Source organism: Scatophagus argus, chromosome 15, assembly GCF_020382885.2.
Source record: "Scatophagus argus isolate fScaArg1 chromosome 15, fScaArg1.pri, whole genome shotgun sequence".
In the NCBI taxonomy this organism is placed as follows: Eukaryota; Metazoa; Chordata; class Actinopteri; family Scatophagidae; genus Scatophagus; species Scatophagus argus.
This window is the reverse complement of record NC_058507.1, coordinates 8,727,650-8,829,987: the sequence shown is the minus strand read 5'-3', so window position 1 is coordinate 8,829,987 and position 102,338 is coordinate 8,727,650. Positions and strand designations below refer to the sequence as shown.

The following is a 102,338-nucleotide window of genomic DNA, read 5'->3' as shown; positions in this document are numbered from 1 at the left end:
ACATCAGCATATTAAATCAGTGGCCTTTTCTTGTGCTCATTTCTCCACTGTGTACTTACATGTAGTCTTTTTAAAGAATGCCTCTAAAATCAAGAGAACATTTAGAGTGAACTGCGCACTCACCATTTCCTTGTTTCTGCTCAGATATCAGGAGCATTCACTGGCTTCCATGGAGGCTTATGATCCCAGGAGGAATGTCTGGCTAAAGCTGGCTGACATGGGCTCTCCATGTAGTGGTCTGGGAGCCTGTGCACTGTTTGGACTGCTCTACACAGTGGGTTGCACATGTTTTATCAAACCATCAGTGAAATACAAACATTGCAGAGAATTTTAATGTCTCAATGACACTTGAAGATGGTATGTGATGTGATGTGACATGGAAACAGAATAAATCCAAACACTACTTTAGTGTTGTAGTGGCACATTTCTGTGCACATTTGGTATTTAATACTGTAATCATTGTAACAACCTTCTTTTTCTCCGCTGTCAGCTTCTGCCTGTCAAGTGAAATGGACTAGCGTTTGTTTTGACAGCTTAAAGAGATCAACACATTCCCCAGTTCTAATCCTTCTTTTGTGAATCCAGGTTGGAGGCAGGAACCTGTCGCTTCAAACCAACATGGAGTCCAGCGCCCTTTGCTGCTACAACCCGATGACCAACCAGTGGAGCCAGCGAGTCTCCCTCAACGTCCCCAGGAACAGGGTTGGGGTGGGTGTGGTGGACGGCTGCATCTATGCTGTAGGCGGCTCCCAGGGCTCCACACACCACAGCACAGTGGAGAGGTGAGTCATTTCTGAGGTGTTCACACTCATTTTGTGTGTGAAGATGTGTTTATTTAACCAGGAACTCAAGGAGCAATTTGATTTTAATGACATATTATTTGCTAGGAATGCACCGAATGCATTCTGGAATTAAGTGCATTTACCTCAATCTAAGTATGGATAACGATATGAGATAGATGAAATGAGCAGCTGCCATTTCAACCTAAAGAGCAGTCAGCATGTTTGCAGGTATTCCTCTTGGCCTAATTAGACAACAACACACTCTTTCGAAACATGTCAAGACTTCACACTTCCCAGGAATGTCGATCTGGTCGGGAATGCTTTACATCTTGTTGCCGCCACTGCAAAGCAGGGAGGAATTTTAATGCTGTCAAATTTTAGTTTCAGCAATTTAATAAGGAAAAACTTAAGTCGGGCCAAGTGACAGTTTCTTTTGATTTTATTTTATTTTTTTCCATATCAAAAGAACTGTGCTTCAAATGTAACCTCAGCCCCTCTTCATATTGAAGTGTATAGGTTTCTCAAAGATGCTAGTCACAAGAGAATTATCACAACTCATCAGGTGCCACTTGGAAGTCTTTTCATGAGAAGCTGCTAAATGTAATGAAAGCTGATAAAACTACTATAAAGAAAACACTGTGTGAAACACAGCAAAGGAGAAAAGAGCATTTATAGTAACAATGGTTGGCAGAAAAAAGGCTCTGCTCCTGAGGATGCCTCCCAGATGAATCCAAGCAACATGTAAGAGACTCAACAGGGAGCTACACCTCCCCTCAGTGTCTTAAGTGTGCTAAACTGAGATTATGTATTATTTATTCAGCACAGAAATTTGCCTTGCTGCGTGTGGTAATTTTAGGGTCGAGAGCACGGGGTCAGTTTCGGCACAGTGACCCATGAAGTGATTAGGATTTAGTGCTTTTCTCAAGGACACTTATGTAAAATCAGCCACCCTCCTATCAGCGTTTTACAGCTGGAGTACACAGTGCCGAGAACTGAGCCGCAGCTTTTTTAATCATTAATCAGTCTGTGAACTTGGAGTCCAACCTGCCATGACTCACCTCTTTGCTGCTGTTGTTATACCTTGCTTTATTTGCATTAACAAAGTTTCTGATATTAAAAGAGTAGTTCAATGTTTTTAGGATAAATAGTTTGAGAGAGTTTGATAAGAAGATTGATACCGCTGCTATGCTAAACTAGCCACGACTGGGAGGTGGTTAGCTTAGCATAAAGACCATAGAAAAAACAACCAGATCAGCTTCATCCAAAATTAAATAAAATTCCCCCTGCCAGCACATCTAAAATTCACAAATTAACATTATAACATTATTAACATTATGTTGTGTTTATCTGTCCAAAAACCCTATTGTACAATTTCCAAAGATGGTGCATTTTGCCAGGCAAAACGCTTCATAAAACCACAACTTTTACAGTGTGGTGAAATAAGCAAGAAGCAGGTGTCATTTATTGAGCTTTAGAGGAGCTGGTAGGCAGATTTCTTGGCAAATTCATCTTAAGACAGAACAAAGCTACTTTCCCTCAGCGTCAAGCTAAGATAAGCTAAGCTAACTGTCTCCTGTAGGTTTAATAGATAAACATGAGAACAACATTAAACAACTCTGAGCCTGAAAACTAATGAGCTCATTTGGGAAAAATATCAAACTATTCCCTTAAAGACTGTGGTAGATAAGTCAGGGGGCTTTGCTATGATTAGATTAAGTTAATGTTAGACCTTTAAACCCATTTTTTCCTTTGTAGATGCCGTGGACGTAAAAACTTAAAAATGTACATATTTTGAGATGTCTGTTGGACTACAGAACCATGTGGACTCTCTTTATTGTCTTGGTCTGCGCTCGGTGCTCTTACAACCTCTTTAACTTCAAGTAAAGCTTGTCAATAGTTGCCAAATATGGTTAGCAGTTTAACCTAATCCACTTAAAGTTGACTGACTCGTGTAGATTGAGAAGGTTGCTGCACGGAGCCACTGCCCTCTGAACCACATAAAGTTTTGCTGAACTGATATAATAATTTGATTATATTAATTGACTAATACATAACGTCATTAGGAACTGACACCAGATTATCACTACATTTACTACATGGACTGACAGCTGCTGTTTGCTTGGCAGGTGGGATCCAGAGTCTAATCGCTGGTCCTTTGTTTGCCCGATGTCGGTGGCTCGTCTGGGTGCTGGAGTGACAGCATGTGGGGGAGCTCTGTATGTGGTGGGTGGATATGATGGGCAGACCCGCTGGAACACTGCTGAGAAATACCAGCCTGACACTAACACCTGGCACCAGCTGGCACCCATGAATACTATACGCAGTGGACTGGGTGAGGACATTTTGATGTTTGAGTCAGTTCATTCATTTTAGTTGTGTGTGTTTGTGTTTCATGCTTGTGTTTACCGGTAGTACATTTTGGGAAATAGACATATTCACTTAATTTCAGAGAATTTGATGAGAAGGTTGAAACTACTCCTGTGTCTGCATGTTTAATCTAAGATTACAGCTAATTATCTTAGCTTAGCATAAAACAGGGAAAAGAGGAACAGCACATTTCTTTGCACTGTTAGAAGATAAGAAAATCCAACCTGTCTTTACCAGCACAGCTTACATTTTTCCTGGAGTCTCCACTACACTCGACCAAGTAGTCAGGTCATAAAGGGGACTACAAGTTGTTGTTTTGACACTTTGGATTTTGTACAGATTAAACAAATGAGGTATAAGGTATTTGTGAGCAATATGTGTGCAGTTAGCCAGATTATCTTACCTTCATCCCATGCCAGCTATTTCTATGTTATGCTAAACTAACCAGCGCCCGGTCAAGATAATGGTAATAATAATAATAATAATAATAAAGTTTATTTGTATAGCAGATATTACAACCACATGTTACAACAGATAGATAAGCATTTAAAAAATGTATAAAATGAATGAATTAAACAGAAATCAGTCTTAAGGAAATAAAACCTTATCACAACAAAACACCAGAAAAAATCAAATCAAATAAAAACAGTGGGTGGAGGTTGAAGAATGTAGTGAAAGAATTACAATTTTAACGTAACACTAATGAAAATTAAGCTGAAAGAAAGCAGAAGAAAGGCTTTCGGTAAAAGTAAGTCTTTAACAGTGAAAAAGCAGATGCTGATGTAGCGAGCGGGTGATGTGTTTACCTCTCGGTCTCTTGTTTGCAGGGTTGGTGTGTGTGAACTCGTACCTGTACGCCATAGGAGGGTATGATGGGCGGAGCCAGCTGTGTTCTGTGGAGCGCTACAACATAGCCAGGAACCTGTGGGAACCCAGGGCCTCCATGCAGTCCTGTCGCAGCGCACATGGCGTCACAGTCCACCAGGGACGCATCTTTGTCCTTGGTCGGTCACGTCATTAGTCAAAACAAAACAGACTGAAAGTTTTATATTATTTTAAAGTATCATATTTCTTGCTCTTCTTGCTCTTGTTTATTCTTTGCTTTTTATTCTTTTATTTTTTTGTGTATGTGCTTCTCCAGCTTGTTTTGCATGTTTCGATGTCGCTCGTATTGATCACCGTTGACCGTCTGAAGTCAAGCCTGTTTTGTGTGTCATCACTGATTAGTACACGAACAGTTTCATGTAGGGATGTTGTGTCTTCTCGTGAGAGTTCAAGCAACACATGTCGCTCTTACAGCATATTTTTGTTGGCGGGTTGTGCCATCACTACCGCTTATTAACACTCATGTTTTATTTTTAGGAGTTAAAAACTTTTATTTGATAATCAGAGATGTTTATGCGTGTGGGAGCAGTGCTAATAATACACGCTTGTTTAGTGATTAAATTAGTGTGATTTAATTAGTTGACGGTTAGTTGGGATGTACTGTTTTACTCCTAATGCGGCTCAGTGTGTTAATTAAGCAGAGTGTTAAGAGCGAAAGTAAAACATGCTCTCAAAAAAAAAAAATTTTACTAAACGATTTATAAATTAAAAAAATATCAATCAACTGTTTAGCAGCTTCATTGACAACATGTGTGTGTGTGTCCATCCAGGAGGTTTCAACCAGCAAGGCTTCCTGTCCAGCGTCGAGTGTTACTCCCCAGAGAAAAACGAATGGACGTGTGTCACCAACATGCCTGTCGGACGCAGCGGCATGGGCGTCGCTGTCACCATGGAGCCGTGTCCCGGCAGCCTGCCAGAGCTGGAGGAGGACGAGGACGGAGCCGCGTAGCATGAGGACGAGGGCCGTTCATGACCCTGTTGTTGAATATATTTGTAAGTGTTGCTGCTTTTCAAGAGAGGGTTAAGTGCATTAAAATAAACAAGACATTCCAATAAGAAAACTCCTCACGTTCCCAAGCGCTAATGGACCTTGTTTGTATCACAACGTGGAGGGCTGAATAGTTTGTTTGGAGATGCTGAAGAAGAAGAAGAAGAAGAAGAAGAATTGTATTGCGACATCTCCGAGGCGAACATGTGGTGCAGGAAGCCGGTAGCATTACAGTGACCTCGCAGTGAACAAGGTGCTACAGATTTAATCACGAATTATGGTACTATTTAATTGAACAATATTGTTGCATGGCAAGTTTTTAATCTCAGTGTTCAATGTTATTTGTAAATTTTGAAAGTCTGAAAGGCCTTCAACGTCCTAATTTCTAATTCCTCTCTTTGTGTTGTATCTCTACCTCTGACTGTGTCTAGATGAGAACTTTCTGTATTTTGTGCCAATATAGTTTCACCCATATTTTATTTTCTTGTGCATTCACTATATTGTATGTTATGTCTCTGAAAATTAAGTTAATCAAGTGAGTGAATGATAAATACATACACACCTTATGTTCATCTTTGTAATTCACATTTTTCTCGTGCACTGATGTTAGTAAAGACAAATGTGTTTTTGCTGATGCTCTCTCACTTATTAGGACGCTTCCTCAAAAGTGTGCAGCCCAAAAATGTAACAGCACATGCATAACCACTAGATGGTGGAATAAGTCTGCAAACAGCCACACACAACAACAGAAAAATGTGTTTTCTGTGTGTGTGTGTGTGTGTGTGTTTGGGGTGTTTGTTGGGTTTTTGTTTTTTGGGGTTTTTTTTAGCCATTTTAAAAGCATCCTAAAGGAACTCCCACGACACTGACGGCTCAAAAATAACAAAGCAAACTAATAAGGCCTGTAAAATCGCTTCGCATCTTGACAAACAAGGACACATTACCAATATAATATAAATATAAATGTGCACACATTGATATCCTGTTTGGAGAAAGAATATTTGTCCATGTTTTATGGCTCAGAGAGAGTAATTAGAGCAAGCCAGCTTAGCCCTCATAGCAACCTTTTATTCCAGCAGGCCTGAGGAAAAACAGAGGCTACTGGAGTCACTACAGCGTTAGTCATCAACCGCACACGTCACTTGTGTGTTTACTTATCTCCGTCTCTCTGCACTGCTGTTCTCTATCTCCTCCATGCCTCACCTGCAATTATCCCAGCAGGCTGCCGTTGAAGACAGTTCTGGACAAAGCTATTATTCAAATATAGCCTCAGTCATCTCGTCACGTTGAGACGTCTAACGGAGACGAGACACCCAGCGCGGTGCGTGTTTGTTCTGTTTTACCGCTTTTTCTCTGGAATAATAGACGGGCAGGTGACTGTGCGTCTCGCATGTTTATCTCCCTTTGAGTGTCTCTCACATTTCAAACTCGTGGACGCACACGCGCATTGTGAGCGTTCATTATTGACAGAACAACCTGTTGGGCCATGAGCAGGGATGAAGTAGGGGCAGATAAGGAAGCGGACGAGCTCTGGTTGTGCGTTTGGGCCTTCGGAGGGGGGGCCGACGAGGGAGTAGAGGGCTCTTACTCACTACTTAAAGCCCCCCCCCAACACACACACACATAAGAGCAAGTGACTCACATGGCGAAGGCATGACGCAGGCACCTCACTTACACACACACACATTTGCGCATGGATACACAAACACTCGCGTGTCCATACACAAACACATTTGTTCCTCCTGTGTGTCACACGCGCATATGTATGTGTGTGTGTGTGTGTGTGTGTGCGCGCAACGCCTGTGCAAAACAAAGCTGTCTGTCTCTTATTCGCAGGCCGTAGAAACAGATTTGCCTCAATGCCTTCTTTGTCTCATGTGGGGAGAGGAAAACAGAAAGAGATGTTGCACAGTATAGCGGCGAGCTTTGTGGTCCGTTGAGAATCAGTGGATGTACAGATGTAGCTGTTGGACAAGTCCGTGTTCCGCGTGCGCGTTGCGCGAGTGCTGAACAGTTGCACAACCCCACGAGGAGCTTTTGGAGGAGAGAAGCTCCAGCTGAAGAGATGCTGCTGCCATCTATAAGAGCCATAATAACAGTTTTTGCCCTAAATCCCCATGTTTGACTGCAAACTCAATGTAATGCTCTGTAATCAACGACTTTATCGCGTGACAAAGTCGTCGCAAGAGCAGAATTTGGGCCTGAGAACATGGAGGAGCACGGCGCGTGGTCGTCTTAAATACTCCTCGTGGAAGTTTTGCGCACGCCCTTCATGCCTCGCTAACACTCACACATGTGAACACGGGAAGTGACAGAATCTGAAAGAGCTGATGTGAACTGATCACCAGTCATTGCATAACACAGCTTGCGACTACGCGGCCTGCTGAAATGGGATTTTAAAAAAAGTCTATAGGAGCTCAGAAATGCTATAAGTGACGGTGCAGTATGTTGCAGCGTGGAGCCATACAGCCCCTTTACAAGTCTGTCGACGGGGCGAAGGGAGTCTGAAGGGGCCAAAGCAGCCTGTTCTATCACTGAGTATTACAATAAGGCTTATCCTGCCTTATTCAGATCTGCACACAGGCAGGAGGTGGAATCCAGCCTCTATAAGGTCTGAAGAAGCGTGTGTGTGTGTGTGTGTGTGTGTGTGTGTGGACTTTAAAGCCAGTGGGCCTATAGCTGGGTTTGTGTAGGTGTGACCTTGGGAAGTGATGACCTCATCAACATCCCTGCCTGCAAAGCTAATCTGTTACATTCTGAAGGATGCTCCTACGACGGAGCCACCCATGAAGGTGACATTGGCGAGCGGACGGGTGGTGGCGTGGAAACACACCCCCTCGGCGAGGCACACGCAAACACATTCAAATGAGGATTATGTGCACGCAGACGCGTTTAAGTACTCTCCGCGCATGCAAATACTGCACTCATATTAGTCATGTGACACAGGCGGGATTGTTCATGTACGCTGTCAGGATGAACCACCGTGAGCGCGGGAACTACACGGAACTTGATGCAAAGCACCTCAGTTAACACGAGATGATCGCCCAGTCGCCTGCAGCAGGTGGTTAAAAGGTCAGACTTTCTCTTATCTGACCCCCCCAATAGTGTCACTCTTCTGCTCTGTGGCCAACACGGGAGACTCATCACCTAAATTTGCTTTTCCAGGACACTCTGGACTTTCTCATTCACATGCATCAGTTTTACTCAAACACCCAGCAGGTGCGGGTTCAACAACTTGTTCAGGAGTTGGTTTTTTTCTTTAACCCCTTAGAGCCGATTGTGCCCCGAACTGACTGTGAGTTAGCAGTGATGCTAACGTGTCTGACAGTGTCAGCTCATATGAGCTTATCCCCTCGCCCTCCTGCCTGCCAAAGGATGGCCTTGAGCAAGGCACATCCAACTGATGCAGTGGAGCTGATGCAGTGGAGAGTAACAGCAAACAGACTGGCGGAGCTGTCCTCTGTTGCTATGAATGGGCGAAATGAGTGGGAAGCAGAGCATGTTCACAATGTACTCAGCCAATATACCATTACATAAGTTTTAGAGGCAGTTGGTAATTTGTGACAGACTCTTCTTCTAAATCTGTCACAACTGATTATTTATTGATTTGTTTGTTTATTTATTTGTGCTACTCTATGTGTTTACAAGAAGAATTAACAAGAACAACGTGTCGTTTGAATATGGGACCCTCGTGGACCTTCGCGCACGCAAAACGCACGCGCGGAACCGCGCGAGGTGCGCGCGCGGAGCAGCTGAAGCTCGCTGCCCACTGACTGATCTCGAGCATCATGTTTTCAGTCGCATTTTGCCTGATGAAGGTTAAAGTATGGTCTGCATTCATAACATCTGCAAGAAGTGAAACAGTGCCTGCAGTATGATAACGTAGCCCTGACAATGAAATAGGTGAAATTCCATATGTTGGGACGGAAAAATGTAAAACTACAAAAATGTACGTATTTTAATATAACTTGTGTTTCTTTGAGTATTTGCAGTATGTCTGTGAGCTCACAGTGGCCTTATAGCCTACTTTTTAAGATCCTATAGCAACATGATGAAATCCTTCTATCATTTCTGCAGAGACATACAGTTTATCTGAGGTCTTTGCATTGTGTTTCCTACAGCATTACTGTCATTGTATGCAGAAAGACTGCTGTTGTTTTTCGTTAGTGATCGGAGCCTGTCTGTTGTGGGCATGTAGTGCGGCCGACTGGTCTGTGTGTTCACTTCAACTGTGTTTCTCTCAGACTCGGAGGAAAGCATGAGTGGACGGTTTCAAGCTCCCCTCTCGCTGAATTGATTCTACTATGGGTCCTCCAGAAACACGGCGCTGGAAGACGGGGGAGGTAATGCTCAAACTATTCCTTATGTGCACCCCTTTTGGTACTTATAACCCGCAAGATTTAACGAATTTAATTTTCTGATAGTTTGATACAGTTGTTGACGCCTCTAAAACGTATGTACTTGCTAATGACTACCGGTTTCCTGAAAATGCACGTTTACAGCTCCCCCCTGTACCCAAAGATGGTATATTCCACAATTTATTCCAGGGAAAGACTGACAGTTTTTTGGGTCATGAAGCAGCTGTTCAAGTCAGTGGTTCGCCCTCCCTCCGCAAGAATAAGGAATTAGTACATTTCAAATTAGATAACGACAAACGTTGGTGCAAGAAGAGAAAAAGTATGACATTGTGTCCGCGGCGTAAAATAAACCATTTAAACATGATCAAAAAATATTTTTTATAGCTAAACAAAAAACATTTTTTTTTAAATCACAGTTGATTTCCCAAACATTAATATGAACAATGTCGTGTGTGTTGTTTATATTTTGCAGTCGTTTAAGGGCAGCCGAGTGGACAAGTAGAGCAAATTACTTTTAAAATTCTTGTGATATGGGAGGTTGAGAACTAAGGTCTCCTTCACACACATACTGGAGCAGACCTACAGTAGAAAGTGGAGTTGAACAATGGTGGAATTAATGTTGAGCCCTCTTCATTACATCCAGTCAACGTTAGGTTGTGCCTTGGCAATCCATCAGCCTCTCATACAGGTTTAAATTAAGAGTTTGTGTCATGTGCCCCATCGTGAAGGCAGACCATTCAAACATCTGACCTGACCTGGCTACTCACCCTGCTTATTGTAAATATCATGATCAATACATCTCAGCCCTGCCCGAGTGCCTTTTTAAATCTGAGCACTGATTAACATGTGGAATGCATGCATCTATTTGCACATCTACCTTAATGCTGTATGTGTGAAAAAAGAGAGTGTACATGTGTCTGCGAGGAGTTACTGAATTTGTGCGTAGTGCGGCATGTGTACGCTGCTGATTGTTTTTGCGCGTGTGTGTGTGTGTGTGCACATGCAACGTGGGTCGAGCCCCTTGGAAACAGCAGCAGAGGTCCTCTGTTTTTAAGTGGATTAAAACTCCAGCACAATCCCCGGGGCCAGCAGGCATTGGACAGACTGGGTGTAGTTTAGATGAGGACTTAAGACTGATTATCTCTCATGCTGCCTTTGTTTTTTGCTGCTACTGTTGCATATATGGGTAATACTGTATATGGAAGTCTGTACGCTTGTACACGTTAGAAGGATGACAGGTATTGGCTGGTCAGTCTGCACATCGGCGTTGTTGTGTTTTTACCATCTGTGTTGAATCTCTTACAGAGTTTCAGCCCAGCTCCACTTTGAACGTCAGCTGTTACCAACTTTGTCGTGCTGCTGCAGTGGAAAGATTCCTCGGCTCTGAATGTATACCTGCAGAGTGTTTATGTTTAGTCTGCCGTCATGCAGCCTGTCTTATCTGCGCTATAATATGTGAGCTCCTGTTATGTTTTCCCCAGGACCCAGTGTGTCACTCCCATACTTCTTGCAATGTGTCAGCACTGATTAACCAGGTCAATATTTCTGCGCTCCAGTTGTTGCTTACTGCAAAAATCTTTTGGTACCCAAGTCTTTTTTTTTTAACCGTTGTGCTTAAGTCCAGAGCTGCCCATTGTCTTGTGTCAATAAGAGATTTTACTCTAAGATCTCAAATATACAGGTTAACGTACCATAAAAACCCTATTTTCTGTTCTGAGGATTAAAGGTAAAGCATGTAGGATTGAGGGGCAGAAATTTAATCCAATATTCGTACTTATGTCTTCATTATAATCACCTCAAAATAATCATGGTGTTTTTGCTACCTTAGAATGAGCTTTTATATCTGCAAAGGCAGCACGTCATCTACCATGGAGTCCACCATGTTGTACCGCCATGTCTCCACAGCAGCCCAGGATGGCTTTTTAGTGGCTGCTTTAGGGGCGGTTGAGACGAGGGGAGATCGGTGGTGCCAGTCTAAAACCACAGTACTAGATGCCACTAAATCTTGCGCACTGGACCTTCAAGGGTCAGTTTTCCTAAATCTAATATATTCCAATTTGCGACACATTAATTTTTAAGCAATATATCGCTGTGAATCCTGTGGTTGTTTTCCTTTTTGTGACCCCACATGATCTTCATAACTATGATCTATAATCTTCTTAGGATTTATGAGGCTTGGAACCAATGAAACAAATTAAATGATCCAGCTTTTTCTCTTTTTTTTCCCCACTTCCACACATGTCAGACAAGAGCGATAGGTGTTGTTTTATTAAGTGAGCATCACTAGATTTTCCAAAGCACTGGCAATAACAGTACGGAAATGAGGTCACACACTCTATAGTCGCAATGCTTTGTGTGGATCACATTATCTACTGTCTTTGTCCACCCCCCACCCCCCCTTACTGTCTACTGTATACAACCCAATGATGCAGAGATGCTATAAAATTAGTGCTTAAGGAAGCAATGACAGTCAAACAGCAGTGCTCCCAGCCAACAAGATAACAATGTCTTTGGCATACAGAACACAATGGGCTATGCTTAACTGACTACTGTTTTACCACTCAGTTTGTTTCAGAGACGTTTTTCGAGTCCTATGGTTTCACTGATTCGAGTATGTAGCAAAACGTTCACGAAAGTGCTGTCATGAGCAACTCAGGAAAAGTAATCTATTGCTGATTACTCAGTGCTCTCCTTAAATCCACAATCCTTAAGATTTCAAACCTGATTGATTTGGAAGTTACTTTTATTTTGAAGCAGCAGCAACAGCAGCAGGAAATGTCACTTGCATTGTTGTTTTGTAATACAGTTTTAGCAGAGTGAACAGTCAACAGTGAGGCTAATGTCAATGGGATAAAGCACAGTGAGAGTGCATTACATGCTGCATCGTGTCCTGTGATTTGCTTGAGCGTGTGAAAAGAATTTGAACCTTGCCCGGGAGTGGCAGGCCACTAACAGTAAAAACTACTGTAAAGTAAGATAATCACAGAATGTAAATACATTTAATGCTGATCATAAATCGCATTAAAAGAAAATCTTAAGGGCCTTTAAGTCATTACAAGGTGACTTTGCACAATAAGGAAAGTTTGAAAAAAGTTTGTAGCGTAAACAAGTGACATGTTATACCCTAACTCGGACAGAACGTGGAGACCAAAGACCAAAATGCAGGTCAGGATGGCACAAGAAACCAAGACCGTGATTCTGCTTACATGGCCAGCATTTCTCAATAACGCAACCTGCAACAAGTTAGTGTCTCTTAAAGTGTACCCGTTTTACCTGTTTTTTTAGGCGGTGAGACGTTGTCACCATCGATCAGGCTTTGTCAACCAGTTTTTGATGGATGTGTTTTCTGTTATGGTGATTACATGTTGAGACTGCCGCTCTGGAAAGTTACTTATGACCTGGACACAACTTAAGTTTCATGGTGCTCTTACCTTTGCGTGACGTTGATTCAAAATAATCAGAGTATTCCAGACAGTAGAAAGGGGGCAATGAGCCAATAGAAGCTAATTTTACTTGATGGCTAAGCACACAGGAGTTAATCCATTTCCTGGTGGGATTATTTTGTTGAGATTTTACTGCTGTGTTACCGGGAAAATAAATCCAGTCATAACATTTTACATTGTGTTGCTTAAGTGATATGTTAAGTCAAGTCAGGTCTGTGTTTTGGATGAACTATACATGTTCAGATAGTTAGAAGAAGTGATGTGGTTGTGTTTAGGTTGCTTGGCATGTCTCTAGTTGCTGCTGACCAGCTGGGATAGATCAATCTCTGTAGCCCAAGCGCAAAATACAAATGTAATTGCAGCAATCATTGTCGGCAACTTTTCTTTACGTGATGAAACCCACAAAGAATTCCGATTGGATCGGACCCAAAACATGAGCCTGACCCTCAGCCCAACCACGACCATTCATTTCCCTTTCAGCTATTGTCAACCATTCAAGTGCGATCATGGTCAAGGAGTTGTTCGGCCGAGATGATTTCTCTGGTCAAAAACAAAACAAAACAAAAAACAACACATTACACAGTTGTTTATTATAACTTAAAGAACTTAAAGAACATGAGTCACATTCGTGTCGGGTTGTGGACGGCTCAAACATGGCGGTTCCTCGTCACTTTATCTGCTAGTCTTCATTTGCTGCCACTGGTTGACCTTTCTGTAGTTCCCTGTGAATGATTTATTCCTTTTCTCTTGTGAAGCTGTATTTGTCCATCTCCTTGCATATTTTAACTTGGCACATGAAGCTCGTCTTTGCGAACTTTGCAGCCTTCATGATTTCTTGAGAATTGCGTTGCAAGAAGTCAACGGCCTCTTCAGTTGGTGGATGAATGACGCCATTGCTATCAATTCCATCATTATTTTACCAAACTGAGGCTCAAAACTCTCCTCCTTGCTCACGACACATCTGGTTTCCTAGAACACTTGCGGTTGCCCTGGAATGATATTGGGTTTTACGTTGCGATGACGTCACCCTACCCCCAACCATCAGGGTTGCAGCAGATCTAGAAAAGCAGGTTCAAGTGGCCGGATCACGGTCAATTTTTACATGTGAGAACTGGTGTTTTGCAATGAAAATGTTCAAAATTTTGTTCAGAAATCAGGTCCAACACCGGTCCCTTGTTGGTGGAAAAGCCTCAGGGGTGAAATGGGATCAGGCCCCACAGAACCCCACTGTGGCTGTGTGCAGTGGTGAACGCACGTATACCTGCATGTACACGTGTGCTTACATGTGTGCATGTCCATGAGAGTGTGTGTGTATGTATATGGCTATGAGGGTGTGGATCAAAGTGCATGTGTGTGTGTGTGTGTTTCCTCCCGCCAGCCTCTAATGGGGATCATGTGTGGAGTCAGCAGCACAGACACACAAAAACATGCTAACCCCCACCCCCCATGCACGGTCCGCATTAACACGCATGTGCATGTGCATGTGCACGTATACACACACACACACAGACATGCACAAAAATACACACAGAGAGTGTGCCTCAGTCAGCGAGTTAAGAACAACTCCTAGGGGAGATAAAGCACCAGTTTGTGTATGTGTGTGTGTGTGTGTGTGTGTGTGCGTGTGCACAAGTGTGTGTGTGTGTGGCAGAACGCACACTCTGTTTCAGAAGGATGGGGGTTTGGTGGGAGGGTGGAAGGCAGAGGGGGAAGGGAGTGAGAGGAGGGGGGCATGAAGAGAGAAAGGAGAAAGATATGGGCAGTGAGCACAGGCAAAAGGATGGAAGGTGTGTGTGTGTGTGTGTGTGTGTGTGTGTGTGTGTGAACAAGCAGGGAAAGAGAAGGAGAACGAGTAAAGAGGGAGAGAGAAAGCAGAAGCTTGACAGAGAGGATAGAGTGAATGGCTGAGAATAAGAGAAAGAGAGAAAGAGAGGGGTCGAGGGGCCCTGTGCAGGGAGGGGAGAGGAGGCCCTGTAGTTTTAGCCGAGGGGCGAGACAGTCAACAACACATGTATTCAAACCTTCACACAAACTTCTTCATCTAGCGAGGCACACAAACCTGCTCTGTGTGTTTCCAGTCACCGCAGCTTTTTTTTGTTTTTGGTCATTTCTAATATTGCGAACATTTCGAGGTGGCCCCTGGGAGAGTTACCCGCGTGTTACGTGTTACCCTTTGCGTGTTACCCTTCTCGTAAGATGAGGATCAGAATACACAATGAATTATCATGGGTTTGTTCAATGCGCACTTTCTGAAGCAAGAAAACAATAGTGCTCCTAATCAAATCAATGTTAAAAACTGTGTAAATAGACTGTTATTTCTAAGGAATGATCAAACAGGTCTGAACACTCAACTGCAATCACAAAAAAGCTTAAATACTTCACTTTTTTCCTTCGTTGGCTCTAACTTTTATCCATTACATGAACAATGACAGCTTGGTGAGCTCCCTGCAGTTGCCATTTGGACTGTAGTTTTACATTTAAATTTACCCATTTAAATGACTACCAATGTAAAGCCGCAATCTTCTAACATCGGGACCCATTCAGACGCACTATAGCAGAGATATTTGTTTTTTTATTTCACACATTCTTCCTCACTGTACCTGTCAACATTACCCGCAATGCAACTCGGTATTGTGAGTGATTGGTGTGTTGTGCTTGTAGCAGTTAACGGAGTCCCAAGCTGCTAACCTGAATCACAGATACATGAGGAGTTGGCTCCAGAGGTCTCTACACACCAGCTGGTTTGGTTAGTTCCTCAAACTTGTAGTCGTCGGTCCCGATCAAGTGACGTCACTTGAAGGAATTAATCAGATTTTGCACCTCTGGAGCCTCAACACACTTCAGTAGCGCTCCCCAACAGGTGTTGTCAGACTTTAGTGTGTGAAGTAGGTGGTGTTTCCCTTAGTTTTTACAATTAAAGCAGCAGTTTTACCCCACAACAAGCTAAACATCACACACACACACATTTGACATATCTTTGTAAAGCTGATAAAGTTTTTCTAACATATTAGCAAACGGTTTCCTGTCAAGAAGATAGGGAGAAAATTATTAGTATCAGAACATAATTTGGAGTCGTGTTTCTTGCCATGTGAGTAATGCAAGTCCAATATTCACTTCCCTTGATTGGTTTCCACTAATTCCTAAGGTAAATATCTGGCTCTTATTGGTTTGAACGGTCACGATAACTTGATGAGTGTATTTCTGTGTGTTTTTTTATGAAAAGTACAAGGCTGTGTAAATCAAAACTAAAGAAGAACTAACTTATCTGCAAAAACATTTGGTCACCAAGCTGAAATTTCTGTTGTGTGCACCGCTAACATTAAAAGATTACACTTTGTAGAAATCTGATAAAATATTCAGCTGTTTGACTTGTTTTCACTTTTAGATGTTGGGTCCATTTTGAAAGAGTTTAAAAGCTATTTGTGGTGCTGTTCGCAATTCCCTACAATTTTGAATTTGCTACAAGTCTGATTTGCTTCTTCTCATAGCATAACAGCAGCTGAGGCACATGGGTATCGGAGATACCCACCAAAACAAACCGATGGAATAAACGTGACCTCTTCGAAACAAAGCGTAGATCATTAGAGCTGATGGTGAAGACGTAAACTGACTGTAGGTTACTTGAAAAACAATCCCAGGTGGTAACTTTGTTTAAATATTATCAAGCAGTGACAACACATTGCATTCACAAAAGAGCTGAATATTCATCAACAAACTTCAACATTAGCAGTTAGTGTTGTTAAAGGACTGTGAAGGGCAAAATCTCCATGGATGCCCGGCAGAGCGAGCAGAACACGCGCTTCTCAATCTCAGAAGGTGACAGAAACGCAGCATCTGAAATTACTCTGCTAGTTGAAAGAAAATAACATCTGCAGACTGTCTGGGCGGCCAATTATACCACCGCACACTCGAGTTTGAGTCTGTGATAAAAAAAAAAAAAAAAAAAAAAAATTAAAAAAGGTCTTGTAACTGTTCAAATGTTTTCAAGAGTACATACAATCTGGATCCAATTTGACATCCAAGTCGACACATGTGTCTGTCGCGAGCTTTCAGGTCAAATGTAAATAAAAGACTGTGAGCACTTTATATTGTGAATTCTTCACGCCAAAGAAAAAAAAGAAAATTGCCACATTGCTGAATCCAAACCAAATGTACAACTTAGGATGAATGAAGTGTATAAGTGAAAAAATAAAAGCGAGTCTTGCTTACATGTTATGTTCTAACTATTGAATACATTTTTTAAACGTCCCGTCTCATTCCTTGACTGATTCACCGGTTTGGTACTGAATCAGAGAAAACACTGACTGTCTTTTCAGCTAAAGAATTTCCATTATCTGATTATGATAAACATTTTATTTTGGCATGTAAACATTTCAGTACTTTCACTTTTGCTTTTGGCTGCTGACCAGAGGCGTTGAAAGGATCTTGAAACACTGGAGGTTCAGGCCAGCCCAGAAATCTTTTCGATTTTCACCCAATAATTGCACCATTTTCAAGTATAATTTCACAGTCAAATGAATATAAGATGTGAGACACTCTGCTCTGCCAAAAGGCTCTGGTGAGGTGCACAGGCTGCCTTTCACAAGCATGAAATCCCGACAAATAAAATGAATGAAATGTAAATTCTCATTCAGTTTTGTTATGTTAGGTTTTTGTTGAACTGTGACAAACTGTGCTAACTCTGCGTCTTATCTGTCTCTTCTTCACCTCTCTTGTAGCTCTTTTGTTGTCTCATCTGTCTCTGAACTCCTCGTCTCCTGTCCTCTCACTCTTTTCCTCATCATAAAGAGGATGCACTCAGCCAAAATCAAACCAATCTCTTTTTTTTTTTTTTAATGCTATGGTTTGATCACAAACTCATGTACACATAAACTCAACCGGTTATCTGAACATCACACCAATCAGTCAGGTTAAACAAAAGCAACCCATCAGTGCACTTTTCCATCCCATAGGGGGCAACACTACCGGATGTCAGCTACAGGCCAATATTCAATGCAGCGACAGATGAGCACCTGAACATCCTTCTTCATCCATTTATGCGCGCTCTCTGTTGATTCTCTCTCCGTCTGATCTAACTTCAGCATGTGTCTTCACAGGCTCTTCCATGTTGTCTCTCTCTCTGTCTTCCGCTCCATAACACTCATTTGTTATCTGTTGCCGTCTCTTCTCTTACACGTCGTCACTGATCATCACATTGTAACACAAAACACACGCAAGTAATGTGTCAGTTTTTCTGTTCTTCCTCATTATTCCTCTGAACCATTAAAAGTCACCCTGATGGATTAATTGACTTTGTAATTAATGTTAATATTAAAATAAGAACAATAGTAATAATGTGATTATAATCAGCCTGGTGCTGCTGGCAATTGAGGTTTGTGATGACCTGTTGCTAGCTCGACATTTCTGCTTGCTATTTAAAGAGAACTATGGTAGCCTGATAGCTATCTAGCTAGTCGTCCATCTGAGTGGAGTAAAATTTTTTTAATCATCAGATCGGTTGCAAAAAATGCACATGCTTGATAATAAGCAAATTATGTTGCAAAGGCTGCTCCAAAAAACAGGATTCATGCGTAGAAATAACATAAAGAACAGAATTGGGGCAATTTAAATAAATAAAAAAAGTTTATTTTGCAAAAAAAAGAAAAGATAAGCACCAGGTCCGTTCATAGATTATTCAGGGACCTCAGACACCCAGCCCCAACGGCTCCAGTGCGGCTGGTGGGACACGGTTTTAAATTGTGACGGTAACGAGATGACCAAAGATTAAGGTAAAATCAGAAAAGTTCAAGTCCTCACAGGGAACAAACAAAACTAACAGAGACTAAACACGTTAAAACAAGTCTTTCATTGGACTTTCACTAAGCTTTATAACTGATGATTATTCACAGCAGCATGTGCATGTTAACAACTTAACTCCCCATTTATGAGGTATGGGCACAAGATCAAAGTTACAGTGTCAGCACACAGTCACTGCAGTTGGTGGTATGAGGACATGACTAGTTTCACTCTTCAAAGGAATCCAATCAGTTATTTTATTGAGTATGAAAAAATGTCTTTTACATCCTTAAATGTGCCCGAGCTGAATCAAATCACCGGCAGGAACTCACACTGCTGGTGTGACCGCAGCAACAGAGGTAGGACCCAAATGCAGACAGCTGACGCAGAGCTCATGCAGGCCAATGATTTATTTACAAAATAAACATTTTAATTTTTAAAGGGCCACGAGGCAGGCAAGGGTCACCACTGAAGAGGCAGTCCAAAACAGGTGAATGAATCCAAACAGGAGGAGGCAGAAATCCAGGGGCTAAATGATCAGACAGAAAGTCAGGCAGACGGCAGGTACAGATGACAGGCTTCCAGCTCAGTCATGGACACGAGTGCTCTGCACTCGAGGTCATGATTTGGACTTTAGTATTCATCCAACCTGGACTGTACTTGCGTTTTTTTAGTTTAAAAGTAAATTGATTGTTCTGTTTACATTTACACTTTTGTGATTTGTGTTTGAGGAAGTGGGTGGATGGCGAGACAGAGAGGCAGACAGGAATCTTATATTTGTTGTTTTTTTTTGTTGTTGTTGTTTTTTAATCATCTTTTTATTGTGCCTGAAGTTTCACAATCTAAATTCTTGTCATCCTCTCATTGGACCAGAGATTATTTCAGGGTCAATAGACTGGATGAGCAAGGCTGGAGAAATATAAAGACACAACATGAAGATATGGCATATGCAGTGTTTTACTGACACCATTTGTGGTTATGTTCTTTTCTGCATAATGTCATTTAAAGGCCTGAGGTGGAGATATTAACCATATAAAACAGCTGCCTTGAAAGTAAAGAGTTGTATTTTAAACGTGAGTATATTATGATATGATATTATATATATTTAACATTTTGGGAAATATGGTTCATGAGCTGTTGTTTAGTTGTTGTTTTTTTTTTTTTTATTTAAATTGCATGGCATTAGTACTAATGTGTGAGAGAAACAGTATTTCAGTTCTCCTGTATGTCCTGCACATATAGCGAATTCTCTGAATCTTTGAATCTTGAATCTTAAGCTAAGCTAATCGCCTCCTGGTTGTAGCTCCATACTTGACACACAGACATGAAGGGGGTGACAATCTTTTGGTCTTCTCATCCAACTCTCTGCAATAGTGCAAATGAGCATATCCCCTTTGACGACGTGCAATATGAATTGCACAATTCCAGTGAAAATAAGCACAGACTTTAACCCTTTTGGAACATGGGGTTTGGGTTCTACAAACTCAGATTAGTAGTGAGTCCCTAAAAGGCCTGTACAGCTGAATAAGGTGAAAGGTCAGTAATCTACTTTACTATGTCAGTTGCTTACAGTGTGTGTGTGTGTGTGTGTGTGTTTATATGTGTCAGTCCCTGAAGGCATGTTGCTGTCAACCCTGGGAACTTGTGCGTCTGACTGTAAGTCCACAGTCCTGCCCTGTCAGAAATAGGCCGGGTTAGGTTAGAAAATGTTTCATAAGCTTAGACTGACCTCTTTCCTCTCTGCTTCTCCCTCTCCACCACCCCCACCCGCCCTCACGCGCCCCCACCCCCTGTTCTCTTGGTGTCGCTGTCTCCCTCTCACCCAAACATTAAAACAGTCAATACACAAATAGTATCCTGCACTTTTACATGCGCACTGACGCCTGAAAAATCTACTTCTCCTGTTGTTTCAACTTTACTGAGTCACATCCCAACTTCTTCCACAACTCCTTCTTTCTTCATTTTTAATCTCTCAGAAAAGTCTCCGTTCTCATTAATATTTCTTGCATTCTGTTTTCTGATAGCTTTGTGCTCTGAGAGCAATATCCTCCCTACTAAACTGACTGAGGGGGGGTGACTCAAAGACTTGAATGTATATGACACTACGTGCATTTGAAAATGAAGCGAATGTGCATGTCTGTATGCGAAGATGTGTGCACCTTAGCTGTGTGTGTGTGTGTGTATGTGTGTGTGAGGCTCTGTCCATGCGTGCAGTCGTCGGTCCGCATATGCATTTGTGTGTGCGAGCATGTAATTGCACGCATGTGTCTCCGTGTTTGTCTCCGTCTACCATTTGACTGCCATCTGAATCTGTGGCACGTACAGCAGAGCTATGAAACAGCAGACAGACAGACAGGAGGGAGGAAAAAGGGGAGGCGAGGGGGGTGGGAAGGAGTGAAGAAGTGAGGATGAGGAGGGGGTGAGGACAGAGAGACAGGCAGAGAGAGACGGTGAGCATGAGAGAGTTAGACAAATAGAGATAGAGAAAAGAGAGAGACAGGCTGGGAGAAGGAGGGGGTTTGGGGGGGGGGCATCAGCATACAGAGGCAGTCTGTGGTCTTCCAAGCAGCAGCAGCAGCAGCAGCAGCAGTAAAAATAGGGGAGAAGAAAAACAACGATGGCTTGAAAGATTAAATTCCTGTTGGAATAGGAAGTGCAGAAAGAGGGAAGGGCAGAGACTCGGGGAGGCAATGGGAGGACTGGGTGCTGCCTGGGTAAAGACGTTGGGTTTGGGCAATATGGTTTAAAGGAAAAATCCACACTTAAATGATAGAGGTTGGTTCGCTGCGTATCAAAACGACAACAAATGTGGATGACTTTATGGGATAAGTGATTAAACATAACCAACACGGTAGAATAGGATCAGTTCACCCAGATTATGTTTAAAAAAAAAAAAAGAAACATATTTCACTTCACTTACAGCTACTGGTATTTAGCCATGCAGATAGCTATGTCAAGGACTCAAGGATTCAAGGATTCAAGGAACTTTATTGTCATACCAGCTCACATTCACATGTTTATGGTACAAAATTATAAAAATATAAGTACGAATAGAATATAGGCTAAACAGAAAATAGAATATAAAAGAATATAAAACTAGACATTTACATAAGCTAAACCTTAAATAAGAAGCCTCTCGAGATATCTGCATTTAAACTGACACCAGTAGTTTCATTTGTAATTTCACCTCCATGGATTGTGTACTCAAAGTACTCAGAAATGACATTTTATTCTGGTCTGTCAGTGTTATCAGTTTTGGGGTTTTTTATTTTTTGTTAGAGGATAGCTCCAATTAACTGGTAGCGGCACCATCTGACATTTTTTGCTGCTGAATTTTTCAAAATCTGATTTTACAATGCTACGAGCACTGCCAAGGGAACTGCGGAAAATCCCGTGGAGCGTGGCTGTTTGAGTTTGCTCAGACTCGCCAGAACTCCTTGAACTTCTTCTTCCTCTCTACATTCACGAAGCGCAGCAGCGCCGCTTTATGAGAGCTGCAGCCGCTGTGTCGGTTCCTGTCCACTCATGTCTTCGCATTGACCAGTTTGTTGGCAATTGCCTCACCAAGAAATGAAAATGTGTCTTTAGTAAGGGGCACACCTTGACTGGAAAAACTTGCTCTCATCTTAGCGCCATCGCTCTCTTCACATGCACCCAATTTGGCAAGTTCGAGCACAGCTTAAAGCTGGCAAACTCTAAGAAAGTGTTTGAAATCAGATCAGAGTCAAGTCAGAGTCTGGTTTCTGATGCTTCCTGTCCTGTTCATCATACTGCAGCTGCTTTATGGGAGCCACTGAAATGCAGCATCTATTGACCCCTCGTCCAAAAATAACACTCTGATAACCAAAAACTGTCAGAAGTTTGTGGGTTTATTTTTCTTCTTAACAAATGCATTTGAATGTTCGTTGCTACATGGCGAACATTCGTTTTCATGTACTTTCAGCTGGTTTGATGGATAATGATTCCCCCCAAATGCCAATGCTGCACTTACATCTTCTCATTTTCTCTAACAATGGTTTGGAATTCAGATTTTAACCATGATATGACACAGAGCGAATCTTTTTCTTTCTTTTTTTTTTTTTATTTTAAATTATTATTCTATTATGAGTAACTCACAAAGGGAAAGCCACTTCTCACGAAAGAACATGGAGGGGCAGAAGGAAGGAAGTGATTGCTAAGTGCTGGAACGGGTCCCACATCTCTCTTACAAGCCAATGAGCTATGATAGAGAGATTCCAACAAACTGACTGATTGGCACTGCAAAGCACACCATTCAATTAGAAATGAACATGTGAATGGAATGCTTCTGAGAGGGATCTGGAGTGATGAAAAATACAGGTTTGGCATGATTGAGCTCAAACCTGTTTGGGGGTTGCTGGTGTGTGTATGTGTGTGTGTGTGTATGTGCATGGGTGGGTGCGTTCTCCCAGATAGGGTAGGGGCTTCGTTAGGGTAATTACAGCTTTGCTATGTAAATAAGCTTGTCATAGAGGAGAGAGACACTCCCACCTCTTTTTCAGACCCAATTAACCTAACTCCCCTGGAATTTACATACCTAACAATCTGCACCACACACACACACACACACACTCACTCCAGCAATATTGCATGCACACTTAAATGCACTTTGTTAAAGTGCCAATACACTCATGCATTGGTACATGCACCAAACTTTCTCTTTCCACAGAGAGCGAGTCAGAGATACCAGGCAATGGTGTGTGTGTGTGTTTGTATGTGTGTGTGTGTGTGTGTGTGTGTGTGTGTGTGTGTGTGTGTGTGTGTGTGTAAACTTGAGTTCCTTTGTGTGTATCGGATCCCGGTTGAAGCGGTAGACTACAGCTAGCCAGGTGATATCTAAATGCATAAGGCGTCACCTCGGGCTAACTGGCTGCTGGAGCTGTGGTGAGCAGCATCTATCATCTGAGCTGCTGATGAATGTCTGTCCTGAGTGGCTCTGTGGCGTAGTGAGGGGAGCACACGGTCTGCACAAAATGACTCATGGTGGTGGAAGGAGAAACGAGGAGAAGGGAGGAGGAGGAGGAGGAGGAGGAGGAGGAGGAGGAGACTGGGGGCAGGGTGGGGGTGGGCAAGGTGGAAAGACATGGGGAGAAGGGCACAGGGGAGAGGAAAATGGAAAGAAGGAGGAGATGAGAGACAAGAGAAAAACAAGCAGGAGTGATGGGGAACGGCAATGCAGAAGATAAAGATGGAGAGGAAGCCTGAGAGAAGGAGAGAACGTGAGATAAGAGTGCACAGTAAGAATGGAGGGATGGAGATCCATTTGGAAGAGAAGTAGAGGAAGACCAAAGGCACAGAAAGAGAAGAAAAGAAGTGGTGGTGGTGGTGGTGGTGGTGGGGTGGGGGGGTTGTCAGAAGAAGGGCCAGAAGGAGGAGTACAAGGATGGAGAAGTGTGAGTATGAGCAGGAGACAGAAAGAGGAAGAAGAGAAATGGAGGACGAAGAAGAAGAAGAAGAAGGAGGAGGAGGAGGAGGGGGGGAGAGATGAAGGAACAGAGGGAGATAGTGGTGAGAAGGCAAGAAAGTGGGTCAGTGGAGAGGACGACAATGTGGAAGAGAAGGAAGGAGAGAATGATGAGGCAAGATGGAGAAAGAAAGAGAGAGAGAGAGAGAGAGACCAGAGGGAGAAGCCACAGAGGGATGGAGAATGGCTTCATAAAGGAAGTTTGTTGCCAGGTGCCGAAAACCAAATAAGACTCCAAAGTGCAGAGCACCCACAAGTGAGTTTGCAAAGGATTTGAGTCTGCGCCAAAGGTCTTTGCTGTGGTTCAGGACACAACATGCATGTAAGCAAACTGGTTACAGGTTCAGTATTTATGTGGCATAAACCATAACAAAAGCGTGTGACGTGCCGAAGTGAAAGTTGTGAAACACAGTCACAATACCTCACAGCAGAGACGTGACTGAGCAGATCCAGGGTCAGTTAATATGATGCATTGTTGACATTATTACATTGTTGTGCAACAGAACAATCAGGCTGCTTCTAAATCAGGCCTTGTGTGTGATTTCACTGTAAAAGAAAAAAGAAAAGAAACTTTATTACAGCCCGCTTTCCATCCAAATAGCGCAAATTTTAACTGAACTTTTAGAAAATGTGAATTAAGGAATATTAGGAGTTGGTTTGCCTGAATAAACGTCTGGAGTCGCTTCAGGCTGGTGTTATTAAACCACCGCAGAAGAAGAAGAAGAAGAGCGAGCACAGCGAGGTGATGTGAGCAAAGCAGCAGGAACAAGGAAACCTCAAACAAAAGCCATGTAGAAAACATGAAAGAAATGAAAGCAATGTGGCACCTTGCGTCCATTTCATGTGTCGGTTTTAATGAAGCTTACAGTCTCCCCGTTCGCTCGTCAGCTCTGACTCGCGCGACTCCGGTTTGCGGTGGAAATTCTAAGTCACAGTACGTCATGATTTATTTGCTAAATCTGTTTCCATTGCACTTTAATGCACTTTGTCAGAGGACCAACTATTCCACCTCAGCCAAGCGTTAATTCGTTTTTTGAAGGGGGGGTTGGGTTTGCAATTTTTTTAATTTCATTTATTTATGTTTTTTACATTTCAGCATTTCCATGCAGCTTTTTTTTGTTTTCAACGCACAAACTGAAAACCTATCTATCCACTGAATTATCTGCCGTATGCGATACAAAGGGTCAGTTTATTGCACAAATTCTTACGCACGACAACAAAACTGCTGGTTTTAGATGAAGGACGGATGGAAAGATGGATGAACAGGAATGAAGCATGTGGAGAAAACACTAACAGCCTTATCCGCTCATCTGCATTCGATAAAAAAGAGAGGAAACAGAGAGGAAGAGGATGTACACACGCACACACACACACACACACACACACACAGAGTGAGGCTGCTTGTGTTTATTCTGTGCAAAGGAGGAAGAGCCAGTGTTCCCGGGGATCACTGGGTTCTCGGATCAATACTGCTGCTATGATGAGACAGTGATAGAGTTTGTGGTCTAGGGCTTAAAAGATACCTAACATCACTTTCTCTCATTTCTCACTGAGAGTATCCACACAGGAAAGCGGCTGAAGTTTTAAATAGCGTTTCTGTCCACGCCGTATTTTGTTTGTCCTCACGTTTTTAGAGCGGAAGGGGAGACGGAGCTTTTGGGGAATACCGGTGTGCGCTAACCCTTAAACCCTCTTTGTGTCCTCTCATGATTTTGGTTGGGCAGCTTTGCAAGCGTTTGATGCCATTTGATGGACAGCACAGACGTAATTTGACGAGTCGATGTGTCAGTTGCTGCACGAAGTCACAGTTTTATGCAAATTAAGTTGTCTGATAATTAACTGGACTGTGAGGAAATGTAACCGTTTTCGCCTTTTGTTTTAGTAGTGTGGATGAGATCTTCGGCAAAATGATGGCGTGGAGGCGTGTCATTTTCAGGAAAACAGGGTTGTAGTGTGGCCATAGCGTGACACATGCAAACATCAAGATGAAATATTATTTTAAAAAATGATGGATTAGCACAACAGTTGCTGACGATTGTTATCGGGAACAAACCGCAGCTACACAAAACTGCGAACGAAAGAGAAAGATTCCCATATCTTAGTCTGTTTTTGAGCTGCGTTTGAGTGAGATGATGCGTTTAAGTGCAGTCCAGTGGTGTACGTAAACACGCACAGGATATCAGTTGGAACATCACATCACGTCTGGCGCATCGTTCAGCACATCTGTGTCGAGATGCATAACGTACACCAGCACTCGGTCCTCCTCTGTCCATTTGTATCACGTCTGCTCGTTCTCGTGTTTAAGAGAAAGACACTCACACAGAAATGTATTTTCTCTAACTCTTCCTCTCTCTCACGCACACACACACACACACACACACACACACACACAGTCAGCTGTGCCCTTCCCACAGCTAGTAGCACGAAAACAGAACACACTGCCTGTCCCTGCCTCTCTCTCTCACACACACACACACACACACATGCTCACACATACACACATGTGCACACACAAACTCTGCAACTGCCCTCTACACACTCTTAAAGGGACATGACACACACTTATACATTGCTACCGAGGGGCCAACAGCATACTCGGACATCACATGAACATTTACAGTAGCTGTAGTATCCTGTGTTATAATGTTCTCCATTAAAATGTTGCGTGACTATGAAATATCAAATATGTGAGGGATAATCAAGATGGTTGTAGGAATTATTTGGGAGTGGCTGCCATGTTGAGGATATAATAACTCAAATGAAGAACTTACACTGTGCTCTATGAACTAATGGCAACCTGATGTTTCCCAGTTGTTACGTATCGTTCCACACCCTCATCGCTCTCTTCATGTCTGTCCATGTGGAGTCGAGATTAAATGAATGCTTACTGCACTACATTTTGAGAGTGGCACACACATAAAGGTGCTGAATGAAATGTTGACATTTTTAAATGACGAGACCACCTTGAAATCAAGATAATTAGTGCCACGATAACTAACTCTGAGGAGAACTGGAAAAACTGGACGTGGCAGCTTTAACAAAGTCAGTAAGGACAAGCAAAAAATGAACAAGAACTGAACTTGTGACAATAATAGACTTTTTTTTATTATTAAATGTAAGTACAAAATAAAATTATCCACAGTAGGGGATCCCTTACATCTCTGTTAAGGCCCTTGGTAGTCCCTGAACCCCAGTTTGGGAACCAATAGCCTCGTATTGCATGAAAAAGCCCAATAAAATTACTTACGGCCTCCTATTTATAGTTATATAATCAGGTAACTCAATAACCTCGGTCACTGGTGAGCACGGACTCTCTGAGGGTCAGGGGTGAGAGTTAATAAGAGGCAAAGTAAAGGTTAGGGTTTATAGTAGGTCCCACTACAGGACAAGTACTGCGCCTGAAAACGGGGGCTCACATTAGAACCCAGGTGGGCATTATTACGAAAACAAAACACTGAAAGGCACCATTAGAATATGAGTATGTAGCTATGGGCCTTATGTGGCATGGTTAAATACAAGTTTCAAAACCGCAATAGTCAGAATATTTAGCACCGTAACATGAACACGGATGTAATGTACAGCCCGAACTTGAAGGCGTCCAGAAGACAACTTGAACTTGAGCGAAGTCGGCAAAAACTGAGACACTGTGGCTTTAAGAAGCCCCCACCGTTTCACAACAGGGGGGGCGTGAGCTGAATCCAGGAACAGCGATTGAAAAAAAAAAAAAAAAAAAAAAAACCTCCACCAGTGGACTGTTTCAAGTTCCCCCCGGCTGAAACCCTGCCTGATTTGTGGGCAATGTTGGGGATGTAGAAAAAAAGGAAACCGGAGCAAAGAGAGCGCAAGGGAGAAATAGGGAGACAGCACTAACTGGGTAGCTATGGAGATAGTAGGTTTTCCTGGTAGCTTTCTTTGACAGGTGTCGAGTGGGATAAAATAAAGTATCAGAACAGACTCCAAGATGTACGGCAAGGGCAAAGGAGCTGTGGTCCCCTCCGATAGCCAAGCAAGAGAAAAGTAAGTACATTATTGCACTGTCACAACAGAGATCCAGCCAGGAAGAGTGTGCTAGGTAGCTAAACTTGCTAACTGATGTGAGGCACCTCAGTCACTTCGGGCAGGCGCACGCATGTTCGGCGAGCGCTTTGTGTTAACATGCAAGCCACAAAAGTGATGCTGTGTTAGTTTATTCGTTGTGTTTGCTACTTCGCGTGCCGTGGTGCTTTTTGCCATCCTCCCAACTACACGGGCATGGCTGCTAAGTTAGCTCAGGCGGCTAGCTACACTCACTGCCAGTTTCACTCTTGTCTCCACTCGTTCCTTTCCAATGCGAAGCGGAGAGTGGCAGTTTGGGCGACCAAAGTTGCAGCCACTTCTGCGAGGAAGGGAGTGTTGCTGCACGTGTTTCCAGTAAATAATGTCGTGCACTCGGTTGCTGAATTGTCTGCGAGGAGCATTGGTGGGATGAGGAGGGGGGTGGCGGGTGGGTGATCCCACTTGAGTTCCATCTCTGCCTTCGCCCCCAGCGTGAGGAACAATGCATTTGGAGTGACGCCGTGCATTGTAGCCTAGCTGGCTTTTGTGTCGCCTCGCCGAAGCGGCAGGTAAAAATAGAATACAGCTGTTTGGGGCTTTGTCACACAATGGCACAGGAACGTGTTGTCGTGGAGCCGACCCACGGTGATGCTGTCCCCGAACCCGCTTGGCTGCATTGTATCCAGTGCGTGTGCCGTGCGGTCGGAGAGCGCAGAGCCTCTGCTCCGAGCTCCGTGCGCCTCCTAACTTTTGTGGCCCGCAGAGGTTTTCCCCTCGCTCGCACCGAGTTGTGTGAGCGAGTGCTGGGTGTAAGCTGCTTGTTGACTGCCCGGTTGTGGGAGAAACAGACACGGGCTTTTTGCTGTGGCCGAATCGTCGGGAATCTTATGTGGTGTTAGCTTGGGGGGGAGCCGTAGCCCTCGCCAATCCCTTTGTCTGCACGCCACCGTCTCGATGCCTGTTGTTCGCTGTGGAGATTCATGCCGCACGTGTACCAGCGCTTAAAATAGTCCGCAGGGGTCCCACAAATGACACTAAATGTGAATTCAACAAAGTTTAGCGTTGAAATAGAAGGCAGTTATCTGCAAGGGAACTTCCTTTGCTCGTAGGCACCTTCTCTCTGTTTTTTATTTCCTTTGTAACAAAGCCAACTGCTGCACACGCTTTCATTAAACTTTGCGGGATGTGATTGTTTTAAAGCCCCGTGTTGATGCTACTTCCTGTTACACCACTGCTGAACAACCCCCAGAGGAAAGAGCATCTGCTCAGGTGAGGGCTCCAACACCTGCAAATGCGCTCTCTGGTTGGACCGCTCAGCAGCTCGCGGTACTGACGTGGGACAGAGTTGTCAGGCTCGTGTGCGTGTCGGTGTGTTAAGCTCACGCATCCCACGAACCCCCGTTCTTTCTTCTTTGCGTGGCTCTCCTGGTGTCTTTCTCCATCTGCCTCCTCACGCTCACGTCCCATCTTCTGCTGCTCCTCAAAGTCCTCATCGCTCGCCTCACTGTTGAATTATTGAGACAGACTGAAGCAGCTGCTCTCGGCTTTGCGTCAGAGTTGAGGGAGACAGAAGAGAGGGAAATATGGTGGGCAGACTCATCCATGTTTAAAGAAGGGGTTTTGTCGGGAGCCTCAGGCAGGATGTCAGGTGTCCCGGTGGTGTACATCAGGGACGTTTCTAACTCTATGGGAGTAAAACGTATGCACGCACTGATGTCCCGTCTCAGAACGTGGAGGGGAGGTCAGGAGGTCAGCTCGCGTGGCGTGATGGAGGAAGAGAGTTTTGTTTAAGCACAAGAGGACGGGGAAAGTGCAGAAATCAAAAGGGAGGAGAGTGCGATTCCAGCTCGACGGGGTAAAAACTTGGTGACACCAGGCCTTATAACCATGAGAAGAAAGGGAATAAAGGTTGCTGGAGCTGTCCTCAGATTTTCTATATTTCCTTGTGGATATGTTTTCACATTGTGACTGCCGCAAAACAACCACGGCTGTCCCCTCTTTCCCCTCCATCATGACTTAACTGCTCCTCTGGTCCCCTGCACCACCTACTGTTTCTTCCTCTGTAAAAATGGGACGTGCCCCCTCTTAATGTTCCAGTCAAAACAAATTCTTCTTCTCTCCTTTTACTCCCCTGCCCCATAGCTGCTGCTGCTGCTGCTTCTTCTTCTCCTCCACCTCCTCCTCCTTCTCAAACTTCTCTTCCTTTTCTATGAGCTGGCTTCTGAGAACTTTAATAATGCAGCAGGCCAGGTGCACACACACACACAGCCCCTTTTTCAACCCACACAAAAACACATACACACACACTACGCATAAAAATTTCATTGAAGGCCTCTTGGGGGTTGGGGGGGGGGGGGGGGGATCAGCAGTGTGATCCTCCTATCCCCAGACACAAGATCCAGTCTAACCATTCCCTTCCAGTCAAACTCCTATAGAAGGCTGTGCATGTAGCAAGCTGGTAAGCCTGCAGTATGCAGGGAGATGCAAGCAGTATCAATATTTGAGGCACTTGCTGTATCCCAAAGCTTCCTGTGAGCCTTTGCCAGGCATTTCAGAGCTGTTAAAATCAGTATAGATGCAGGCAATCTGTAGGTGTTTAAGTCCATTGTGTGTGTGTGTGTGTGTGTGTGTGTGTGTGTGTGTGTGGCCCAATACTAGACTGACCTGGAAGTGACAGTGACTTACACTCTACACCAGCGGTCACAGAGAGCTTTGTGACCTACAAATTGGTATGAGCCTCAGAAAGTGGTCAGATTGCCCTGGCTAAAGTGGTCAGGTGTGTGTGTGTGATGGCTGCAGCCTTTAGTCTCTTGAGAACATTGGTAATTTGTACAACAACCAATCTGTCCCCCTGTGCTTGTGTTGAATTAAGCAACGCGATGTGTTCTTGCTGTATATGTTATCGTGGTGCGGGATGATAACTTGTATTTAGAGCTGAATGATATTAACCAGTGTATGTCACTCTGGGAAGTTTATATTTCAGGGCCGCCTCTGCTTTGTTTGTTTGTTCATCTGGACGTCTGATTGTCTTGCCTGTGCTTCTATGTTTTCTTATGTTGGTCACTGTCTGAAAGAGGGGAACACCTGTAGCCATTTATTACATTTCGAGCCGGATGGCCCACTCTCACTGCGCTGCTCGTTCGAGCCGTCGTCCCTCCTGCGCATGTGGTTTAGGTTGACTAAATGCACGTTAAAAGTGGAATTAACCCATGCTTAGTTTAAGACTTCTCTCTTTGTGGTCAGCATCGTTGAGAGAGATGAGTGTGTGCAACTGTTTCGATGTGCCGTGTTCCAGTCAAACATGAGACCTACATAGAATGAGGTTGCACGTGACCAAGCCAAGTTTCAGTTTGTCTCCTCTGCTCTGTCACGCTCTTGTGCTCTTTTTTTTTTTTTTTTTGTTTAAAAAAAAAGGAGGGGTGTCACTTAAATGATCTTCAAATGTCAGCAGCTTAAAATGAAAATCCTGTCTGTAGCACAAAGCAGACTGAACAAAGCAGCTCCCGACCTGTGCTCATCCCAGGTGGGGAGGATGGTCATGACCGCAGCGGCCGCGTGGGGAACAGCCTTGAAAGTTTGTCCATAGTAGTCTGTGTTATTAGCATGGTCGCACTTTGTTATGGTAGCATTGAACGGCACTTATATCAGCGTGTGCTCATTAGTATGTGGACTGCAGGGATGATCAGTAGCTTTCACATTTAGATCTTTTACTACATTAAAAACATATTTACGGCGTGTGCATGTATGCCTGCCTGGTGCCCCCCCCCCCCCCCCCCCCCCACCCCGACTGCCTTGTATCTGTGTGAGGGGAACAAGGCGTGATCATGTAGCGACCACCACTGCAGTTATTGTCTATTTGCCTATTCATGGCTTTTGCACAGACTCAATTTGCATACTAACAATGCATATTTTAAACATTTGCATAATATCAGTAGTAAGAAGAGGTCAGGCGCCGACCGTCTTCTCCATCATAACACTCGACAGCCGCCGTTTTCTGCCGTTTCTGTTGCTGCCATGTGCTCGCCTCGTCTGGAGATTGATTCAAGGCATTTAGCAGAAATGGTAACGTAAGTGAGTGGCTTGACCCACACGCAAAACTGCAGCCTTTTACTGCCCCCCATTTGGACATCTACTGGACACGTTTATTTATTCATGATTATTTTCATAGGGACACGCCTAGGTATAAGCTCCTGAGGCGGCTAATGCTATTTATTATAGCATTTAAAGCCTAAGCTAATTTGCAACAGTTGTTCCTAAATGGGTATTCATAAAAAGCACATATATACAGCAATAAAAATACATATGCAATCATACAAAGCACTAAAAATGAATAGAAACCAGTCCAGTTAAACAACCACAAAGTTTGAAAAAAATCCACAAGAAAGACATAGGATCATCATGCCCAATTTGACTTCAAAATATCGTTTAATCAGCCTGTTGTTTCCTTCTTTAATCGTTTGGTCAGTAAAACTTGAACACTGTAAAAAGCCTATCATAAAGTCCTCCCCAGATATTCAGTTTTCTACATTGCGTGACTGAGAAAAGCAGCAAATTTTCATGTTTGTAAACTTGAAGTCTTGTAGGTTTTAATGAAGTTCTTTGTGCACAGATGATCAGCTCAGTAATTTGTATCATCGGCTATAGTGACACTCTAGCAATAAACAAAGCCGACAATACAAAGCTTAGCTTAAAAAGCTTGACTTAACCAGCTCCCCATCTCCACACTCCGGTGCAGGAGGTGGAAGTTTGCACCTTTAAAGTTTGGTTTGCAAGAAGAAGGAGAAGGAGGAGGAAAGAAAAATAACGATGACTTGAGTAGTCGATTATAAGTTACTACCCTCGCTAGTAAGCCGGTCCAGTAGGTGTCACCTCTGTGCTTTGGGTCACTTACAGTATGGTTAGGAACTTTCACTCGGATGGCAGGGAGGAGGAAGAGGAGCACAAATAGTTTATTACTTCACCAGGTGAACGCTTCAGTGTTCGGCTGGTTATTGTTATGAATATTTGCATGTAGCACGCGGAGAACATGAACTGTGTGCAATAAATATTCCATTAAAAGACAAGGAACTTAAGTGAAACTCTGTCATCTCACTCGACACTGCAAAGTGGTGCTACTGTGAGCCCGTCAGTTATTAGCCCGTCTGTACAGCCTCTCAGTGGCTTTTGTCGGAGGCGCAGCCACTACAGAACACGTTTAAATTACATATTGACATAATTTGCACGGAAATGTCATATCAAATGTTGCTTTATTTAAAGAAAATGTCATTTTAACAACGTTGGTCAACTTTTGCCTCTGAGATGTTCTTGATGAATGTTTCAAATGGATCTTAAAGTATACTACTTTTTTTAAAAAACAAACAATGTGTAACCATATAGATTAAATTGTGCTACATTCTTACTCTTTTCTGTTTGATTTCCTACTAGAGTTTTGTTTAAATGCAAGAGAAATTATTTGTTGGGAATGTCTCTTCTTGTAAAAAATGTAAAATTATTGAGAAGCCATGAGGAGAGGGTAATTATTGGTTATTGACGTCGGCTGAAAAAGCAGGAGAAAAAAAAGCCCATATTACGTTTCCATATTGTAAAGCTCTCCGTGGCTGCACCTCGAGGCTTCACCCTGTCCCGGAGGAGTGTGGCAGAAACTTAAAGATGCATCCTGCCTCGACAAACCGAGTGCGGTTATTAAAACACGCTCAAGACGGCATTGCGACGGCAAATTGGCTGTTAGTGGTCAAAAACAAACTGCACAACAGCCTTATTATCTCAAAACCATGTTTCATTGATCAGTTCATTGACTAATGATGGCGACTCTGACACTGAGCGACTGTGCCTCTCATTAGGACCTTATTGGCCTGTCAGAGGACTGTCTGCTCTGGGCACACAGGGCACTGTCATATCCACGCTGCTGGTCGATTGATGGTCCATTAACAGCCTATTAAACACAACTAAGTGAAGGCGTTAGGAGTACAATGTTGGGCCAATGGGGGTTTCCCACTCCACAGCATGGTTCTTGTGTGTGTGTTAATAGACCCTGGTGGATTGCTGTTATCAAGTGTGCCTGGCCTGTTATAATAGCAGTGATTTAAAAAGTCTGTCGAGAGCTTTTAAAATATTGTTGGAATTAGTGGGACTGCCTGTCGTATGCAGCTATTTCTGTCAGTATCTGGTGTGGTCAGGTCACCGTGTTTTTCACACAGGGTGGCAGGTGTTTTGCAGCTTCTCCTGTGATTTCAGGCTTGGTGTGATGCACATAGACGGTGGTGGGGGATAAAAAAAAAAAAGTAGGCAGGCCACACAAGCGCTGCTGGGATGACGGAGCCCTTTTCAATCGCAAGAAATTTTTCCGGGAACTTTTAGAATTACTCTGGAGATTCACCTGCGTTTGAGCCACAGGAACTGGGAGCCAGTTTTTGTTCCTGGGTCATGATTTAAACCCCACAAACAGTCCCTGCTTCTGAGGAAGTGCTTTATCGCCAACTAGGAAAGTAACGGCACTGAAGGTTACTGACTGGTCAAGATGGCATCTGTACAACACTGTAAACAGCATTCATGCAAACACTGTTGTCGCACTTATTAATATCAGGCGTGGACGACAGAAGGTCATTATTGTCGCTGAAGTTTAACTACATGTAGACGACTGGTAGCTCTCTTGCTTGACCTCTAACAATTTTTCCTTTGCATTTCAGGTTAGCATTATACGTGTACGAGTACCTGCTACATGTGGGAGCACAGAAATCTGCACAGACCTTCCTGTCTGAGGTAAGACTGCATCCGTGATGCTAAGAGTACTGAGACATCCGGTCTCAGTATTAAAGAAGGGCTGAACATACTCTAACCTGGCTGTAGTGGATGTTTACAACAACTTGTGTTGTCATTGCAAACATGCTAAACGTGATTACAGAGCGTAAGGTGTTGCATCAATTTTTCAAAAGGAAATGCTATAAAGTTACACCAGATCATGCTCACAGTCTGCCATGGTGCAAAAAAAAAAAATCAGCTGATGCAGTTGTCTGTGGCCGCCGGGTTGTTTGTATTTCCAAGCTTCCCAATCGCCCATTTGGATGCAAACCTCAAACAGATGAATGAAAGAATGACAATGTATGATTCAGCTGTTTCCTGTATCTGAAACGCATTTCAAACGTTAAGAAGGGGGGGGGGGGGGGGGGGGGTGGGCAGAGATGGAACAAAAGGAAGAGAGTCCAGAAGAGGCAGAAAGATGCCCATCTTCACGTCTGAGGCCATTGACAGTTTGAGACTGACTGATTATATGTGCTTAACCCCTGGACCTGCCGACATAATCCTCTCTCTAGTGGCCGAAAGTGACTTTTCTCTCTTCTCTCCTCTCCGCCAGATTCGATGGGAGAAGAATATTACATTAGGGGAGCCCCCCGGATTCCTCCATTCGTGGTGGTGGTGAGTGTCGCTTTCGGTCTATGAAGACACTGGTTTTGTCTTGCTTGTTTTGATACAATAAGGCCATCCATTTTATTTGCTTTGGCGTGTAAACAGTTTTTACTGTAAATGTCTCAAGCTGTGCATCATCTTCCCCCATCCTTCCCCACACGTACACACTCACTGATGGGGCTCTAGTGTCCATGCCGACCCTGCGTCTTTCATTATCTTCATATGCACGAACAGTAGCTTCATTTGAGCCTCTGTGGTCTGAAGGCTCAAGTATGAGCCATTACTCAAATTTAAATATATCAGACTCAAGCTTTATGTAAACATTCAGACATGAATTTACTTGTAAACAGCAAATTCTAGTCTAATTGATGGTCCTTGTCCTCATTCTTGATTAAAAGTGACTTCCATAGGTGGGAGGTCTCGCCAAGTCTCAGCTTTGGGGTTGACCAGACTCACTGAGGGCGTGACCCCCCCTCCTCCTCCAGTTCTCCATCCCTTCACCCCTGTTCCTGAAACAATAGATCCAGATGGTTTGGGAATGGACCCCCCCCACCCCCACCTCTCATACTCCCCTCCCCCTCCTCCCCCTCCCGTCACCCTTTGTGTGCCCCCCACCTCCCACTTTTCTCCTTTGTTCATGTGGGAGAGGGATTCTTAGCAGATTAACCCGTTGCATTCCATCTTCCTTTGTGCCACCTCTCCCTCCCTCCCCTCTCTTGCCCCCCCACCCCACCCTTCCTGTCATTTCTGCCCCTGGCTAACATTTGACCTTTAGGGTCATCACCTTTAAGCACCGATTTGCAATTTCACTTTTTAATTTTTTTTCTTCCCTCGAGAAATAAGGATAAGGCAGGAAGTCACAGGACGTGTCTACAAGCCCTTCAGTGAACATTTTACTGTAAAAACAATGTTTACAAACAGCTCGTCAGAGATCACATTTCTAACCTGACATATTTTATGTCATTTACCTTCCGTAGATCACAGTAAAAGTCCATTTGTGAGCTGCAGAGTTTGAGATTGCTGAAATGTCTTAATTAAGATAGTTGTTGCGTTACCTGATGTTATTAAATTTGTCTCACCAATTTAAGTTATTTATTAACAGGATAAGGCTGACAATAGTGTGTATTTAATTTTTTGTGTCAACACTGGAAAGACCAAAATCAACCATGAGTTATCTCTTCTGTCAATACTTTAAAACTTTTAAACAATCTTGTTGCACTATTAAGTTGCAGAGCGAGAGTGTGGCTCATTTATGTGTTTTTAGTAGTTTTTGGGCAACAGTGAAGGTCTGTGGCTCACAGATACAGACAGTACATCTTGGTAGCTGAATTTTATCATTAGTTTTTGGTCTTTTCAGCATATTTGTTGACAGTAAGAAGGTGTAGAATATCACCAACATTTCCTTGTTAAATCAGATACAATAATTAAAATCACCGTGCGAGGCTTGAGAGCGAAACCGTCTTCTGCTTCCAGCATCTTTGCCATTTGGAACAAACCGAAATGCGCATGTGGATCACATGGTCGTGACCACTTTTGTCTAAAGCTTTATCATGGAAAATGCCATTGCTGAAGGTTAAGTCTTTTTACTTGCTCCTTTCTCACATGTTGCTGAAGGACACTACTGAAATTAGTAATCCTCATATTACAAAGGAGCAAATGTTTAAAAGCCTGTGGGTGTGAAATTACAGACTTGTAAATATACCCTTAAATACTCTTTAAAAAGTACAATATCTAGTGTAACTTGTGTGTCTCTGCTGAGTCAGACAAATGAACGTCAGTTCTATAGAGCACCATCAGCAATATGAGACCAAGGACATGTTTTAATAAAAGGAAAATGAAGGAACCGAATAATAAGCACAGAAACCTGGTAAATTGAAGGAAAAAGTTGGTTTGTTTGATCAATTAAAGACTTTAAGGAAATCTAGATGTAGGTTCTCTCCTTTATAATAAATATAATAAAATAAATGCAAGTCTAGCATTATATTGTCTTGTATAACCTTACGCTCAAGAAGTGCTTTTTTTTCTCTTATTGATACAGACTCCTGCTATAACTGTGGGCAAACCAATCAGTATTTCCTTTTCTTCTCCTCCTCTCTTTGTTTAGGCTTGCACTGAAAAAGATTTTTTCCCCCCACTGGAACCTTTGAGTCCCGTAGTATTTCTTCCGGTTGATGTGTCCTTGAGCAACACTTTTGACTTTTCTTGTGTGCTCCCCGGCAGCTAAACCATGCGTTCTGCCCTCCTCGTGGAAATAAAACATCAACTCTTGAGTTCAAAATAGTCCACAAATACAGCTCAAACTGCAGCTCAAGATGAGTTCGTGATTTCATTTTTGGGACTGTACTAAGCCCCTCAAGTCTCTTTGTGTCTTATGAAGTGCAGAGGTGTATGAAAAATTCCAGATGTTTGCCATTCAACATGTCTGCATGCGCCGCAGATTGCCAGGACATGTGAAGTGGCTGCCTGATTAGTTCTCTCGTTAGCCATGTCGCCGTTTCACTCCGTTTATAGCACTTCCACTAAATCAATGCCCAAAGACTGATTCAATTAAAACCTCTTAGGCAGGTAGCACACAAACAGTTAGTGTTGTCTGTGTGTGTGTGTGTGTGTGTCTGCCTATGTGATTTTCCACGTTTAGTGTTCAGCTAGACTGAAACAGAAGCTTGCATCAAACAGTTCATGTATACACTCAGTGGCCACTTCATCGGGTACACCTGTGCAGTGTAATGCAATCCAACAGCACTGCCCTGAATTCTACATTTACAACGCTTAACTTTTTCAGTTTTTGTCAGAAAGTTAATAGGTCTCCTTAGTGCTTGCTGGTGAGGTTGTGCAGGAGTGCATTATACTGAAAGGTGTCCTGATTGTTCTGCCCCTCCAAATGGCCTGGACAGAATATTAGAAGCGCCTCTCAGTATAATGCAGTCCAGTTCAACAGCCACTACAATCTCAATGATAAACATGTAGTTAAACTGATATGTTTCTGACAGTGTTGGTCCAAACTGAATATTTATTATCTTTGTAAAACAGACGTCACGGCAGAGCTGTGGTGTTGGATTGCATTACACTGTATAGGTGTTCCTAATGAAGTGGCCAGTGAGTGAGTGTGTATGTGTGTGTGTGCCTGTCAGCTGCTCTTTTTTTAAGGATGAAATGGTGATCAAGTTCCCCTCACGATGAGGCCACTTGCCAGGGATCACTTGGACAGTGGGGTATTTTAGGGATGGGGTTTGGGGTTAAGTCAGTGTAACAGTTAAAGTTTAAGGTCAAGCAATAGATGTAGTCAGTGGAAGGTCCATATAGCTGTGTGTGTGTGTGTGTGTGTGTGCGCGTGTGCGTGCATGCGTTTTGAGTGAGTGAGAGGTTGATTGAGGGGTTGACTCTGCCATTGTGTCCCTCTTTCAGTGATACTCAAGTGTATGAGAGGCAGTTTAAGAGCGCTGGGGAGATAGTGAGTGTGTTTGAATGGGTTATGAATAGCTGTTATAGATTTGCTTGTATTGCTCTGTTTTGTAACCTTTGACCTCTGCACCCCCCCTCCCCCCACCCCCCTTCCCATTTCAGTGTATTCTGGGATTTGTATTGTGCGGCTCCGGACCGGAGGGAGACATGCGAGCACTCCAGCGAGGCAAAGGCCTTCCACGACTATGTAAGTTCCACCAGATGTTTTTCTTTATCTGTTTTCCAGGTATTTCTTTTGTCACGTCACGCACGTAAACACTGTACATATTTTAAAAGTGAGATCAGGTGCGAAAGGAGAGCTTTTGATTAGGCCTGCGAATAACACTTGTTTCTTTTTGTTGTTCAATTTACAGATTAGCTTCTCAGTTAGTAGATTGTCTGTTGGATCTGTGTGTAAAAAAGTGAAAATGTCCTTTATGGTGTCTTAAGGCTGAGGGTGAAATTCCTCGTGTTGCCTGACCAGCACTCCAAAATGTGTGGATAAACAGTTAAAAGCATCAAATCCTTATAATTTAACTATAGCAGGCGGATGTGTTGCATTAAACCAGTTTGTGAAGTTGCATCAATTGATGACAAGACGGTTACACCGCGTGACGGACTTTGCAAAGACAAGGAGTTCAGGAGCGGAAACAAATCTAAGCGTGAAAATTTTGGACGACCAGCTGAAACAAAGAACAAAATGAGTTTGTGCTTGTGCCGTCACGGCGACGTTTTGTTGCGAAGGAGGTTTTACTGACTCAAAGATGGTGACGGAATGGAAAAGGGCATGCCGTAGCTACTTAGCAAGCAGTTTATCTCTTATGCAAACAGTAGCACCACAGCTTTGCCCAGCAAACAGAAACATCATCAGTTGCAATATGATGAAGATATCAAAGCCTCAGAAACATTTGCAGAAAGTTGCTGCACATCTTAACATGTACAAGGGAAGGGCTTTCCAGTCCAGCAGCATACCTGATGCTCTGTTAGAGGTGCAAGAACATTAGAGAGATGTTTGTTCTCAGTAGTTGCAGAACGGGAGGAGGCACTGGTGGTTTTTCTCAAGTCTTTATTCCCATTTCAAGTGGTCCTTTTAATTATATCTATGCAGCTGGGAGCAAAAGGTTCATGCAAAAAACATCAAATATCCTAACATGAACCAATTTAAAGTTGCTGTTTGTGTTTTCGGGTTACTCAACACCTCGATCTCTAGCTTCTGCCTGCCGTTAGCAAAACACGTAGCAGAATATTAAGCTCTGTGATTGGATGCTTCCTACCAAAATGCATCACAGGAGTTGTAGTTGACGTTTACAGGATTGTACCTTTTGATTTATTAAAGAAACCAAAAGAGAGAATCACAATTTCAGCTCTGAGATCGAGCATCTGGAGACTGGAGGTGTTTTCATTCGCTGCAGATTGTAGAGCTGCATGAGGCTGATTTGCGATCGCAGTTCTTGTAATTTTTATTCAGAATTACATTCAGTGTGTTTTTTCTTTTCCTCCTGTGTACGTCCTTTCAGCGCTTGAAGGAGAAATTATTTGTCTCTCCTGTCTTGTTGCTCTCTGAGGTCAGAGGCCAAGGACAGCTCTGAAAAAGCCTTTCCAGAGATTGTAGGGATTCAGTGTCTTGCCCAAGGACACTTCAGCTGGGTGGGTGCTTGCTGTCACAGGTCCAGGTCTCCTACTAATAACAGCTCCATTGTGCTGCCCAATCATACTGTAAATAACAGTTTTTTTCCCTCCACTGAGAGGAGAAACTGTAACTGTATCCATTTGTGTGTAAATGTCATGTGTTGTGATTGACACTGTGCGTCCTCTCTGGCCAAAACTGTGTGTGTGCGCGTGCATGCTATATAGTGTGGGGAGATAATGGAATAGAGTTCTAATCCGGTAATCCCAGCACTGGGCCGAGGCTAAGCCAGGGATTTGTGTGCGTGTGTGTGTGTGTGTGTGTGTGTGCACGCGTGCATTTTTGGACAGGGGGCACCTTTGGCAACCGGCCCATAGAAGAAGGGTGGAGGGGCTCACGCCATCAGTGCCAGAGTGCCAGTTAACCCTGCGTGTGTGGGTGTGTGAGACGCCATGAACATAGATGGAGTGTGTGTGTGTGCGCACGCGCTTCATGGCTGCTTGCTGTCTGCTCCTAACAGTGATAAAGCGAAGGAGACGGGACTGGTTTAATTTTGGCTCCAGCCCCCTGAGGCTAGTCTCTGAGCACAGGTCCTTTCTACTGGTTTCAAAAGAATGAGCCAGGTAGAGGCGTCGGAAGAGGAAAAAAAAACAATATTTCACCTTACCTCAAAAGAGTTTCTTAGCCTTTTGAGGGCTGCGAGATTGCAAGCCAGCATTTAAGGGGCATTATCACAGTTTCTCTCTGCTGGGTGCAACAAAGGTTTATGGTTTGAGTCAAGGCAACTTTCTCCGCAAGTTCTGACACTGGTTATTAAAAGTAATTCAAGGGCTGTTCGACTGTTTTCTTAGAGTGACACGTTAGTGAGTTCAGGTCAAGTTTTGTTTATCGCGGCATCTGATTCACAAAGAGGCAGGCTTACCGAGTTTAGCATGTGGAAAACAGGTAGTGAGCATTTGGGGCTCGTATGCAGATTCATTTACTTACTGTGTTTTTAGTTGATCTGATCATGCAGGCATTTGGGTCAGGCTTAATTATATCTTAAAATCCAGAATTTACTAAGCTTATTTTAGAGATTTTCACCATTTTAATTGTCATGTTTTGTGATAATTCTTTAAATCTACAATGATCTGCAAAAAAAAAAGGCCCATTAAAGTGCGTGTCACTTGTGAGTATTAGGACTTGGGCGTATCAAGATAGTTATCTGTCGGCACTAATTTTCTAGTCGCATGACGTTAAACCATCGAAGAAGAGAGCGTAACAAGATGGAGAAATTAAGAGCATCAGCCTAAGCCCAGACTGTGAAAAACAATGCAGAAAATGTGATAGATACATGAAGTTTCTTTTGTGTACTAATTGTAAGAAGTTTCCACTTTTGTCCAGACATTTAAATCACATGCTTCACATGCGTTATGACTTATTTGTGAAAGTGTGTTTCAGTTTCACTTTTTCACATTTTATATTGAAACACCAAGTTATCCATTTCAGGTAAAAGTAACGTAAATAGTAGAGATGCGCAACCTGGGATGAGGGGTCACAAACTGGCATCTCTTAGTCAAAAAAATCCAAAAATGGTGCAACTAACTGTTTTAGCATAACAACATATGTCATAAAAACATACAAACATGTGGTTTTGCATGTACATTATGCACATGTACAGAACATGTACATCTACAGTTCTGCCGTTGATGCTTTGTACTTCCTTCATCGTTTTTACTCACGTTGTTGCTGTTCACTTACACATCTGCCAGCATTTATCACTTCTCACACTCCTTCCCCACTTTTCTTTCTCTCCTCTGCGTTTGTGTAACTTCAGCCTGCTCACATCATGTTGCCTCTGCTACGCCTCCACATCTGCATCTTTCCTCCCTTCCTCCCCTTTTTCCTCCCACCCTCTTTACTATATCTTTTGCTCTCTCCTTCACCCACGTCTCACTCGCCTTATTGCTCACTCCCTCACTCCGACTCTCCTCCTCTTCTCTCTCTCTCTTTCGCTTTTCCCTATCTCTTCTCTGCCCCCCCCTCCCCTCTACCCCCTGTTCTTGAGAGAAGATTGATTGGCTAATCTAGTTGTTGTTTACCCACAATGCCTTGTAGTGTTGAGGAGGAGAGGGCGGCCTAGACGACATGAAGACACAACTAAGAGACAGTTGAGATATTTGAAAATGGAGCTGAGTGGGCAAATGTCAAAATGGTGAGAGAAGGGAGGAAATGGAAGATAGGCTTAGTTATTCTTTTAATTTAAATGGAAGAACTGCATGAGGGGTGTGTGTGTGTGTGTGAATCCATAACACTAAAGACAGCTTTATGTGAAATTAAATACAGTCCTGGGGTATGGGCTATTTTAGGAAAATAAAAGAGCTATTAATTTAGTAAAATCCGTTTCTTACATTTCTCAAACGCCACATGATAATGCAGTGTATTAATTGTGTTTTGACTATTTTAAAACAAAATCTGATTTTCTCCACATACAAACAGTAGTATGAAAGCACTGGAAACATTTTTTAGTGGAAATTTTGGGGCTTTTCAATACCTTGTGGTGCCCTGTGGGATTGCAATGGTGTAAATTTAGTTTTTTATATATTGCCTTAAATGCTGTAATCCATTAAAAATTAGATTGTGTATATATGTGTATCGCTGACTTCACCTACGTTATCCAGAATTTTTCCGAATATTACTTTAAAGCCAAAACAGTCGTGTGATTGACTCGTGAAAAGCTCAAAAAAGATGGTTGCAATCATTCCGCCTTAACCTCTGTTTTGCCTCTTCTCTCCACCAGCCGTATCAGTGCACTGTAATGGAAAAAGTGAAAATAGTTCCATTAAGCTTGATAATTATCTGCGTGATAAAGTTATAGACGTGTTGAACAGCCTGATACGTTACGGGAGTGAAGGCAGCAGTTTGTCTGTGTGTGTGTCGAAAAACTGCAGTATAGAACAGATGACTGCAGCTTTGTTACTTGACATAAACCACATAGTGACTTAAAAAAAGCCCACTCAAAATAACTTCTTCTTCAATTCATGTGAGTCATTGTATGACTGTCGTGGCTTATGTTGTCTTGAAATTATTGTGTACATGGTTTCATGCTTTTAAAGACACTTTAAACCTGCAACAGTAACTGACGACAAAAGGTGGTGTCAGGAAAGTGTGGCAGTGACCAAAATAAACTTATATTTATATGAGGTTTCCTCTTACTTGGCATTCGCATTTCCCGTTAGAGGTAGTGGAGCGCCACTGTGGGTTTTGCTTGCCACTTCCACTTCCTACGAGGTCATTTGGACGTCTTTGAATTTGACTAACACCCAACATGAACACAGAGACGGGGGTGGAGCGGACAGGGCGAGGGTTTAGGATCCCGACTGGGATTGGCCGATTGACTCCACATCACCTGAAAGCTGCCCAGGTGGCAAATGGCGGAATATGCACATACAAATGGAGTCTTGTTGTTGTATTGTGAAGAAGTATGAAGGAGAAATGTGACATCAGCGTCAGCATTGATGCCAAAGTGTAGAGGAAAATCCAGCTGAAGCGGTCTTTTGGTTCACAGTTGTTCTCCCCCATATTCTTGTCTTTCACCCTCTCTGCCTTCTCTCTGGAGTGTTGGCTAAGTGGATGTTGTGTCTGCAGCATGTATTAGTGCTGTCATCCGGTGTGTGTGTGTGTGTGTGTGTGTGTGTGTGCACAAGTCCGCCTGTCTGGTTCAGTACTGCCACCTTGGCAGCAGCTTTTGGGGAAGCGTGTGTGTCTGTGTGTGTTTGGTGTGCCAGTTTAGAGGACCAGCTGGGCTTTCAGAGATTGTGTGTGTGTGTGTGTGTGTCTGTGTGTGTGCGTGCGTGTGTGCATTTGTTTGTCAGACGTGACGGTGAGAGTAGCAGCCGTATCCTGTTGCTCCAGAGCGAAACACACTGTTTTGACTGGGCTGATAAATTAGCTAGATCGCCACAGTCAGCTATTTTTCCTCCCGTCTCCACACTCTCACTCTCTTCCATCCTCACTCCTTCACCCACCCACCCACCCACCCCTCCCCTCTTTCTCTCCCTCTCTCTGTGCGCTAAGGACAGCAGGTCAAGGAGACAGTGATGAGGTACATATCAGTGTGAACCAGAATGTAGATTAGAACCCTCTCCAGGCAGGGACACACATAAATACAGACACACACACACACATGCACACACAGATACACACTCACTGTCTCTTCCTACCTCTCCCCTCTCTTCATCCAGTGTTTATGTCTCTGTCTTTATCCCTGTGAAAGGTATCAGGCGGAGGTCAATAATGTGTTGAGCACTATTGATCTGTCCGGTAGGTCCTATGGGTGAGAGCGAGGGAGAGGGAAATGGAGAGGGGAGGGATCAATGCTGTTCTCTATAGCCCATCTACATACTGTACTGTACCAGCCAATCAGATCATTAGTCTTTTGTTCTGTGATGGATTATTCATCAGCGTTGTGGGTTTGTACTAAGGAGCAAAAGCAAGCACAACGTGTCGTCCCTGCAATTCTGGATTAAGACGCCAGAGTTTGAATATGCTGCCACTAAGACGCCGTGATGTCACCACAGGGTGGTGGATAATGTTTATTACACGGTACTTTGGGTCATTTTGATTGAAGCCGAATGAGTGTGTGCAACAGGAATCAAAGGGTGTTGCTCTGTGTTGCATGTCTGCAGCTTCTGACGTGAGATCTGAACCTGCTTCCCACAAAGACCAAACCAGATAACCCCGTTCAGACCAGGAGGAAGTAGCTTTAGTTAAATGACCTAATCAGAGTTAGCTCGATGATACCATCAGCTGACTGATAGCTGTCTGTGTGTGGGGAAATGTGTCAGAAACACTTTAACAGCTGCAACTAACAGTTTATTTTCATCATTTAATCTGACTTTTTTTTTTCTTTGATTAATCATTTGTTCAGAAAGCAGTGGAAAAAAAAGTTCACAGCCCAGGGTCACGTCTTCATGTGACATTTATGTCCAACCAACAGTCCCAAACCCAAAAATATTCTGCTTTACTATCTTGTAAGACAAATAAAAGCAACATTAATTGCTATTTTGCAAAACTGTAACCCATAAATTTCAGGCACTTCTTTATTTCACTTTTCAAAATTGCTGCCAATTTTCAGTCAGTCAGTCAGTCGACAAATAGAGCAATGAATCTTTTTAGTTCAGGTTGATTTGGAAAAATTGTGATGCATTATTTGCTGTTTAATATTTGCTTGTTTTTGAAAGATTTAAAGGTTTCCAAGGAAAATCATGACCAGTGACTAGTCTGAGGAGAAATGGGTGGATATATGCACAGATATCACAGTCAGATCTATCTCCATTTTTAGTTATTTATTTATTTTTGCTAGAATTAATTGTTTTTTAACATTATTTTATGTTACCAATATACGAAAGACAGCATGGCTTTGTGTTGAGTATTTTCAGGTCTGCCGTTAGCTTTCTCTGTTCAGAGGATGGATTTCCAAAGCAGTTTTATAATTTTAACACTAATGTGGACAACCATAAGATTTGTTGTTGTTTTTTTTTTTTACCAATTTTAATATTATGACAAGGAAAATCATAATTCATGCATGTATAGCCATCTATAGCCAATTAACCTTTAGCTGCTTGAGCTTTAAAAATCCACATAGATTGTATAGTTTTTCTTAATATAGTGAGTTGTCCATCCAAAACTACGGAAGCCAAAACAATGAGCTGTGGTGCAGGTCTGTGGTCTGGATACTGTATTGTTGATAGTCAGGTAACATAAAAACTTACCTTACATTGTTTTTGTGCAGACGTGGCTCACGGATGCTTTGACATCGTGTTTTTGTAGCACTGCGGAGGAAGGCCATTAAAATATAGTTCGCCGTTTAAACAGTGTAAATATTCCCAGACATTTGAAAATGTGTCCCGTGGGTTTTGTTGAACTTTCAGCCAGCTTCAATGAAAGAAACTTATTCTTCTCCTTCCCGCTGCATGTCAGGCATTAAAGCCCTTTCAAGATGTGCTTCCTTTGCACACTTATTCATTTACAGACTTTCGTTTCAATACGTTCAGCCTGAAAATGAATAATTCAACTGTACTGAAACAAGCCATATTCATTATGTCAACTAATTAGCCCAGCGCTAATGTCTGCTGTGGATTGTGTCGTCTCCTTATGTCTTTGCATATAGGTACGCTCTCATTGTCCCCATACCTTTTATGTTCTGTCCTCGTCGGCAGTCATTGTTTACCTGCAGCAATGTCAACAAGACAAATTCCTGTAGATTTACTTCTCGGCGAATCGAGTTACTCTGATTCAAGGAGGCAGTCTCGTCACAAGGTTTCGTGACAGTCTGCCACTACTGAGCGTGGAGTTGAAATGGAAAGGTAGATATAGGCGGCACTGTGGGCGAATCTGCAAAAACTAAAAAGCACTGTTGGATCCTTTCGTATTTCCCCAGGCCAGTCGGTTTTAATAAAGACCGACTGCATACTAAAACTACCTTGCTGGTGGCAACTGTGTGTTCTCTCTGCCTGCTTTCAGTTTGCTTCCAGTTTCAATCAGCAAATTGTGGAATGCGCGAGCAGACAGTAGATCATTAAGAGTCGATAATGCAACCAGGTAACTGTGAACACAAATCTCCCCTTTTAACATTTTCTTAGCTTTTTGTCCCTCTCTATCTTTTTATCTTTTTTTTTTTTTTTTGCCTCACACTTGTATCTTCTAACTCACTCTCTGTCTCACTCTTGTGTCTTCCCTCTCTCTCTGTCTCCTACATCTTCTCTCTCTCTCTCTCTCTCTCTCTCTCTCTCTCTCTCTCTCTCTCTCTCTCTCTGCACTCCTGGAGCGGGGGATGCCAGGGGGACAGAGTGCAGATAGGACCTGTCTCCATAGCAACAGCTTCTGCAAGCTGCTGACACCCCACTGGGGGGGCTGAGGGAGGAGAGGTTGTGATGGGGAGGAATAGTACAGGGGTTGGGGGCACAGGGAAGGTGTATGCGCGCATGAGTGTGTGTGTGTGTGTGTGTGTGCGCCAATGCTGGTAAAATAAGTGACGGGGGTCAGAGAAAGAAGAAAAGATGGAGAGAACAGTGTGCAAAAGAAAAGAAGTGAGCGAGATGGATGAGAGCAAGGAAGGATGGAGGAGGAGAGAAAGAGGCAGCCGACCCTGCCTCTTCCCCAGGGACTCAGTGGCCTGCTCATGTTCACTAGCAGAATTAGCATAAAGATGGGGGGAGGTGTGTGTGCGCATGTCAGTGTGTGTGTGTGATGTTTCAGTTATTATGTGTGTGTGTGGGTTTCTGATAGCCAGGAGAAGAAGGGCAGCAAGTGTATTTGTCTACATGCATGTAATTGGTAGCATGTGTTGTTGTCCAAGCACACAGTATATGTCACATGGAGGTAGTGTGTTCATTGGGTGTGCGTGCTGGTGGAGTGTGTAGCTGTGTGTGTGTGTGTGTGTGTGTGTGTGTGTGTGTGAGAGTGTGACTCCCTCCCCTGGGTCTTAAACCCCCTCCCTGTTCTGGTCCCGTAGCCTGCAGTTCCCTCCTGTCTGCCTCTCTCTACTGAAGGGCTGCACTTTATGAGCCTGTGATGCAACTCTTTGTGTGTGTCTGCGTTTGCGCGTTCGTGTGTTTGCGTGCGTTTGTGTGTTTGTTCCGGCATGCTTATGTAAGCACTCTGAACACGCATCTCCATCTATGTGTGTTGACAAGAATACAGTTATATCATATTTAACTCCCGGGCTGAATCATTCACCCCCTCCACTCTATCCTCAATTCTGGTTTTATTTTTCCATATTGTTTGACTGATTTAGAGGAGCTGCTTGATCCAAATACTGACTATATCAAAGGTTTAAAGTTGATGACCACCTTCAAATAATTAGTTTAACTGGAAGAATGCAACTGGTGAAGCAATCAGCTAGAAAGATGACTTGCGACCGAGTTAGATTTGTGGGCCACTGACGGTTGTACAGGGATGTTACAGAATGATGCTTCTTTTATTTCATCAATAATATTTATGCAGAACAGTATATGACGTACTCTCTGGCAGCATTTGTCTTTTTAATCGCTGAAACATTTGATCTGTGCAGTCTGCATTATTTTAGCAAATCTGTGAAAACAGAGACAGATACTAGTTCTTGGGATTGGCTTGAATTCATAATGTTAAACCTTTTGTTCACTTGGCCAGTACTGTAATTTAGACGGTACTGCAATGAAGAAGCATCAGCTCCAAACAGGCTTTCTTACATTCAGATGGTTTAGGAGTTCAGAGTTGTTCCTTCCTTTCAATTATCTCTAGCATTTTAGCACAGAAAAAACAAAAGTATAACTCAACTTATTTGCTGATGACTTGTTACTGTATTGTTAAGTACTGTAAATTATTTGATCACAAATAGAATTATAATGAAATAAATAGAAATATAATGAGATATGAAGAGACAAAGGTATAAATTAAGGGAAATAAAGGATAATCATGCCAGTTATAGATGTGTATAAGTGACACTTGTCTAAATAAATGCAAGTGAGCAATAAGGGAGATTTGTTGAAACATGACATCTCAGAGGTTAGACTTTAGCTGTTTGCTAGTTAACCGAATAATCTTAAGAAACTGCTTACATGAGATGAACCATAACAAACACTAGAATATAATCATATCAATCAATCAATCAATCATCATCTTGTAGGTCAGTAAGTTCTGATCAACAGCTCATATGGTCAGTAAAGATCTGTCCAGCACACAGTGTGTGATGGCATAGCTCACAGGACGACAGTCTGCTCTCTTTACAGCTTTGAACTAATCAAACTTAACGTTTCTCCCGCGGGCCCGACTCTTCAAGAGCATAAGAATAACATTTTGGTGGAGTTTCTCCTTGAAACTTTTGTCTTCGATCTTAATTCACAGAAAGAGATGCGGTGCTTTCTCCTCTTGCTACCACATACACGAGGAAACATTTTAAACTTTGTAATAGAGGACACTTTCTGAATTAACCTTTAAACTTTAGATTGGTTGGGGGGGGGCAGGAGTTTGCTGTGATTGCGGGTGCAGACACTGCCCCCTGTAGTAATTAGCTGGCCAGTGCATTATGCACAAAAGTATAATTGTAGATCAGTCAGAGGCACACATACACTGACACAAGACCACATATTTAATCACCGTGTTTGTGTGTTTCAGAGCGCAGCAGCAGCGCCCAGCCCAGTGATGGGAAACATGCCCCCGAACGACGCCATGCCAGGCGGTCCCATGCCTCCAGGCTTCTTCCAGGTATGACTTACCCTCCCTGTCACTGTCGTGTTCACTCCTCCATCTCTCCATCGCCTACAAAAACACTCCTACATCTCTACCGTTCATCCATCTCTGACTCTTCAAAAACAAACCATCTAAATTTTTTAATTCTGTCTGCAGCACAAGGAGATTTGACTTTCTTACACCTCAAAATACAGTATAGTTCTTATATTCAGTCATGTCCCAAAGGGAGTTTAAAAGAAGACCTCCAAAATTTAAAGTTAATAGGAGTTTTGCTTATGGGATTTTGTTGATGGTTTTTTTTTTTAACCAAAATTTACTGTTGTTACCTTTCGGCCACTGGCCAGTGAAAACCATGTATTTTTAAAATGTCATCTTCTCATGAATAACAGCTTTGTGGCAGCATTTAAGATGATCTGATGTGCTTTTAAATGGTTTATAGAGCTTCAGAAGATTGAGAATTTTTCTAATCTACAGCTCATCTGAAAAATGTAATGACACCATATTTGAAGATGCAGATGTTTTCACAGGACTGAGACCCTACGCTTGTATAATTATTATAACTGTAATGCCTGATATAAAAGGTTTATCATTAGACCAGCTCAATGTTTTTGCAATTAGTCAGCTATTTCTTTATCACAAAATGCATGTAAGCAAAAATATCAGCTGATTATGTCACTAGATTTTGATCATTCTTAAGCACCTAACTGCCTCGAAAATCCACTATCAGTCAGCAGTTAAGTTACTCCACAGTTAGTAATTGAGTTTGATCAGATGACACCACAATTCCAGCTCCTCTCCACTTATTTTTCCTTTCTTCCCTCCCACATTTTCTCAAACATCCCACTCTGGATATTTCCACCAACCAGATCCTCTGATGTTCATTAATCTGTGGCTCTCTCACGACCGATTCGTGATTCGACCATCCCGTATTCATCCTCTCACCGCTCCTCCGTCCCCATCTCCATCTCTGTCTCTGACCTGTCCCGGCTCTGTGAAGGGGAAGGTTTTAGTGTGGGAGAGATGGCTGTCTGACGAGTGAAGAGAATGAGACACACAAACGCACACAGATACATGAACAAACACATGCAGCCGTACGTGCACACATTCGCAAACAAACACACGCACATCCTCCGCGAGGCAGCGGTGTGATGGACAGCACTGGCATTTGGCAGGAGGCACGATAAGGTGGTGGAGAAGAGTAAGAGAGAAAAAAAGCCAGTGACACGCTGGATGGAGAGAGATGAAGAGGGGTGAGAGGAAGAGGAGAGGAGAATGTGAAAGATCAGTGCCACCAGGATTGTGGCCCAGTGTTTGCTTCTGTGGCTACCTACCACTCTATTGTTTTCTTGCTCAGAACAAGGCAATGTGCTGAGAGGGTGGGGGGGATTAGTGAGAGTACGACTGTGAATAAGCAAGGGGAAGGGTGGGGGGGGAGATGAGGGTGAGGAGAGACGCATGGAAGTGCTATTTATAACATTGGTGGGGGAGTGAGATTGGGCGAGGGTTTGTGTCTGTTTGTGTCTGTTGCGTTCAAGGGACCGTATTGTAATGGGAAACGTTTGGTTGTTTGTTGCAAATGTGGCTCGCACACCTTGTTGGCTATTCTTTTGAGAACTGCTGTTCATATCACAATACTGGGTGTCTGACCTGATCTCTAAACAATACCTTTCCTCATATTCGGCTTTAAAAACAAAAAAAAAACATGTTGTTATGTAAAACTAGGCTACTTGCCCAAATGCTGAATGTTTTTGAAACAAAAAGCAGCAGCTGTAGGACAAGTTTGTCCGAATAAGATGATCTGTTGAAATTGGGTCAGTTTTCAAGGACAATCAGATATTAATTAGAAATTATCAGACCTGCAGCATGCTGTGATTATTTTTATGATCAAATAATCTGCTAACTATATTTTTTGTAAATTTGGTAAACCATTTTGTCTCTAAAATTTCAGCCAATAATAAATCCAGGACAGTTTCCCAGAGATCAGGGTGATGTCTTGGAATGTCTTATTTTGTCAAACAAATGGTTTAAAATCCAAAGATATTCACTTTTTCATCGTATACCCGCCCAAAAAGCAGCAAGCGCTTGCAATTAAGAAGCTAGCAAATGTTTAGTATCATTTCTAAAAAATAAAATGGACTCTTAATTGGTTATAAAATAGCTGTTTATTCATTTCAACTTATCGATTAGTCAGTTGTCACAAGCTCTTAACGAATTCGGGATGCTCTATTCTGCTGAATCAGTATGAGAATAGATACCGACTTTATTAAGTGGATCATTTACTCATCAGTAAAAGCAGCTGGGTTTTTTTTCCCCAGTTTTTCCACTATGTGTTGCATTAATTAAACCGACTGTTTTGAAGAACCTTAAATAAAAAAATATATCCAAATGAGCTCCTCACAGTGTGGTTTGCAGCTATTACATTTTTGAAATAAGAGAGCACTGATTAGCAACCAGAAGCAGCAGATATCCTGAGCTGAGCTGTTTGAATTCGGGAGAGAAAAGTGCATCAGTGCCCTCAGTTCATTTTTACTAGAAATCAGACCAGATTAGAGCTGCAACGATAGTTTGTTTTCCAATAAGCCAGCTGTCTGATAACTCATTTGTTCGCTGGTTTGTGCTTCTTGTGCAGTGCACTGGTGTTACTTATTGAAGCCTTTTGATAGGTCATCTGAATTAGATATAGGCTTGCTCTGGCTAACTGTGGGTATTTGTCCTCAAACTCAACAGTCCATGTCCGGATGCAGAGGAGGATACTGTTGCATAATTAGTTATTTATTAGGGGTCATTAACCCCTTGTCTTGGGGTGAAATGTCAGCAATAACACAGCAGTGTGCTGGAGAAGCTGAGGGACTGCTTTCATTGTGGGCAAGGATGCTTTCTCATATTGAAGTCGGATTTAAATAGGCAGGAAAAACTCCCAACTTTGTTATTTTTGTCTGTATCATCTGTGTGGTTTGAAGTTGCCACTAGCGCCTGTCCTGCTGCTGCCGCCTGTCCTGTTGCAGCGAGTCTTTGGCAACACTGCCCCCATGTGGTTGAAAGGAAAACTAGACCTTTGACCAAAGGGGTTCCAAAGTTCATCTCTGTCGGTGTAGTCACACATTTGAGGCCATCGAGCAACATAATTATGTTTTATGCTTATTTCTGTTTGCTTGTTTGGACCTAAAGGCAAATTAAAACTGTTTTCCTGCTTCGGCTTTTGATTCTGTGTGTTGAGAACATAATGTAACAGCAGGTTTTAAAGAATCTACCCAAATATTCCGGTTTATCCATGTCCTTGCTCCTCTTCTGACCTAAAGACTCCTGGCTGACTCCGCTTCTTTCTCGTGCTCCCCTTTCTGGTGATTTTGGTCCGGGTACTTCCTCCAGGTGTAAAACCCCCCTCCCCTTTTTGGCCCCTCCCCTCTCTGATATCGCTCTTCTTTCTTAAAGGGACCACCCGGCTCTCAGCAGTCCCCCCACGCACAGCCCCCCCCACACAACCCCAGCAACCCCATGATGGGACCCCATGGCCAGGTAAGATGCAAACACTTTCTCTCAAACACCCCTCTCTCTTTCACTCCCTCTAACCCCCCCCCTCGCCCACACACAAACTCTTTTTCTTTCCATTCGCCAGTCGCACACTTTATTCTTCTCCTCCTCCTCCTCCTCCTTCTACCCTCGAGCCCTGGTTAGCTCTAGTTTTGTTCTGGCCATCTCCTCATAGATGTGATCCCCCTCTGGTTGCCAGCTCCTTTTAAGAAAGACGAGCATCCAGAGGCGGCAGGGCCCGCTCCTCACCAAGGCCCAGAGTCGGCTGTCCCCGTGTGGGATGAATAATTCACTCCTTGCCCCACCCCCCGAAGCAGCTTGTATGGGGGTTGCACACTTATCTGCTCCTCCACTCTTAACACACAAGTGCACACATGCACAAAAGCACACTCCCCTCCACTCTGCTTACTTGAGCTTGCACCTTATCAATAAAACAGGAGGCAGGCACTATGGACACGTCACATATACATACAAAACACTCCCACTTTCCACACAAGTAGGACATTCCGAATTTCAGGCAACTCCAGTGTTTGAATTCAGTGTTTCATTCTCATTCAGTGTGTGTTTCAACACTCATCCAGAACAGTAGCTACAGATGACACTGCGGAGGTAAAGCTAGCCTTTGCCCATTAACTGCGGCAGCCCGGCTCTTCATTCTTGTGGTTTCTGGTTTCCGTCTTGTGTGCGAGAGAGTGTGGACATGCTTCCTCTAAGGTTTTGGACGGTGTTGTTGGCCAGAGGTGTCTCTAACAACGCCAGGCAGACCACAGGCCGAATCAGCTTACACCACAGTCAGAGCAGGCAGCGAACACAGGGAAGCTGTGTGAGCGCTGTCTGTACACACACACACACACACACACACACACACTCTCACACAACTCTGTGCTTTGAGGGTGCATATAAGCAGGCATTGTTAATACTCATTAGACACAGGCTCTCACTGAAGTGTATTTTTCCAGGTGGTTGTGAGGATGAGTTTGCGGTCTTTCAGTGTCACCCTCCATTCTCCAACCACACTGTGTCCATCTGTGCGTCCTCAGTGCTTCCACTGTTTGAGTGCTCTTGGAATTATCAATAATGAAAATGTTGTTTTCTCTGTGTCTCTCCCCCTCTCCTCCTCTTTTGCTGCAGCCTTTCATGTCACCACGGTATCCAGGTGGACCGCGCCCTTCACTCCGAATGCCAAATCAGGTACTTGAGCAGGGGTTTGTTTGTTCCATTTCTTACTCATTTCTTATTTTTTTCTTGACGAGTGAGAGGATCTGTGTGAACCAAGAACAAGTTACAGTCTGTCCCAATGTCTGGTCTCTTCTCAGCCTCCAGGAGGAATCCCTGGATCTCAGCCTCTCCTGCCAAACAGTTTGGACCCGACAAGACCGCAAGGTAAGACTGGGACAGCCCTGGTAAATGAAACAGCGAGGTGGAGTTCCTTATGAAATATGTTTCTTTTGTACAGTAGAGGATGTTTTTCATGGATCATGTGTCTAGGACTGATGACTATTTTCATGTTTCTATTTATATATATATACATTTTTTTTTCAATAAAACAATGACCTGTGAGATGTCAGAAGGTAACAGCACTGCAGATAAAAGCACTGATGTCAGGTGTTTAATTTAAAGCCAGTTTGACTGTGACACTGATGTATCAAATTGCATTTCAAGCAGTATTAACAATCTGTTAACAATCTTAGATTTAACTTGTTGAACCATAAAAGCCCATCACAGGTTAGCAAAGTCCAAGAGGTCACCTTTCACATTTGGGCTCGTAAAGTTTGCGCACCCTCATTTTGTAGAAGCTAGAGCTTACAAATATTTAAAACAAATAATCATTCAGATTGATTTTCTCATAGATGATAATAAATATTTTCAGGACTAAACTCCACCCAGCAAACATTTGGAGTTTTGACCAAACTCAGTTTCAGGGGTTATTTCATGTTCCCTGTGTGGACTCAGTCCTTGTGTGTGTGTGTGTGTGTGTCTGGCTCTGTGGTGATTTTAGCTGCAGATTACAGCTTCAGGGACTCTGAGGGTTATAACTAATGAGATTAGGATGAAGTGTTGTCTGTGGCAGTCTTAATTCTTGACTTTTAAGAGACGAGCCATATGTGGGTTTGTGTTGTGTGTGTGTGTGACTCTGTGGGTCTGTTCTCACAGGACATCCTAACATGGGTGGACCAATGAGAATGAACCCTCCTCGAGGAATGGCGATGGGCCCACAGGTACGACGACCTGAAACCACAACCACACGTGCACACGCACACAATAATATAATATTGAATGTCAGTTAGCTTAAAGCGCTTTTTATCAGCAGGTCTGTTGCTGCTACTGTTATGAGTTTCACCCCTGTAACAATTAAACTTGACTTTATTCATACATTTAGTGATTGAAACTGCATTCTATGCAGTCCTAGCACTTAGAACTATATTTTTGTGGAATACACATGACTCTCCATTTAGCTCTTACATGCTGTAATTGTCTGTTTCGTTGAATTGTGTTTTGTTCAGCACCCTCACCAGATCTGCTCAGGCTTGTTTGAGGGTGTCACAGCTGCTCTCAACTGTTCTCAATCTAGTGATGTATGTGTGATTTTTATCCCCTAGAAACTTACCATCTTACCGTTTTTTTTTTTCTTTTTTTGTTGGTAACATTTTGTCTGACAGAATTATGGAGGTATGAGGCCTCCTCCCAACTCCATGGGCGGCCCCATGCCAGGCATGAACATGTAAGTTAAAACATCTCACACTTCACTGTCTCAGTACAGGTTTATTTCTGCTTTTGTTTTTTGTCTCCTTTCTCTTTCCATTATTTTACTTCACATGTTTGTCATTTTCTCCTTTCGATTTTATTATTCTCACCTTTTTTTTTTTTCCTTTGCCTCAGGGGTCCTGGAGGACGAGGGCCTTGGCCAGGGCCTAATGCGAACTCTGTGAGTCACAAACCTTTGACCTTTATGACCACTCGTAGCTGCTGGGTAGAGAAGGAGAGGCCAGCCCTCAGTGTCATGCAGTGTACAACAGCAGCATGCACACCTGGTTAGGATGTGTGGTTGAGCAGCTTAGGGAGGTGCTGATTTTGCTCAGCCGGCTGTTGGAAACGTTGTTGTGTTGCTACACAAATATCAACAGGAGGCGTTAGTTTTAATTGAGTTTGACCATTGATCAGTTTTCTGGAAGGACATTTAAAGGAATATTTACTCGACAGCAGCTTAAACTGCGGCTTTAAAAAAAAGAAAAAACCACACACTGGCGAGTTGAAACCTCCTGCTGCACCTTTTATATGCTGTTTATGGATTTCACTGGATGGCAGAGCGTTCTTCTTATTTTCTTCGGCCTGTATAGATTCACATTCAGCATCCTCTGACCCTCCGATCTGATAATCTGTTTCCTCATTCCCCCTGCAGATAGCCTACTCCTCCTCATCTCCAGGGAACTACGTGGTGAGTTAAGATCAAAAACAAGAACGGCTCTCCTTTTTACTGTACTACTTCTTCGTGTTCTGATGAGTGTAATTTTAACCTCTTATCATCGATTGTTCCTCAGGGTCCTCCAGGCGGAGGGGGTCCACCTGGAACTCCCATCATGCCCAGCCCAGGTGGTGCGTCACCTAACTATGTCCCCAGCACTAACACTCGTGTCAGCAACAGATGTGTTTCCCATCTTTCCTCACTAAACAAGCATGAATGTGTCCCCCTCACCAACCAAGCTCTATCAGTCTGACTGTTCCCATATTTCATATCTAGTCTTTATTGCAGTTTTTAAGTTGTTGTTGATTTAAAAAATGTTTTAATGATTATCTGTGAAATTATATAACAAAACTTTTGTTTTCCCCTAGATTCAACTAACTCCAGTGAAAACATCTATACAATGATGAATCCTATTGGACCAGGAGGCAACAGACCCAATGTGAGTCTCAGCCATAATTTTAAGTAATTCAACAAAAAGCTGAGTGATGTTATTATCAAGGTTTAACTCTACAGTTTCAGACATGGCAGACTGATTCTGGCTTGTTGTTGTAATGATTAAAATTACACAACATTGCTCACAAAAAATGAATCCAGCCCAAATAGGGTTTATAGCCACATCGCTGGGCGCCAGTACAATTCAGTGTTGTGGAAACATTATGCCAGTGTGAATCGGGAAGAATAATTTAAATAATCTCTGCCGCTTCACCCTAAGATAAAAAGAAAGTTGGATCAAAGAGATGAAGCTTAAAAAATAATGCTGCACACATTTAAAAAGGCTTCCTCTACATCTTTTCTGTCAGTTCCCAATGGGACCTGGGCCTGACGGGCCAATGGGAGCCATGGGAGCCATGGAGCCACACCACATGAACGGATCACTTGGTGGGTTTAAACACAAGCGTGGACTTGTGCTAGACTTTAGCTGATATGAGTACAGCTACAACAGTGATTTATTTTGGGTGAAGTTTACAGTAAAAAAAAAAAAAGCAATCGTTTCTCCACTTCTTCCTCCTCAGGGTCTGGGGATATGGATGGGTTGCCAAAGGTGAGTAAAAATCCAATTTTCAAGAAACTCCCCTTGTTTGCTGAGTGTTCTTGTAAATAAAAACATTTATTTAGGATCTTTACTTGCTCCACTTTAATGATGCTGTTTGTTTATCGGTTTTTTTTTTTCTTTGCCCTCTCTTCCTCCAGAGCTCTCCTAATAACATGGGGGGCATGAACAACCCTCCTGGAACGCCGAGAGATGACGGCGAAATGGGCGGGAACTTCTTGAACCCATTCCAAAGCGAAAGTGTAAGTCGAGCGAGTGAATTACATCTCATGTCCCTTAACAGTCACCCTTGACGTCCTGACATAAACCAGTGGAAGAATGCAAGCAGAGGGTTTTTTTTTTAAATATTGATCCCAGACTATTGATAATGTTCTGGTTGAGTTTGTGTCTTGTCCCTTTTTCTTATTATGTATTCTTATTTATTTTTAGCTGTGTTGCTTAGTCTGACACATTATTTGGGGAGAAAGGTAGCAGTGATACATTTCAGCTGACATTTGCTTTTTGAAGGCCCTACTTTATGTAATTAGACGCTTATCAAAAAGTGCAATAGTTAATAAGCAGCTTGAAGTTTTCACAGGTCCAAAATATTGTACCCAATTTGTCACTAGCCTGCCCCTGCCTGCAAACTTAAAGACCTGAGAATAAAATCACTGGTTCAAAATGCAGACCACCAACTCCAGCAGCACGATGCACCTCAAGTCAAAAAGAGCTACCGTTTATCCTGCACCTCCCTCCTCGAACTCTCTGCCACGCAACAAAACGTCATTGTGAAGATTATGACGCGCATCACGCACAATCAGAGCTGATTGCAATTCCACCGGGATCCACTCTCGTTTTAAAGAAACACTAAAGCAACCAAACACACCTGTGATGACCTCTTGTTTTTGGTGCTTACTTAAAAACACAAAGTCTTAATCCACTATTGCTTGGGACACAGCACTGTAAATTTAAAATTCATAACTTGCCAAGTTGTTCCTGACGTGCACAGCAACCTGGTCATTATTCAAAACAATAATAAAAAACAGGGCTGTGAAGAATTTCTGATATTCTGCTTGCATTGCAGCCGCTTACTAATCACTTGCAAATTCATTGTAGATCCTCTGTATCAGTGAGTGGGTGATAGACACAAATGCTTTATCTGTTAAACGTATTTGTTGTATCTAAGGAAAACTACAAGGGGGACTGGGAGGGATTTTTAATTTTTCTGCCATAGAATAAAGTAAGTCTAGTTTTGTGTTTGGGGCACGACAGGTGGAGGGGGCATACCGTTCCTTGCGTTGTGTTAAGACTGTGACGGACTCTTAACCTCGGCCTGGAGAGCCACAGGATGCACAGGATTTAAAGTCGAGCCCTAATACCCTGATTCAGCCAATCAGCAGAAGGGCCGGGAACCATTAGAAATATGTGAAAATTAGTGAGTTGTGATACTTCAGTCAGTTCCTTACATTGGGGAAAGTAAGGAATGTTAACTACATATAAGCAGCTATACAAGAGTCTGATTTTAAGATTTAAATGGAAACATTTGGCTAAAAAAAAGTTATGACTCTGTGAAAGCCAGCAGTTTCTGTGCCCGAATGCTGTATTGATCACTTGAGTCAGGTGTCTTAGCGCCTGGTTGGATCCTAAAGTCTGTGCTTCCTCTAGCTTTTCAGGGCTGGGTTTGAGCGCCCTCTGGTGTTTAAATGTTGTCAGTGACATATCCACTCATCTGTGCCCTCCTCCCCCTTCCCTCTCTCTCTTTTCAGTATTCACCCAACATGACGATGAGTGTGTGATTTTATTTTTTCCTTTTTTTTTTGTATTTTTTTTGTTTATTTTTCCCCTTACTTTTATATCCCTGCACCTGATATTTTTTTTTCTTCAATTCAATCCTTACTTCACCTCGGGTTGGACCGCCTCCACTCCTCAAACACATCCTCTGCCCCCACCCCTCAATACGGGATCTGCTGCCCCTCCCTCCCCTTTCCCCTTCTCACTCGGGAACTCTACGGCCACACAGCCTTCTGGGACAGCCCTTGAGCATGCTGGGACTCTGATTAAGACGGGCCCTCCTGGAGCATGCAAGATGGCCGCCGGTCTGAATAGGAAGCAGTCACAGAGCAACAGGAAGAGCCTCCTCTCTGACTCCGGCCCCGGCCTCCCTGGCTTTCTGTCAGGTTCTAGACAATGAGCGAAGGGAAGGAGGACAATTGGAGAGAGAGAGAGGGAGAGAGGGAGAGGAGACTGGGTAACACAGCCCTCCCCTGAGGACACAGTGTTGGGTCTTTTAGCAGCTGCCTGGAATCTTTCTCAACCACAACTTTGGGCTTTTTAAACGATTTTTATTGTCTTTTTTTGTTGTTGTTGTTGGTGTTGCTGTCCCCTTTGATGGATTCAGCTGAGGGTCGGATGAAATTACCTTTTTTTTTTTTTTTTTTTGCCCATCCACGTCGTTCTATCTGTGTGAACATTTTTAACAGAGGTGTTGTGATGATCAGTGAATTTTTTTTCCCCATTTTTTTTTTTGTGTATGTATTGTATCATTGCTATTTTTTTATTATTGTATTATTGTTTTTAATGATAATGTTATGATCATTTTAAGATTAGGTTCTAATTTCTGTTGTTTCTAAGGGCACATTATTATGGTGAAGACAGCGTATGTGCACACAAATCAGAAATTGTTTGCTGTGTAACCTGTGGCTCCATGTGAGCACACTGCCCCCTGCAGGTAAGATATTATCCATCGTGGTACTGATTGGCCCCCTCACTTTTTTCTTTTTTTTTTTTTTAATCTCTTTCACATTTCTGAATTTTTAACTTCTTGCTCAGTAATCCAAACCAGCAGAAGAAGAAGCGGCTCCTGTTTTTAGTAGCTTCCATGCAGTGAAATGCACAGCTCTATTTATTTATGTACTTTAAATTTGTCTTATGAATCATTGTTACTTTTTTAAAAAGTGTTATCCCTGTTTTTTGTTTTGTTTTGTTTTTTTAAACTGCAGAACTAGTAGCAACTGTGTAAATATGCAGAATCAGTCAGCAGCATCCACTCCTCACCGTCTGACGTCATTTGACTCCTCCATCCGAGCCCTGAAGGTGCTCTGTCGTGTCAACCATTTTGACCCCGCTCACGCTGCTTGCACTGCTGCTGCTGCTGCCCTCTTAGGTTACTGTTCACTTTCAACATGTACGTAGGCTGCGTTATCGTCTCTGCTGACCTCGTCGTGAACACTTGGGTTGTTTTTGTTTGCCGATGAGTCCTCAACACACTGTGATATATGTCTGTGCTTTATGGAAATGTGCTTCTACACGCCAGTCAGTTTAGCTTGCAGACATTTCTGTTTCCTTACATGCAGTGCTCCCTCAATACGCTTGCCTCTGGTGAAAGGACTTCTGGCTCTCTGCTGATTGGATCCCTGGTGTTTTTTATGCCTGAGCAAAGCAGGTCAGAAAGTGGCAAAGCGTTGCTCTGTTGACTGTTGCAAGTGGCCTCCCTCCCCTCGCTCACCTTTAAAGAAAAACACCTCCGTCCTTTTCCCACCTTTCTAACAGGCCAGCACCCACACACAGTCACACACACACACACCCACCCCTCTCTATTTTTTTTTTTTTTTTTTTTTGTACAACTTTCTCCATCTTCTTGATTTTAATTTTTTTTGTAAATACTGTAAAATGCATTTTGATATCATTGACATGTTTTGATATTTTCAAATCACGACAACAGTTCAGATCAGAAACATGCTGATTCGGGCAACTGTGTGTATTTGTTCAGATGGTGTGTCTTTTACTCAGAAGTGATATGAAATGATGAGAAACAGAAACTGGAGCTGCTATATGGACTATTATGCTATTTCTTCTCATCACAGACAAACGTGGGGCTTTACTGTGCATCAGAGCTGAAGCGTCGAGGCTTCTGAGACAGTGAGGGAGGGGAATTTTGAATTTTGAACGCCGTCACACAAATTTCAAAATCTTAAAAAAATGATTCTCGTCCAGAAGCATCCCTCCGCTTGCTGCTGTTCTTGGTAAATTTTGAGTGAGGTGGCCAAAAAAAAAAAAAAAAAAAAAAAGCCTCGAAACAGGCATATTTTTCACTATTTTTGACAGGGAATTTGCAAGAGCAGAGCATAAAGAAGCCAGTTTTTCTTAATAAAACTTCTGCCTCAGACGCTGCATTTCAGCTTCCGCCCTCTCGATACAACCCAAACAGGAAGCAGGACACCGTCTCTCAACCCAACACACCAGGGACCAGACAGAGAACAGACTTTACTATGAAGGATTTTTTTTTTGTTTTTGTCTATTTAAAACGGGGTGGGAGAAATGTTTTTGGGAAAGTAAGGAGGAAAAAAAAAAAAACAGATTTGTTCTTATTGCTGAGAAAAGGTAGAGAGAGTGCGGGAACAGGCGCTTCCTCCCCTGTACTTTGAAATACTGTTGTATAAATGCAGTCAAACTTCTCTCTATCTTTCTGTCCTGTAAGTAAAGCCGTCACAACGTTGATCATTTCTGTATTTCTATTGTGCTGATGTATAATACTGTAACATTCATGGGTAGGGAGGGTTAAGAGAGGATTTTTTTTCTTTTTTTTTTTTTTTGAGGGGAGTAAAGATTTTTTCTGTTCTGTTCCTCATTTTTCCTCTTGATGACAAAGCAGTATTGAATATGAGGCAGTCTGTCCTTGGGGAGTTGCTTTGTATCTCATGTTAGGGTAGTTTCAGATCCTAAATGTCTCGTGTAGTAAAATAAGAGGTTCCTTCTTCGTATGTTTCTTTATATTGTAAAGTTTCTTTAGGAAAAAAAGTTGCTTATTGGAAAAAAAAGGTGGGAAAACTGCATTGATAATAAATGTAATTTTCTTTTTTTTTCCTTTTTTTTTGGTTTTGTTTTAATTTTCATCAAGTTGTCAGTCGTTTTTGCCTGTGTCCCCCTTGTTGTAGATACATATTAAAAACAAATAAAATGACTTCACTCCTTTTGCCATGAACATGCGCTTCTTTCACTGGATTCATACAGTTACCAGTTTGGTAATGCTGTGGCTTTATTCTTGTGATGAGCATAATTAAATAGAGTCTTCACTACATTTCACAAACATCAGTGTTTTCCAGTTTGGAGGTCATGATACCCACGTGAGGTACAGAGGCAAATGATTAGCAAGGGTAGTTTGTAAAATATAATAAGAGTTTTATTATTTCAGACCTCTAGAAACAAAGAGCCCTCTGCCAGCTGTATTAAGATTAAACTGTATTATTAGATGGATTTGGTTAAAACTCTCATTCATTAAAAAGATTGATTGCTCTGTTTTTGTCTTGTTTTCCTGGAGTAATTTTGCCATATCTAAAGGGATCGTTGAAAAATGTATCAGTTGTATGCAAGCAATGTCATGACATATATGAAATATTTTAAAGCAGGTCAAACTCGCCAAACACAACTCCACAAAATGGACATGACTAAAATTAATGTGTCGTTGAGTTCTTTTGATCACCATCCTGATTAGGGAGGCAACTAATTGTTATTTTCAGTACCAAAATTAATTTACCCAACATTTCCCTGACAAACTGAATAATCATTTGGTAAATGTCAGAATAACTGCAAAATATAATGTCCATAGCAAGTTCAGAGATCATGTTTAAAAGATATTCAATTTACAATCAAGATGACATTGAAAACCAGCGAAAGACACAAATATGGCGAGAAGTTTTCTCATCTCATTGTTTTATATTTTACTGTTTTGTTTGTTACTGCAGTGATATGGGTATCATAAAACTATTTACATAATTCAATCGAATTTTATCCCAAATTAGGTATCAGATGTCACTTCCAGCCCCGCATTCAGGCTGCAGCTTGAACTTCATGCTTCCTCATGTCAGAGAACCACAATATGGAAAGCTGAAGGTGCTCAGTCTCACAGGCCTAAATGGTTTCTCCTCCTCTGATCCGTTCAAGCTGCGCCGAGTGGCGACGCAGTGACCTCCTGCTCCTCTCGCTGCAGCAGGAGGCAGGAGGAGAAGTCAGGGAACTCAAAGAAGAGGCGAGCGGCAGTTGAGGGAGCATTGATGGTCTCATAGATGTTCTGGATGAAGATGAGGGTGGGGAGGACCTGGGCGGGTGAGGCAGAAACACAATGCTCCTGCTTTTGGAGGGAGAAACCGGCACTGGTACCTGGAGGTGGGACTCTGACCGGTTGACTAAAGGAGGGAGGTGAAGCTGAGGAGGAACCACCGTGACAGAGGGGAGGGTGTTCCTGCGGAGGTGGGAGTGACAAGTAGAAAGCTTATCACCTCTTGGGGTTGTTTTGTCTGATGTTGGCCCTCCAGATGCCAAACACCTCCTGGGGACCAGTCTTCTTGGGGTTGTCGGAGACGAACTCATCTCTGTGAGGGAGAGGACTGACTGAGAAATCCTGGGAAGGAAATCCCCATGGGAGCTGTTGTAATTTTCTGCTCCATACCTATTATCCCTCCTTTGAACCTCGCCCTCCATCCTCTTCTCCATCTTGGACAGATGTGGCTCCTCTTTCTCTCCTTCCTCATCATCCCTCCCTCCTCTCTTTGAATCCTCCTTATCTTCCTCCTCCTGCGGGCTCCCCTTCCTCATGCCCTCCTCGTAAGCCCGATTGAGACAGGCCAGGTTGTGAATGGCCAGCCATGGTTCAGATAACATTCTCTGTCTGGGCGGTGGACTCAGCTCAAAGGAGGGGAGTCTACTGCTGCTGGTGCTGCTGCTGCTGCTACTTCCTCTTTTGCCTAATGGAAATGAACAGGACACAGACACTGACTGAAACTCATGGCCTACATATGAAAACATATGGAAATGGTGTTGAAAAACTGTGTGCCTCCTTGTTGCAGTTTGCTTGTCTGGGATTCATTGTTCTGCTGTTTTTTTTCCAATGTTTCTTCCATTTTTTTTTAACCCTAATAGGGAGATTTTACTTATTCAGAGTCCTTAGTGCATTGTGCGAGGTAGTTGTTCTGAGATTGGTGGACAGCCTGACCCATCAATCCAAAATGGCAGGATTTGACATCCTGAGAATGAGAATCAGCAATCAACTACCTAACATGTTGCACTAGTAAGGATACAAGGCTCTGTATGCTATGCAGCTGCTAAAACTCTTTCAGTCTAATTTGGGATTTGGGATTTTAGGATGTATAAATAAAACTGATTCTACATACTGTTTCTAAGCATGTTTGTTGTAAGGGGTTTTTAGTGCGTTCACTTGGACTACTGCCTAGTATTCTTAAAATAGTCCATACTATAAAAGTCACTGAGTTTACATATACTGTTTTCCCACAATGCATTGCACAAAACAAGGAAATGCAGAAAAAATAAATGACTGTAGATGATATTGAAACAGCCCAGAAAACAAATAAACAAACAAACAAGCAAATAAATACAATTTATTGAAATGTGTGAAATAATGTATGTTTCTCTTTGTTAAGTTTAACTGACGAAGTCTTTCTGAAGTTGCAGACCGCAGCTGAATCCATACATATTACATGTACTTGCAGTGAAGTATGTTCATTTTTAGTTACTGTCCTGTATACAATTAGTATTATGTTAAATGGAATTAGGACATGGATTAAGAGCCTGCTGCTTCTATGGAACAGGGTTATTTTGAGCTAACAAACAACAGACAACTATTTTGATGCTAACGAAATGATGTTTGGCAGCTATAATGTTTGCTGTCATCACATTGTCTTTGTTACATGTGTTAGCATGCTAGCATTTGCTAATTGGTACCAAATCTGAGCAACAAAATGTTCAACCTGTTGTAAAATGTAGCACAAGAGGAAATGTCAGGAATAATCAAAATCATGATAATTCATCCTCTGGGGGAACATTTGAGGTTTGTGTGAAATTTCCAATCTTTGTCAAGATATTTTTGTCTGAATCAAAGTGGTATGCTAGTCAAAATTACCATAGCTCGCATGCATGGCTACAAACACATTTGCTGTGAGGTATATAAAGTGATTCACACTCATGCCATCATGTTTCCCCATCCTCGTGTCTTTCCTTTATTTACTTTATTTAAATATTTAGACACTCTCCTTCCTTTCCCCTACATGAATTGAGTGTGAGTTCCTTTGTAGCAGAGGAACTGTTGTTTCATTCATTGTCATGCACCGCTAGAGTCAGCTGCACCTCATCCTGGTAACACATTTTCTTCTTGTCTCTTCAGGAGCTCAGCTAATGATTTCAACCACCAGGAATTTGTTCTCATCTGTCTAGACTTGCCTTTGTTAAACACTGTCTGCATACAGAGTCTCCTGATCTCAACAGTAAGGTTCAGCAGCCTGGCAACTTGCATAACATTACATAGACTTGATGGCAAGTATATTTGTATATAAGATATGATATAAAAGTGATGATGCATATGGAAGTGGCGTTGCTGAACACCCACAAATGTCACCTGGTTACCTTATTGTGCTATTAAAGGACCATTCTGTTGAAATCAAACTACACAGTCAGTAGTGTGGTATTGACTCTCCATGGCATCGCTATGCAATGTGAATTGTATATGAACAAAGCGAACATCGCAGAACAGTAAATATAGTCCTTAACCTGCAATTCAAACCTATCGACATTTACTCACTAGTTCCTTTGAAGTTGAAGATGTTTTCTCCCTCGGGTGAGTTGGGTGAGCCCGTTTTGAGGACAATGTCAGACGGAGACATGCAGGACACAGGTGAGGTGTCAGGGGATGGAGGAACATTCAGGTAACGCCTAGTCACCGGGCCCCCATTCACGTCCATCTCTGTAGCAATGATGATGATCTCATGACCCCTGGCCTGGCAGGCATCCATCAGCACCTGAGGTACACGGTCCAGACGGAGTTTTGATGGTTTAGTCATTTTCATGAGGATTTTTAAAAAAAATGTTTCCACCGTTTATGTGGGGAGGAGCTAAAACTTTCCACTGAAAAAGTTGTTTCTTTTTTCATTTTATGAAACTTCTATCTTTAGTTATACATCATTATGTGTAGGAATCAAATGTATTGACTTAGACAGTCCTGCATCATTCTTTTCTACTCCCAACTTACCTTCAGTGTCGGCTGGTGCTGTGCGTTGATGGCGTACACGAGTGCTGAGGCCCCGGAGTAGTCCTCCATGCTGGGGTCGGCTCCTGCAGCCAACAGGGTGGATGCCACCTGAGCACCTGCTCGCTCCATGCAGGCGTACATCAGAGCAGTGCGTCCAGCCTGGTCCTGCACGTTTGGATCTGCCTGATTGGCAAAGAAGATGAAAACTCAAGACGTTTGTATCCCACAAAGCCTTAGCAAGCTTGGGGAGCTCAGGTGTGTGTTTAGACACATACTTTTCCTTTTAGAATTACATGTAATTTGCTTATGAGCCTGCTTTCATCTCGCATCTTAATGAGATCTGAACTAGCAGTGTTGCTTTTGTGGACTGGCTCAAATGGGAATACATTTTATGAGACAGTTACTAATGCATAGTCCTTGATGTAATCAATAATTATCTTGCCTAAGAGTACACTGTGTTGTGTTCTACTGCTCCACAATGTTCAGAAACACTTTGCTAGGTGGATTGAGAACACGAGCAAAGCTGGAAACATCACGTACCTGTTTATTATGCATTAAACGCACCTCTCTTACTGCAGGTAAACATTTATAATGCATTAGAAATACATCTAAAATAATATATTGTTGAACTTCAGTCTGTGAAAACCTGCAGTAAATTACTTTTAAACACATGTATTCTGAGTTCAAATGGGAAACATTACTCACTGCAGACTGACCTTGTTGTCGAGCAGGTATGTGAGGAGTTTCACAGTGTCAGGCGAAGCAGGCTCGCCTCTCAGGGCCTTACAGGCAGCCAGCAGAGCAGTCTCTCCTCTCGGGTTGCGTCCGTTGACCTGAGCCCCACCTTCCACCAGCAGGCGGACCAGACGAAGCTTACACGAGGATGCTGCACTGATGAGGGGGCTGCAGTCTGACAGGGGGTCCCCCATGGCCTGGAGGGCAGGGGAAAGTCAGATTGTCTTTCTGCTTACAAACATTCACTATGTTACAATATTTTATTCTGCACTGGACATTTTCTACCTGGTATATTTATGGAAAATCTACTTGCATGATAATAATGATATTGTTCTGATGAGTGTTTATAATCAAGAGAAAATTCTACCATCCAAAATACATTCAATGAAAGCATGATAAGCTTCAATAAATTACAAACTACATTTAAGTAGTCCTTGTCCGTTTGTTTTCCTGGTCAAACTTTCAATGAAATGTTTATTACATCAATAAATAAAATAGAAATCAATGTGTGCAGTGCATATATCAATATATGGTAATTTATTGTTGACTGTATAGAGTTCAGTTATTTGAAATTAAATCTAGAGCCATAAAGGCTGATAACGTCATTACAGATGTTTGGATATGGATATGGACATGACACGGGGTATTAACAGGTAATTTATAAATGGAAACACATGCAGAGCACACACAGTAATCATTAAACTCACCCTGATGCCTCCTCTTCAGGACTTATTTATCCGTTCTTTTCCTACAAACAAGGATAAAAGCAGCCATCTTGAGCTTATTCAAATGAGTTGCAAAGAAAATATCAAATGCCATTATTTCATGTTGTCCTTTCTGGGTTTTACCTTCACTTTTGGATGAAGCGTCCTCATGTTGCTGGCCTGCAGCAAACTGTAGAGCACAAAACGAGAGGATACTAACTTTCCTTTACTCCCTCAGTCTCCCTCTGTAGCTCCTCAGTACCTTCCATACCTGCTGAGCTGAGGGGAGGGTCAGCCCACTGCGGGCGTTAAAATTCATAAATGTTTTTTTTTCAGTCCAAAATGTCACCTGTTGCAGACACTGTGCTACAAAGACCCAGAGATCCTTTGATATGAGACAGCTTTGAACAGTTCTCACCTGCCTTGTGACCACCATCTGCGTTCAAACACTGGCAAAGACTGAGAGGAACAGCCGGGGCACAAACACATGAATTCAAATGCACAGGCACACGTAAACACACAGCAGCTCATTTGTATCGAGAAACTCGTGATGCACATGTTCTGTCTGTCTCCTGTGTTTTATATTTATCTGCTTTTCATGTACTTTGTTCTCTGCCAAGTGCTGAGCACCTTTTCTGTTAAATGATCAAATCTGACGTGAATAATTTCAAAACGGCAGTGAGGAAGAGAGGCAGGCTCTGAGCCCATCTGAGCCCATTCTCGTCCTCTTTCCACCTCTGCTAGTTTCTAACAGTATTTCACTTTCATTCAGAATGCAGAAATAATTAACATCTGCTGGAAGGTTCTGACTTTTTACAACCAAGATTTAGTAATGACTTGCAATGAATTGTAATGAATGTCATTAGATGCATAGTAAACACAGATTAGAATCTGGGAATCAGGATTTAGAGAAGTGTCAGTTGTTTAATACACCACTGTGAACATCAAGTTCACACTGATGTAATATAACTGGGATGTAATACAGAGTTTATCAACATCTAGCATGTTTATTTAATAAAGTGAATCTTAAGTGCTAAAGTTAAGACATAACAAGACAAATCAAGATAATCTTAATAATGGGATTTTAAAATAGTGGAAATAACAGATCATGAGTAAATGGGCCTAAGTTGTTATAACAGCAACAACAAAAAATAATAATATGTTGATGTTATTCTGAAATTGGTCATTCAACAGTACTTAATGTATATTGTTACCCTTTTAAGTTCCTACTTTTACTCAAGTTACATTTTAAACGCAGGACTTTTACTTGAAAGAGAGGCGACCTGTCGCTAAATTGTGATTTAAAACTCTCCCTCTTTCACTCAGTACCTAAAAAAATGCGAAACCTTAAAAAACGATGAATGACCTGCTTAGTCACAATCAAACCACAGAAGTTCCCTTCGTGCGAGAGAAGGAAAATTAGCAGGGAGGACGAATCAAGTAGAAGCAGTTACGTAAGCCCTACGTAAGGTTTTATTTATGTCTGTTGACCAATAAAATCCCCTCTGAGTTCTGCCGTCATGACGTAATGCGATCTACTCCAGAATAGCGCGCGGCGGAGGAGCAGCCGCACGGAACCGTTTTCTTTCTCTGGCTCCTGTCGCCAGTGTTTGTTTATTTATGCGGTGTTTGTTTGCTCAGCGGTAAGCCTGGCAGGAGGGAGGGATTCGCGGCGGGATGTCGGCGTTAAAGGAGAACCAGTGTTACGGACTATCCAGCGGTAAACTGAGCCGCGGCGGTAACATCTCTGTTTTTCAGGTCAAACTCACTGACAGCGCGGCAAGAGCCATTGGCTCCTTTCAAAACGGCAAGGTAGGTTATTTCTTGATATTTACTTCTCGAATAAAGACCAGAAGCGTCCAGCAACTGTTGGTTCGCCAATTCGTCAAAGGCACCCTTACTTAAAACGAAGCGGGCGAGGAAAGCGGGTTCGTGATTTGCATTTCGGCGAACTTCACGCATATATTCCCTGGGTTGTTGTCTCCTACAAGCCTCCTTTTAGCTATGGAATGGGAATACATGTTGCATAATGCAATGCGGAAATGCTTCCCTGTGTAATGATGCTTGCAACAAGCTGCCGGCAAGTATTATGAATGTTAATTAGTGTCGGAGTGGAGAAGAAAAGAAAGGAAACAGGCTGTCGGGAGGAAAGAGGCTCGTAGTAGGAGGGTATTTTGGGGTGCATTTTTGGGAGATGAAGTCTACTTATTTTCTGGTATACATGAACAGAGTTGTAGACCGTTTTGTTTTTTAAATCTGCTGTTTAGATGTAGTGAGACCAACTCAAAATCAAACATTTGACCCAGTATCATAGATGAATCAGACACAGCAGGAAGTCTGAGCAGAGAGCAGTCATGTACACTTCCTCAATTCAGTAATTCCTTGTAACGCAGATAGGAAACTCCTCTGTGAAGAAAATGACAGCTATTCATTTTCTGACGAAAGGTGAAAACCACATTGCTCCTGTCATAGCTCTAGTTTTATTGTAATACCTTCATGGAGTGATAGGAAGGAGGGGAAAACACCTAATGCAGAGTGTAACATGCACACAATACTGTTGCTGTGCACACGTCTGGTTTCTTAATTTAGCGTTAAGTGTGGCTATTCATAACCCACTGGACCTGGATCACAGAGACAAAAAAAGAAAACACCTCTATATGTAGTTGGGTGTCAAACTGGGTACAGGCAGCCACCTCACTCTGCACTCATCAACAGGTGGACCCATAAATCCTCCCCATGAAAAGGTCAATTAGATTCTAGTCATCACATACTTTCCATCTGTGCTGCAAATGTGTCACTTTGGACTGTCATTTCTGCACTTTCCTGCAGGGTAATTCACTCCTGTGAAAGATGACAGGCTGTTATTTCACTGTATTCTTGTCTGACAAGCTGCCTTATTTGAGCAGCAGGTCATAATGACCTCAGCAAGAGCCCTCTTTAAAATCAATTTGAATTACTTCAAGGGCTCTTGATGCCCAGGTGTTAAGATAAACCAGGGGTACATGTATCTCATGGGGTGCTTTTGTATATTCCAGGAGGTACAAGGAAAGAGTACTGACGTATTAAAAAAAATTAAATTATGATTTGGTTAAGATCCTGCATCAACATGACTGTGTGTATAGGGAAAATAAGCACTCATGTGGGATTGCAAGTATCAGTCATGATGTGAACCAATACAGTAGGTACGTTTTTTAATGTTATTTTAAAATGTAGAGTTTCAGGTGCATTATGCAACTAGTGGCTGTCAATTTGAGCCACTTGCTTCAGCAGAAATTCTAACTCCACACCCTCAAAGTTCAATCAGTTTCAAACTTGTAATATTCTGCCCCGTTTGACACTGATTCAAAATCACTTGAGACAATCTGTCAGATTTCAGTCAGCCTATTCTGATGATGTCAATAAGTTCTGTGCTGTGCAAACAGAATTAAAGTTTGGTAAATACAAAGCTGCTGATCACAGTAACGAGCAATGCTGAAGCATGATGCAACTGAAAGTGTATGAAGGGACACTTGAGCTGTGTAATAAAAAAGGGTGGGATCCACTGTTGTAATGTAACCTATGCAAAGGCATGCAGAACAACAATAAAACCACAGTGAAGGAAGATGTAGCACTCGTACAAACAGTGCCAACCACAAAACATCCTCTGTATTATGTTTTACATACGTCTGTCAGTGCTAGTCTGTTATCGGGTTGGTGTGTGTGTTTGTGTGTGTGTGTGCGTGTGTTTTCTTGTTTCTGGATGGCTCCAAGACACACACAAACCAAACGATTTGTCTTTATCTTCAGGGTTGGTCTTCGCATCCCAGCATCTGTTTTAATGGGAACCAAGGGGTAAGAAGACCTGCCTGTCGACCTAAACTCATTCATTAATTTCATCTCGTGCTTTAAGATAAATCTAATTATTGTGTCTCTCTCTCTTTCTTATCACAGAGAATCACTGTCCCTTGCTCAGAGAACGGAGACGAATTGAGGATATTCACCTTTGGCGTGACTAATGTCGCCCGTGACAATCCCCATGGAAGCTTTGACTGCGTCCAGCAGCTCGGCACTGGGTAAAACACAGCACAAAATATGATAAGAATATGTTAGATTAAAGCTGTTAAATTTTAAGGGAAAACCTAAAAGTTTGTGCAAGGAAAAACATTTAATTTGAAAGCAGAAAAAGCAACGATGCCATGCCGATGTTAACATTTTATTCAAAGGTGCACAGCGATTGCATGATCATATGTTTTACTTTCTGTTGTCTGTGCAGAATCAACTGAGCTTCTAAACAAGTTTCAGTATTTTAAAATGTCTCCGCTCCCCTACTGCTCTGTTTGAGTCACCCTGCTGGTCACTGCCAGTCTCTTTTTAAATGCCAGAGGACACCCAGGCTTCCTAACTGTGCAGGTCTAGGAGGCCTGAAAATGTAAATAAGAGAATTTAAGAAATGTGAAAGGTTTAGAAAATAGTAATCAAATCTGTTATTTTAGTCTTTTCCAATCTTTGGAAAGATTAGATAGATTGTTGTTTGCATTTGGTAGTAAAGTAGATAAACGTCTGATGGAACAGCATTAAGACGCAAGCACGAGTCAAGCAACTTTGAACTCAGTCAATATTTCAATTGAAATGGATAATGTGTAAAAGGAGCCTGTGTCAGATCGCTGTCTGTATCCGCTGTCCTCTCACCTACTCCTCCCAGTGCTGCCGAGGAGCTGTCTTGTCTCGGGGTGATTCAGAAGAAGATGACAGTCAACGCTACTGATGACTCGTACGATAAGGCTCGTCAGAGCATGGCCCAAGCTGAGGAGGAGACGCGCAGTCGAGGGGCCATTGTCATCAAACACGGGGGGCGCTACCAGGGTAGGAAATGCGGAGTCTGCTTGGTTATACGAGACATAACTCCGACTAAGGAATAAGACTGGCCTGAGGGCAATTTTGTTCCGTGCTGACAGTATCCAAAAAAAAAAACAACAGTCAGCCATGTTGCATTGGTCGCTATAGCAACGTGTGTGGTAACTGGTGACATAGTAACAGCCAGTCTTGTTTTCTGCTGCATGTTTTCTGTCCTTTTACTATAAGTAAACTTTCTTTATAGTACACACACATTGTATTGTGTATATTGTGATAATGCAAAACATACAGAGATAACATGCTCACCAAAATATACATTTGCATGATAATACCAGTGATTTAGCTTTTTTTTTTTGTGTTACCGCTGTCTTTCTACTTCCAACCACCAAAACCACTTCCTTCTAAACAGATATTTTAGCCACCGTCATCTTGTTTCAGTGAACGCACACACAGGCCCATACACACCAGTTCTGGTGATTTTTGTCAGTTCAGAGGAAGTTTGTGCTGAAAAAAAAAAAAAAACCTTCCCCAATGCAGACTTGTGCAACTGTGTGGTTATTTCCCAAATTAGATAACAGCTTATGCTCACTGGAACGTGTGTGCATTTGTAACCCGACTGTGGGTTTCTGAAGAGGTGAAATTAGGTCTTTTTTCTTTTCTGCCGCAGGACAGGATCCTCTTCCTCTGGTGTCGTTGCTCTTTTTAAGCAGTGGTTTCACATGTATTCATAGATCAAAGGTTCTCAGTATGGCCTTGTCACTTTCTTTTAAATGCAACACTTTGCAGAAATAAAAACTAAAACTGTAGCACTTAGGTGTTTGATAACATCTGTGGCAGGCTTCCGTGAACCTCCACAAGATTGTTTTTGAAGATATTTTTGTCTTTATATAGCAGTGCTGCTTTTGATGTGAGCTTTCCCTCGCAGGCAAGAAAGTAACAGTGCGAGCCCCGACCCCAGCGCTGGCCAGTCTGTCCAAGCCCCGACACTCAAGCGGGCTCAGCACACTCAGCACCATCAAGAAGGGGGTCGTCGTGTCCAAGCCGAAAAAGAGTGCCTGTGCTTCAAACAGGAAGAGCTTGGGTGACGTGCAGGAGCAGCCGCTCAGGGAGAGAGTAACACACCTGCTGGCTCTGAGGCCATACAAGAGGCCTGAGCTGATCTTGAGGCTGCAGAAAGATGGACTGACAGCAGGAGACAAAGACATGCTGGACTCTGTTCTGACGGAGGTAGTTAATTCTCTTCTTTAGCCAGATAAATACAGAAGAAAACTTTCAGAGCTTGAGAAAAAGCACAAGGGCTGTGAAAATTTTGCACATAAACTAAATATAATATGTATAATCTGAAGCATTATACACTCACTAGACAGGGATGTTAGACACATTGTGAGGGTCAAGAAAACGAATGAATGAAATGAGTTGAACTCTGAGCTTTGAAGATCTGTCTTCTCTCACCTGCTTCAGTTTTGTGTGTATGTGTTTGTTTTCAGGTTGGCCAGATCAATAGCAGAGACAACACATTTGTTCTAAAGGACAGTCTCTATAAGGAGCTACAGAAGGACTGGCCAGGCTACACCTCGGGAGACCAGCAGCTTCTTAAGCGAATTCTTGTCAGGTAACATGAATGAGATACTTGCAACCATGTTCATATCAAACAAATGTCAGAGAGAAGCCCACTTAAAAGAAATCTGTGTTCAACTGAGTGTAGATTTAGTAGATTTACTGGTTTATTTATCACCTCCTTACTCCTGTGCAGGAGGCTATTTCAGCCACAACAGAACCTCCTCACTGTCCCAGAGGCCCAAGTCAGTCCACTGCGAGACACCCCCAATTCCTCCCCGGCACACCGTCCTAAACCTTCCCTCTCAGAAGAATACACCGACCCTCTGGCGAGTAAGAAGCCCAGGATATCTCGCTTCACGTCCAGCAAGGCAACTAGCAACACGTCCAGAGCGAGGCCGTCCAAACAAGAGGCTCATAAAGACGTCACCGATGCAGCGGGGAACGAGGGGCAAAAGACGAACTCGCTCGATCCTCGAAGACTTTGTGATTCTTTGTCAGCGGTCTGTCAGCGGGAAGCAGAAGTGGCCAAGAGACTTGAACCAACACTTTGTGGTCAGGAGGAGCCCAAGACCACAGCAGAACACACCCGACCCTTCTCTGATCGCCCTCCGTCCCCGCTGACGGTGCCTGACCTGGACAGACACACGATCAAAAGGAAGAAGAGCAAACACAAACACAGAGATCAGGTGAGGGAACTTTTTTTTTTTAAACTTTTATTTAGATTTTTTTGTTTTTCATTTGAAAGAATACATTGATTATTGGGATTTGTTTTTGATTGTCAAGGAGAAGGACCGGTGGAGAGACAGGAAAGAAAGGAGAAAAGATCAGAGCTCAGAGGATCCAAACAACAAAGTTGCCATGAGCTGTACAGGTGAGTGTTGTTAGCTGTTGACTTGTGATATTTAGTGTAAATTTTTCAGTATTTTGTTTAACATTTTTCTTTTTTTTCCAGAGCCAAGTGAAATTTTGTTTGAAACTAATGTGCTTCAAGCGGACGACGGTACTGCAGACTATCTAGTGTAAGTGCAGTGAACATTTATTGGTACTTTGACACAAAATGCATCAAATGTGTGCAACATATGCAAACTTTTTCTTGCTTTTGCAGGATGGTGACACAGTGACTCAGTAGTTGGATGCTGTGCTGATCCAATAATGTTGTTCCTTCATTTTTATGCACAGGATGTATACAGGGATTCGCAGTCATGACCAGAGACAGTGCTACAAGCAGGACTTTAACAGGGAGTACAGCGAATACAGAGATTTACACGCTCGTATTGACAACGTGACGCGTCAGTTCATGAAGCTGGACACACAACTCAAACAGCTACACCACGAGTCACACAAATACAAGGTAAAACATGAAGAAGTCCAGCACTGAACACTCTTCTCCTGTGGGCGTGCACATTTAGATTTGCTTAAGATGTTCCAGTCCTCATTTGACAAATTGTGCATAAATTCACTGATTTCTATAAAATACTTTTCCCCACTTGAATCTTGATGTTGTACCAGAGGTAGGATATAAAGCCACAATAATCACTGAATAATACTGAGTACAGGTGCAACCATTCACAAAGTCCAATTCTGTGGTCGTAGTTAAGTATGTAATGAGGACAAACCAAAAAGCAAAATGTAACATTTTTGCATTTTTTTTCTGAAATTATAACAACAAATGGTGCTTCAGAGGCTTACTTTAGAAATGATGGCACTCAAAGTTTGACATAAAAACAAATAAAACAAAGACAAATATCAACATGCCAGTCATGGTATTTGTTTCTGTGTAAGGTGTTCTGTGGGGTTGACAGGTAAAGAAACAAAAGTTATTTTTCCATTTAGTACTCTGGCCAAAATGCACCGTTTGAGCTTCAGCAAAAGTCCTCAATGAATTTCTTTCCTCAAAACATTTGCAAAGCCAAGTTTAAATCCTTTATTATTTACATCTTTTTTCTGGCACATTGCTGCATATGATGATAAGTTACAGTGTGAGAGCAGCGCCAGGCATATCAGTGACTCAGACGCAGCTCCATAGCCAAAAACTCTACTCGGAACTTTTAAAACTCCAACTTGCATATTCTCAAGTATTAAATAAAAATAGTCCTCTGCTAAACTTAGATCGACCACACGAGCCAGCAGTGAAGTTTACATACACGTCATCCTGATACCCAGTCTAGACTCATTCTATTTTCTTATAGCAAGTGGATGAGTTTGAAGTGTTTTGAAATATTTCTATGGTTCATTTACATGTTTTTTTCCATGTACATGAATGGGTACACTTCCCATGACATTTACCAAATTTCACCAAACAAACTTGATTGAAATGAAACCTGTCTACCTGTTTCAATTCATTCTTTTTTCTGTATTTCTCTCTTGCAGAGGGTTCATAATCAAATTCTTCAAGAGTATCGCAAAATTAAAAAGGTACCAAATTTTGAAAAACTAAAAATTAATTGCAACATTGCTCAATGGTCCTCACTTTTGCTGTTACATAATATTTATTTATTTCTTCATTCATTCATTCATTCATTTATTTGTTTTGTCCCTTTAGTCCAACCCCAACTACAACCAGGAAAAGAGTCGGTGTGAATATCTACACAACAAACTGGCTCACATCAAGAAGCTCATATCAGAGTACGACCAGCAACAACTCAGTGCGGAGGATTCGAGCCTCAGCTGAGCTGTAGACCAGTGAACTTAGAGAGTGCAGTAATCACCCTCAGGCAGGGGAGGTTTACGCTGCTGAGCTGGAATCCGCAGTCACAAGATCTGCTGGAAATGTCATTAAGGTCAGGAGTGGTTTGTGAAGAGCAGCAGTGGTGTGCTGGGAAAAGCAGCCTTGTAATATGAGATCTTTTGTTGAAAGATGGAAGGTTTCTTTGAAAAGTTGACCTTGTGGACTGCTACTACAATGACATGATACTTCCAAGGACACAAGAAGCAGTCACGGTTTCACAAAGGCTCTCAAAGTTAAACTCTTTAAAAATGCAAACAGATACATGTGGAGATGAGGTGCTATGTCTAAAAACATTTGTAGATTCCCATCCCACATTTTAGTTTTAGTTTTTTGTGGTTAATTCCATTTGGGTATTTGCTTATGTGTTGGCCATGTCAGTGTTTAAACCGAAGGCATGACAAAACTGCATGCTGTACATATCCAGACAGCTCATATGAATGACAGCTGAGTGTCCTGGTGGCAGCTGGGATTTCCCTAAAGTTTTGCCAGTGCCTGAAATGGTTCATTCTGAACTGGATTCATAGTATTCCACTGGTGTTGTCCTTCATGTGGCTTTCTTGGAGCGCAGAAGACTGTTAATGTTGAACATAATGCTGACTCAAAGTTGTATTCAGGGAATTTACAGTAATGGGCTGCAGTTAAGGTGTTTTAACTTAAAGCTGATTTTGATTGTCAGGGTACAGAAAGTTATTGTTACTGTAGGCTGAGCCTGTGAAGAGAAATACATGCATGCTGTCTACTTTACAGAATGCATGAGGAATAAATCAAAGGTTTTGTGAGTTTCAAATAAATTCATTTGTATTCGTTTTGTATGACCTTTTTCTTATCAATATTATGCCTCTATAAATGCTCTACAGCTACAAAAATGATCAACATAAGTAAATTGAATAATATGTTTTAATTCAGAAAACTGTTCGTCATCATATCGTTAAAATAATTCGTAATCATATTGTTATTACACATTGGGTCTGCCAGACATTTTTTTTTTAACAATTTCAGAAATAAAATAAAAATTTATATGCAAGTCCTAATGTAATCATATATTCTAGGCAAACAGAGAAGAAGAAAAAGAGTAAACAGAGTAATAATAAAATATATTCTCTAAAAATCGTGATACTTTATTTTCCGCCGCTGTCATTGGCTGCACAGTCAATCGACGCGAAGCTCACGCCTATTGGCTCGTTTTGAAAGAAGGCTTTTGGTTGGTCCGTTCTCATCTCCACGACCTTTCAACCCTCGTCAACCTCAGCAGCTAGTTAGTTGTAAACACCGAATAAGGGACGCATTTAACTAACTTAACTGCCCTTGAACTTTGTGACAGAGATGTGACACGAATGGAGACACATGAGCAGAAAGATGCGGGTTGTTAAGTGAACGTACGAGGTGAGTACATTAAGATATCTCTCGCTAACGTCTTGGCAAGTATTGTGCTAATCGAGCTAAGCTAACTGAAAGCCTCATCAGGTTTAAGACATAGATGTTATGCGAAAAGTAATGCGAGTTACTTTAGTAGTTTGTTAGCATGAAATGCTAGCGAAAAGCGTCTTGCTGTTCTCCTTTATCCCCTTTAAATAACAAAACAGAGGACTTTCGGGTAGGATGAAACATTATACGGCTATTTTAATCACACGATAATAGAGATAGTACATCACTGTTTAACTTAATGGAGAGAGAAAAGTGGTCAGTGTAAGTGTCTGATTTAATCTATAGGAGAGTTGAAGTAGACTATCCTCAAATGTAAATCCCCCATTCAGTTAAATATTATATACATTTTATTGCTTTTTTTAAACTTTATGTTTTTTTATTTTAAAGTTATTTATATACCTAGATACTGACTTTATGTGTGAACATGAAGAAAGGCTGCGAAGATTTGAAGCCAACTCAAAATCTACCTATTGTGGGATATTGTGACTGCTGAATATTTGATATTGTAAGTCTATCCCAGTGAATCTATGGATTTACGTATTTAGGTGGTTTGAATTCCACTCTTTGTTTTAGCTACAAAGCTGACAGACGAGCCAGGACGTGTAGTTCATTTACTGAGCTGCTCCACATGCCTAGTTCCAACTCCACACCAGCTAAAGAACAATATTGGTTGAGCTGAGAGGTTTACTGGTTTCTATCTTGTGGAAACAAAACTTATGATTCATCCCACTTCCCTTTTGCAGCTTGTTTTGGTGACTCCACCTACCGTCTCTCCAATCATGGTGGGGATTTTTCAAAGAACACTCAAGCTGAGGGCAGCTCTCAGACATCTGAGCCTCCACAGCTCCTTCTCATCTACAGCCATAGCGAGACATTCACCTGTAGACACCCCTTCACTGCAGTTTAGAGTCTGCCATCGAAAGCTGCACACTGGAGAAGAGATATCCAAACTGTCCCCTTCCGCAGCACCGGACAGGCTGCCTTTCTCAAGAATAACTCAGCAAGATTTGGCCTTCTTCAGGAGGATCCTACCAGACAGAGTCGTCACTGATCCAGACCTACTGGAGTCAAGTAATGTGGATTGGCTCAAGTCAGTGAGAGGTGATGATGGCTAAAACTGAATTTGGCCCATACCACTTATATATTTTGTTAATTCATTCATGGTAATGTGTTGTGCTCATACACCTTCTGCAGGCTCCAGTGAAGTGTTGCTAAGACCTCAAACAACAGAGGAAGTTTCTCAAATTCTCAGGTAAATAGCAAGTAGTGGTGGGTGGAAGAACAGGTATACAATAATACAAATACACAAGTTATGGGTGTTTATGGTGGTTAAAGTGATTGCGTTTCCGCTCTTGTAGGTATTGTAACAGTCGCAATTTGGCAGTGAACCCTCAAGGAGGAAACACTGGGCTGGTTGGAGGTAGTGTGCCTGTTTATGATGAGATCGTCCTCTCCACTGCCCTTATGAACAACATTCTTACCTTTGATGGTATCTCTGGTAAGTCTTAAAACACTGACGTTCACATTTTCCCCGAAAAGTGCAGCATATTTGACCGATTTTTAGAGATTATTTTCTCCATCTATCAGGCATTCTGACCTGTCAGGCTGGTTGTGTCTTGGACAACTTGTCCCTTTACCTGGAGGAGAGAGACTATATTATGCCACTTGATCTGGGGGCAAAAGGCAGCTGCCACATTGGGGGTAACGTAGCAACTAATGCAGGTGGACTCCGGCTGCTGCGATACGGCTCCTTGCATGGGACTGTGCTGGGTTTGGAAGTGGTGAGTAGAGTATTTAAGTTAGATACTTTGAGGAAAAGTGAATAAAATTTATGTTATGTAAATTTATGTTGCCTGCACAGGTGTTGGCAGATGGACGAGTGCTGGACTGCTTGACCACGCTGCGGAAAGATAATACAGGATATGACCTCAAACAGCTCTTCATAGGGTCTGAGGGCACACTGGGGGTCATCACTGCAGTGTCCATCCTTTGTCCTCGCAAACCCAAATCTGTTAATGTGGTTTTTCTGGGTAGGATTTTCTCATTGCTTTTGTCTTTTACAATAGCTCAAGCTACCGCTATCTTAACACAAATTCTGATATGCTAAGTAAGTGTGCAGAAAGGTGAGGGGAATGGCGTCACAGTTCAGCTGATTAATGATTAAACGTAAGTTCGTGTTTAAAGATTAGTGGATAAGTTGTTCTGTTCTTTTACATTCTTATTAGGTTGTGAGAACTTTGAGCAGCTGCTGAAGACGTTTCAACTCTGCAGAGGCATGCTGGGAGAAATTCTGTCAGCCTTCGAGTTTCTGGACAGTGAATGCATGAGGTTGCTGAATACACACCTCAAACTACCCAATCCCATCTCCGGTAGGCACATGCACACACATGCACACACCTTGTTGATAGAAGCACACACACATGCCATCATCTTCCCACCTTCTTGCAGAATGTCCATTCTACATTGTTATTGAAACCTCTGGATCCAACCCCACACATGATGAAGAGAAACTCCACAATTTCTTGGAGGAGGCCATGACCTCATCATTGGTTACTGATGGGACTGTGGCAACAGAAGCCTCAAAAATAAAGGTGTTGTTTTTAATCTTTTAAAGAGCAGATCTGATGATGTTCTGTATTTTTCTAACCGTCAACAAATTCCACAAAAGAACCAAAACCAAATATAAAACCAAATATATATTTGCACTGATGAGTATGATGATGAGTATGGCCACTTGCAATTTATTTTGAGTCAGTCCCACGATCACCATCCTACTACAGAACCAAATCAGTGGCTGAAAAGTTTCTAAAACGTAAACTGATAAATTCTGTTTGACATTGCTAAAAAAAATATCCCTTCAACATCAAGGTTTTGGACTTTTAAAATAAAGTTGGCCTATTTTTGAACAGTATTTGGTAGGTAGAAATATGCGTTAAGTTGATTACCACAGACAGGGTAGGGAAATCAGATAGAATAGAGTATCTCAAGCTATAATGCTTAAAGTTTTTGTATATAATGTACATAATGTATATAATCTATTTGTTGTACAAGGGTCCTTTTAAATAAAATTTCTGTTTGTTTCTTTTGTTTTTATGGTTTAAATGCAAACAGTGAGGCTGCAGTCAACCTTTCCATTTCCACCTTTTTTCAGGCTCTGTGGTCGATGCGTGAACGCGTCACAGAGGCGCTGACTCACGAAGGCTTCACTTACAAGTATGACATCTCACTTCCGGTGGAGCGGATCTATCAGCTTGTGACAGACATGAGGGAGCACCTTGGGGCCCGGGCCAAGAGTGTGGTGGGATATGGACACGTAGGTAAGAGCAGAAGAAGGACAAACATGAAAACTGTATATCAGGAGGAGAAATAACAGTCTGCCAGCATGAGATATGACTTTTTGATTACTGTGCCTACAATAACTTTTAATAACTAATAACTAACTCCATTTTTAAATATGCATTTGTATGCAAAATGCAGCATTTTTAATCTTCAAACCACATCTCTTTCCATCTGTACGTTTAGGAGATGGAAACCTCCACCTGAACGTCACTTCTCCTGCCAAAGACCCCGCTCTCCTCGCTGCCATTGAGCCCTTTGTCTATGAGTGGACCGCCAGCTGTCATGGCAGCATCAGCGCAGAGCATGGACTGGGCCTGAAGAAGAGGAACTACATCTACTACAGTAAACCCAGCCAGGTTGTGGCTCTCATGGCTAACATTAAAGCCATGCTGGACCCAAATGGCATACTCAATCCATACAAGACTTTACCAGATGACCTGAAATGACTGACTCATTGCTGTATCGAGTCTTGTTGCCACATGTTTTTATGGTAGGTCATGCCCTTTCCTGTGATACCTTTCTCACACATTTAGTGCAGAGTTGCAGGTTTCGCAGCCATTTCCCAGGCAAGCTGCAAACACTAGCATGTCCCCAAAAGTGTAGTTTCACTGTCGTCTGCACAAAGCAGCAAAACTTTCAGAATGAGATCCACTTCAACAAGCTTGTTATTGTAGCAATCTCTTATCATCTACCTCTGCTGATCCCTGACAAGGTAACATGAGTCTGATCCAGTCTGTATTCCACAGAATACCCAACAAGTTTGAATGTCAAATTATGGCTAGGGGCGAGTGAGTGAATGATCTGTAGACGTTAGTGTGCCTCAGTTACCACTAGGGGGCAGAGAGAAAACGAGAGAGTGACTGCAGTAGTGTCTGGATGTTCAGTATAAGGTTGAGCATTTTAAAATTGTGTAAATACTTAGAGTTACGATCTGTCCAAGTGTTCTGTCTTTAAACGACAGCCCTTTTGACAAAGCAAAGTTAGTTAGTTTGGGCACCTCCCTATTTTTTCCAGACAGGTTTTAAAAAATGGGACCCTTTAATTTGTAGAAATACACTCCACTGCCAGGTTGTTAGGATGTCAGTGTAATGCAGCAAATTCAAAAGCAAACTACTTCCTCCAAAATGAATGTAGTGCTGACTCGACGCAGCCCTACATCAATTTAAATTTAAAAAAAAAAAAACTTTATGACCTTCATGGTTTGTAACAGGACTGTAGTATTAGTAATTTTGCTCAGTGTATCAAAATCATAACAGGCTGGATAATCAATGGGCAAGAGTGCAGTAAATGTTTTAATACATATAAAAAAGACAAAGCAACATTTTTGCTTCCAAAACCAATCTGGCATTTGTGAAGTTATTCATTAGCAACCGCACAACCTTAGGCAACTTTATCTGTTCAAAATGGATCTTGAATAAAACGGTTTTTAAGATGGGAGTGTTTTCTTTCCTATTCAGGCAAGATGTACGGTGAGGCAGCATGAGAGGAGTAAATGGAGGCCCAACTCGCTCCAGAAAACCACTTTAAGTATCTTGAAAAAAGAAAAGTCAGCTTCAACACAAACAAGTTTTTCTTGATTCCTCTCTGTCAGCACAGAAGACTTTTTTTTTTTTGAACAGCCACAGTGAGTTAATGAAGTGCATTAGGCAGAGAGGATCAGTTCATTTCATTTTCTTATTATAAGATACAGACTAATGCCTATTGGCAGGTACTTGCTGTGTGTCTACTCCAGGAACCACCAGGAAAAAACAAACTAACAGTATTTTATCCTGTGTGGGGTTTTTTCTCATACAACAATCAAACTCAGCTGAAAAATGTCCTACCTTTCATCTCTAGTTCTCAACAACTTATTTCTTTACTAGCTCCAATAATGACAATATGGGTACAGAAAGTCCAGTAGAGTAAATGCCTATATATGTATACAGTCAGGTTCACGCACCGTCTTACATATCCTCAGTAGTGTGGTATCAGTGGAGATTTAATACATAAATATCATTTTAAAAAGTTTAAAAACAGTTGATTCTATTGGCTCTTTTCCTTTCATAAGTGAACATATTTGTGTATGTGCGTATATGTGTGTGTGCGTTTGTGGCAATAGTTGGCATGTTCTAATAAAGCTAAATGAGTGAAACACTTGGGATTGTCTCTGAGCAGAATGCCACGACCGCATGCCACAAACACTGGGCAGGCATGAGAAACTAATCTGTAATAGACACTCAGTATGTAGTGTTTGGTTTGTGTGTTTGTGTGTGTGTGTGAGCAGTCTTAAATGGGCATTAAAGCATTGGGATGGGAGTACTACAATAAGCCACCCATTGTTCTTCACACTCGGTAACAGTCTTCAGGTCAGTGCGAACACATGGGCTCATGTCCTGTAGCAAACGCTGGCTTATTCAGACAGGACACTTTCAAACGTCTTCAAGTCAAGAGAGAAAGATGTCGGTGGAAGGCGACCACAGTGAAAGTAAGAGAGCAAGAAGAGAAGGATGAGGCTGGATGACACTTGAACAATTCTCTCCTCTGGTCCTCTGTCCGTTCTCCTTTGACAAACACTGGGCTCTTCTCTGAGCCGATCCCCGACATCAGGCAGCTGCCTCGGAGGCTCCTCTCCCTCTCACGACTCCTTGCCCTTCTCCAGAGAGCTGTGAATCTTGTCCAGGGTCTTCTTGATCCGCAGCGCGGTAAGCCTGGCAGAGGGGTTCTGGTACCAGCACTCCTTCATCAGTTTCACCAGTGCTGAGAGAGTCTGGGAGAGAGGACGGGAAATGAAACATGCAGTGACGCACCCACAGCGAGAGGAATCGATGCGACTTCAAGAGCTTTTAGATGTGTGGAGGCGCTCTCAGAAAAACATATCGCGAACTTAATGAGGAAACTTTCAGGGATTGAAATGTTTGTATTAGCATTGGAACAAATACTTGGCACTGAAAAAGACACACAGCATATTAAAAAGTATCTGTTGACGTGCTTTTAATGACGGACGACATTTCCGAGTGAACATTTTGTCATCCACGACGACGGTGAACGATAATTTCAGGACTAAATAGTAAAATACTCACAGGATCAGAGAACCAACGGTTAGGAATGAAAGGCCTCTGCTGCTCCACACACACCACCTTCCTCATGTCCTCAAAGCTGGGGTCATTTGGCACCTGATCGTAGAACGGAGGCTTGTACTCCTCAACAATACCTGCAAAGTCAGTTTGAAATGCCAGAACTTATAAAACTGCAGTAAGAGGACAAACTAGTGGTGGATGAGTTCCCCCTCCTGAATGCAGGGCCTTGACTATTTCTGAATAAGAAATTACAGGTGGTTGTTCACTATGTCACAGGCTGAAAAATAAATTAGACTTGCCATTGCTGTATGTGCGTCTTGCTATTTCCCACAACACCAGTCCAAAGGCCCATATGTCCACTCTCTTATAAGCATCGAAGCAGTCTGTCTGAATGGTCTCGTCCAGCACTTCGGGTGCCATGTAACGCTTGGTGCCAACCTTTGGGTTGTTGCCCACATCGAGCAGGTTGTCTGCCTGGGAGTGAGTCACAGCCAGCCCTGCAAACATGCAGTTACACACATGTATTATAGCAGGATTTAGAAAGATTCGGCCACATACACACAGGGACTACACACCAGGCAAAAGATGGACTGTGCAAAAGACAAAGGAAAGTACACAATGAAAAAAAATGGCAGAATAAAAAGAAGGTAAAAGAGAAGTGTTAAACACCAGCCTTCTGTGATATTTGTAAAATGTCTATTTATTACTGATCATTGATGCCATAAAAATAAACTTAAACCCGAAGGCTAACACATTAAAAGTAGTGGATGATAGTAAAATGTTAGGTAACTGAATTACCCAAGTCTGCGATGCAGCAGCGCAGATCCTTTGTGACCAGGATGTTTTTGCTCTTCAGGTCCCGATGTGCGATGGCCGGTTTCCCCTCAGTGCCGAAGATCTCCGTGTGCAGGTGCACCAGGCCGCACGCTACGGACGCCGCCATCGCCAAGCCCTCAGACGTCTCCACTGCAACTCGCTGCAAGTAGTCATAAAGAGAACCGTTCTCGTGGTAATGCGTGATGAGCCAGAGCTGGGTGCTGGAGTTGCGAGAAGTCATGTCAGAAGCCATGAAGCCTGGGAAGAGAGAGAGCAACATGACAGATGAGAAGGAAAAAAGATCAAGTGGTGTATGATTTATGGAGGTGGTAGTTCCATTTCTCCTGCTTGGATCGGATTTATTACGGGATTATTTTGCTGAATTGCATTAAGTGGCTGCTTTTATATTGCGTTCACCTCTGTGTAATTGCTTTCAAACATACGGGTGTTAAAATACAAGAGTGTTAAAGGAAGTTCAGTTGAAAAAAGAAAAGCTCAGCTGAAAACTCATCTGTCTAATGTAGACAAAACACAGAAACGTTTATTTCAAGAGATTCTAACAAAACCTGTTTGCTTACAACAAATCAATTCAAACTTCTTTACATGAGATGTAAAAAGCATTAATATCACAACTATTTTCTTGGTAACAAAGCTAAAACAGGAATGAATATAGCTGAGACAACGGGGGATATCACATCTTTTATAATGACAAAATGCCTTTTCCTCCTTTGCAGTGTTTGTAACAAACTCACCCAGTATGTTTTCGTGTCTTAGCAGCACTGTATTGTAGATCTCAGTCTCTCTGAACCAAGACTTCTCATCTCGTGAGGAGAAGATTTTTACAGCCACGTTCTCACCCTGCCACTGGCCCCGCCACACCTCCCCATACCTTCCCTTGCCTGGAAGAAGGATAAGAAAAAGAGAAATTGACAGGAGACGCACATACTGTCAATCGCTGTCTGCGCTTTGAGATTTGAAAAGTGCTTTTTGGGCATTACTTTACTGGTATATTCACGCTGTAGATGAAAGAGTTCATTTGTCTGATCCAAAGTTACATTTTTCCTATTCCAAACGGGTACTAACTGTACTGCATGACACTGTGGTACAAAACAGGATCCCAAGGCATGTGACCTACATACTTTCATTTGAATGCACAAATTGTAATTTGTCAGTGTTGCCATGGCTATGAGTAAAACTTTGCATCAGCACTGTAGGACGAGTGCCATAATCTTAAGCACTGTCAACATCACAAAGGACAAATAAAAATGTGGTGTGGTGTGGTGGAGTGATTAGCCGGCTGATGTGCCCTTGAGCTTAACCCCCAATATGCTCCCCAGGTACTTGATGCTGCCCACTGCTCCTGTGTGTGTTTCACTGCATGTAATTTGCCGGGTGTTGCATGTGTGTGTTCAACTAAGGATGGGTCAAATGCATAAAACGAATTCAGTGTGCGTATGTAAAAATATATACACTGTCAATAAAGCTGATTCTTCTTCTTGTTGCCCTCACACTGTTTTGTTTGACATCTCTGTCAGATCTCTATCTTAACTTGGGTTACATCCTAAAATAAATACGTACAGCCATCCAAAAAACTGATACCAAGAGCCACTGAAACTGAGTTGACATAAGGAGACAAATTCCTGAATAGAATTTCCATTATCATGATTACTATGCATTTAATGACGACAATTTGCTTTCTGTGACAGTAAGAGCATCTGTGCTGTTGGATACTTGTGGATATATAATATATTATAGAAATATTTTGCTGGTTGTGATATCAGTTCTGTCTGCAAGGCTCTAATTAAACTAACCAACTGATAAAACCAGTCTTTCAGTCCTGGCCTGCAGACTGTGTTGTGTCACGCCTACCTACACACTCCATCAGACTGATCTGCCTGGCCACAGTTCTCTGAACGAGGAATGGAAGACCTGAACCACTGCCTGACGTACACGAGTGGTCCAACAGGTCCTAAAAGAGAGACAGATATCACATACGATAAAGTATTAATACAACTGGAATCAAGACTCTGCATATTTACTTCAAATCTTCAAATGTCAGCAAATTTCACTGGGTAAATGATTTTATACACCTTGTGAATATCAACCGAAATAAAACATAGCAGATTTTATTCACTGGCAGAACAGAAAGCACGCTTTTGAGTTTTCAGTGTCTCATTCTTACCGCTAAAGTGCTGTCTCCCACATTGGAGGTGATGAGGCCATCTATGGCTCCCTGCTCAGTGTCAAACTCCTGCAGCCTCTGCAGACGGCCGTGGTGGAGCCTCCTGCAGGCCAGAACTGACACTACAGACAGCAAAGCCAGAACCACCACCGGACCGAGAACAAAGAGAGCCAAGGTCTCCACACGATACCGAACTGGCTCACCCTCTGGGGCTGTGGCCAAGAGTAGAGTTGAAACAGGTACAGAGGGTAGGAAAGGGAAAAATTAAGATAGTGTCATGTCACAGAATACAGTTACTCCATTTGACAATACATTTCCTTGCTAATGTGAAGCATGTTATGATCTAACATCCACCTGTGGGAAGCAGAGACATCAGAGAACTCGCGGTGGTGTTGCTGTTGCACATGTCCTGGGAGCAGCAGAAAATAGCATGGTGCAGGGACGGAGCCGTGGAGCAATGCAAACTGATTTTCTCCGGCCCCTTCAGGCAGCCGCGCTCAATCACCACCTTGCTGCTGCTGCTGACTTTGACAGAGGAGAAGCACTGCGTACCACGGCACTGGGTGGCCTGGAGGCATTTATCACACAGACACGTCAACTGTCCATCTGTGGGAAAAGATTATAAGAGTTCACTATACAGTCAAGCTACTGAGTGTGCACAGAAACAAATACACACTGTCTCACTTCTGTCTCACAAACTTTCTCACTCATACAAACAAGCTGGTAAAACATGATTGTGCACAAACTTACAGACAAGTACCAAAGGACACTCAGGAGGGTGGGACTTCAACTACAAACAAAATTAAGCCTACAATAGCCATACAACAACCAGCCACAACATTAAATCCACCTGCCTACCATATGCTTGGTCTACAACGTTTAGACATGTGCTACATTTCTGCTACATTTCAAGATTCACATGAAGGAAAGAAACCCAGGTTTCCCAGGAGAACATTGTAACGTGTTGATCAATGTTACTAATTCCATCCTGTCTGTGGGTTTAATGTTGTAACTGATAGGTGTTCATGACAAACATGATCTAATAACATCTTCCCCCATTTTCAGTTATATTCAATGGCTAAAATGTACCGACTGTGTGATTCAGAGGCTACTCATTGTTAAAATGCATTTCTTTTTCAGCGGTTTTGTGCAGTGGAGATTCAACACTATTGGAACAGTTGATCATAAAGCCTTTTCTCCTCCTCACACTGTAAATAAGGAAAAAATATCTGTTGCACAACAGAGTTTGAAGCAAAATATTAAAGCCAAAATAGGAATATGAGGTTGCTTCATTTCTAAGAAATTGTTTTTGTGAGCTCACATATCCAGAGCTCTGTAGAGTGACATTGCCAGACAGAACTCCATGGCAATGGTGACATATGTATCCATATTACCTTCATAACTAAAAAAGGTCTGAATGCATGTTAAACCTAAGCTTAGCTTCAAATCATCTCTCTGAGTTCTATGAATCTCTACAGCAGATACGAGCATTGGCTACTCTCTTATCAACTGTCACTAAATAAAAAATGAACAGCTGCTAGGGATATGCATGTTGCTCTTGTTGCTCATTACAGGTACAAAAAGAGATAAGAAGCATCAGAGTCTGAAAACAGTACAACTTAAAGTGGAACGACAGTTGAACACAGTACCTGAGTCCTCAGCTGATGTCTGCAGGGCCTGCAGCAAGAGCAGCAGAAGGACGTGGATGCTGCAACGACCCATGTTTCAGTGCACTGACAGAGGAAGGGAAGAGGAGCCAAAGAGAGTTCAAATGAGTACACTCTTGCAAAGAGGATAATTGCATTTACCCCCTCTATGTATTCTGACGATCTCTGCCGATCTCAATTTACAACGGCTGAATGCAGAGTCCTCAGTTTGTCTTGACTTTATTGAGCATTGCTAATTATTGAGTAGCTGCAAGCATTTCAAAGACAATGACCTCAAATTTAATTACACTATTAGATAAGAAAGTTAAATGTCTTTACATTAAGGTAATATAATCATGTAGTTAGATCTTGAGTTGTTGTTTAAAAGGCTAATTACTATTAATAGCTTTAATGGTAATATTTGCTGTGCTGGAGCTTCCTCTCAGCAGGCTAACAGCACTGACAAAAACTGACGCTAACGTTAATGATACAAATCCCGCTATTATGCTAACACCTTAAATTTCAATGTCACAGTCCCTCGCTATGTCGTTAAGTATACGAGCACGCAAAGCTACCAGCAGCTTATTCTTTGTAGACCTCACAAACTGTAGGCCTATCTGTTTGCTGTAGCTAACAGGCAATTAACGAGCGGTTTTATTGGCCGGGCAGTGGCGCCTCGGAGGCGCCAGTCAGACAGTCGGCTGCCCGATGCTGCTGCTCCTGCTGTTAGCCCTACGAGCTAAGCTAGCAACACAGCACAAAAGGCAGCCTAGCAGCCGGGGCGAGCACTGTCAAAACACAGCGATATAAATCATCCACCTACCTGGCACACACGAAACACAGCCTCTAACTCATTCTGTGATGTTTCTGTATTCCTATATTGGGTTTAAACAATCGTATTTGCGTGATTTGCGATGTAAGAACCCGAAAGCAGGACCGCAGCCCAGCCCACCCACTGGCTGTCTTCGGTCTTCCCTTCCAGCCAAGCGTGACGTCACCAAAACATTATCATCGAGATGCATTGTGGGGCAGAGGAGTCCTCCAACAGGTTGTAGGCTAAAATAACCATAACGTCAGCGCTATATTAATTCAGTGGGAATAACATAAATCATTTTTGTGTGACAATTTATCGAGAACGAAATGGTGAGTTTAAAGGCTTCAAGGGAGTATTTTCTGCTCGCTAACAGCTACAGTGTTAAGTACTGGCACCTTAATTTTGCGTTTTCCATATTTTGTAAATGTAAACCAAAATTAGAGGTATTTATCACAGAATGACTACTCTGAATAACTTAGATGTATGCAATTAAAAAAGGTAAGTAAAGTACAAGTAACATAACATTGTACATAAGTGCACTGTCTACCTCACCCACTTGCACTATACTCCACCCTGCACCTTACTTTTGAACTACCTCCAGAAAAATATTTTTTTCACTTATTTTATTTTGTGTTACCTTACTCTATTTTATTTTTATTTTTATTTTTTATTTTATTCTTCAATTACATGTTACTGTTATGTTCTATGTATGCACCAATCACCAAGACAAATTCCTAGTAATGTGAAACCTCTTCACTTACATGGCAATAAAGTCTTTCTGATTCTGATTCTGATTCTGATTGAACTAATGTGCTTCTTGGCTTTGCACCATAGCTGATGCAAAAGACAGCACTGAAAACTACTAAAAGAGTGAAGTCAAATATTTGATTGTGGGAAATTCTGTGTAAAGATTCAAAATTTTACGTATTACACAATTTCCATATTTCTTCATCTGTATTTTAACACGATTGTGTAATAAGGATTTGAATAGCACTGTAAGGACAGAAGATGTCACTAACCAATTTATATGTATCTCATTCAGCAGCCCAGATATAGACTTAGAGGAGGAGTTGCGTCGGAGCACAAGAAGTGCTGTTCATTTCAAGGAGAGCAAACTTCCAACAAACAGACCAACATTTCAACACTACTGTGCATTCATTAGAGTCAGTGACCCTCTGTGCTTCCTTGTCCTGTCACCTGTGCATGCAGAGGATCAGATACCCCATCCTCGCCCCAATAAAGAGCTCATGAAGTCCGCATGGAAAATAAAATGACCTTTCACCTCCCTGAGCGATCATGCAGATGTGACATAACATAACACTGCAAACACAAAGTGGTCCAGAAGATAAATCCATTAACTTGTCTGTTCTGCAAACTCTACCTGTTTAGATTTATGCAGTTATTAGTTGGCTCAGAAAAATGTCACTGAGTGTGTTTGTGCTTTTGTGTATGTGCAAAGAGAGAGAGAAAAGGGAGAATGGTATCAAATAGCTGATATGTTTTCCCTCCACTGGGTCCTGTGGCCGTGAACAATAGCCAGTGCTGTTTGTTCTTGCTTGCTTGGAGCTTTAGTGTCCAGTGAGTTGGAGCAAGACCCAGCCAGTATCTGTTCTCCACGAACACAGCTCCAGCACAGAGCCACATTGTCCACAGCTTTTTTAATTAAAGACCCCGGGTCAACGCTCCGTGCCAGGTGACCTGAACTGCTCAGGGCCTACGTGTGTCCGCCACTATCCTCTCCACTGGGGATAAGTCTCAGTGGATAATTTGAGGTGGAAATGCTATACTGCTATCAGGAGATGGAGGAAGGATTATCTGCTGAGCACTTTGACTTAAGAGGCGGGGAGAGAGGAATAATGTAATGTTTTCTTCTTTCTACGTACAGCTTACCTGCCTCATTCGCCCACCTTTTACCCTCTCTTTCCCCCTCTTTCTGTCTCAGGACCAGGTTATACGAGAGGAAGGGAGAAGCTGAGTGAGGTTTTTTTTTTCTCTGTGAAATCCACCTGCACCTCATCTATCTGGTATTAGAGAGATTCTCCCAAGCAGGTTTCCCAACAGAGCCAACATGGAGCGTCCAGAGAGAAGGTTTCCTGTAGCTTTCCTGCTCTTTCTGCCTCTTCTGCCTGTCAGCTGTATCTCCAACCCAAAAACTACAGGTACAGACAACTTCAATTTAAGACTATTTCTCAACTTAGGTGCATGTTTATATTAATGCTTAAAATAAAATAGAATGAAGAGTTTTGGATGTAGCTTAACATTTGTTGGCACAGTGCATGCGTTTTTTCCACAGAATAATTTTCATTTCTTTGTAACTTTGTTCAGTCTCCTGGTGTGTATTGTCTGACGCTGAAGAGCAGAAGTGTCTGGATTTGGCCGGGAATGCTACAGCTTTGAATATTAGAGGGACTTTGCTATGTGTCCGTGGCCTGAACTCCAGAGACTGCATGGACAAAATTAAGGTACAGTGCTGCAGAATCATCCCTGCAGAAACAGGGATGATTACATAGTATGACTATTTTCAGTTTCATCAATCACTCATATTCATCAGACAGTTAGGGTTTGATGGTTGGATATAATAGACCAAAATGTTACACGTGATCTTTTACACCATCTCAATATGTCCACATCGTCATAAACTGGCCATGTTTTATGTTTTAAGAAATTTGGGATATTTTCAGCTCCATGAAACAAACAAGCTTGTGCTGTGCATCCTCAGTATCTGTTGCCAGTTCAGACAATTTGGAATAACTGGGCATCTATATGTCATTTGACAATGAGAAAATAAATGTGTTTTTTTTTTTTTTTTTTTTGTCAGAATGGGACAGCAGATGCAGCCTCCATGTCTGCAGACGACATCTATGCTGCTGGCCTCTGCCACGGCCTAGAGCTGGCTGCAGGAGAATCTCACAATGGAGTGGGTAAGTCACAGGTTTGAGCTTTGGAGCAGGGTATACAGGAAGGCACCGAAGCATCAGCAGCTTAGCTAATGTAAGTCGCTGAAGATAAGCCACATATAGAATGCGTAAACACATTGTTCTTTGTGTCTTATACCTTTATTAATCATTTTCATGTTGTTTTTTGCATGCTCCTGTGATCTGAAAAATTATTCCCACTTGCTTTCTCCCCAAACCTTCCCTCCAGATGGTATTAGCTACTACGTGGTGGCGATGGCCCGTCGCTCCTCCTCTGACCTGTCCCTGCTGGAGATGCATGAACGCAGCTCCTGTCACCCTGGCATACGCACCACAGTGGGGTGGACTGTTCCTATTGGCTACCTGGTCAACACCTCCCAGATCAGTGTGGGAGAGCAGTGCAACTTCCCCAAAGGTGAGCCAGAGCAGGTCTGTGTGTGTGTGTTTCTGTGTGGATGTGTGGAAGCTGGAGAAGAAGCAGTGGTGTGGAATGAAGAGTGAAGGGATAAAAAGGACTAGAGGTAAGAGGAGAGGAGTCAGCTAGAGAACAGTGCATCTGTCTCCATCAGTATGAGGTTGGTGTGTGTGTGTGTGTGTAGGCGTAACTACTTTCTGAGACACATTTCAGACTAAAGACCAGTTAATTGCAGACAGCTGGTGAACCTGGGAACAAAAGCAGTAGAGAGGGAAAGTCCCTCCTCTTCCTGTGTGAAATGTATGGTGGTTATAAAGCTGGAGACAATTTATTTTTAAAATCCTCTTTGAATTGTGTTTAAAAGATAATTTTACAGGGTAAGAAAGTTGCAGTGATGGTGAAGAACCTCATTGCTCAGTGAAAAGCAACATGGCTGTTAGGTTGGCACAGAAAAAAGTATTAAAAGGGGTGAAAATCACTACAAGTCTGGCCATGTGGACAGCTGCAGCTTTGTGAAAGGAGTGTTTGTCTGCTTTGTTTGCTCCATTGTTCAGAAGCACATAAATTGCATTGTTCACATTGTTCCTTCAATATGATAAACATGGGAGCTGTACTTTATTTTGAGTCAGTCTCACTTTCACCACTCAAAGGTAAATATTCACTTCAGCATCAAATCTAAGAGTAAAAACAGAAAAATAAAACTGCCACAGGGCATATGATAGCAGAGGGACGTATTGAGAGATGAACTACCTTGGGTTTCACTGAATTTGTTCCCAATGAGAAACGAAATTACCACTGAAGATACAGAAGTGCATACTTCACTGACAGATGAGCTTAATTATTACAACTAATGATCACTTAAATTATTAATTAATCTGCCAGTTATTTTTGTCAATTTCTCAGTTGGTCTGTAAAATGTTAGAAATAAGTGAAAAATTGCCATTGCCTAATTTCTTAATGCCAAGGTGCTTTACTCAAATTGCTTTTTTTGGTCCCTCCAACAATCCAGTCCCTAAACGTATTCGGTTTAATGTCACATAAAACAAAGAAAATCAAAGCAATCAGTTATCAAAATAGCTCCAGATTAATTCCGTGTTAACTAATTAATCAATTCAAAGTGTTTCAGCTACACTACACTTGTCTTGAATGGACTTAATATCATTTTGTATAATTTTAGTGGAGTGCCTGATAAGTTAGAAATGGCAAATTGGAGGACGGACTTTTAAATTAAACATTAATTATCTTCCTTCAGCTTTTCTTATTATTCCTCTAATTCATTCTTTGTCTTTTTCATCAGCCGTTGGCAACTTCTTTGGTTACAGCTGTGTGCCTGGCGTTAAGGATCCACAGCACGACCCCAGAGGCAACAACCCTAAGAACCTGTGCGAAGCCTGCATAGGAGACGAGAACGACCGGCATATCTGTGCCAACAACCATCGAGAGAGGCACTATGGAGAGGCAGGGGCGCTGAGGTAATAACATGGGAAATAATATACTAATGACACCCACAAGTGGTGCAGTTATTGCAACCTCTGCCTCTGTGTCTCATCTACTTTAAATCTATTTCAGCCTTCTGTCTCCATAAAGGAAAAAAATACTGAGTAATTAGCGCTGCTTGCTCTTAAAAAATGAATACAGTGATGATAGTAATAATACAAACAGATCAAAATAATAGGATGAATCCCCATGCACTGCAATTTCTTTTTAATGTCAGTTTCACTCATTGCCTGCATGTTATAATTATAGATAATGACCTCCTTCACATATATATTACTGTGTTATAGTGCAGTTGTGCTCAGTAAAATGGCCTAAAATGGCCTCTGGCAAATTAGTGTGTTGGGGATGGGCTTTCAGTCCTTGAAATGCAATAATAGACAGCAGATAGAGTTTAGTTGTGGTCTCCAGAGTCTGGCTGTTACAGTAACACATTCCCAAGTGCACTGATTTCCACTTTATTCATGATTTGGTCCATGTATTCATTAAATGTGTTGGATAATTTGTGAGCTCTGTGTTTTTATTTCAGGTGTGTGGCAGAGAACCTCGGCGATGTCGCCTTTGTCAAACACACAACGATCTTCGACAATTTGGATGGTCAGTGTCATTATGCTTTTTATAGACTACACCACTGGTTATATCAGGACATAATGTATTAATTTAAATAATTTATGATTAAGTTACCTTGGGGCCAGCAGGGAGTGCTAGTCCCCATCGGGTCACAGGATGTCAGTGTTTCACAATGTTTCTCAAGGTGTTTCACCATGTGTGAAACACAATGAACAGATTACACACAGATTAAATGGTATTTGATGTGTGTGTGTACTTTTGTGAGATCAAGATAGACAAACAGAAAGAGAGATAAAAATAAGATTGAAAGAGAACATAAGTGAGAATGTGAAAGAAACAGATATATCATATAGACAGGAAGGGACAGGCAGTGTTTCAGACATTTTTGTCCAGCCAAGAAATGCCCTAATTCTCTGTTTGCTGCATCTGCTCCTCTGCTTTGGGCAACATCTAAAATTAATGGTGATCATTATCGCAGTCACGCTACACAGACTCTGCTGGTAGTGCCGAGAAGGAGCAGTTTGACACCGGCTTCACAAACACTGTAGCTGTTTAACGAAGCATGCTTTCTCATATGGTTCAGAAATGTCCGCAGTCACACCAATTAACGGAGGTCACGAAAACACAGAAGGTCTGTGCTGCACTCTGGGGAGGAAGAGAGTAGTTTCAAGGTGGTCCATCTTTGCCCTTTAATTATATATTTGTCTAAATAGGGTTTTGTCTGCTTTTTTGAATTCATAAAGTAGGCGGCCAACCACAGCTCTCAAAATTTAAATATCAAATATTCAGATTAATATTGCGGTGACATTAGCCACCATAAACGGATGGGTCACAGGTTACTTAGTCTGGGCATAATAAAACAAGTAATGCTGTAATGACGATGAGCTTGGCCAACATGAAAACACTATTTAATGCAACTATTTAACTAACTCCAACTATTTAATGCAACATCCCCAAACCAAATAAAGAGCAGGACAGAGCTGCTAATATTATAGTATATAGTGTCTTGGTTCTGAGATGTTTTCGTTGCAACTATAGGGTTATAGTTACAATGAAAACCTCTCAGAAATAATGTAGTTAGCTAACAACATGCCCCTGGCCTTTGGAGGTTAGCTTACTACTGTAGCTAGTAAGCTAGTCAGCGAGGCATGCTAACATTTGCAGCTTACGTTTGAACAAATTAGCATGCCGTGCCATCAATTTATTTATTTCTTGCACCTTCACTCTTGTATTTTTGGTTTTGGAAATACAGTGCTCTTGTGCTCATTGCTTGACACCTCCTTCACTCTCGTGTCCAGGTAAAAACCAGGAGTCCTGGGCCCTGGATCTGGAGGTAGAGGACCTGAAGTTGCTGTGCCCAGATGGAACCGAGGCCGGTCTGGATGAGTATGATCGATGTCACCTGGCAGCCGTCCCCACTAACGCTGTGGTGGTGCGCACAGAGAACAAGTGTCGTGTGTGGAAGTACCTGGAACGTGTACAGGTGGGTATGAAATTACATCAGCTGTGTGTGTGTGTGCGTGTTTTCTCTAGGTATGCGTGCTGTTGTCTGTAACGTATCTCTGTGGAGTCTGTGTTATCGATCAGTGTGTCTCAGAACGCCGGTTTCTGCTAAACTGCCATCCTTCTTCCTTTCTCTGTGTGCGTGAGATGACTGATACGTCCAGTGCCGATCCCCTGACTACACACACACAAATCCAAACAAACACACATGCACGCAGAGCACGCCAACGCACATCCAGCAGGCCCTCATGTTTAAGTCCTGTCACACACTTTCCCTCTCTTGCAGAGTGTGTTTGGCAACGCCACCGGGGGCTTCAGACTGTTCAGCTCAACAGGCTATGGTGCATCCGATCTGCTCTTCAGTGACGCCACCCACCACCTGCAGAGGGTTCTGGGTAGCTACACCTCTTGGCTGGGCCCCTCTTACACCACCATGCTGCAAGCCTTCGAGTGTGAGGGTGAGTGTATGTGTGTCTGTGTTTCTGTGTGTGTGTGCATTTTTTGCTGGAGGAATGTGTTCTCCATTGTATGTGTGTGTGTATCCGCTGCAGCTGTTCTCATTATTGTTCTTTTCCTCCAACAGGCTTCTGCTGATGGAACAGGAGGAAGACATCCAGCGCATCAACTTCCACCCCATCCCTCTGTCTCCGTCCTCCTGTTCTGCCTTCCCTCCCTACCATCTGTGTCCCTCTGCTCCTCCGTCTCACCATTTCTCATCCTTCTCGCTTTGTTTTTTTGTATGTTATGTTTTCTCCCTGCGTTCCAACTTCTTTATTATTATGCCCTCATCCTCGTCCAACCCAGTTCTTCCTCTAGTGTGCTGGCTGACAGGGTAGGACATCGCTAAGAGGGGTTAATCAGCTCAGACAAAAACTTCAAAAAGTAATTGAAATTGAACTTATTTTTAAAAAGGACACTGGGAAAAGAATTGGATAGAAAAAAACTCAATAAAATAACAAAGAAGTGCGTGTTAATGAGTGTTGTAGTTGTTATATTTTTCACAGATTATGGCTATTTTTACAGCCTTATAAAATGAGGGTTTTGGAAAAGACTTTAGTGGAATTACACCATAAACATGAAACACATCATCCAATATTGATTTATACGAACAACAACAAAAACAGAGTTCTGTTAAATGTTCCTACCCTGCATGCTTGTTGGGAGATTTTGCCCCTGTTGCATTAGTGTAAGCTTTAACACCAACCATACTCTCCACTCCCTCCTCCCACAGGGTCTGTCTCTGGCACTGAACAACTGGGTGCTATTAACTTTGAGCTTAGAAAGTCTCAGTTACTGTATCTGTGTGTGTGTGTGTGTGTGTGTGTGTGTACACTTTTTCCCACAGCCATTAATGCCCTAATTGGAAGTCTGGCGAATTATACTGTTTGTGTGTGACAGAGAGAGAGAGAGAAAGTGTGTGTGGTGTGTATGTGTGTGTGTGTAGGTTTATGTGCCTATGAGTTAGTGTGTTGATAGGATTGCTGCTTTCCCATGGCTTGTATAGCTCACGACTTTGGATCACTGCTTTCTCACGTCTGGTATTGTGGACCGGACTATGCCAGCTCTCAGTGTATTGTTACACTATACAGTTAGGAGAAACTGGATTAGGGCTTCTCTCCAATGGCCCCCCCTTTTTTCAAAAGCTTTGATCATTTTCTCATCTGCGACAACATTTGCAGCATCCAAAAAAAAAAATCCCCAAATGTGCTCTCCAAAACCTGCTTTGTCTGTCCCGCTTTGACACATAAAGGAGTATGTGGACTTTTTTCAGCAATTTATCATTTATTCTTTAATAGTAAGACGTTGATAATGATAGAAGGTAAGCGTTGCTAACGGAAAGCTGTTCGAGAAGGGTGTAACAAGCAAAAAGGTCAGTGCAATGTGTAATATTACCAGACAGTCATCATCAAGAAAAGTATTACCAAATAAATGTGCTATGAAAAAATGGTGATTTTCAGAAAATCCATAAGTTCATTTATTTTTCTGGCGTCTTTAAAGATGTGTAATTAAAGTGTCACCGTCAAATCACCAGCCTTACTTGACCTATTGAATCATGTACTGTAAAATGTATAACAGACTGTATTTCTGGGCTTTACTTGTCTTGTCATCTCCACCTTTATCATTTCATTCGTCTTCTGCATCACAGAGCTCAGCAAAAGAACTGATAACCCGGATGAAGTTCTCCTCTTCAAACTGCAGCTTTTGACCTCATCATACCGGAAGAAATCTGACGAGTTAGAACTAGTACAACAGATACAAATACGGGAATGCATTAATTGCTTGCTTGATTGCTGATTTTTGCAGGGCCTTTCAGACAAAAATCTTTCAACTCCCTAAAGTGGGATTATGTGAGATGAAAGACACCACAATTCGTGAGAGAAACAATGTTTTCACCCCATTTTTTAAGGTAGAAGGAATATCTATTGTACTAACTCAACTCTGGTTTTTGTACCATTGGTGCTGTTCGTTTCTACTGTTGTCTGACGGTCTTCAAAGAGGCTCGATGTAAATACTGCTCCTGAATGTGTAGTGCTCCTTTTTTTTCAACCAATTAAATGAATGATGATAAAGAAAATAATCCTCCCTAGTCCTTCCTAACTGACTTCTAATTATCCCGAAACAGCTAACATGATATCTGTGTGGAAATGAATTGTGCTTGATATCATCTGTCTTGCTCCGTCTCACACTCCCATCACTCGGCCTCAGTTCTTCTGCCTCTTGCACACACTTTCAGTCAGAAACAGGCTGTTTGCTCCCTCTCGGCCGTTTGGGAGAGGGAAGGAACGAAGAGGAGAGGAATTAGGACGTAGAGACGTGGGGGAAAAAAGGCAGCTCCCATCCGCACACAAAGACCTGAAAACAGAGACTCAGGTGCTCACTCATGCGAAGAGAAGTACCTCCCAGGTAGAAAGGTGAATCAGGGACAACCCGTCATCGTAGGTGGTCCCCATGTACAGACAGACCTCTACTCAGAATGGATCCCAGTGCCCCCTCCCTCCTCTTCTGGCTTTGCATTTACAGTGTTAATCCTTTAAAAGTCTGTGTCTGTGATGGAGGAGTACCATTTAGCAGCTGGGAGATACTGCAGAGTGAACTGCATTGCAGCAGAGTGCTGCAATCGCTCTCAGTCCTCAGCTCTCTTTCCTTGACCATTTTGCTGTAACGCACAAATAAAAACAACTAACGAGACCTTGAAGTATGGGTGTGAAAGAGAGGAAAGTGTGTCAGTGCCAAAGGGGGAAAGTAGCTGGTAATTTAATCATATTATTTTTGCACTTACATACATACAAACAGCATAACAACATAAAAATGATTAAGAAAGATTGACAGTAACATTGGCCACATTGACAGTAATGGACTAGTAAAACGAACATGAACTGGTAAAAAGAGTATAATGTGACATTTCCTTTTAAAGTAGGAGAAGCAGAAAATACTACACTTTATCTATACTAAATATAGATAAAGTATATGCACATCAGATCTGCTCTTAAGTACAGCACTTAAGTGCACAGCATGTGACCAGCAGACAATAAATGAATTAAAATTGAAAGATCTACTCTACTGTAATTTACTTACTATTAGGTACTCACATCTATAACATATATTTTGGTGCTCATATATTTTGTATGAAAAATCTACAAAAGTTAGATATTTCATTTTGAAATGGAGCAGAAGCAGAAGTGAATTGGTAAAACTGGACTTGAGTGTTTGAGTAAATGACTTTCATAGAGTAGAAGCTCACATGATGTCTCCTTTAACTACTTTAAGCATTGTTGGGTAGTTTAATCTATAATACATAACATTTTATAACATAGACACATATTTCATACACTATATAGACAAAAGTATTTGGACACATCACCATTACACTAACAGGGACTTTAAAGACATGGCATTTTAAATACACAGACAGCTTTGCAGCTACAACAGCTTCCACTCTTCTGGGAAGGCTTTCCACAAGTGGAAATGTTTGTCCATTCATTCAGCAGAGTGTGTTAGACCAAAAGGCCTGGCTTGCAATCTCTGTTCCATTTCATCCCAAAGGTGCTGGATGGGGCTCTATGCCGGCCAGTCAGGTTCTTCCACCCCAAACTCATCCAACCATATCTTTATGGATCTTGGTTTGCGCACTGGGGCATAATCATGCTGGACTGTAAAAGGGCCTTCCCCAAACTGTTTGAAGCACAGTGATGTTGTCCAAAATGTCTTGGTATGCTGAAGTATTAAGATTTCTCTTCACTGGAAGCAAGATGCCGAGCCCAACCCCTGAAAAACAGCCCCATAAAGAGGTATGTCTGGATACTAAAATGCTAATTTAGAATAACTGAGCAACTGATAACAATCTAGTAATATATTGGTATTATAACTTTGGATACCTTCAGGAAATGCTGACCCTGTAAAGTGTTAAATGCAGTGTTTTAGTTTTAGTATTTTGATAGCGTTTCAGCTGTACATTTACCTGAGTATCTGAATACTTTTTCTACCACTGATGAAATGTTATGCAGGCTACATCTTAATGCATCAGCAGTGGCTCAGTGATGGAATAGTGTGATATAACACAGCCACCGCACTCACTTTGCTCATTTCCTCTTCGTGCCTCCTGCCTGCAAGATTTTTATTTTTTTAACTTAAGTGAAGTATCTTAGTACTTCTTTCACTCCTTGAGAGTGCTAATTAAAGTGAGCGAGGATGCACGTTTACAGTGTGTGTGTGTGTGAAGCCGTGCAGGCGTGTCATCTTGCGTGTTT

At 42.3% G+C, this 102,338-nt stretch overlaps 7 protein-coding genes across 12 annotated transcripts in view; 5 read left to right on the top strand and 2 right to left on the bottom strand.

Annotated features, from left to right (window-relative positions):
- keap1a (kelch-like ECH-associated protein 1a) overlaps positions 1–5,656 on the top strand; it is a 16,463-nt gene extending 10,807 nt beyond the window's left edge. For all 3 annotated transcript variants that reach the window (XM_046413228.1, XM_046413226.1, XM_046413227.1), the window contains 5 exons: positions 145–274; positions 586–782; positions 2,909–3,114; positions 3,977–4,153; positions 4,805–5,656. In XM_046413228.1, coding sequence (XP_046269184.1) covers positions 145–274; positions 586–782; positions 2,909–3,114; positions 3,977–4,153; positions 4,805–4,983 — 889 coding nt within the window. In that variant the 3' untranslated portion in view covers positions 4,984–5,656. The remainder of the gene's footprint in view (positions 1–144; positions 275–585; positions 783–2,908; positions 3,115–3,976; positions 4,154–4,804) is intronic.
- A 22,169-nt stretch (positions 5,657–27,825) lies between these two features.
- On the top strand, positions 27,826–62,802 carry zgc:110158 (uncharacterized protein LOC553590 homolog). 2 transcript variants are annotated; one of them, XM_046413225.1, is made up of 18 exons: positions 27,826–28,097; positions 34,802–34,874; positions 35,467–35,528; positions 39,084–39,168; positions 49,723–49,812; positions 53,230–53,313; positions 54,460–54,519; positions 54,645–54,711; positions 55,483–55,547; positions 55,989–56,050; positions 56,209–56,254; positions 56,729–56,764; positions 56,868–56,919; positions 57,160–57,230; positions 57,592–57,670; positions 57,805–57,833; positions 57,983–58,084; positions 59,588–62,802. In XM_046413225.1, the coding sequence occupies exons 1-18, from the start codon at positions 28,042–28,044 to the stop codon at positions 59,615–59,617; spliced, it is 1,149 nt and encodes a 382-aa protein (XP_046269181.1). In that variant the 5' UTR covers positions 27,826–28,041; the 3' UTR covers positions 59,618–62,802. The 2 variants fall into 2 exon arrangements, with proteins under 2 accessions (XP_046269181.1, XP_046269180.1); XM_046413224.1 differs by having other exon boundaries at positions 27,827–28,097; positions 56,868–56,922.
- Positions 62,803–62,894: 92 nt separating this feature from the next.
- LOC124072074 (ankyrin repeat domain-containing protein 34B) lies at positions 62,895–68,367 on the bottom strand. The gene is made up of 5 exons (XM_046413223.1): positions 68,298–68,367; positions 67,572–67,787; positions 66,856–67,038; positions 66,409–66,625; positions 62,895–64,561 (listed from the first exon to the last, which is right to left on the bottom strand). Exons 2-5 carry the CDS (start codon positions 67,782–67,784, stop codon positions 63,729–63,731), a joined length of 1,446 nt encoding a protein of 481 aa, XP_046269179.1. The 5' UTR covers positions 67,785–67,787; positions 68,298–68,367; the 3' UTR covers positions 62,895–63,728.
- Positions 68,368–69,813: 1,446 nt separating this feature from the next.
- LOC124072070 (RNA polymerase II elongation factor ELL-like) lies at positions 69,814–78,224 on the top strand. The gene is made up of 12 exons (XM_046413216.1): positions 69,814–70,106; positions 72,081–72,125; positions 72,225–72,346; positions 72,976–73,136; positions 74,053–74,354; positions 74,615–74,739; positions 74,881–75,373; positions 75,471–75,558; positions 75,640–75,706; positions 75,867–76,038; positions 77,058–77,102; positions 77,230–78,224. The coding sequence occupies exons 1-12, from the start codon at positions 69,972–69,974 to the stop codon at positions 77,356–77,358; spliced, it is 1,884 nt and encodes a 627-aa protein (XP_046269172.1). The 5' UTR covers positions 69,814–69,971; the 3' UTR covers positions 77,359–78,224.
- Positions 78,225–78,610: 386 nt separating this feature from the next.
- Positions 78,611–84,310, top strand: d2hgdh (D-2-hydroxyglutarate dehydrogenase). 2 transcript variants are annotated; one of them, XM_046413218.1, is made up of 11 exons: positions 78,611–78,798; positions 79,584–79,941; positions 80,035–80,092; positions 80,199–80,338; positions 80,428–80,621; positions 80,702–80,870; positions 81,066–81,209; positions 81,289–81,431; positions 81,992–82,157; positions 82,363–82,669; positions 83,637–84,310. In XM_046413218.1, the coding sequence occupies exons 2-10, from the start codon at positions 79,620–79,622 to the stop codon at positions 82,623–82,625; spliced, it is 1,599 nt and encodes a 532-aa protein (XP_046269174.1). In that variant the 5' UTR covers positions 78,611–78,798; positions 79,584–79,619; the 3' UTR covers positions 82,626–82,669; positions 83,637–84,310. The 2 variants fall into 2 exon arrangements, with proteins under 2 accessions (XP_046269174.1, XP_046269173.1); XM_046413217.1 differs by lacking the exon at positions 83,637–84,310 and having other exon boundaries at positions 82,363–83,348.
- On the bottom strand, positions 83,451–90,860 carry acvr1l (activin A receptor, type 1 like). Its single transcript, XM_046413219.1, has 10 exons — positions 90,703–90,860; positions 89,883–89,966; positions 88,588–88,839; positions 88,234–88,445; positions 87,921–88,020; positions 86,804–86,950; positions 86,034–86,309; positions 85,535–85,732; positions 85,239–85,369; positions 83,451–84,925 (listed from the first exon to the last, which is right to left on the bottom strand). The coding sequence occupies exons 2-10, from the start codon at positions 89,953–89,955 to the stop codon at positions 84,794–84,796; spliced, it is 1,521 nt and encodes a 506-aa protein (XP_046269175.1). The 5' UTR covers positions 89,956–89,966; positions 90,703–90,860; the 3' UTR covers positions 83,451–84,793.
- Positions 90,861–90,899: 39 nt separating this feature from the next.
- Positions 90,900–100,165, top strand: LOC124072073 (otolith matrix protein). Of its 2 annotated transcripts, XM_046413220.1 has the most exons (10): positions 90,900–91,022; positions 92,636–92,852; positions 93,019–93,155; positions 93,512–93,614; positions 93,838–94,023; positions 95,321–95,495; positions 96,047–96,114; positions 97,386–97,570; positions 97,877–98,048; positions 98,174–100,165. In XM_046413220.1, exons 2-10 carry the CDS (start codon positions 92,762–92,764, stop codon positions 98,182–98,184), a joined length of 1,128 nt encoding a protein of 375 aa, XP_046269176.1. In that variant the 5' UTR covers positions 90,900–91,022; positions 92,636–92,761; the 3' UTR covers positions 98,185–100,165. The 2 variants fall into 2 exon arrangements, with proteins under 2 accessions (XP_046269176.1, XP_046269178.1); XM_046413222.1 differs by lacking the exons at positions 90,900–91,022; positions 92,636–92,852 and having other exon boundaries at positions 93,138–93,155; positions 93,838–94,129.
- Positions 100,166–102,338: the final 2,173 nt, after the last annotated feature.

What these genes read in the sequence shown, in the direction of transcription:
- zgc:110158 (XM_046413224.1), top strand. Translation starts at nt 28,042, where the DNA reads ATGTACGGCAAGGGCAAAGGAGCTGTGGTCCCCTCCGATAGCCAAGCA. An exon ending in TTCCTCCATTCGTGGTGGTG is followed by an intron (nt 35,529 to 39,083) that starts GTGAGTGTCGCT and finishes TTCCCATTTCAG; the next exon opens with TGTATTCTGGGATTTGTATT. An exon ending in CAAAGGCCTTCCACGACTAT is followed by an intron (nt 39,169 to 49,722) that starts GTAAGTTCCACC and finishes TGTGTGTTTCAG; the next exon opens with AGCGCAGCAGCAGCGCCCAG.
- LOC124072074 (XM_046413223.1), bottom strand. Translation starts at nt 67,784, where the DNA reads ATGGGGGACCCCCTGTCAGACTGCAGCCCCCTCATCAGTGCAGCATCC. An exon ending in AGCACCAGCCGACACTGAAG is followed by an intron (nt 66,626 to 66,855) that starts GTAAGTTGGGAG and finishes CGTGTACCTCAG; the next exon opens with GTGCTGATGGATGCCTGCCA. An exon ending in CTTCAACTTCAAAGGAACTA is followed by an intron (nt 64,562 to 66,408) that starts GTGAGTAAATGT and finishes CATTTCCATTAG; the next exon opens with GCAAAAGAGGAAGTAGCAGC.
- LOC124072070 (XM_046413216.1), top strand. Translation starts at nt 69,972, where the DNA reads ATGTCGGCGTTAAAGGAGAACCAGTGTTACGGACTATCCAGCGGTAAA. An exon ending in GTCCAGCAGCTCGGCACTGG is followed by an intron (nt 72,347 to 72,975) that starts GTAAAACACAGC and finishes TACTCCTCCCAG; the next exon opens with TGCTGCCGAGGAGCTGTCTT. An exon ending in TGGACTCTGTTCTGACGGAG is followed by an intron (nt 74,355 to 74,614) that starts GTAGTTAATTCT and finishes GTTTGTTTTCAG; the next exon opens with GTTGGCCAGATCAATAGCAG.
- d2hgdh (XM_046413218.1), top strand. Translation starts at nt 79,620, where the DNA reads ATGGTGGGGATTTTTCAAAGAACACTCAAGCTGAGGGCAGCTCTCAGA. An exon ending in GAAGTTTCTCAAATTCTCAG is followed by an intron (nt 80,093 to 80,198) that starts GTAAATAGCAAG and finishes CCGCTCTTGTAG; the next exon opens with GTATTGTAACAGTCGCAATT. An exon ending in GGTGGGATATGGACACGTAG is followed by an intron (nt 82,158 to 82,362) that starts GTAAGAGCAGAA and finishes CTGTACGTTTAG; the next exon opens with GAGATGGAAACCTCCACCTG.
- acvr1l (XM_046413219.1), bottom strand. Translation starts at nt 89,955, where the DNA reads ATGGGTCGTTGCAGCATCCACGTCCTTCTGCTGCTCTTGCTGCAGGCC. An exon ending in GATGTCTCTGCTTCCCACAG is followed by an intron (nt 88,446 to 88,587) that starts GTGGATGTTAGA and finishes TCTTGGCCACAG; the next exon opens with CCCCAGAGGGTGAGCCAGTT. An exon ending in CAGTCTGATGGAGTGTGTAG is followed by an intron (nt 86,951 to 87,920) that starts GTAGGCGTGACA and finishes TCCTTCTTCCAG; the next exon opens with GCAAGGGAAGGTATGGGGAG.
- LOC124072073 (XM_046413220.1), top strand. Translation starts at nt 92,762, where the DNA reads ATGGAGCGTCCAGAGAGAAGGTTTCCTGTAGCTTTCCTGCTCTTTCTG. An exon ending in ACTGCATGGACAAAATTAAG is followed by an intron (nt 93,156 to 93,511) that starts GTACAGTGCTGC and finishes TTTTTTTGTCAG; the next exon opens with AATGGGACAGCAGATGCAGC. An exon ending in AGAATCTCACAATGGAGTGG is followed by an intron (nt 93,615 to 93,837) that starts GTAAGTCACAGG and finishes CCTTCCCTCCAG; the next exon opens with ATGGTATTAGCTACTACGTG.